General features: G+C 35.5%; 2 protein-coding genes across 3 annotated transcripts; one reads left to right on the top strand and one right to left on the bottom strand.

Moving 5' to 3' along the window:
* Positions 1-43,570: 43,570 nt before the first annotated feature.
* On the top strand, positions 43,571-115,632 carry LOC149575000 (uncharacterized). Its single transcript, XM_089814850.1, has 4 exons — positions 43,571-43,737; positions 44,736-44,856; positions 45,069-45,141; positions 115,042-115,632. Exons 1-4 carry the CDS (start codon positions 43,698-43,700, stop codon positions 115,309-115,311), a joined length of 504 nt encoding a protein of 167 aa, XP_089670976.1. The 5' UTR covers positions 43,571-43,697; the 3' UTR covers positions 115,312-115,632.
* Positions 76,990-78,596, bottom strand: LOC149575001 (uncharacterized). 2 transcript variants are annotated; one of them, XM_089812155.1, is made up of 3 exons: positions 77,963-78,596; positions 77,592-77,868; positions 76,990-77,484 (listed from the first exon to the last, which is right to left on the bottom strand). In XM_089812155.1, exons 1-3 carry the CDS (start codon positions 78,004-78,006, stop codon positions 77,098-77,100), a joined length of 708 nt encoding a protein of 235 aa, XP_089668281.1. In that variant the 5' UTR covers positions 78,007-78,596; the 3' UTR covers positions 76,990-77,097. The 2 variants fall into 2 exon arrangements, with proteins under 2 accessions (XP_089668281.1, XP_089668280.1); XM_089812154.1 differs by having other exon boundaries at positions 77,592-78,596.
* Positions 115,633-144,179: the final 28,547 nt, after the last annotated feature.

Here is a 144,179-nt window from a genome sequence, read left to right as displayed (position 1 = left end):
CCCGTATCACAAAATAGATAGCAAAAAGAGAGTGAGGTGACTACTCTAGACATAAGAAAGTTCAAAAATTCAATGCTATTCCATCCACAACACAAACACGTCATAAATAACCAAAAATAAAATTTCACAAGAACATGTTTCACATAACAAGGTGACTAGTGGTAGCCACACTCTAGAGAGTAACTACTTCACGACATCCAGAGGTTTAGTATATTGAATGTGCTAGAGAATTCTCTTAACCAAAAAAAGTAAATAGACTATTAATGATTGTTACAATTATCTTTCATGTTGTTCTAAGCAATTATGAGCTTCAGTTACTAGAAATTATTCCATGCATTTATTATAATGCTTGAGTTTGTTAATACATGAAAATCTACATGGTGCATCTAAAAAAATGTTTCTAACTCTATTTTATAAAATTCTACTAGTATTTCATGTGTCAAATGAATCTCTTATTAAAATAGTACATAATCCAATTGGGGACTTAAGTCCTTAACTATCCAATTGACCTACAAGAATATGACACACACCCAACACTATAAATGCATAACTCACAATAAGTAATGTAGTATTTGATTTTTCATAATGTATTTGACATAAATGAATACTATGAACTAACTTCTAATTATCACAATTAACTATATCTTTTCATATTCTATTACTAAATTCACACAGATAGTATGCAATACACAATAAGATCTAATCAATATACACAAGTCTAAGCATTAACTAGAAATAAATGTTGCATAACCGAGTACATAAGAAATTTTTTTTACCATTATAACTTAATCAAGAAAACTCCAACTAAGCTAGATAAGATAGAAAAAGATAAATTGTATAGTCACAAAATAAGAGTCTGAAAAGACAATTGTTATAAATGTAAATTTCATTTCAAAAGTTCTATTATTTCCCATTTTTTATTATTCAACTCGATGTCTAAGTTTTTTGATGGTAAGTCTTGTTGTTTAATCTTATTCCAAATTTCACTACTTGTTATATGATGGTGCACAATATGCCCAGAGTTCCCAGTGTAGAAAAATCAAGCACTGATACTAGATGTAACACCCTACTCAAGAACCCAAGAGAAATTAACCCAACATGTTACAATGTTTAGTGAACTATTTTTAAAAACAATATACATATACACATCATTTATACAAAAGAAATACAAACACAATTACATTCTTCAAGGGTTCCTTCATGTTGAGTCATAATTAAGAATGTTTTAATTAATTAGTTTTAATCTTAAGCACAATGTTCCATGATCATAAATAAATAACAAATACATAAATACATATGATATGATAAAGAACATCTAGATAACAAAATTCACTATACATGTCATAGGGTATGCAATAATAAATACAAGTACATCAAATGCAATACACCAATCCTATAGGATCTCAAAATATAAGATACATAAATACATAGATGCAACATCTGAATAGAAGTCTCCAAGACAATAACAAGAATGATAATGATATAATTGCATCATCCAACATCCAACATCTGCCAAACTAAGGGGGCCCAAATGGTAAGAAGTCACTACCTCCCGACCACATGGTCACCTAGTCAAGCTTCCACTCCCATAGTGTAGGGGAGATAATGTACAATCCACATATGCATATCAAATCATAAAATCAATCTTAGGCAAGGAATCTTGATGGCCAATTCTACCTCAAGGGTAACATAAGCACTCAAGAAGAAAAGATAACCAAATTGAAAGAACACTCATCCAATACCAACATCACATACCAAGTCAACATCCAGGTACCAAATACCATAAAAAATCAAAACTAAATAGATATAATCACTGAAGGAATACTAACTTTTGAATCAATGCCAAATGGAAAAAGTATAATAACCAATGGATAAAAAATTATCATAAATGAGAGTAAATCACCAATAACAGATCCAATGATAAGAACAACTCACAATAAATTTACCACCAAAAGGAACATCCACAAGTACAACACCAATGAATAAATGAAAATAGTTAATAAAAGCCAACCGTCAATAATATAAGACCTCCAACCAACATGTAATAAAAACATCCAACAAGTATACCACCAAGGACAAATATAAAAAACCATGGAGGAGACTTAGGCTATATAGTAGGGAGTGTCATCACATGGTCAAACTACTTGAGTTACCTTGGATTGGTCTCTCACTAGACCCCAAACCCTCAAGCATTGAGTTATCCTAGACTAGTCACTCTGGACCCCAGACCCTCAATGTATCCCATGCAAAACCATAATACCCTCATCAAGATGAGGAAAACTAGTCATACCTCTCACTGGGTACCATCCCAACCCCATCCTTAGCCTATGCAAGCACTCAAGGCATGGGCGGGGAAAAATATCTAACTTTTATTTTTAATGTGTTTCTAAATATTTTAATTACCATGTTATCACTTGTTACACAACTTATAATGAGTTACCCTAGCGGCCACTTTGGGCCTTGGTCCCAATTGTAAGCCACTCCCAAAGGATGCACCTAGACTACCTTACTAAAACTCACAAATCATAATTGTATCCCATACCACAAAAACCATAATGATCAAATTTGGTTCCATAACAGGTAACCCATAAATCTAAGTTGGTTCTCAAAACTCAAGTCATCCTAAGTACTCACCAAATAAATCTCATAAACATAAGTCTCAATTTTGAATCATAAAATACATCTTGACATCCAGTCAAATAAACATCACAAAGAAATCTCAAAAGCTTTTGGTGCACAACCTAATTTGGCCAACTAAACAATCCACCAAGAAAACCATCACATAAATAAATATCACAAGACTATAAATAGAATATAAGAAAACATAGTTTCAGCCATATGATTTGATTTCATCATATTTTCTATGTTTAGATTGAGTTGTAAGGACATGTTGAGCAATAATGTGAGAATATACATGTTAATGTAAATTGTTGTGCTAGTACACTTATTTATATAGATAAGTATTTAAATGTCCCATCCCTTTATGCATAAAAAATTTAATGCAATATAATCTTGTTATTGATTTAAATAATCTAAAATAATATTATTAGATTAAATATTAATATCAATTTCATTTCTAAAATATTAATTTGACCTCTATTTAAGTTCAATATTAATATTTACTTTTCTTTTAATTTATCATGCAACTAGAGATAAAAAAAACTATTTTAATTGAATTATTTATAATTTCTCTCCTAAAGTCAAATAGTTATTAACTATGTGATTATAAAGTGAATTCCACCATAACTTCTCTTAAAATATAATATATTGCAATTATTTATTTACTAACTTCCCACTTGCATTAATAAATATAAAATCGTGTATATGTAACTAAGAGTTTAATTGAGCTTTAGAAATCATTAATGCTAACGTCGGCATTTCAAATAATATTTAATTTTTAAAATTAATAAATAATTATTTTTTAACCAAAAAAATTTTTAAAAATTTCTAATATTCGAAATTAAAAAATAATCCAAAAAAGAGAGTTCTTTTTCAATAATAAAATTGAAAATTTGAATTTTTAGAATTTAAAAATAATAAATAATAAAATTTAAAATTATATTTCTTGAAAAGAATAGAAGTATGCATTTTTTTGTTTTTACATGGCTAAGATCTTCTGAAACATGCAATCATAAAATTTTATTAATTTCTATCTTGAATGCATTTGTTTTCTAGAAATTTTTTCAACTAAAAAATCTGAGACAAATATAAGTTTTTCTTGATGAATGTTTACGAGGGTTTCTGTTGAATTTTTTAGATAATTTTCTTTCAAATCCCAGCTGATAATAATCATTGTTCTTTTAAAATTCAATGTTTTATTTTTCTCTAGCTACTCATATCTATGTTTTCTAAATCAATTTTCAGCAACATGATTCTACAGTTTACATTTGGTTGCGGTTTCCAAACAATGCATGAATCAATTCTATTTCTTAATTGAAAATCAAAATTTTCCTTCATATTTTATCCCATAAATTTCAGCAATATGGCAGAGACGAGGTAGATGGATCTTCCAAAATAATTTTAACAAATGAGTTCTCACACCCTTCCCCGATTTGACAGTTGAAATTCTAGACAATCTGGTAAATACATGCAATCCAAATACCCAAGTTAAGCTCTCAACAATTCTTTAACTTCCATTTCCAAATTGCTCTCCCAAAACCTGTGTGCAACTTTAAAATGACCAAAACGCCTCTAATAAAGAGCTCTAACCCTAACTAGGGTTTCTAATTTTTAATTTAATAAAAAACCACTTACTTTTAATTAAATATTAAATAACTTAATTTATTCAATCTTTTCATGCACACTCAAAGCCTTTTTAATTTTTAAATATTAATTAATTTAATTAACCTTTTCATGCATATTTAACTTACTTTCTAAATTAGAATATTCTTTTATTTTATTTTGCTCAATTTATTATTTAATCCAAGCATGTTAAAAGTACTTATTTATTATTTTAACTAATAAAGATATTTAGAATTTATTATTTAAATGCAACTCTAATTTTAATCAATATGAATTAAACAATTATACTAAAACAGTATTTAATACTTAATATTTATATTCTTTCATTTAAATTTTCTAAATTAGAACTTTAAATTAAATATTTTAAATCATAAATCATAAATAAGCATTATGCCAAGAAAATCACAAAGTCATGCTATATGAGATGCATAAGGAAAATTAACCAAAGCGAAAATCAACAACATACACACAGAAAGACTCACAGGTTAAAAAATGGTACATAGTTAGATATGAGTCCTCCTTGTAGGACAAGTATTTAAGCTTTGGCTGGGTTTGAGCCTGAACATTATCTCCTCATTCTTACGATTGAGTCATTGCGATAGGGCACACTCATCCTAGCAATTCAGAGAAGTGGATGTCTGGTACTTGTAATTTGCATAAAAGATGAGTGCATGTACATGTACATATATATCTAAGCTAAATAAGTAATGACAGGGAGTTGTACATCATGTAGATCCCAACTAGTAGGTGACTACGAGTCCCTCCCTGACCACATCAGATAGAAATATAAAATGGACACACACACTCCATACACATGCAAGTATGGGGTAAGTACCATAAATAAATCATGAATACAAATAACATCAAATTTCACTATAACAAATCATCATCGTGAAGATACAATAATCATCATTCAAGGACATATCATATGATATCATCAATAAAACAATTACATTCACTAAGAGTAATTTGCAAAGGTAATCATAATCATCGAATAGACACATGAAAGTATCATTATTGTAAATAAGTAACCATTACTATCTGGTATAATCAATTAACCTATATATCAAAGTATCATATTTTTAAATATTAGCTAAGGGTTAGCATGTCCATTTAAGAATCTGATAAAACTTTAACAACAAAGTATGCAATGATAGTAGAGGAGGGGTAATACAAGTAGGTAGTGAACAAGAAGACCTAATAATTGTTTCTACCTAGCAAAACCTTGATGAACATGCAAGCCAAATTAACATTCAATCAATATTAATGTGTTGTGTGAAAAAAGTCTTCACCCAACACCATCTTGATAACAAGGAAAATAACCATTACTTTGCTTTATAAATTTCTTCTTATCATATGTTAATTGTTGGTGTAAATAATTATTCACTATTTAATTTTTACTTAAGTTTACTTAGGTCAATGATTTATTTTATTATTTCTTAGGTTGACACTTAGGAGTTTGCATACTCTTATGAGTAGTCATGTTGACAACACTAGAGTAAGCAACCTTAATTCAGCACATGGTGTCTACAACACTAGAGTTTGCATAATTAACTACGTTGTCATGTAGACAACATAGCTATTCACACTCCTATTTTACCACATGGTGTCTACAACCTAATTTTACGTGCTACACTTTTGTAGGCTTATCCTCTCATCATCGCACTTATTCCTATGCTTAATGGAGGATAATCCACTCCTGATGGACATGTGCCTGGTTGTAAGACTTATCAGTGTGTTGACTCCTAGACATTCTAGAAGCATTCCAAAGGCCTTTATACACAAGCACTCCTAGTGTACTTGAAAAAACATGATAGAACATTGGATGACAATAAATCAATTTTGGAAATTGTTATTCTGATCATACCTTGTTGGTCTATTCTTGTGCTTGTGCTTGAATTCCTTGATCTTGGGTGATTTTTCCCTAAGGAAAATTCTTACATGGTATCAGAGTTAAGGAAATTTCTCTTCACATAGCCATTGGAGACCAATCTTGCTTTACCTCTCTAAGGACACCTCAACCTAAATCTGGAGTACCATAGTCATTGGGAGCATCCAGAGCCAAAACAAACCTCGCCATTGCATCCAGAACATTGATTCAGTGAAATTTGACTATAAATTTGCCTGCCCTAGGCCATAGTTAAATTTGAGAAAAAAAAAATTTTGCAAACTGGCACCCGAAGGCCTAATTTGCAAGTATGGTATGATTATTTCAGATCTCTGAATTTAAATTTCAAACTATATATTTTATTATTTCAGTCTCTACAATTTCTCTACATTATTTTTCAGATTTGCATATTTTGTTCAGAAAATTTTTGGCCATCAGGCCTACAGAGGAGAGATTTTTTGGAAGACAAGATTGGAGCTTGCTGGTGCAAATTAGATATTTGCATCATATTCAGAAGGTCAAAAAACCCCCATATCAACTTTTGTTTCACCAAAATTAGACATCTGAGGTGAAACTTAGAGTCATTTGATTTTTGAAGGCACAACGACGGCGATTCAGGAAAAATAATTAGAGGTAATTTTCAAACAACGATATCTTCCTCATACGGACTCCTTTTTTCAAGCAATTATTTTTATTTTGGGGTAGAATTTCGTGATCTACACATTGGTGCAGGATGTTTGACCTCTCTATTTCTAAATTTTTCTGCAAGTCACAAATCCTAATATTTTCCACTTCAAATGCTTAGTACGGGCTCATCTAGACACATAATCAAGTTCCATTTTTTTTTTAAGTGCATAATTTTTTATCTACTTTCTATATCTGCAATCAGATTATAGGCTTTTATGGACAGAAGTACTACTTTCAGAAATAGGCCCTAAATTGCCTATTCTACACGCACTACCTATAAAGTACCCAAATCATACATTGGTGGGGGGGGGGGGGAAGGGGGAGGGTTGATTGATTTTTTGCATTTTGGGGGGTTCATTGATTAGTACATCATGTATGAGGAAGATTTAATTACCTTGACAACACAAAACTATACGCAATGGAGTCAATTGGTTCTCACTTATCTTAGTCAAATTAATGCATTGCCATATGTGAAAGGACTTTCATACAATGGTGACGTTTGTTCCATCATTTGTCATGCCCTCTTTCTACATATGGATATGGAGGTTATGGATTCACTTGATGACATGAAGTCAACTAATTTATATGATATTTGGATCTATCTTTGGGAGATGTATGGAGATCCACCCATTCCTCCATTCCCAAAAGATATTTTACCTCCAGTTGTAGTTGCATCCTCTCCATATGAGATCACACCTCTTGATACTCTTGTTGCTACTACTGATCCAATTCCAGCCATAGATGCTTCTGATTCAGTGCAGTAGGAAACACACTGTCTTCCTACTTCAGCTTCAGTGGATGACTTCTTGATAGATATTGTAGGTCTATTCATGGAGTCTCACATTGAAGATGTGGGAGACATCATCGATGATATTCATCTTCTCTTTGTTGAGGTGAATATTTCATCCATTGCCATAGTGGTAGGTTCATGCAAGTTAGCACATCAGGGTACATCTTGTCTTCCAACTCTAGCATCAATAGATGACTTCTTCATAGATATTTTAGGTTTGTTTGTGGAGTCACACATAGAAAATTTGGGAGACATCATTAATGATCTATATCTTCTCTTTTCTAAAGAAGATCCTTCTTCAGTTGTCACGAAGGCTCACTCTAACCCTCCTGTCCATTCTCCACATGATCGGTCTTCACAGGTTGATATGATTGTGGATTCTTATGTACAGCAGCTGCAAGAGGTCTTTTTATCATTTGAGGAGAGTTTATTCTCTGAGGCATGTTCTACATCCATCCTTGCTAGATCTACACTTCTTCTTTTCAGTAGTATTGGAAGAGGCAACCATTAGTATCAACACAAGGATAGTTGAGCAAATTTCTGAGACACCATTCATCATCAGGATTCTTTCTACACATAGGGGAAGCATATTGTATATACCTCTGCCATTGTTTCTTCCAAAAGGGAAGAACATTATTCAGCAGTCATGGATCAACTTCTACATTGGATCAGTTATCACTGATTGACACTCTACATTTGGGGGGGGGGGGGGGGGGGGGGGGGGGACTACCTTGTCTCCTTCTTCTTCTCTTTTATGGGGGGGACTTTTTCCTCTTATGTTGTTTTGTCCTTCTACTTATCTTTTGTATATACTTGATGTATGTCATAATGGGGGGGTCTTGATTACTCCATCCATCCATGCATCTTATTTTTTCATCTCTCTTTTTGGGGTGAGGGTTTTTCCCATGAGGTTCTCCCTCTTTCTCCACTTTATGAGAGATTGCATTGCATTATGTACATGGGTACATGGCCTAGTAGTCAGGACCCATCTTGCATTTCATCCCAGTTTTCATAAACTTAAGTGCATTCCCCTAAGTTGCACTTAAGGGGGGGTGTTGGTGTAAATAATTATTCACTATTTACACTTTACTTAAGTTTACTTATGTCAATGCATTATTTTATTATTTCTTAGGTTGAAACTTAGGAGTTTGCGTAATCTTATGAGTTGTCATGTTGACAACATTGGAGTAAGCAACTCTAATTCAGCACATGGTGTTTACAACACTTTTTGCATAATTAACTAAATTGTCATGTAGAAAGCATAGTTATTCACACTCCTATTTTACCACATGGTGTCTACAACATAATTTTACATGCTACACCTTTGTAGTCTTATCCTCTCATCATCACACTTACTCCTATGCTTAATGGAGGATAATCCACTCCTAGTGGACATGTGCCTAGTTATAAGACTTATTAGTGTGCTAACTCCTAAACATTCTAGAAGCATTCTAGAGGCCTTTATATACAGGCACTCCTAGTGTACTTGAAAAAATGACAAAACATTGATTGATGATAAATCAATTTTGGATATTGTTATTCTGATCATAACTTGTTCTATTCTTGTGCTTGTGCTTAAATTCCTTGATCTTGGGTATTTTTCCCTAAGGAAAATTCTTACATGGTATCAGAGCTATACCAAATTTTTACATTAATCATATTAACTAATAATGACATATGTTGTTTCTTGGAAATTAGACACACATTATTATCCATCTAAGGCTTAATAAAGCTACTAGTATACTAATTTGAATGTGATAAGTAAGCACTACCAATATGCCTCATATTAAGGGAATTGTAATGCCTCACTCAAAGATCCTTGGAATAAGGATAAATATAAGCCAAGATAATTTATTTTTTAAACAAGTATGGATGCACACAACAATCAACATACAAGGATCACAAAAATTGCAACAGAAGAGTAACAAACATCCAAACACCAACGGATCTCCAAACGCCACTACTAAACAAAACCTAAACAAGAAAACAACAGAGACCAACAATGGGCTTACAGATGAGGATGACACAAAAGAACCACTACACATCTACTGAACACCATGCTAAAAGACAAATGCTGACTCTGAAAATAGGCTAAGTCTGAAATCCTAAAGCCCTGAAATTTCCTAAAATCTTTATCTCAGCTCGTAGAGGTCTGGAACCTATCCCAGATAAATCATCACATATATTAGAATATATCTTAAGTATAAGGAATTAAATATACACATATATTTTAAACCCCATAGGAAATCTAAAAGCACTAGGAAGGTGTAAACGACTGACTACAGAAGACGCACAACCGAATTCAAATCAAAACATTTTGAATTCAAAATGCAATGCCAAGGGATTGAAGAGCACCTAAGAGGGTAGCCAAAACACTTCCCAAAAAGTTTGGGTCAAACCAAAAAGTTCCCATTGTCCACCTAGACAGGTTTTTGCAATTACTAGGAGATACATTAATGTAGCATTCTATGATACTTCTAAAGAAGTTGTATGATACTTTCAGGGGCTGTACAATACTTCTCCAAAGACCATATGATACTTTACCAATATCGTACGATACTTCTCAAATGGTCGTGCGATACTTTCTAGTATCATATGAGAGTTTCTCTTAAGGCATGTGATACTTTAAAAGTATCGCCTCATGCTAGAACATGGTCACCTAGAAAAGTTATAAACCAGACTACAAGGAATCTCAAAGTAGAAAGTAGGGTTAGAACCTCCACACTGGGGAGTACTAGATCCACAAGTCAAGGCATAGAAACTCAAACATATGACTACAATAAGGACACAACATCTAACCATCTACCATTACCATGAAGGAAAGTACAGAAGGAAACATCACAGTGTACAAACCAACATCGCAATACACTATACAACCAAAATAAATGTGTAGTTCCTCCCAACCATAATAGCTTCATAAGGCCATTGTGGAGCCTAGGCATCCCCTGTGCATAACATCCCAAGCTAGTGAATAGATCGTCGGTACTATCATAAGGACATCACTACTAAAATCTACTACAACTTAAGTGTAAAGAAATCTAACATGCTACAAGTAAAGCATAAGATAGTCCTGTAAAACTAGATAAAATCATCTATCATATGCTACTCATCCTAATAAGGAAATGCATCACTAACTAACATCATCTTAACATGATATACAAGCATCCCAATAAAAGCATAAATTACAAGAAACCATAATCCAGAACTTGAAGTACCTAGTAAAAACATCTAGCAATGGTCATACTAGGACAAGAATTTTTCTTTGTACACCATTCCCTAGTAGTGGTATGGGTAGCTATGCCTCTCAACCATGTGGCACCCATAGGTCCACTCCCACCATGCTGATGGAGATAATGATCCAACCACAAACACACACAAGCAAACGACCATGGCTAACACACATGCCAAATAGTATGATGACTGAAACCAAGACATAGAAAATGCATAACTAGAGGTCTTGGTCAGACACTCAATTGGCTACTAAGTAGGGGCTAACATCTTGGAGAGTCACTTGGCATCGACAAGCTCAAGCTAGCATTGGCAACTTTTATCCCTAATGGAAGGTGCACAATCCAGTTTTAATTATCTTAAATTTATTACCACCTAGTATTTTTATTTAGTTATCACTTATATAAAAATTCCTTTGCCAACTAGGAAATGGATACCAGGTTGTGAGATAGAAGCCCCTCCATATGCTACCCTACCCTACCCATGCTCATCCAACGATGAGTACCTGCAAGCATGCAAATTCCCATCTCAACCCCAATGATCATAACTTCCAGAAGTACCATGGAAGATCGGGCCTCACAAGTCACTTGAGAAATGTACACACATGTACTCGTGTGTGGTGCACCACCATCACAAAGATCATAACACAAGGACTAGATAAGAACACAAAGTAGAAAGTCACTCAACCAAAAATAGAATTAGGAGGACGGATGCGGCATGCATCCCAATGCAACATAAAAGTGCAACAAAGGTCTGACTAACATCCAAATAGATGATCCAAGTCCATGAATAACACTATACTAAGAAAACCTAAGAAAATATGGTGGCACACAAAATGAGGTAAAAACTCCAAAAAATGGAAGACTTTAAACTTAAAACCCATTTGGTCCTTGGGTACAAAACGCCCCAAAAATCTAATAATATTTGGATTTGGACACCATATGCAAAAATGACCAGCATAACAGTGTGAAACCCCAAACCCCCATCCCAAAAATAGGGAAAATGTTCATACTTGACCAACTGAGCAGAACCAACAAATAGAAATGGAGGGGAACACTAGTTCTTAGCCTCCAGACAAACAAATACCAAAAATAGAACCTGAAATAGAACTAAAACAAGAAAATGGAAAAGCTCTACCAGATAGCAAAAGGGGCAGAACCCAAAATCAACTCAATAAAATAATTAACTTGCTAATATTGCTGAAAGTGATAGCAAAGCAAGGTCTCCCCGAGCTGGATCCAATGAGACTGATCTCGTGAAAATCCCACCCTCACAACTCCCAAAAAAAACATAAATCCAATCCTTCGAGAAGAGGATTTTAGAAAAGCTCTCAAATTTGTATTTTCAAAAAGTGAGAAGTGAATAATAAAATCCCCTTTTCAATACTTATTCACTTTTCAAGTGAATAGTTGATTAGGGAAAATAGCTAGTTAAACTAGCTAGACTCTGAATCAACCCAAACAAAAATAGGCCATTCCTCATAATAGGAATTCACCTAAGGCAAAGCTACCAGAAATTAAATTTGAGAAGATTTAAAGCCTGAACATCCTAAATCATAGAAATCACTAAACAACTTTTGTGACAATGCGAACCTCTAAATGCACAAACACACTCATTGGTCTAATCACATAATGCACATGAGTTCGAATTTAATAATCATCGAAAGGTTTTAATTTAAATAATTAAATAAGGATAAGTCGACCATATAGGGACGACATTGGTAAAATATGAATAGCCAAATCACTAACTCCATGTGCCATTGCCAGGTATATAATTCTTCCACACTAAAACACATAATCAAGTGCAATTGCATATAATATCATAGCCAAAGAAATAATGCATTAAATACCTAATTAATCCATTTACATCACTCACGTTCACATAAAGCATAAAGAGAAAAGAATGAAGTAAATCACCATAACATAAAATCCATCACATACTATAATCAAAAAATATGTCCAAATACCAAATGATCAGATATCATCATAGATCTACTGTCATCTCAAAATGGGATCAACATGCAAATATGATAAACTAAATAGCATAGTAGTATAGCATCTATGATACTAAATCAAAGTATAACATCTGACCCTCAGGTCATCTCAAAGTACATATAATAGGCGTATCAAGTATCTCCCGAATCAAAATAGAAAATGTACAAACTAAAAACACAAGAGGCACCAAATCCTCCCCCACTAGCATAGGCTTACTCCTGGAAGCTGGCAAAAAGGTAGGGGTACAATCCTCTCAATCATGTAGCATCCTTCCAAGTTACAGAGGTCTCATCACTCGGGTTCCATTGGACCCTTACTTGCTTGATGTCTAGTCGATGTCCCAACCTCACAATGTCAACCTTTGGTATTGTAGGATACGAATGGGCTCCAAAGTAAGCTACCCGTCCACTACCTGTAAAGCATCCCAATCAAGAACATGGGTCACATCTGAAATATATTGCCTCAAAATAGAAATATTAAAGACATCGTGGATGCACGATAGGCTAGGTGGAAATGCTAGTTGATAAGAAACAAGATCAATCCTCTCAAGGATCTCAAAAGGTCTGACAAAACATGGTGCCAACTTAGAGTCTTTCTCATAATGGATGGAGATCTTCGTTAGCCGCACTCTCAAAAACACCCTGTCACCAATAGAAAAGTGACGATCCAACCTCTGGGCATCGACATACTTCTTCTGCCTGTCCTAAGTAGTAACCAAATGCTCCCTAATTCGAACAACTTGCTGCTCCATGTCTTGAAGCATCTCTGAACCCAAAATAACTCAGTCCTCTAAACAATCCCAACTCAAAGGGGTACGACATGGTCTACTATACAAGGCCTGAAAAGGTGATATGCTAAGAGATCTATGACACCCATTATTGTATACAAACTCAACAAGGTACAAATAGTCCTCCCACTTCACCTACCTATCCATAACATACATGCAAAGCATATCTTCTAGAACCTTATTCACTCTCTCAGTCTGACCATCAGTCTCTAGATGATAAGCCAAACTGAAATTGAGTTGTGCACCCAACTCATGTTGGAGAGACATCGATAGTGCAAAAGTAAACATTGGATCTCTATCCAAAATAATCCAATGAGGAATCCCATGCAAACGAAAAATATCCTCCAAGAAAAAATGTGCTATAGAAGAAGTTGTGTAGGATGCTCTCATGGGTGAAAAATGTGATACATTAGACAACTTGTCCATTGTCACCATGATACAATCATGTCTCCATGATGACATAGGCAATCCTGTGATAAAATCAATGGATATCGTATCCCACTTCCACTCTAGAATGGTATGCAACTGTAAAAGACCCACTAAATGTTGATGCTCTGCCTTCACTCTTTGGCACTCAAGACATCTAGCAACAAAATCAGCAACATTACATTTCGTCCCTGCCTAGAAGTATAGTTGTTTAAGATCAACATGCATCTTCTTGACCCTGGGATGTACAAAATACAGTGCATGATGCACTTCCGACAAAACTAAGGTATGAAAATCACTTGACACAAGTACATAGATATGCCCTAAGTGTCATAGTAGTCCATCAGACTTAAGCATATAACCTACAAATATCCCCTCAATGGTACATTCAAACTAGATCTTCACCCTCACCTCCTTAGACCAAGTGTCACTAGGCAAGGCCTCCAAGATACAACCTTGCAAATCCACTCCAAATGACATCATTGATACCTTATGTCACCTTCTGCTCAAAGCATCTGTGATGATATTTTCCTTCCCTTTAATATAATGAACATCAAAGTCATACTCACACAAGAACTCCATCTAGCAACACTGTATTGCATTCAAGTTTGGCTAAGTAAAGATATATTGCAAGCTCCTCTGATCATTATGCAACTCAAACCTCTGTCCCAAAAGAAAATGCCTCTAGTGGACAAGGGCATGCACTATGACCATGAGTTCAAAATTATGAATGGGGTAGTTAAGCTCATGGTCCTTGAGTTTCCTAGACTCATATGCAATCACTCGACCATCCTCCATCAACACCGCACCCACGCCTTCCAACAAAGGATCTGTGCAAACCATGAAATCACCTATAGGATTAGGCACTGCAAGGATTGGTGCACTAGTCAAACACTCTTTAAGAGCATTAAATGTGGCCTCACATTGGTCTGACCAAACATACTTCTTCCCTTTCCTCTGAAGAGAAGTAATGGGATGAGCTACTCATGAGAAATCCTTCACAAAGCGATGGTAGTAACCCGCCAATCCCATAAAACTATGAACTTCTAAGACATTAGTGGGTACCGGCCAATCCATGATAGCACAAATCTTCTCTGGATCCAATGCAATTCCATCACCTGTAATGATGTGTTCCAAACACTTTGCCTTAGACTAGAAGAACCCACATTTACTCAAGTTTCCATAAAATTGATGGTCTCTCAAGCACTGCGATACCTGACGTAAATGGACTTCATTCTCCTCCACAGTCTTTGAATAGATCAATATGTCATCTAGGAATACAATGACACACTAATCAAGGTATGTGTGAAATACACCATTCATCAAACTCATAAATACTGATGGCACATTGGTTAACCTAAAGGGTACAACCGTGAACTCATAAATGCCCATACCATGTATGAAAAGTTATTCGATGAATATCAGCCTCCAAGATACAAAGTTGATGGTATCTTGACTTTAGATCAACCTTTGAGAACACACATGCTCCCTTCATTTGATCGAACAAATCATCTATCCTTGGCAAAGGATAACGGTTCTTCACCATCACCTTATTCAACTGTCGGTAGTCAATGCGCAAATGCAATGAACCATCCTTCTTTTTTATGAAGATGACTAGTGCACTCCATTGGGATACACTAGGATGAATATGTCCCTTACCCAAAAATTCCTCCAACTATAATTTGAGCTCACTCAACTCATGAGTAGTCATGCAGTAAGGAGCTCATGAAATCGGCTCCGCTCCTAGTACACAATCTAAAAATCAATGTCACATTGTGGTGGTATACCTTGAATCTCATTAGGAAACACATCTACATACTCACAAAGGAGTGGGTGATCATCAAGTGTCACTATACAGCTCTCGGCTTCCTTAAGATCACTGACAGAAACAAGAAACAACTAACAACCTTTTTGCACACTCTGCTTCAACTAATTAGCTAAGATCATACGAAGTGAGACTAGTGTCAAGACTCCCAAAAGTTCCACCTACCCACCTATGTCATCAACACACTATATTGTCTTTAATTCATATTTTCTTGATGGGCAACTAACCAATCCATGCCCAACACAATGTCATACGATCCTAGAGGTAGAATGCATAGATCCACTATGGTGGTGAAGGTTCCCAAATTCAAACTACAATATTCAACCAAAGAATCTACAGCCACGTTGGAACCTGTGGCTAACTCAACCTACCACCTATTAACCTGACGCACTGCCACTAGCCCACATCAATGAACAAGAGATAGTGAAATGAAAGAATCTAAAGCACCAGAGTCAAACAAATCTAAGGTTGAAATTACATACAACATACTTGTAGCCTTGACTATTGTACCTTGATGCTCAGCTTGACATTTGACAACCACCGCAAAGACTCGATGATTCCTTCTGGCATCTCTTATTATAGGCTCCAATCTAGTTGCACCCTTACTAGGTCTTGTGGATGGTTTGATCGAACACTCATAAGATTTATGGCTAGGATGACCACAAGAATAATAGTTTACCTTGAAGTTGGAACCTATTCCACAACTACCCTGAGTAGCACTAGGATAAGGTGCACTACCCCTACTAGAGTTTTGTTGAATGCTCTAAGGAGGATGATCCTACTGAGATTTCTATCCTTGATTCTAATTATCTCCTTTCTTACCTGAGGTACCAAAATTTTATCCACCTTTGGGCCATCTTCCTTTACCCCTTCTATGATAACGACCACCATTGCCACCTTGAGAGGGTACTAACTAGGCCTGGCCCTTCCTGAGGACTGAGAATACTAAGCATCCTATCCTAAAGGTTGTACACTTAGGTTCTGAAACTCAGATTTACCACTATACCCCCTAGCCACATTACTCTCTATGAACCTCACCTTCTCAACGACAAGAGCAAGTGTCCTTGGCTGATGAGCTTGGACATCTTTGATGATGGAGTCTTTGAGGCCCGTGACAAAATGTTGAGTGGTGAGTGCCTCATCATGCTTGTAGCTTGAGTATTGCTTCAAACCAAGGAAATTCTTCTCATACTGATCACCCATCATAAAGCCTTGTCTAAGCTCATGGAATTCATCAATGCAAGCCTCACAGTACTGTGGTGATAGAAATTTCTCTCTAAAACTCTCGAAGATCTCTCAGGCGAGATCTACGACACTAATCTGGAGCCTATCACTCTCTTAATCCCACCAAATGGAACCATGTTCCCTCAACTGTGTGATCACACAATGGGCCTTCACGTTTCTGCCATAAGGTAGTAAGGAGAAACAACGCCCCATATAAAGCAACCAGGTCTCAACCTTGAGTCTTGTTCCCTGGCCATCAAACACTAGTGGTTTAGACCTCTGAAGTTCCTACATCATCTCAATTTGAGTGAGATCGTCATCATCCCAACCATGACCTCTCCATCAGTGCCTTCTTCTGCTGGGTGGTGTATGAGAATGTTCTTGTTCATGCTCCTCGTCTCTATGCTCTGATTGATGGAAATCTCCATGATGAGATCCCTCTTCCTAATTATGTTCCTGTTTGCACTCCTCTACACAAGGGCCCAACCGAGCAAGAATCTCCTAAAGCACTAGCATCAATGCCTCAATACCATTCTGGTTATTATTACTATGTTCTCCCTCTCCTTCCTAACATCCATCTTCCTAGTGTTCTTCCCCACGGTTAGCACTACGGGTACCACCCCGACCACCAGGTCTATGTGCAGGAGGCATCACTATGGGAACAACAAGACAATGTTAGAACACTCGGGTCATAAGCCTAAGAGTCAAAACCATGAACTAACAAAACATCAAGATAGCAACTATAAAATAATAATACACAACGGAAAACAAAACCATAGTGGAAACATAACTTAGAGATCCCAATGTTGCAACACGGGCTCTAATACCAGATGTAATTCCCCACCCGAAGATCCTTGGAACAAGGATAAATATAAGCCAAGATAAAAAACATAAATTAAAACAAATATGGATGCACACAAAAATTGACATACAAGGATCACAATGATTGCAATAGAAGACTAACAAACATCCAAACGCCAACGGATCTCCAAATGCCACTACTAACCAAAACCTAAACAAGAAAACAATAGAGACCAACAATGGGCTCACACAACGATGACACAAAAGAACCACTACACATCCATTGAACACCATGCTAAAATACAAATGTTAACTCCTAAGAATAGGTTAAATCTGAAATCCTAAATCCGTGAAATTTCCTAGAATCTTTATCTTAGCTCGTAGAGGTCTAGAACCTATCTCAAATGAATTGTCAAATATATAAAATTATATCTTAAGTATAAAGAATTAAATATATGTATATATTTTAAACCCCATAGGAAATTTGAAAGCACTAGAAAGGTGTAAATGACTGGCTACAAAAGACGCACAACCAAATTCAAATCAAAACATTCCAAACTCAAAATACAATGCTAAGGGATCGAAGAGCACCTAAGAGGGTAGCCAAAACACTTCCCAAAAAGTTTGGGTCAAACCAAAAAATGCTTGTTGTCTACTAGGACAGGTTTTTTGCAAATACCAAGCAATACATTAATACAGCACTGTGCAATACTTTTCCAGTATCGTATGATACTTCTAAAGAAGTCACATAATACTTTCAGGGACTATCTGATACTTCTCCAAAGATCGTGTGATACTTTACCTGTATTGCACAATACTTCTCAAATGGTTGTGTGATACTTTCCAGTATCGTACGATAATTTCTCTTAAGGTGTGCGATACTTTAAAAGTATCGTCTCATGCTAGAACATGGTCACCCAAAAAAGTTATAAACCAAACTATGAAGAATCTCAAGGCAGAAAGCAGGGTTAGAACCTCACACTAAGGAGTACCAGATCCACAAATCGAGGCATAGATACTCAAACATAAGACTACAATAAGGACACAGCATCTAACCATCTACCATTACCATGAAAGAAAGTACAGGAGGAAACATCGCAATGTAGAAAACCAACATCGCAATACATTGTAGAACCAAAATAAATGTGTGGTTCCTCCCAACCATAATAGCATCATAAGGCCATCATGGACCCTAGCCATCCCTATGTGTAACATCCCAAGCTACCAAATAGATCGTCAGTACTTTCATAAGAAGGACGTCACTACTAAAACATGCTACAACATAAGTGTAAGGAAATCTAACATGCTACAAGTAAAGCATAAGATAAGCCTATAAAACCATATAACATCATCTATCATATGCTACTCATCATAATAAAGAAATGTATCACTAACTAACATCATCTAAACATGATATACAAGTATCCCAATGAAAGCATAAACCACAAGAAAGCATACTCTAAAACTTGAAGTACCTAACGAAAACATCGAGCAACAATCGTACTAGGAGAAGAATTTATCTTTGTACACCAGTCCCTAGCAGTGGTATGCGTAGCTATGCCTCCCAACCATGTGGCACTTGTAGGTCCACTCCTACCATGCTGATGGAGATAATGATCCAACCACAAACACACACAAGAAAACGACCATGGCTAACACATATGCCAAACAGTATGATGACTGAAACCAAGACATAGACAATGCATAACTATAGGTCCCGGTTAGACACTCAATGGGCTACTAAGTAGGGTCTAACATCATGGAGAGTCGCTTGGCATCAACAGCCCAAGCTAGTATTGATAGCTACTTTTCGCAACAAAAGGCGCACAATCCAGTTTTAATTATCTTAAATTTATTACCACCCAATAATTTTATTCAGTTATCACTTATATGAAACTTCCTTTGCCAATCAGGAAATGGACACCAAGTTGCGAGATAGAAGCCCCTCCATATGCTACCCTACCCTACCCATTCTCATCCAACGATGAGTGCCCATAGGCATGCAAATTCCCAACCCAACCCCAATGATCATAACTTCTAGAAGTACCATGAAAGCTCAAGCCTCACAAGTCACTCAACAAATGTATGTGTACATACTCATGTGTGGCACACCACCATCACGAAGATCATAACACAAGGATTGGATGAGAACACAAAGCAGAAAGTCACTCAACCAAAAATAGAATCAGGAGGATGGATGTGGCACACATCCCAATGCAACATAAAAGTGCAACAAAGGTCTGACTAACATCTAAACAGATTATCCAAGTCCATGACCAACATCGTGCCAAGAAAACCTGAGAAAATAGGATGGCATGCAAAATGAGGTAAAAACCCAAAAAATTAGAAAACTTTGAAATTAAAACCCATTTGGTCCTTGGGTACAAAACCCCCAAAAATCCAATAATATTTGGGTTTGAACACCGTATGCAAAAATGACTAGCATAATAGTGCGAAACCCCAAACCCCCATCACAAAAATAGGGAAAATGTTCATACCCGACCAACCGGGCAAAACCAACAAATAGAAATGGAGGGAAACACTAGTTCTCAGCCTCTAGACAAATAGCTACCAAAAATAGAACTTGAAAAGGAACTGAAACAAGAAAATGGAAAAGCCAAACCAGACAATAAAAGGGATAGAAACCAAAATCAACTCAATAAAATAATTAACTTGTCGATATTGCCGAAGATGATGGCAAAGCAAGGTCTCCCCGAGCCACATCCAACGAGGTTGATCTCATGAAAATCCCATGCTCACAGCTCCCAAAATGAACAAAAATCCAATCTTTCAGGAAGAGGATTTTAGAAAAGCTCTAAAATTTGTATTTTCAAAAAGTGCGAAGTGAATAATAAAATCCCTTTTTCAACACTTATTCACTTTTTGAGTGAATACTCAATTAGGGAAAATAGCCAGCTAAACTAGCTAGACTCTGAATCAATCCAAATGAAAATAGGTTATTCCTCATAACGAGAATTCACCTAAGGAAAGGCTGCTAGAAATTAAATTCGATAAGATTTAAAGCCCAAAAACCCAAAATCACAAAAACTAAACAACTTTCACAACAATGCAAACCTCTAAATGCACAAACACGCTCACTAGTCTAATCACATCATGTAGATGAGTTTGGATTTAATAATCACTAAAATTTTTTAATTTAAATAATTAAATAAGGATACGTCGACCATACAGGGACGACATTGGTAAAATATGAATAGTTGAATCACTAACTCCATAGTGCCACTGCTAGGGATATAATTCCTGCACACTAAAACACATGATCAAGTACAATTGCATATAATATCATAGCCGAAGCAATAATGCATTAAATACCTAATTAATCCTTTTACATCACTGACATTCACATAAAGCATAAAGAGACAAGAATGAAGTAAATCACCATAACATAAAATCCATCACATAACATAATTAGAAAATATGTCCAAATATCAAATAATCAGATATCAGTATAGATCTACTGTCATCTCAAAATGGCATCAACATGAAAATATGATATATTGAACATCATAGCAATATAGCATCTATAATACTGAATCAAACTATAACATCTGACCCTCAAGTCACCTCAAAGTACATATAATAAGAGTATCAAGTATCTCTCGAATCAAAATAGACAAGGTACAAACTACAAACACAAGAGGCATTACAAGAATTCCTTAGTGTCTACCTACTTCCACTATTATATTTTTCTAGTTGTGTAGAATGGTTAATTTCATAATGTAAGATGAGGGTTATTCCCTCCAAGACCAATCATGTCCCCATTTTTGTCGCCATTAGAGTTTGAGAGATTAGCCTATTATTGTGATCCTTGTAGGGTCTCCTGTGGCAATGGCTTGGCTTGGGAGGGTCTTGTCTTCTCCACAATTAAGTAAGCTACAAGTTGGTCTTTGTTTGACTCATATTGGACTTCGTTTGGGCTTAATTTTGAGTACTTACTATTTGTCATAAGTCAGGTGTCGATTGAGATGGATTCTTTCTATTTTTGGAAAGTGCATTTGGTCAAATGGAGAAATAATAGGTATGACTCCTATTTCAAATGACATATTTAAATGATGAGTATTTGGAGAGTTATTATATTTTTAGTGGCCAAATTATTATTAAATTATTAAATGGCTTATTATAAAGTTATAATTTTTAAGTTTATAATTTCACTTAAGTTGAGTGTTGAGTTATCATTGGAAAGAGCCATTTATTAATTAGTTAAGCCAAGTCAAGTGAAAGAATCTAATGGAAGCTTCTAATTGATGTTGTGTGGTGAAGCTTCTTGAGTGAAGTTACATTTTGGCAACAAAAAGGGCATCTAGAGGTTATAAATACAAGCTCATTTGTTGAGAAAAAGATGCTTGGATATTTTCTTTTCTTTTTTTGCCTTTGTGAATTTTTTTGAGGTCCGATATTTTGTGGCCCTTGCTGAAGTATAAGGGTTGAGTCTGGGAAGTTCTTAGCAATTGTGCTCAAGTATATAATTGGCCAACATCTCCTACCTATATTTGTTGTAGCCAAGGAGAATAATCTTGATTATTATATACTTATTAAAGCATCTAGCTAAGGGTTTGGAGTTTTAGAATTGAGCATTGATCCTGCAGCTGAGGTATTGTGGATCAATTTCTTAAGGTTTACATCTTTCATTGTTGTCATTACTATTGCTTGGAAGAAAGTGTGTGAAATTATGAGATGTAATTTGATTCAATGCTGATGTAAATTGAATTCAGAGATAAATATGAAGTAGTTTAGTTTTTTATTTTTTTAATGACATAGTAAATCAAATGCAAATATTTCATTGCCATTGAATTAAGCTTGGTCATCATCAGTGTTGTTAAAAATTGTCTAATCTTGGTGAATGCAATTTAGTCAGCCTTGGAGTTCTTTTCAATAGTATTGGAATTGTATGCTAAATGTTTTGACATAATTCCAAAAGTTAGAAACATTAGTATTTGTTAGAGCTATAACCAAGTAGGGTTATCAAAGTGGTATCAGAGTAGTTTCCTATTAGCCTGTAAGAATTAGGCTCAATTTGATTAGTGCTTTATTTTGGAGACTTGGTTTTCAGCGTTATGAACAATGACAAGAGGTTCAGTATTTATCATACCTATAGAGGGCATATTTCTCCCCCTAAGGATGGGCAATTTGAGATACACAATATTGTGAAATAGTTGGATGTGCCAGTGAATAAGCTGAATCAAAAGCACAAATAGATGACTCAATTTATTTCAAATCTGAGATCTGAGAAGAGCATGAAAGCACTTTTTCAAAGAGTAAAATATGATGATACAGTTGCAACCACAAATTTATGGGACATTTCTTATGAGACACTACAGAGTGGGGCACAATTGAGGTGGAATGTGATGAGAATTCATGTCTGGTTAAGCCAAATGATGCAATTGTTGGCATGTGTTCCCAGGATCATGTATATGATGACAATGCAATGATAGTGGCCACTTTTGTGTAGGTTGAGCCATCTACCGAGGATTTTAGCGGTATGCATGTAGTTGTAGATGTGTGCTCTAATGATAGTAAACATGTTATCAATGATGAGGTGAGTGATGTAGAGACAGAGTTTTGTTATACTATTGATCAACACTGTGTTGATGCTCACTTTGTGGACAATCTTCTGTTCAACATGGATGCAACATTTTCCTATAACAATCCCCTTTTTGAAATTGATGTTGATCATTAATTTGAGTGGAGTTGGACTCTATTTTCACCATCTGTAGGCACAATTCAATTTTCTATAGCCACAGTTGGTGATGTTCTTGTAAGCAAAAATTCTAATGAGGATGTAGTTAGATGTATACTTGGCATGAGTGCATATGGTTCTCCTGTAGCTACATCTTTTTTTTGGATTATTAGTGATGATCATCATTCTAGTCTAGTATATATTATATGGGTGGTTATAGGGAAGAAGAATATGCTGATATATCCTATAGAGTTATCTTCTGGTGATGCCCTAACTTTCACATCATCAGCACAAGTGTTAAGTGCTACATTATAGGCGATGTTGATGATCTTGATGATATTGGCATACAACTAGTTTAGTGTTGATAGGGATGCCACATACTTCTTCATTTGGGATCTAGGTGGAGGTTAGAGTTCACTATGTTGCCAGATTGCTTGAGGACAAGCAATCTTGTGGAGGAAGGACTGTAATTTTCCCATGTTGTCAACATTAGAGTTTGAGAGATTAGCCTATTATTGTGATCCTCGTAGGATAATTATTGAGAATAGAGGATCTTTTGTGGTAGTGGCTTGGCTTGGGAGGGTCTTGCCTTCTTCACAATTTAGTAAGCTACAAGTTGGTCTTTGTTTGGCTCAGATTTGACTTTGTTTGGGCTTAGTTTTGTGTACTTACTATTTGTGGTAAGTCAAGTGTTGATTGAGATGGACCCTTTCTATTTTTGGAAAGTGCATTTGGTTAAATGGAGAAATAATAGGTATGAATCCTATTTTAAACAACATATTTAAATGATAAGTATTTTGGGAGTTATTATATTTTTAGTGGCCAAATTATTATTAAATTATTTAATAGATTATTACAAAGTTATAATTTAAGTTTATAATTTCACTTGAATGTTGAGTTATCATTGGAAAGAGTCATTTATTAATTAGTTAAGCCAAGTCAAGTGAAAGCATCTAATGGAAGCTTCTAATTAATGTTGTGTGGTGAAGCTTCTTGAGTGAAGTTACATTTCAGCAACAAAAAGGGTTTTTGGAGGTTATAAATACAAGCTCATTTGTTGAGAAAATCATGCTTGGATATTTTCTTTTCTTTTTTTTGCCTTTGTGGCTTTTTCTTAGGTCTGATATTTTGTGGCCCTTGCTGAAGTATAAGGGTTGAGTCTAAGAAGTTCTTGGTAATTGTGCTCAAGTATACAATTGGCCAACATCTCCTACTGTATTTGTCATAGCTAAGAGAATAATCTCGATTATTATATACTTATTGAAGCATCTAGCTAAGGGTTTGGAGTTTTAGAATTGAGCATTGATCCTGCGGCTAAGGTATTGTGGATCAATTTCTTAAGGTTTGCATCTTCCATTATTTTCATTACTGTTGCTTGAAAGAATGTGTGTGGAATTATGAGATGTAATTTGATTCAATGCTGATGTAAATTGAATTCAGAGATAAATATGAAGTAGTTTAGTTTTTTATTTTGTTAAATGGCATAGTAAATCAAATGCAAATCTATCATTGCCATTGGATTGAGCTTGGCCATCATCAATGTTGTAAAAAATTGCCTAATCTTGGGGAATGTGATTTAGTCAGCCTTGAAGTTCTTTTTAGTAGTATTGGCATTGTATGCTAAATGTTTTGATGTAATGTCAAAAGTCAGAAATATTAGTATTTGTTAGAGCTATAGTCAAGCACGGTTATTGCCCGGTCAATTTAATACCTTAGTAACAAAGTATTGTACATCCTTTTATAGTGATTCTATGATTAGAAAAATTCATGCCTTTTACCTAAAATAGTACACTAACTTTATTTAATTTGTCAACCCGAGAGTGTAAGCTTGAGATGGTGACTGCAAAGTATATGCTCTAATTCTTCTTTAAGTCATTACAACTAAAGCAAAGGTGTAATACCTACCCCTAGTTTAGTTTTATCTTTCTTGTAGGCTTCCAAGAGTAAGCCTAAGTCTAGGGGGAGTGGATGTAACGCCTACCCCTAGTTGACTTTTCTGATTGTATTGTCAGATTCTCTTAGGCTTGTTTTACGTTTATGTTTATGATTATCGACACTTGGTTACCAGATTTGATTAAAAGTTATTTCACATGTTTAGGATTAATTCTATGATGATATATGTATGTTCATATATCAATTTCAATTATTTCATGATGTTATTTAGATGAATGATTTATATGTAGTTTTATGGATACTTACCCTATACTTGCATGTGTATGGTGTACGTGTATATTTTACTTTATGATTGTCGTCTTTGATATGGTTGAGGGAGGGAGTCATAGTCACCTGGTAGTCGAGATCTACATGATGTACCACTCCTTGCCATTGCCTATTTAGTTAAGAATATATGAGTAGGTACGTGTGTAGATTTTATGCAAATTGTAGTTACCAGGTATCGACTTCCTTAAATTGCCAAGATGAGCGTAACCTATCGCAGTATCTCAATGGTATAAGTGGAGAGATAACTCTTGAGTCAGATTCCTAAACCTAAGCCAATTTCCCTAGAAAGTTGGACAAGTATCTGAGTTGTTTACCCGTCTAAATTTGTCAAGTGATGTGAATTCATGATTTTGACCCTAGAGTTTGATTCTGTTCTTTGTCTTCATTTGAGTTTTTGTATTTGGTTTTGTGGGTCTATTGTGATTTTTCTATTATAATTAAATTAAATTAAAAGATAATTAATGATTTAATTTAATGGAAATTTTATAAAGAAAATTCAATATTTAAGTATATTTAATTAATTGATAAATTACTTAAATAAAAGAATTAAATTTAAAGATTTCATTAAAGTTCTACTTTTGGCATATTATATTTATTTAATTTAATAATAATTTATTTAGGAGTTTAATTTTAATAATAAACTCTAAATAATATTATTAGTTAAATAAATAAATATTATATTAAAAGTGTCTCATGATTTAATAAAAGAGAGAAAGCATTAATTTAATAAAGTTTATTTTAATCAAACTCCAGGGTCAAAATCATGAATTCACGTCACTTGATGAATTCAAACGAGTAAAAAACTCAAATACTTGTCCTACTTTCTGGGACAATTAGCTTAGGTTTAGGATTCAAACTCAAGAGTCATCTCCCCACTTATACCATTAAGATGTTGCAATAGGGTATGCCCATCTTGGCAATTCAAGCAAGTCGATACTTGGTACCTATAATCTGCATAAAATCCATGTATGTACCTACTCATTTATTCTAAACTAAACAGGCAATGACGGGGAGTGGTACATCATGTAGTTCCCAACTAGCAAGTGACTATGACTCCCTCCCTTAACCACATCAGAGACGCTAATCATAAAGTAAAATATACACATACACCATATGCATGCAAGTTTGGGGTAAGTATCCATAAAACTACATATAAATAATTCATCTAACTAACATCATGAAATAACTGAAATTGATGTATGGACATACATATATCATCATAGAATTAATCTTGAACACATGAAATAACTTTTAATCAAATCCGGTAACCAAGTGTTGATAATCATAAACGTAAACATTGTTGGAATACTTTAGAATAATTGGGGGGGGGGAGGGGTGAATTATTTATCCAAGGTCTAGATGTATAAATAAAACTTTTCACTGCTTAATGAACCCATAAAACATTTATCATCATGCATGCATAAGATTATTCAATTACTTAAAACTTGTAGGTTATTGTCAAATCAAATTGCAAAAATGTAATCATGAAACATAATAGATTTAGCAACACACTTGACACAATGATTTATGTGGAAATCCAATTTGGAAAAAACCACCAGTAACATGCTACCCTTTTTCACTCTTCTGAAGTGATGCCCTGTAAAAGGCCAACCCTTTAAAGGTTACAATACACACTGTTAAATGTGACCCTGTTAAAGGATTTCAATCACCCTGTTAGGAGTGAACCTTGTTAGAGGACTTTAGACCATTCACTTGGAATGTCACTTTGTTAAAAGATTTACAAATGACTATTAGGTCAACCTTAATCCAAAGGATTTACCCTAGACTAATACAATTATTAGAGAGTATTAGTAAGGCTTGATCTGATAACTACTTACAACTCCATTTGCAGATTACAAATCTTTGTTTTAGTCCTCCATTCTACTTGGCCTTCACACTTTTCAACTTTGATAGCTTGTTCACCCTTCAAGCATTCATATGCTTAAGCCTTCTTACTTAACATGCCAATGCAGACTCTTTTCTTAGGTCACTTGATGAAGCAAAACCCTTGACTCCTTGTCTTCCTTAGGTTCTCGCACATGACAACCCTTTCTTCTAACCAACCATTCCTATAAATAGGAAATTAAGATCTTTTTTCGCTCATTCTCCATCGTCCAATTTAGGGTTAGGACAAATTAGGTAGTATACAATGAATCTACCCCATATTTCACATCTCTTCTAGAAACTTCTCCTTCAATTCTCTTTGAATTTGCCTCAAAATGGTTTACCTTGAATTCTATGCCACCAACTCATCAATCTTATCTTCCACCTGGTTCACACAATCTAAGGAAACAAATTTGTCAGCTTAGATCCATCAAATTCATGATATTTCAAATAATGCAGCCACTCAACATTAACTTGTTTCTAATGCTCAACACATATTGTGTTGCTCAACATCCTCTGTAAAATCACTCAACACAAACTAAAGTTTATTGGTGCTCAGCATCAACTAAACTTTACTCAGCATACACTAGAATAGACTTTTACTTGGCTCAAACTGATTTTCTACTCAGCTTGTACTGGCTTTTCTCGGCACCTACTATCCACTCAGTCAAGCTTGGAAGACAAAATTTCTTTAATTTGTTCTTCTATACTCGCTTGGTGTAACCAACCTTTGTAACCTTAAGTAGATTATCAATACATCATGTTATCACTATCTTAACTTATTCTTGTAATTCTTTACATATCATAACTCAACATTTTCTTTAGGTGCTATTGTTACATCATTTGATCAAATCCTCTTCATCAATCAAATAAGTGATAGTACTTAAATCATATTTATCAATCAAATAAGTGATAGTACTTAAATCATATAAGCAGTTGTCTTACCAGCAAATAGCATGTTTGATATTAGTGATAAAACAATGATTGAAACATATTCATCATACTTGTATCAATTTGTTCTCCACAATCTCCTTCAACGATCTTCCTTAACCTACTCTCAACAATCTCCCTCTTTGGCATTGATGGCAAACTAAATTGATCAACCAAACTGACTAGGTTAAAATAGTAAGACCAACAAAATACCAAAAAGAAAATAATTTATTGTATTAAAATCTCCCCCTCTATTAGCAACTTCCATCTTTTGAATAGGTCAGAAAACTTCTTTGTGTCATCCTTATAACTCCCTTTGAATTTCTTCTTATATCTCCCTCTTACTAGGTAGATATTAGGATTTCTCCCTCTTTGTTAAATCTCCAATCTCTTGTATGTCTCTTGATCAATAACTATCTCCCTCTTTCTTATATTTTCCTTGATCAGTAACTAACTTCCTCTTTGACAACAATGCCAAAGACTTGTCATATTAACACACAGATATAAGCTTCTTCAGTTTCTTCCTTTGTCACCTTGCTTGTGACTGATTTGTAGTTTCATCTCGTTGACTATGTTAGGCAACTCCTAAAGTAAGATCCACTGCATCAATGTATAACAAATGAAAATTGCCTTATTTGATGTAGGGCACTGCTTTCGTTACTTAGATAGCCTTTGATAGGGGTATCACCCCTAGTTTACCTCTTGAATACTCATGAACATCCTTAGGTAATGTTTTTATGAAGATATCTCAATTTTCTCTTTTGGGTTAACATATTCCATCTTCACCTCTTTATCTTGAACTAATTCTCTTAAGTAATGATACTTGATTGCAATGTAGTAAGTCTTTGTGTGCATCACAAGATTTTTTGATATGTTTATAGCAATTGTATTATCACAATAAAGTGTCACTAGTTCTATGATCTCTTCCTTCATACCTTTGAGTAACTATTTGATCTATACAATGTTTGTACAATTTACAGCAGCAACAACATATTTAGCTTCAAAAGTAGATTGTGAATTGCATTTTTGTTTCTTGTTAGTCCATGTAACCAACCTCTTGCCTAAGAAAAATGCTCCTCCACTGGTGCTCTTTCTATCATCAATGTTTCCAGCCCAATCAACATCAGTATAGGCTCTTAATTCAAATTTCTCATTTTTCTTATAGTATAGACCATACTCCTATGTTCCTTTTAGATATCTCATTATTCTCTTTTCAACCATCGAATGATTTTCCTTGGGATTAGTAAATAATCTTGCAACTATCCCTATAGATAATGCAATGTTAGGTCTACTATGTACTACATATTGTAATTTGCCAATCATAGATCTATACAATGTTTGATTCACTTTGGCTGAATCATCATTCTTTGACAACTTGTGTCCTGTCACCATAGGTGTACTTACTAGTTTGGAATCCTCCAATTTAAACAATTTCAATATTTCTTTGACATATTTTGAATGAGTGATGTATATACCATATTTCATCTAATATACTTGCAAACCCACAAAGAACTTGATCTCTCCAAACATAGACATCTCAAATTCTTGCTTCATTTCATTTGCAAAAGTCTTACATAAAGCATCTTGACCTCCAAATATGATATCATCAACAAAAAATTAGATAACAAAATACCTTTGCCTTTTTTTGTCTTCATGTATAGATTGTTGTTATCGTCAGTCCTTTCAAATCCAATATTCACAAGATAATTATGAAGTCTCTCATACCATGCTCTTAGTGCTTGTTTCAAACCATATAGAGCTTTGTGTAATCTACATACATGTTCTTATTGTTAACATCAACAAAACCTTCTAGCTATTTTATGTAAACTTCTTTCTCTAATATGTCATTCGAAAATGCAGATTTAACATCCATTTGATGAACTTTGAAACCTTTGTATGTAGAATAAGCAAGTAAAGTTCTTACTCCTTCCAATCCAGAAATAGGAGCAAATGTCTTTCCATAGTCAATTCCTTTTTCTTGTGCATATTCTTTGCAAACTGATATTGTCGTGTTCCTTGTGACTTCACCATTTTCATCTAGCTTGTTTCTGAATACCCACTTGGTGCCAATCACATTTTTGTCTTCTGGTCTAGGAACTAGAGTCCATGTTTTTTTTTTCTCAATTTGTTCAATCTTTTCTTCCATGGCTTTACTCCAATCCACATCTTCTAAGGAACCTCTCACTAATTTGGGTTCTTTCATGCTCAGTAAACATGTATCATTTCTCAATCTGTTTCTTTTCATTGATCTAGCATTTTTATCTCCAATAATTTGTGCAACAGGATGATGTCTCTTGACATATTTGAACAATCTTGGTTCAACTCTAGTTTCTTCATTTTGTCTTTCAATTTTAGACTCGATATGTACATCTTTATCAGGTAGCTCAGTATCTCTTTCATGTATACTAATCTCAAAATCAAAATGTGCTTCAACTTCATTTTGTAACTCAACATCTAAATGTACCTCGATTCCTGAATGCAACTTGGCATTCATAGTATGTAACTTGGTAGTCACTAAAACTTATTGTTGTATTGTAGCTTGATTTGTAGCATCTTCTTCAGCAGGCATGCCTTCATAAAAGTATACAAATGATTTGTATTATTGTGGTTCTTTCATAGGTTTAGCTTCATATACTTTATATATTCATCAAAATTTACATTTTCACTTTCCACAACTTTATTAGTATTAGTATTTAAACACTTATAAGCTTTAATTCTTGTGGAATATCCTAGGAATATATCTTCTTCACTTTTTGCATCTAGTTTACCATTCCTGAAGTCTTTAAGAATATAACATTTGCTTCCAAATACCTTAAAATATTTTACATTGGGTGAATATCCATACCATAGTTTAAAAGGTGTTGAATGAGTACCTTTCTTGACTTGTACACAGTTCAAGGTATAGATAGATGTACTTACAACTTCTCTCCAGTATTTCAAATCAACATTTTTCTCCATCATGAGTGTCCTAACACAATCCATTATAGATATGTTCCTCCTTTTAGCAATTCCATTTCGTGGAGGGGTTCTAGGAGCAGATGTCTGTCTTTTGATTCCTTTGTCATTATAGAACATCTCAAACTCATTTGATGTAAATTCTCCCCTCTGTCAAATCTCAAACACTTCAGAATTTCACCTGTTTCCTTCTCAACTATTGCTAAGTACCACTTAAACATTTGGAAAGCATCAAATTTCTGTTTTAAAAACATAACTGTCATCATTATAGAATAATCATCAACAAGAAGCATAATGTACTTATCTCCTTTGTAGCTTTGCACATCAATTAGTCCACGTAAATCAATATGAACAATCTCTAATATTCCTTTAGAGGTATGAGTTTTACTCTTAAGACTTGATTTTGTCATTTTGCCTAACTGACATTGTTTGCACATTATATTATCAAGCTTCTTCAACTTAGGCAAACCTCTAACTTTTCTCATGTTACTGATACTGACCAGGTTATCAAAATTGACATGACATAACCTTTTGTGCCATATCCACACATCATCAAATTTTACAACTAGACAAATAACATCCTCTATATCAAGATAGAATAGATTACTCCTAGTTTGATCACCCTTTCTAATTAGTTTGCCATCAGTATCATATATCTTAGCAATATTGTCTTCAAACTCAACCTTACATCCTAAATTATTCAACTGTGACACACTCAAGAGATTATAGTTAAGTCCTTCAACATAGTAAGCATTGTCACACAAAATCTTATTTGTGATTTTGATAGAACCTTTTCCTTTTATCAAACATGGTGCATCATTACCAAATCTTACACCATTTCCATCATAACAATTCAAGGTAATGAACTTACTTTTCTCTCCAATCATGTGATGTGAACACCCATTGTTAATGATCCATCTGTCATTCTTGTTTACACAAGTCACAAGTGCAGTTGCCTTATCTTCATCATATTCATCCTTCATTGCAACATACACCACTTCATCATCATGTTCATCAGATTCATCTTTCGTTTCCTCTTCAGAAATATAGCAAGACTTCTTGCCTTTGTCTTTGTAGTCCTTCCTAACTTCATCTCTCCTAGTTTTGTACTTGTCACCACCTTTGTAGTTTTTCTTCTCTAAACATATAGTAGCAATATGACCAACCTAGTTGAAACAAATGATAGGTAATTTATCTTTGAACTTTCCTTTACCTCTGTGGAATCTTCTTGCCAGTAGTGCTTCAAGTTTTTCTACATCCTCCTAATCTATATCACTAGTTACTAGACACATACTTTATCTTTTTCTTCTTCTCATCAAGTTTCGTCAATGACACCTTAGCTTTGAAAGAGGATTCAATATTTTTAGGTTTGTAATTATCAAATTTAGATAGCTTATAAGCAATGAGCCTACCTTCCAGACCTTCAAGTGATAGATTATTCCTTGGTATACATCTCAATTCTTGAATTGCAGAAACTCTAATAGCATATATAGGAAACAGTGTCCTTAAAATTTTTCTTAGTACAATATCGTCATCTATTTTACCAGTAGCTCCTCTTATTACGTTAACAACTTCTTTTATCCTTGCAACATGTTGAGCAATCTTTTCACCTTCTTCCATTCTCATATTATCAAACTTACCTTTGAGACTTTCAACTTTGTCTCTTAGAACATTAGTGTCTCCTCCATAAATGGTGGTTAAGGCATCCCACATTTTCTTTGCACTATCAAGACCTTTGATATCATCAAATTTGGCATAGCTTAGAGCAGAGGCAATCTCTAGCATTGTTTGGTTGTGTTCTTTCTTCTTTTTCATATCCTCGGCAGTTGGGGCTCCAGTAGGATCAACATGCTCAGTAGTAATGGTAGATTGTGCATGATCTCCAAGTCCTCTAGGGTGTAGCTTCATCAAAATTTGCCATGCAGGAAAGTTATCTCTATTAAGCTTGGGTACTTCTCTTTTTGACATCTTGATCTTTGTGCTTCTAGTACCTTCAAACTGGTCCTCTTAAGCAGATGGCTCTGATACCAATTATTGGAATACTTTAGAATAATTGGGGAGCAAGGGGGGGTGTGTGAATCAATTATCCAAGGTCCAGATGTATAAATTAAACTTTTCATAGCTTAATGAATCCATAAAACATTTATCATCATGCATGCATAAGATTTTATAATTACTTAAAACTTGTAGGTTATTGTCAAATCAGTTTGCAGAAATGTAAACATGAAACATAATAGATTTAGCAACACACTTGACACAATGATTTATATGGAAACCAAATTTGGGAAAGACCACCAGTAACATGCTAACCTTTTTCACTCTTCTGAAGTGATGCCTTGTGAAAGGCCAACCCTGTTAAAGGTTATAATACACACTATTAAATATGACTCTGTTAAATGATTTCAATCACCTTGTTAGGAGTGAGCCTTGTTAGAGGACTTTAGACCATTCCCTTGGAATATCACCCAATTAAAGGATTTACAAATGACTATTAAGTCAACCTTAATCCAAAGGATTTACCCTAGATTGGTACAATTATTAGAGAGTAATAGTAAGGCTTGATCTGATAACTACTTACAACTCCATTTGCAGACTACAGATCTTTATTTCAGTCCTCCATTTTTCTTGGCCTTCACACAATTCACCTCTGATAGCTTGTTCACCCTTCAAGCATTCATACCCTTAAGTCTTCTTGCTTAACATGCCAATGTAGATTCTTCTCTTCGGTCACTTGATGAAGCAAAACTATTGACTCCTTGTCTTCCTTAGGTTCTCGCACATGACAACCCTTGCTTTTGACCAACCATTCCTATAAATAGGAAATTAAGATCTTTTGTCGCTCATTCTCCATCATCCAATTTAGGGTTAGGACAGACTAGGTAGTATACAATAAATCTACCCCATATTCTGTATCTCTTCTAGAAACTTCTCCTTCAATTCTCTTTGAATTTGCCTCAAAATGTTTTACCTTGAATTCTATGCCACCAGCTCATCAATCTTATCTTCTACCTGGTTCACACAATCCAAGAAAACAAACTTGTTAGCTCAGATCGATTGAATTCGCAATCTTTCAAATAATGCAGTCACTTGGCATTAACTTTCTTTTGATGCTCAACACATATTGCATTACTCGACATCCTCTATAAAATCACTCAGCATGAACTAAAGTTTACTAATGCTTGGCATCAACTACACTTACTTGGCATCCACTATTTTGCTTGGCATACACTAGAATAAACTTTTACTTGGCTCAAACTAATTTTCTGCTCAGCTTGCATTGACTTTACTCAACACCTACTATCCACTCGGTCAAGCTTGGCAAACAAACTTTGTTTAAATTGTTTGTCTATACTTGCTTAGTGTAACCAACCTTTGTAACCTTAAGTAGATTATCAATACATCATGTTATCATTGTCTTAACTAATTTTTGTACTCTTTTATATAATAACTCAACCTTTCCTCTAGGTGTTATTGTTACATATTTTAATCAAATCCTCTTCATCAATCAAATAAGTGATAGTACTTAAATCATATAAGCAATTGTCTTACCAACAAATAACAGGTTTGACATTAGTGACAAAATAATGATTGAAACATATTGATCATACTTGTATCAATCTGTTCTCCACAGTCTCCTTCAATAATCTTCCTCAATCTATTCTCAATAGTAAAACAGGCCTAAGAGAATCTAACAATACAATCAGAAAAGTCAACTAGGGGTAGGCATTACATCCACCCCACTAGACTTAGGCTTACTCTTGGAAGCCTACTATAATGACTAGGGTAACTAAAAGTCAAAGAGTACTATCTACAATGTCAAACAAAAAGCTCATTTAAGAAACTAATACAAATAAGTTAACTATGTATACATTTTTAGTCACTTAGAGCAATATGATTCTAGTTTAATAATAAACTGAAAACCATATTGATCCAACATTCATCTTTTTAACAAATACTGAAATAGATCCCCTAAAACACTCCAAACAAAAGATCAACATCTCTAAATCCATTGGAAAATGTAAAAGTTATAATGCATAAACATAAATCAAAAGTAAAGAATATAAATGTTATGAGTTTCCAAGTTTCATGTTCAAAAGTTCCACTGCTTCTAATTTTTTTGGTTCAAACTGTTTAGGTTCAAGTTTTTAATAGATACATATAACAGTTCAAGTTTTGTTTCAATTCAACTAGTTAACATCTAGCATTGTTCCAATATACCTAGAGCTCCCAATGTAGAAACTCGAGCTCTGACACCAGATGTAACACCCCATTAGGTGACCCATTGTAGAGGGTACTAAACACCCCCCCACCCCCCCAACTTGGGAGGGAATTATAGTACCTGACTTTCACTAAGTTTTCCAAACATTTTTTTTAAAGATAATAACTTAACAACAAAAATAACATAGTGGAAGCATTAACATACACATAAGCACATACCATAAAACATATTACAATTCTTAAGGGTCCAAAGATGTTGAATCACATTTAAGTTTAATAATATTAAATCTAACACATAACAATTCCACATCATGGAATAAATACAAGTATGATTCCATTTAAATAATATACAATTATCTCAAATGCCACTTGGCAATAATTAGATTACACAATCATCCACTGTACAAGTCATACGGTATGAAAGGTTGAAAGAATATACATCATAAAATAGATTACATCATCTCTTAAGATCCATCAAATAGAATACAATACACTAGGTACAACCATCCATCATAATACCCAAGAATAGAATGAAAGGAAATGCAGAACAGGGAACTCTAGCCACAACATTGAACCCTCGGATCTCAATGGTAAAAGTAAAAAGCACTACCACCCAACTTCATGGTAACCTGCGAAGGGTCCACTCCCACCATGTTGAGGAGATAGTCTCAAGTCCCAAACATGATAACAATCCCAAAAGTCAAAAGTAACATCTAAGTCAAGAAAAAATTGAAAGCAATCTAACTTAAGGTACCAAGACACAAGTATCAACTAATCCCAGAGGCAACAAAGACATGTAGGAAATCTACTATGCAAGTGGGCAAGTGTCATTGCATGAGCCAACTCTAAGGTTACCCTGGCAGTCACTATGGACCCCAGACCCCCTAATGTCTCTATGCGACATCATTATCCTTTCGTACAGACAAGGCATACTAATAAGTCAACTCTAAGGTTACCTTGGCAGTCTTTTAATACTCTGGACCCCCTAGTGACTTTCTGTGGTACCAATATCTTATTAATTCATTTTAAACCCATTTAATGAAATGTTATCACTTATTAAAATAACCTACAATGGATTACTTGGCAACCTCTTTAGGGCATCAACCTCCATTGCAAGCCACTTCCCAAGATGACATACAAATAACCTACCCTAAGCTCAACAAAAGCAAAAGGTCTCAAATGACCACAAACCACACATCAGTTCTTAGACAAGCAACTAGAAAGTACTAAAATATTGCTGATCATAATCACAGATTCCACCGATAAAATCATCCTAATGGGACTAATCCAAAATCAACTACAAATTAACTAAATCCACATCATAACATGACATCCCCAAGAACAAATCAAATAATCACCTCAATCCTATACAAGCAACTAGGAAGAAATCCAAAGATAACTGATCAAAGACTCAAAGGTTATATCAAATAAGTCACACCATTCACCTCAATTTCTCACAAGAACACTGGAAAACAATAACAACCAACAGATCAAACTCATCATAGAACACACATGACACAACACCATGGTCAAGTATAAAAGATCATATACAAAACATCATCATGACATCACATAACAAACCCCCAAGCCTCTGGTAAACATCCTGATTTGTCAAAGTAAGTCAACATTGAAATCGCAACACTAGTAATCACACGTCACATATAGTATATAGCAATGCAACTTTCTTGATACATTAGATGTTGAAAACACAAAAGTTTAGTTTTTACTAAAGGTTTTCAAGTTTCCATTTTCATCTTCAAATATTATAGATTCACTAAAGTTCTCAAATCCACACGAGTCTCAACACTCAACAAAACATAACAAGTTGTTTAAACATAGTTTTCATAGTTTAATTCATTATAAAAAATACAAGATTCAATTTACAAGTAGGATTTCAATTTTCATAGTTCAATTCATTATCAAAACATTAAAGTTCAATAAACATACACATTACAATTTTTGTCTTTTCAAAATATGATAACTAAGGTTTTCAAAACACAACGATTTGATAACAACCAAGGTTTTAGTTTTCATTTCCAAGTATAATAGTTGATAATGTTTTCAATTTCAATCAGGGTCTTAGTTTTCATTTTCTAGATGCCAAACTTACTAAGGTTTTTGAGTTCACTAGAATCTCAAATGATTCAACAAACCACATAAAGTCACTAGGGGGTCCGAAGTCCTAAAAGACTGCCAAGGTAACCTTAGAGTTGACTTGTTAGTATGCCTTGTCTGTAAGAAAGGATACTAATGCCGCATAGAGACACTAGGGGGTTCAAAGTACATAGTGGCTACCAAAGTAACCTTAGAGTTGGCTCATGCGATGACACTTGCCCACTTGCATAATAGATTTCCTACGTGTCTTTGTTGCCTTTGGGATTAGATGATACTTGTGTTTTGGTACCCTTTGATATAGTTTGCTTTGAGGTGTTTCCTTGACCTAGATGTTGGTTTTGACTGGTGTTTTGATATCCTATTTGGGACTTGAGTTTATCTCCTTAGCACGGTGGGAGTAGGCCATTTAGGTTTCACGAGGTCGAGTGGTAGTGCATTTTTATTATACCATTAAGATCTGATCGTTAAATGTCGTTACTGAATGTCCTTGTGCAAATGATCCTTTCTTTCTGATCTTATATTTCTATTGGATGGTTATATCCTAGTATTTTGTACTTGATTTGTCATAGATCATATGAGATGGTGTTTTTTTATCTATGTTGTATATTATTTGAGCTTATCATACCCTGTGACTTATTCAGAGGATGATTAAGCATTTTTTATTATTATTAGGTGGCATCTTATATAATTGTATATTGTTTAAATGGATTTGTACTTGTAATAATTCCATGATGTGGATTTTGGTTATGTGTTAAATTTAATATTAATAAAACTTTTACATGTGACTCAACGTCATGAGACCCTTAGGAGATGTAATCTATTTTTTGATGGTTGTATGTATGTGAGTTATTGCTTCCACTATTTTATCTCTTGTTATTATTGCTTCCACTATATTATATCCATTTTTGTTTATTATCTTTATCTTTAAAAAAAATGTTTGACAAACTTAGTGAAATTTTAGGCTAATTTCTTTTGGGTTCCCTGGCGGGGCGTTACAAAAGGCAATGCTGAAGGAAATCTTTGCTCGCAACTGAAACAACAACTTAACTCAAAGCTTAAAGTAATGCTGCAAACAATAAACCTATCTGTGCGTCTGTGCTATAGGAACAATTCACTGATTCTATTATTAATGGCTGCAGGAGCAACATAATTCTATCAAGCAAGGAAATAAGATCTATCCTAATGGAACAGTTTACTCACCAAGTGGCCCCTCTTGGATGAGTGAACAGAAAAGACATTTAAGATAAGAGAAATAAACTTTAATTGCTCATTCTATTCATTCATAGCGAAAGAATTATAGTTGATTAAAAACTATATCACACTCTGTTGCTATGAAAATCAACTTATCCTATTCTTCTCAAAAAACTATGCTTAAAGCTACAACAATTGTTATTTAAAGGAAACTACAACTACTTCCTAACTCTACAATCTCTCCATTAATGAGGATCAATTACAGACTCATAAAGTTTGAAAGAGAATCACCATTAACCATGAATAAATCCTTTAGGAATATAGCAGGTTGTGGAAGCTACATTCATGTGTTGCACCAATAGAAAGCATATAATGACTTCGCTCCACTTGCAACAGTTTAGCAATCAGGTTGGTTTTAACTTTAGCATTGAGATTTTTGATCTTTGAATCTCCATAACAAGTACTTGAAAAACATTCAATGCACACATGACTTCCACATACATATATTTATTTCATCATCAATATTAGAGAAAAAGTGCAGAGTTCAAATTACCACTCTAGCAAATCCTATGGCTACAGGAGGAAAACTACCCAAGACATAACATGAATGGGGAAACATTTATCAACATGTAACTTTACTTAATTATACCATTTTTGTCCATAGATTCAAACAAATATAACATATTTGAACTATCCATACTTCTACTTCATGCCTTAACATATATGTAAAAACAAAAGTTCATTTGCTTAAAACCATAAAGTCACGATTGTTTTTTCAAGATAACCGCTTGAAAACAAGATAAAAAAGAACTTAAAACAATGGCCTTTTAGAGGCCCATCAGTTATCACAAAGACCAACCATTATTTGGTGGGTTCCTAAATACTCAATAGGTTATCAATCTGGGAAGGAAATATGATCATGATATATAACAACCTCCATCCTAAGTATCTAAATAATGTTGCCAAAGATTAAATTTATGATAAAAATAGTTTAAGGAGCTCTATTATTATCAATTGTACATTCCACTTCATAATCCATGGCATAATGTTCCATACATCCAAATTTACTACACATTTCATGAGAGAGAGAGAGAGAGGGAGAGAGAGAGGAGAATCCAAGAAAATAATTAAAAAAATCCTAACCACTTTCTAACACGGTGTATGCAATTTTGTTAAAGGTGTAAATTATTAGCATTTGATCTTGTATACCTATTTGAATTCCAAAGAGTAATCCCCAGGGTCCAACCTCATTACTTGTTCTTGGTTTCAATTTTTGGAGGAAACACAACCTAGACATCACATATCATACCCAATTATGCACTCAACACATGAGGGACCAAGATTTTGTTGTGTAGCTTCATCAAATTTCGACTTCACTTAAGTTATTTGTACATGATTCCTAATGATTTCAATTAGAGGGTTGATAATATAATTACTGTCACTAGATGCTTAAATGGGGAATTGAAAATTTCAAGACTTTTTGATTTTACAAATTTCTCTATGTTGGAATGTTCACAATGGGAAGAGTACTTCTGAGAGGGGGGGGGGGGGGGGTGAATCAGAAGTACCACACTTAAACCTTTTCTACTACTTTCAAACAATTAACTGAAAGTAAACTGCATGCATGTGATCATATTAAATGAACATAAAATAAACACATGCAATCATACACATAACACCATATTTGGTAACTCAGAAACCCTCTAGGAATAAGAAGGTAAAATTAGGGTGGGGATGATACCCACAAAATCACTATAGCAATAATTGTTTGACCACTTTTGACGGTCTACCTTGTGAAAGGCCTGCCCTGTTAAAGGCTTTACACTGTGTCAATAGTGACCTGGTTAGAGGATTTACAAACACTTTACATGAAGTGTCACCCTGTTAAAGGATTTAGTCACCTCTTCAAAGGATCTACAAAGTAGTTGTTAAGGTAACCTATCAACATAGGATTTTCACTATCTAATACAATGGCTAGAGAGTATTAGAAACCTTTGACCTGATTGGTTGATTTTAGGCACTTGTTCTACTCACCTTGATGTGATCCTTGCTTGATTTGATATTTGTTTGTATCCCTTGCTTTGTTCTGATCAACTGGATATGTAGTTTCTACTCTGTTCCTCTAAGTCTTTCACACTTCACACTGAATTTTGCTATAGTTTCCCCATACACTGTTCTCTTCCACATATACAATGGGTTTTTATCCTCCTTTTAAAGATTGAGAAGACTTAGGGTTAGGTATGGATCTACGATCCATATTGAATCTTGAATTCCCACTCATTCATTGCATTTTTCTCATTGGTTGTATGCCTTCTCCATTATTCTGATTGGTTGCATGCTAATTGCATAGGAAATGCAAAAGATTCGATCTTATCCTTATCATCCTTCTATGTCAGCTCCAAAAATGGTTTACATCTGAGTTTGTGAGGGCACAAACTTATATGTTGATTCTGTGTTACTCGACACACACTGGACTACTGGTGCTCGACACATATACTATCCTGCTTTGCTCGACACTTATTGCATCCTGTCTTGCTCGACACATGTATGACTCTGGCTCACTCAGCATATGAAGCATTCTGACTTGCTTGGCATCAACTATGACTTGGCACTTATATATCACTCAGCACTTATATAATGCTCGACACTTGTTGGAAATCTGACTCGGCACATACTATGGCTCGGCATACATAGTGAACTCGGTTTCAATGTAGAAAGTGATTAAGTGTGTTGACACTCAAATGTCAAAACTATTCTAAGACCAACACTCTATACTAGAAAAAGAGTGATTCTCTCAATTGATTTGACTCGATTTCACCACTACATCTATCATTGTCTCAAATTTTTACCCATAATGAATGTTCATTCCTATATTTATCCAAAAAGATCATTGTGCATCTTTCTTTCTTGATGCCATATATAACCAAAGAGGGACTAATGATCTAAAGTAGGCGAAGAAAGATTTTTTTTGAGTGATTGACCATGAGATGAAGAGAGTAAGGATGTCATCAAGCAAAACACCATAATGCTATAGCCTAACAAAAATCACTCCCAATGTTTGATTATGAAGGGACGTCCAACTAGTGGACGATTAATAGACTCCACTACACAAAAACAAAGGACAAACCTTGAAGGGCTCACATGTCTAAGTGCAAGGAGTAACTAATATTTTCTTATTACTCAATCCATGTAAAGGCTTTACCTTTGGAAGGCAGTTTTGACTGTTACATATCAATTCCTTTTAAGTGACAAACCTATTTTGCTTAGTAAATGAAAACAAATATATTGAAATCTAAATTCTTCAAAAATATTACTTTAAGGATGCGACAAAATTTTATGTCATGAAGAATTCATTTGATTATGACAAAGGTGATGTAAATCAACAATTTGAGTCTAATAAAATTCTTACATGGCTCATAGAGAAAATAGCAATGGATATAGTATTTAAGACACACACAATATATTAACACATGACCCACAAATTATACATTTTTTTGTAAATTTTTACATTGATTAGCAATAACCTTTTTTTTTACAAACTTCTATCTTAAAATTAAGAGTGAACTTTTTATGGATGGTGGCTACCTATTCAATGTATGGACATATTTTAAAGTAGTTTGTCACATGAATACTTTAAATTTTAAAGGTTAAGCTCCTATATATATATACACGATAGCCTAATTTTTATCATCAAATTTCCTAATCGCCTAATTTTTTCAAAAAAGCTGATAACTTTACTTCATTATTGAAATTAAAGATCTAGAAAAAAAGGATAGCATCATTAATATTAATATTAATATTATCCATTACAGGGAATTCTACAAGTCAAAATTCAACTTCATACAACCTTCTAAAACTTTATCATGATTAGAGCCATAGTTTTAATAAAATATCAAATAATGTAGTAAAATTAATTATTATTAATAGTTTGTGGCCATTGCTAAATTTCACAGCGCTGATTCTTTTTACCCTCCCCAATCTGTTGACTATGGCTGGTTCTCTTAAATTTCAGTGCACGCAAGTGGATATAGTCTCTGCATCAAACACAAAACAGATTGCGCTGGATTTCACGCCTGCAGTCCGTGAATGCTGGAGAGATTGTTGCCATATTGTGTGATTAAATATGAACGTATTTCCCTCGCTACTAATGTGGAGAAGCCCAAATGAGGGGTGTCCTTAACATGGATGCCAAGGGGCTCGATAATTGCACAGGAGCCCAAATCAAGGGAACATCGATAAACGTACACGGTTCTTTTAAGTCAGGAAGAAATATCATCGTGGTCATTGCGGCTTTACTAGCCAATTTTACTCTAGTTTTGGAATGGGGCGACATCTTTAGAAAAGTAATGTAAAATATCCTGCAATCCCCATCATCCAAATGGACGGCCCAAATCTACTGCCATGAATTAGAACCAATGATTTTTTAACGATCTTCTTCTAAAATTGGGCCGACTGCAGAGAGAGCTTAGAAATCGGACAATTTGAGCTTGACTTTTGTTGCATTTGGTCTCGGATTTTGGAGGGCTGTTTCAGTTTCGCCAGAGCTTGATTACTGAAGACTCAAGAGCAAGAAGCATCTGCTTCTAATTTGATTATGGGCCAAGTTTGGGGGAATCTAGGAGACAAACTCCAAAGTAGGCATTGCTTTTTTTTAAAAAGGTCATTTGGGTTTCGATTTTATTGTCTTTTATGTATGTATTTTACCGCGAAATCAATTCATGCTTTTTTCGTTCTGAAGATTTTAAATCAAATCAAGGTCTATCCATGAAAAATGTTGGGATTTGCCAGGTTTAGGTTTCTTTGGGATGTCTTTCTCAGAGCTTGCTATGAAATGGGGGTTTGTCCTTAAAGGGAAATGGACCCAATAAAAGATCTCTGTGTCTGGAATTCCACTACTCAATTGTCAAACCTTCTTGCTGGTTCCTATATCACAAATTGAAGTGACCAACTCAGTGTGCCCCGTAGCATGGCGCGCCTTTCTCTCCATGAGCTGTTGCTGGAAATATTTTTTTTATCACACACTCTTCATACACCATAAGGGAGATAAATACATAGGAAGGCCTTGAACGATACTCAATTGACCCATAACCTGCGTAATTCTGAAATTCTAGTGCCTTTGCTCAGGGAGGTTCTTGGGATTAGATGCAATTTCCTCACTCAAATTGCTTGACCTTCTACCAACAGTACGAGTCTTAAGCGGTTGGAGTTTTTTAAAATATTGGTAGCATGACCGATGCTTCAACATGATCTAACGGTTGTAAGTTTTAAGCTAGCTACCTTAGCACATTCACGTATGGTCTGGGTGCTAACAGTTTCTTCTTTCTTCTTTTTCTATTGTAGCCAGCTGTTCAGAATTGGATTGAGCTCTTCTTTCATTTATGCTAAACTAGCTGTAATGTTACGTTCCTACAGATAAAATTTGGTTATTTGAGGAGATCGACATTGTTTTATTCCTTTGTCTCTTCTAGCTAGTCTTTAAACTTGGGTATCTTAGTAAATGCTGGTTAGCATTTGAATCCCGAGCCATTCTTGCTTAAAAAGTGTTGTTAGCCCCTGTTCTGAATTAATAGAGAATAGAAACTGTATGCCTTTTTTTAATGTATTTTGTTAATCCTAAATCCATAAATTGCAGGGAAGGAATTTCGGCGGCGACAGCTCAGGAAGATCACGGACCGCGTTTTTGATCGTTTTGCTGCAGAAAATGACCAAATGACTGTAGATCAACTTTATATTGCTGTTCTTTTGGTTTTCAAGTAGGATTCATTTATCCTATGCGAAAAGCTAGTTGAATACTCTTCTCAGAGAATCAAGGGATATTTTCTATGTTGATCAAAAACTTTCTATTGGGATAGTATAACTATTTTGACTCATTTCAGTACTTCCCGAATCAATACCAGTTCCTTTTTTAAATTTATGATTTTTTCTTGATGGGCCTGTGATTGTTTTTCGGTACTGATTCAAACAGTGACATCAACAAACATTTTCCTGGCCCTCACAATGATCCACCATCGAAGGAAGAAGTAGAAGAGATGATACAGGTCAGTTCATCTTGCTGTGTTTTCTTTTAATTCCTTGAAAACACAATATACCTTTGGGAAGGTTGATTTAGAAGTAATACGAAGATAAACATAATATATGTTTTTGAAATTATTGTATCCCAACACTCCTGTTAAACCAAATTTATGAGGATAGAAGAAACCTCTCAGTTCAAGAAGATTGATGTTGTCCATGATTTCAATTGTGTTTTTAACTTTTTTTGTCTACAGCCTCCAATATTTACGTCAAAATCTCAAGCTTTGTCATCAAACTGAACAAATTAATAGTCACCCTTAAATAATTCTGCCTTGATCATTGCTTTGTAGGAAATGGTAACAAACAACTTTCACACAAAAGACAACAAATATCATAATGCAGAAAAAAAGGATACTTTAAGACCAGTTCAACAACATTAAAAATATATCCGTTTGTTGAAACTTGATACAGTTCAGTTAACGATAATTAGATCTACCTTGAATTACTTCATAGTATTAAATTGGTTACCTCTTATACTAGATTAAATGTACTCTTGCTAATAGTTTATATTATTGCCTTGATGCATAACATGCCTCTGATCTGCTGGTACGACAAATAATGAAAACTATGAAAGGACTGTGCTGTTTTATATGACATAGCGAAAATATTATCTGATTTAGTTTTTTAGAGCTGATTGTTGATGCTCCAAACTGTATCTTGCAATTCTCGAGGACAAAACTTAAGACTAACCCCAAGGAACAAGGTTGGATAGGACAATCAGGTGGGACTCATAATCAAATTGCAGCTAGTTTGGACCAATCAAGAGGAGCAAGTACAACTTCTGTATACCCAAAGCTCTGTCAGGTTTGGGAGGGTGTTTCCCTCTGATGTTAGAGGGCTATTAAAGAGAAATGATAGAAATATGTTTGAATAAACTCTAATGAAATAGAATCAACTCGATTCTTATGAAAGGTGGTGACTGTTTCAGCAACAATGTATAAAGGAGAAACCACTCAAAGCATTCAAGGTTCTCTTCAATACTTTGATCCGACCAACCATCTCATTATGGGGTGAAGGAAGAAATACATGACAAACAGGCAGCAACACTGAGTCCCCCATCAAGTACGCCAACTTCTTGGTTGGGGCCAAGAGGCCAAATGACAGGGTCTTCATTCTGTGCTCTTGGGCTTGATTGGAAAGGACAGGCTTTCAGTTCCATATATGATTATCCGAGGGATTCCATAATCTGGGTTGATTAGTAGGGAAAGCCTTCGACTGAAACCCCTCATACTCTCAAGTAAGAAGAGGATGAATAAGGAAACATGTAAAGGGGGTGTAGGCCAAGAGGATGACTGTCTGCTCTTGGGCTTAGTATGAAAATTGCTGAGGGCTGATCCTATAAACTCTATTGTGCCTAGACCTATTTAATGAATTATGATAATTAAATGTGTGATTATTAACTCCAATGGAAGTATTGAGATTTATGAAATACATATATAATTATATTCATATATACCTCAGTTACCAGTTCGGGTTCGGTTTGAAATACGGGTTCAAAGAACCGGTTTGCCAGTACGGCAAAATTTTGGAAAGGGTTTTGGGTTCATTTGGGTTTGTTTGTACAGAATACATGTAAGCATTATAAAAATTTATTTATACATTACATATTTATCAATCCTAGAAGCATAGAGTATCATAAAATCTTATGATGTAAACTAAGTTAATCATTTAAACAACAAAAACAAAGTAGGCATAAATTTTAAACACTTAGGTGTAATCATAGCATCATGAATACAGATCATACCATCATATATTTCAATTTTCAAGTTCAACATCAGAGATTCAAAACATTAAAACTTAAAAGTAAATCATTATCCATGAATCATAACAGCAAGTTCAAGTATCATTGTTTCAACTTCAAGTCAAGTAATCATAATGTATAAAATTTTAATATTCATCTTCTTCATCATCTTCTTCTTCCTCTTCTCGTAGTCCTTCCACATTAGTTGACTCAGCAATAGAGCTAAGGCCAATGGGATCAGCACTAACAACAATAATGTGGGCATCAAAATCTTCAAAGTCTTCAATTGTAAGCCGAGAAGCAGAAATATCCAGGTCCGCCAACTCTGCATCTACATCCCACCTCTTTACATTCACTTTTTAGCGCAATTGGACCCCAAAAATTATAAAGTTGGTTATAAAAAATGACTTGGAAGTCACCCATCAGCGAAATTTGTCCCAAATTCGTCATGGGTTCGAACTGGGCAGCCCAAATTCGCTCAGGTTCGAATTTTGGGCTGCGGGTTCGAACCAGTCCAGGCAAATTCAAACCCAAGTCGAACCGGACCCGAATTTCGAACCAGTTCGAACCCAGGCAGGGTTCCTGGGCCAAAACGGTGCAATAGTGTTTAATATGGTTGGAGGACTTAAATCAGGGTTTATTTGGTAAAAAGGCCATTTTGAAATGGTAAAGTTATACCTTTTAACTATCTAACATTTCTTATATGAATGGAATTGTGATTTTTGGGCAAGATTTAGGGCAATCCCAAAGAGGGGACGGTACACTCCAATCTGACAACTCTAAAACATGGATGATTTATCAAACATGTGCAAGCTGAAACAATAAGCAAATGACCAATATAGATGCTAGACCCTAGCTGATGAACAATAGTGCAATATAGCAAACTCTTGTAAATCAAACTTAAAAATTCAAACAACAAATTGAAACCCTTATGATGATGTGCTTGCACACATTTTCAAACATAGCATAAATAGATCTGAATTGTATGCATCAAATAGATTAATATGACTTCTGATTTATGATTGGGTTCTTATACTAATGATACTATCATTTGATAATGTTTTTGTAAAGCCCTTGTAGACTGAAATTAAGTAAATATGTAAGTAGAATTGGATGCTATGTTGGATAAATAATTATAGCAAAAATGAACATGGAAATACCTATTGTGGGAAGTAATTGGTAAAATACTTGCTTGATATTGACAGAGATCAATAGATCAATATATACAAAAGAATAAACAATGTTTACTTAGGAAACAATTGTCAAGAATAGAAACTTTCTATTCTAGCTAATAGATAACTAACAACTAAGAGCTAACTAAATATTAGAAAGATTCTGATATTTACAATAAATTACAATAGATAACTATCAAATATAAATAGAAACTATTTATTATTATAATACCCTCCCTTAATGGTTAATCTATCCACTACACGAAGTTGTCTTTTGAATTTGACAAACTTATCTGCACCAAGAGGCTTGGTGATAATGTCTGTAGTTTGATCTACTGTAGGAACATACTGCAAGTCTATTGTCCCGTCTTCAACTAGCTGCCATATGTCACTACACGAAGCTGTCCTCTGAATTGACAAACTTCTCTGGACCAAGAGGCTTGGTAATAATGTCTGTAGTTTGATCCGCTATAGGAACATATTGCAAGTCTATTGCCCCATCTTCAACTAGCTGTTGTATGTAGTGACAATGAACATCCACATGCTTGATTTGTTCATGGAAGATTAGATTCCATGCTAACTTGATAATGCTTTCGTTATCAACAAACAAAGTGGTCGGTCCAGTTGTTGACATCTGCATATCCCCAAGCATCCGACAAAGCCAAACAACTTCACAACCTGCCTTAATTGTCCCTCTATATTCAACATCTGTAGAGGAGAGAGAAATAGCATGTTGCTTCTTATTGGTTCATATGATGGTACTAGATCCCAAACACAACACATCCAACATTTGACTTTTTATCATCAACAAAACCTGCCCAATTTGAATCTATGAACCTATTGAGTCTAGGATTAGGTCTCTAAGAGTAAAGAAGTCCATAATCAGTAGCGCCCTTCACATAATGAAGCACACACTTTGCTGCCATCCAATGATCAGCCTTGGGAGTTGTCATAAAGCATGAGATGTCGCTGACTGCGAAGCTGATATCAGGTCTAGTAGCAAAGAGATGGATGAAGTTTGTCTACTAGTTGCCTGTATGTAGTATCATCAACAGGAAGAAAATCAGACTTGGCTGATAACTTCCAACCTTTCTCCATGGGTGTAGATGTACACTTGTAATCATGCATACGAATCTTGTCTAATAGAGCCCTACCATATTTGGACTGAGAAACGAAAATACTATAAGGCTACTGCCAAACCTCAAACCTAGGCAATAATGCATGAGCCCAAGATCAATCATATCAAAAGACAGGCATAAACTCCATTTGAGTCCCTAAATCAAAGATGCCAAATTGCTAGTGATGATCAAATCATCCATATAAATGACTAGGAGGATGATGTCATTGTTAGTAGTTTTGATATACAAATCTGAGTTTGAAGAACTCCTTTGGAAGACTTATCACTGAGGTATTTATCAGTTTTCATGTACCATGCCCTAGGGGCCTACTTCAAACCATAGAGAGCTTTCACCAGTCTAAGAACTTAGTGTTCTTTACCAACAACCTTGAAACCAAGAGGTTGCATCATGTAGACCTCTTCTTGTAGGTCACCATTTAGGAAAGCACTCTTGAGTCCATCTGGACCATAGTTACACCGCCCTAGGAGACGGGGGGACGGGGGGACAAGTTTCTGAGATGGGGGGACAGAGGGACCTTGATTTGGGGACGACGAGGGGACAGCGGGGGGATGGCGGTGGGGGACGGGGGGGTGGCGGAGGGAGCAGGGGTGTATATGCTATACATATGATACTTAAAAATGCTAGTTATGAAAAGATGTACTACAATTATACAATATAAGATACATAGATGTAAAAAATTTAAACATTGAACATTGCACTGAAGTTTTCAACTAGAACGTCATGATTCATGATCAAATAAGTTACAACAAACAAACAATGAACATTGAACATTGAACATCAGAAAATATTCAAAATAATAAATATTAATCTATAAGACTATATATCAGTCTTCCGATCAATAGTATGAGTATCTAGATACTACTATCTAATAGTAATCAATGATCATATGAGTCATGACTCATGACATAAAGATGATTACAATTAAGTATCATGTACCATGAACCATGATATCAAAATAAGTATATAATGCAAACAAAAACTACAAGTCTCCAAGAGTCCAAATCAAAATGCCAAATCAATGATCAATGATCAATGATCATCCCCTGGAGGTTGAAACTCATCGCCACTGGAACTATCAGTCTCTCCAAGATCAAGAGCTGAAAAGGGAACACCAAATAGCCCTGTGGTTGGATCTAAAGCATCCTCCTCATCAATCTGCGATGGCTCCTCAGGCTCTACATCCCATCGTGATGTTGGTCTTTCCTTGTACACACTTGTGGTGCGGTCATTGATACGCAACACACTGTGTACAGCCACTAGCTTCTCTGCTCTTTGAGAGGTAAGTCTATTCCTCTTAAGAGAGTGGATGAAGCTATATGTAGACCAATTTCTCTCAGAAGCTGAGGAACTAGAAACCTGAGATGAAAAATAATTGGCTAATGTAAGACTCGGGAATTAGAAGTTGAACAATGATCATTGAACAATAAACAATGAAAAGTTAAAAGTTGAGGAACTAAGTACCTGGGACAGCAAACGAATAGCTAGTGTGGTGGTTGTAGATTTCGGTCCATAAGCTGACCGCCACAAAATGGGATCCTCTTGTGCCATAGTCTTGATATCCGCCTTTGCCACTTGTCTGTAACCCCTCAGAGTAGCAAATTTGGTCCACTCAATGCGAACCTTAGCTGCTGTCTCAGGGTCATACATCCTGTCTATGCACTTGAAGAACCCTTTCTTCACCTGAAAAAATTTAAAAAGTACAAATTATTAGCAAATAGAAGAATCAAGATACTAGTAATGTAAATGATTTTAATTTATAAAATGATAAGAATCTAAGTCTTAAAGTGCTATACAATAATAATATAAATCACCTCATCATCGTGAAGTGGTGTAACTCTACCAGGCCTAGTCATGTACCACCTCGGATTCAATGCATATGCAGCCATGTGTAAGGGTGTGTTAAGTTTGTCCCATCTACGTTGAATAATAGGCCGAATGTGATCATTGTAGAAGGCTAATGTGGGGTCCTCTCGCACAACTGCCCTCATCTGCCCAAGCATAGAATCAATGCACTCATACACCTCTCCAAGTGTGGGCGCATCCCCATCTCCATACCTGATCACCTCGAAGACTGGCCTAATAATAGAGACAATGTATTTTGCACCGCTCCAAAATACATCACTCTTAACTATATCCTTCACCCTCATCCCCTGCTCTGACTTGGAACCATCCCACCTATTCCATTCATTTGTCATAACTATTAGTTGCAGTGGCTCCTGCAAATCAAGCATTCTCTCCAAGAGAATGAAATAGGATGCATATCGTGTCTCAATTGGCTTCAGGAACTCCTTGTTGGCGAAGCTCCTAAATAGTGCATGTGAGGTGTGGTGGTTGCAGATATACATCTGCACATCTCTAGCATCACTCACCACTCCCTTTATCCAACTAATCTTCCCCATGTCCTTTAGAGCATTGTTCATAGCATGCACACAACAAGGAGTCCACCAAATATGTCGATATGTGGCCTCAATAAGCCTCCTTGCAGCTCTGCACACATGAGCTACATCTGTCACTACTTGGACCACATTTTGTGGCCCAATCTCCTCAATGGCTTCCCGAAGAATCTGAAATTGAAAATCAGCATCTTTTCGATGCCCCAAACAATCAACCGCCCTAAGAAAGAATGGGCCCTCTGTACATGTGACTATGACATTGATGAGTGGACGGTGTCTAATGTCCGTCCACCCATCCATGACAACGCTACACCCCGATTCCTCCCAAACAGCCCTCATGGTCTCCATGGACTCACCAATCTTGGCATACTCATCATCTAAGATTTTAGTCCTCAATTTGTGCTCACCTGGTGGCACATATGATGGTAATCCCGCCTTCGCTACTTTCTGAAAAGCCTCCTTAAAATAAGGAGACCGAGCAATGTGAAGTGGAACGCCATTGGCAAATAACATTCTCCCAATGTATGCATCTAACTTCTCTCTCGTTTGGGCTGCAAACAATTATGCTATAGGGTTGTTGTCACTAGACTGTGCCCTGCGTTTCCCCTTGCTCGTCTCAGCTGCTGCTACACCTATAGAGCTATAAGTAGAGGAAGGTACAGAGGCTGCCCCTGGCAATGAAGTAGATGAAGCTCTATGCTGTGGTCTAGAAGAAGACATGCATCGGTGTTCTTGCCCTTGTATTTGTTGCTCATGCACCTCCTGTATAGTCTGAATCTGTTGCTTACCAGCGAAAGTAGTAGGCATTGGAAGGCCCAAGTCCTCTGGAACTCCCCAAAGCTTGTTGAATTCAACTCTAATCTTCAAGTTTGTGGATTCACCCAAAAACTTACATGGTTGGACACCTTTACCTGTCCAAAAGAGGAAGTGTACATTCACTCTAGTGATGCTACCATACCAATCTTCACCACAAATATTGCATCTCCACTTTCTTGTGCCACCTGTTCCTTGTCCGCTTGTTATTCTAGTGGCAAATTGTTTTAAAGGAGATTTTGGATCAAACTTACCCCTAGCCCACTGTGCCAAAGCTGGGGAGGGGCAATCAATAGATGGAGTACTAGATAGTATAAAACCAGTACCCATGGAAGTGGAACTAGTTTGGGCCCCTTGCTGATTTGGGCCAACCGGAATCGCAATGTCACTCTCATGGTCACCCCTCTCAACAGTGTCATCATCATCCTCAGCCTCAACCTCAGGCTCAAGCTCATATTCTGATTCACTGCCACTATTTGAATGAAATTCCATCTCATCATCACTATGAGTATTCATTGTGACACTGCATTTCACAAAATGAAAAAACAAAAATTAATAATGCTAAATTATTGAATTTATAAATAATAATCATAACCGACGACTTCCACTCTCTTCGCACTATATTTGGGAAAATTAAACAAAAAAAAAAAAAAAAAAAAAAAAACGAAAATTGACTTCCAATGGTTTCGTAGGATTTGGGCTTTTTTGAGCCGATTTCAGTATGTAAGAATTAACAAAAAAAGAAATCCTACGAAACCATTGGAAGTCAATTTTCGTTTTATACTCTTTATTTTTTTAATTTTTTTTAAAATTTGTTTTCCCAAATATAGTGCGAAGAGAGTGGAAGTCGTCAGTTTAAACAATCAAAAATAGACATTTCAAACAGTCCAGAGATAACAAAGGTCGTCTAAACAAACAAAAAGTAAAACATTCATAAACATGCATTTAAAAATCATACAAATACGTTAGAAACCCTACCTTTTGCTTTAAAAACTTCAACAAGATTCGGTGAACCGGAACCCAGAACCACCCTCCTCTTCTTCTTCTTGCTCCTAAGCTCTCCTTTTTCACTTGCAAACACTCTCTTCACTCTTGCACAAACCCTTATCTCAGCTCTTCACTCTTCTTCTTCTTGCTATTGCAAACAATGAGAAATGCAAATGTGAATCAAAATGAAAAATAGAAGGGTTTAAAACAAAGGAGGAGGAATGGATGGGCCCCACAATCCAATACAATAAATAAAAAACATTAAAACATTTAAAAAATGAGTTCAACTTTTTGTTTTTTTATGTGTCTTTTTTGCTTGCCGCAGGAGACGTCCAGGCGTCCCCCCACAACGGAGGAGACTCCTTGGCGTCCCCCCGCACCCGTCTCGGAGACGTCTCGCCGTCTCTGGTGGTGGTGGCGCTTTGAGTGGCGCTGCCCGAAACGCCGAGACGCTGTCCCCCCATCCCGGGGACGTCCCCATCTTCGAGACGGCCCAGATTTTTGCGGGGGGAGGGGGGACGCGTCCCCGTGTTACACTGATCTGGACCTTCTAGCCCAACTGTGTTGACATGGCTAAGACTAATCTGATTGTGCTCATCTTTGTTGTAGGAGCAAAGGTCTCCTCGTAATCAATACCCCAGTGTTGAGAAATATTAACTAAACGAGCTTTGTACTTATCCAAAGTACCATCAAACTTGTATTTTATTTTGTAGACCCATTTGCAGGCAATGAGTTTCTTCCTAGGTGGAAAATTATAAAGGACCTAGGTGTGATTCTTCAGTAGGCTCTGGTGTTTAGATGTCATGGCTTGTTCCCACTCTAGAACTCCTTTAGCCTCAAAGTATGTTTGAGGTTGAAATACACTATGAATGTTGGCCATGGGACCATAATTAACCGTTTTTGTAGGTTTCCTCTTTTTCAAAGTAGTTCTCACATTGATGAGCTAATCATCTCGAAGATCAACAAGTTTCTCAGTCCACCACTTAGGCCGAAGAGGAGAATGACCAACATTAGTATCAGGAGGTGCTTTATGATTGGGTTCCTCATCAGAAGAATTTGGATCAAAATCAAGTGAAGCATCTACAAATATGGGTGATCCTGTAGGAGAAGCCAAAGGTGCTTGTACAGGAATCACTGGTATAACTAAGCTATTGGAGCCCTCCCATTAGGTGGACCTTATAGAAGTCGAACTCCCAAATCATGAGCCGTCATAGGCTGATCTACTGGATCAGGAATAGGAGAAACAAGCGTGAATGGTCCTTGCTACTCATCAAAAGACTACATCATGATTGTACAGGAGATGAGATGTCTCAGTGTCGATCAAGCAGAAGGCTTTGTGAAGACTACTGTATCCAACAAGCATGAGTTTTGAACTCTTGGCATCCAACTTTGTGCGTGATGCATTAGGGATCCAAACATAGGCAAGAGAGTCAAAAACCTTCAGCTGACTGATTGTGGGCTTGCAACCTAACCGGACCTTTTCCAGAGTCTTACCTTTGATCTCCACAGTGGCTGATTGGCTCAAAAGGTAAACTGTAGTGTTAATTGCTTCAGCCCAAAACTCCTTCAGAACATGTCCGTGGTCGAGCATGGAGTGAGCCATCTTAGTGATTGTTCTGTTTCGACATTCAACTACACTGATCTATTGTGGTGCGTGGGTTGTGGTTAACTGGTGCTTGATGCCATGAATATCACAAAAGCTAGAGAATTCATTAAACAAAATTTGCCTTTCATTGTTTGACCTAAGAGCAATAATAGATTTCCCAGATTCCTTTTCAACTAGAGGTTTAAACTTCTGAAATACAATAAACGCTTGCGATCTCTTTTTAAGAAAATAGACCCACATTTTTTTAATGAAATCATCAACAAACAATAGAAAATTCTTGGACCCAAGAACAGAAAGAGTGGCCATAGGGCTGCAGATATTGACATGAACAATCTGAAGTACCTAAGAAGCCCACCATGAATCACTGCTTTTGAAAGGCGTGTGATGCTGCTTCCCAACCTGGCATTCATCACAAACTCCAAGCTACTGAATCTGAATCTCTGGCAATCCGAGGACAAGCTCTTCCCAAGCAAGCTGAGAGAGATAACACACATTTAAGTGCCCATACCGCTGATGCCAAAGTGAACTAACAGAAGACCACTGAGCAGCCATAGCTAAGTCCCGAGAATCACTAGAATTAGCAAATCTGAAAAGACCACAATTCTCAAGGCCAATTGCAAGAAAAGACCGAGTCTCCCTATTCACTAATATGAACTAAAGGTGACATCCAACTGCGGAGAGTGTCGTAAGAATTGACTGACTGAGAGTAGATTTAGTTCCATCCTTGGAATGTAGTGCACATCGAGGAAAATGAGATTCCTCCCAACAAATCAAATCTGAATGTTGTCTTTGCCAACAACAATGTATTCATCCCCTCCACCAAAAATAAGTGAATCTGAAAAAGGTTGGTAGTTTGTGAACTAGTCTCTATGATGGGTGAAATGTCGAGAGGCACCTGAATCAATGTACTAGGTAGATGACTTCATATGATTTGTAGGTCTTTTAGCTATGAAGGCGTAAAAGGTAGATTATGTCTTCTTAGTGTGCTTTGCACCATTCGCTTTGGGCTGCAAACCATATTGTTTATAAAAGACAGCTAAGCATTTTTGACATTCAACCTTCATGTGACCATACTTGTGGCAATAGTTGTGCACTGAATGTTCTTTTTCTTGGAGCCTTCTGATGCTGGAGCAAAGGACTTCTGTTGAGAAGACTGTTGTGAATGAGACTTGCCCTTATCCTTCTAAAAGGATTTAGCAGCAAAGGCTTGCTCTGTGGAGGTGGAGATGGAACTGCTATCGAATTGTTGTTTCCACCAATCTTGCTAAAGTAGAAGTCTGCAAAGATATGTGAACTTTAGATAACATTAGTAGAAGTGATGTTGAGAGTGTCGATGAAATGCTTATAGGACTTGGGTAAAGTTTTGAGGGTTATTACCACAATGTCCTCTTCCTCCATCTTGCGTCCAATGGCAAGCAATTGATCACGTATTTCCTAAATCCTATTTAAATGTTCTGGAGTGATTTCTGTGCATCTATGACAATGGAAAACATAGAGTTCTTGAGAAAGAAGGCCCAACTTTTGTTTAAAGTCTCGTGAAGTTTCTTGAGATGCTCCCATATCTTGGCACCTGGCTTGCTGGATGGAAGTTGAGGGAGCTGATCATCAACTACGGATAATTTGAGAAGCACCACTACCTCCCGATTATACTGATCATTTTTTTTTTTGGATTAGTACCAGTTGTAGTCGGACGCTGTGTAACACTTAGAACAATCTAATCAATATTCCAATATTCAAAGATTGTTAGCATCCACTACTTGCATGTGCCATAATTGCGACCATTGAACTTCTGATTTCCCTTGAGAAAATTATTTGTCAAAGATGCCATACCACGTTTTTTAGTGAAAAAGATGAAAATCTGTGAAGAGCACGTACTTTGAGGCAAAAAATTAGAAGACTCAAAAAATAAAGAGGCACTTAGAAGAGAGCTCAAAAAACCTAGAAGGAATATTTTGTAGGATTATGGATCTATTGGCTCCAAAACCGAAGCGTGAAAAGTTGAGGCAGCCAAAAAAAAATGGACAACCACCCAGTTGAGCTCTCCAAAAACCCATCAAGAATCGTAATTAGTTTTACAAAATGACAAATTACCTAAGAGTTTCGAAAGAAGCCCTAACCGTTTTTGGAAAGCTCAAAAAAATTGCACTTTGAATAGGAAAAATGGTAGATTTGGGCATGAATTAAATACAGAGGGTTTTAGAAACCCTAGAGGCCACAAAACAAGCAAAAAATGACCATGAAAAAGGAAAAAATATTCCCCAAAACAACCACGAATGTCTGCAAATTTTGTTGAAAACCACAGGCAAAAAAACCAAACGTGGTGTTAAGTAGAAAAAGGCTGGGAAAATTGCTGGAAATGGAGCCAAAAATCAAGTCAAAATAGATGCTGGCTAGAGACCAAGAAAGCCATAATAGAGACACCCCAATAGAGACACGATTTTCAAGAGGAAAATACACACGATTTTCAGAAAAGCCCTCGCAATTTTCAAGAAACTCATGTAATTTTCAGCCCTAGCTTGCAGGAGTAGATTAGGAAGCCCTAGCTGAAAATTTATTTCCAAAAAAATAGCACTAATAATTTAGTTAAATGAAATTATTAGGTTTTATTCGAATTTTTTTGTAAGTATTTTCCCTGATACCATATTATGGGAAGTAATTGTTAAAATACTTGCTTGACATTAACAGAGATCAATAGATCACTATACACAAAAGAATAAATGATGTGTCCTTAGGAAACGATTGTCAAGAATAGAAACATTCTATTCTACCTAACAGATAACTAACAACTAACGAAGAGCTAACTAAATATTAGAAAGATTCTAATATTTACAATAGATTACAATAGATAACCATTAAATATGAATAGAAACTATCTATTATTGTAATAATACCAACATAGAAACCCCAGATCATAATTTTTATTTATGACAGCCAATTTAAGCATGCAACAACATCAACAAACTCTTAAATATTAACCATTTCAGGTTTGAAAATGATCTGCAAATCTCTCTCTCTCTCTCTCACTCTCTCTCTCTCTCACACACACACACACTCATTTTCTTGCAATTAATAGTCAATCCAAACCTTCTTAAGCTGAAATCTAGGAATCTTCAATAAATCACTGTAGGCATAGTGTGGGAAACTGTGAGTGACTTCAATTTATAATCTCAAGTGCAATCTTTGAACAGAATTATCCAATGGAGATGGGAAACTGCGAATGACTTCAATTTATAAGCTCAAGCGCAATCTTTGAAAATTTTTATCCCAATGGAAATGACTGTTGTCTTCCCTGATTCCAACCATGGAAATCCAAGAGGGTTTTTGTCTTCCAACATATTCATCCTTGAATGCTTCAATGTCTAAAGGCAAAGGACTAGTAAAATGACAAGGTTGGATGATTTGTTTTGTGCCTTGACCTCTCTTTTGTAGTTGTCTTTTTCATGTCCTTTGTTTTAGTTTGTTGTAATTTATTTCTCCATCCAATTATTAAAAATACTTTTTATTACATTCAAAGTCCCCTTTTAACTAGATCATACAGCTTGAAATCCTTCCTCAATCAAAAGCATTTGACTGATAGACAGAAAAATAGAGTAAATTACAAGCCCATGATTTCAGAAAGGAGAATGTTAGGGAAAGAATAATGTGGTGGCTGATGCATTCTCTAGGATGCCTTATTTCTGCTCTATAACTCATATATCTGCTGGTCGCAAGGTCTCTATAATATCTGAATATGCCAAAAATGCTTTTGCTATTGACATTTGGGAAGGCAAGCTTCAAGTTGATAGGTACAAAGAGTGATGGATGAACTTATTCTCTATAATGATCAAGTGTACCTTTTGCCAAAAACAAAGGTGAAACAAAATTTTGAGGGCATTCATGACATACCACTTGCTTTGTTACCCAGGGGAGTGATTTTCATGGAAGGGGCTCAAAGGTGATGTGTTGAGGCATTTCAGAGTGAATTGCCAACAAAAAACAAAACATGCATTTCCAGCTGGTCTGTTGCAGCCTCTATTCATTCCAAATAAAAGATGGGGGAGTATCTCCATGGATTTCATTATAGGACTCCCAAAAGTGCAAAGTAGGGATTGTATCTATGTGGTTGGTGAAAGACTCACTTTCATGCCATATTTTCAAATTACATAGCTACGTAAGTAACTGATCTATTCTTTAAAGAGACTTTCAGACTTCATGGGCTGCTAAGAGACATTGTGAGTGACAAGGATAGCATTCATTAGCCTGTTTTGGCAAGAGCTCTTTTATTTTATGGGTATGGAATTGACATCAAGCATTCACTATCATCCTCAAATTGATGGCAAATAAAAATAGCAAACAAATGGATAGAAGGTTACTCGAGGAAACTATGTTTTGGGGCAGAAAAAATGACTTGGGTCAATTGGCTACACCTTGGGAAGTATTGCTCCAATTTTACACATCACATGTTTATAGGGGTAACTCCCTTCAAGGCATTTTATGATTATAATGCTTCACCATAAATGGATTTGATTCATTTCATGTTTGACCATCATCTATTTATGGTAGGGAAGTGCTCACTCGAAGGAATCAAATGTTATACAACAAACCACTTTATGCACACCTGGTTATCTAAGATGAAATCCATAGAGGCTTACTGTGGTAGCACAAAAACCGTATCCTCTCTTAGCAAATTCCTAAGCACTGGATACACATCTCATTATTCCCTGATCTTTTGCTGGAGTTGAAATCTTAAGGAGGAGGTGCGATGTGCTGGAAGGAGAACAACACAATGAAGGACATTGATGGGTTCTGAGTGCATGGTTCTAGACTGTGTTGAAGAACTATACCAACATGAGCAGGCCTCAAATGCAAGCATATCATGAGATTGACAGTCTGATGCAATGGTACTTAAGGTACCTAAGCACCTTACCTTAATGTGCCTAAGTGACTTCGAATTGAAGAATAGGGTAGGGTCAGCATACAAACCAACCTTTGAGAGATATACCACTTACACCAATATACTAGTTTGCTCAATTCTATTAGCTCTCTGAACTGATATAATTGGGAGTGGGAATTAATGTATGTTCACATTATTTTGTAATGTAATCTCCTTACTTGTGTTGTGCATACTATTACTAGGACTTTGTACTCCCAATTGTTGACATGTAAATAATCAGTTTGCAATTATAGTTGATTGTTCTTTACTTTCTAAGATCATTTCCTTGCAATCAGTCTCTTTTGAGTTTAAAATTCAATAACAGAGTATAGAATGATTGAGATCAGGAAAAATTGAAGACTGAGGTTTGTATAATGGTACCAAAGCTTGGCATCCTACCAACCTGTTTTATGCTTCATGAGTGATAGTGATCCAAGCTATTAACAAAGAGAAGAAACCCTTGGAAGAATACATCAATTATACCAAAGAGTTCTGAACCAACATGACAGATACTTCAACAAAAATGGTATAAGGGGATTGAATAAAACTCTTGAGTGCTCTTGGACCTTTACAAAACAAAGTAGAAGGAAACAACTTTGTTGGTGAGAAAACCGATACAAAGACTTTCAAGGTCAATTTTTTTATAAAAAGGAGCAACCAACAAAGAGGATGAACCACTTGAATATGAGGATCAAATGAAAAGGCTTCATGATGAATACTACACCTTGAGCCCTTCCTTACCCAAAGATATGACTTTCATAGAGTTCTATGAGATGAAAACAAGGAGTGAGAGAAGGTATGAAGAGAGAAAGGACATTCAATACCATTTGGGAAAGATCGCCATTTCAACTTTTGATGGATCTGGTAACTCCTCAACCAGGGCTTGATTGCAGAAATTAGACACATTTCTGCTTGAATCAAATGTTTGAAGAAGAGGCTATCAAGTTTGCCACCTTGCTTGTTGAAGTCATAGCACATGATTGGTGCTATCGTGGTACAATAATACAAGGGCATGATTCAATCACTAATTTGGAACACTTTAGCCAAAGATTGATAGAGAGATTTGTTAAAAGGGATCTAGCTATTTATTCAAGGAGTTTCAACAACTAAAGGAAGAGGCCGATGTAGAAGACTATAGAAGATTTTAATAGGCGTGTAGTGATGATTTCAAATGTGATAGAAAGAAGACTCACTCTTTTTTGTAAAAGGGCTAGCTAAACCTCCCAAAGTTTAGTAAGGGCATTTGATCGAAGTTATATTGGAAGAAGCCATCAAGATAGCTCGTAATTTGAGGGATTGGGTGACTAAGAATAGATTCTACTTTAATAAAGTGCCTCCCATTTCACCATAGAGACTTTTTAAAACAATAAACCACCTCGTAGAGCATCATATCCTAAGCCAAGTCCATCAAAGTTGTCTAGAATGAGCTTTGAAAGAAAAAACCAAGTTTCACATGTAGAGAGCCATAACAGCCAAGGCATAGTTGTTTGTGGAAAGGACAAATATATTACATAGAGGTGGTTTCCAATGATAATACAAAGAATGATGAGCCCAAGCTTGGAAAAGATGTAGAAGAGATGGAGCATGAGCTTTAAGGAGGAAAGCATTTAGAAGGTACACTTGCAGCATTATGAGGGGCACTAAGATAATACTTTTTGTGATAGAGGAGATTTGTGTGGGCAAAAGGTGAACTTTCTTCTTGATAGTGGGGATACTCACAATTGCATTGCTGAATGACTATTGACTAAATTGGAACCGAAGACAAAAAAATGAAGGGTTTAATGTTATAGGTGCTAGTGGGACAATTATTTCTTCTTACAAAGATTCCACAAATGGAATTGACTTTGGGAGAGTATAAGAAGAAATATGATTCTATATTATTCGCATAGAAGAGGTAGAGGTGGTTTTAGGAGTGCAATGATTGTATTCAGTTGACAAATATAAATAGAGTTATTAGAGTATAGATTTATCATTCCAATCTTACGGGAAGAGAGTAGTCCTACGTGGTCTTTCTAATGATGGATGCGTGAAAATTTCAGCTCAAGGAGCGAACTCTTTGTGGAGACAAAGTGGCATGGGTAGTTGTATGTTTAATTACCAACACATGTCCCTGAAAGGATGGGACATCTTACAATGTGGATATTTACTCCAATTTGGGCTAGTAAGGCCTTTGAAGACATTCATCTTGGACTACCACTAGGTAAAGGTTTTCAACATACAATCGAGCTTGAGGAAGTAGCAAACCCAGTCGTGACGACTCCATATCACCATCCTTGGATTTAAAAGAAAGCATTAGACTATTTTTAATATTCTAGATTCTTTCTATTTATAGCTTATTGTTTAGAATCTTGGTTTGATGGTCATTTAGGCTCTCTTTTTTGAATTGTCTTAATATTTTCAATTTTTAGACATCTTTATTTAGATGACTTCTCTTTTTTGTTAACACTTTTTTATAGCGTTTGTAAACTTTATTTATTTGGTGTATTGGTAATACAATTTGATTTACTTTTTTTAGAGTTACATTGTATTAGAGTGGGTGATGGTCTGGTATCGTGGGAGGAACTAGGATTATGGAAAAAAAAACCATTAAAGGTTTTGTTTCAAAATAGTTAGTAAAACTTTCAAAAGTTTTTAGTAGTTGCTTCTTTATTGGGCGGATTATTTTTCTGAGAACTTTTAAGGATTTTGTTAGAGGGGTGAATTTATGTCAAGATTAGAAGCTCATAGCCTGTGTTTGTTTTTTCAAGCCGCGTTGGGGGTTTCTCTCCGATCCACATGCTTAATGTGTCATTGTCCTTAGTGTACACATGTTTTTGACGACTTTAAATTGGGTTTTTGTAGCACAACTTTTTGGGGTAGCTTTTTAGCACATGACGACATGTATGGGTTTTTTATTATTTTTTTTCAAAAAAATCTGGTTTTTAAATACTTAATTTTCTAAAAAAATATTTTTAGTTTTGTATAATTATTTTCTCTATAAAAATATTACTTGTAGGGTCTACTCATTTATGACCTGGTCGAGGTTTTTGTAGTTTAGGAGGGGTCTTTGGTTTTTTTTGGGTTTTATCATTGTCCTTAAAAATGATGTTTGGTATGCTACTACGTGTCTCAAATTTTGTGTTAGCTATCTATTTGGTTTTTCAATTTTATCCTCAAAAATTGTTCTGGGATTTGTGAAGTTGTTTTGCATGGAATTTATGTTAGATGTTCCTTTTTAAGGTTTTTTTTTTTTCATTTTTATCCAAAAAATGATTCTTTGTAAATTTTAGTTACAAGGTTTTGTCAGTTTTTTCCACAAAAAATGTAGCTTCTTGTAGTCTATTTTGAGCCATCTTGCCCATTTGCAAAAAGTTCTTCACACATCATGGTATCTTGCAATTTGTTTTGGGGTATCTTGCTCATCTATTTGGAAGGTTTCCTAATTTTTCCTCAAAATTGTCGCAATTGTTCGTGGGGTCTCTCTAGCTACAAGGAGGAAAAAATTTGCTATCCAACATTAGGTTGGATGTTTTGTGATGATTTTTGGTTAGTTTTGCTGATTTTGAGAGGGCTAGTGGCAAACTCATCTTAGTGGCATAGTTAGTGACAGACTCTTGTCTCTTGTTGCAGAGTATTTTGAAGAAGGGGACACTCTTCACTATTATTTTCTAGATAGATTTTGGCTACTCTTTTTTGGATTAAGGTAAAAATAGGGTTTACAGGGACTCGAAACCCAATTAGTAGCATATTACATAATAATAACAAGGAAGTCCAAAAGTAGAACTATGCTGGAAAACAAATGAACCTTCATAATATCCAACAATGGAATGTTAGGGGCATTAATGCCCTTGACAAACGTAATAGGATCAAGCAGTGTCTTGATTTTATCCAATGTGATCTAGTCTTTCTTCAGGAGACTAAGCTATCAACAAATAACTTTCAGAAATCTGTTGGATGTTGGTCAACATGGAATTCCTCACATGTTCCTAGCTTAGGTGCTTCTGGGGGCCTCGCTGTATCATGGAATCCTAAGACTACCAAGGCTCAACATCTTCATCAAGGAACTAATTGGCAAATGTTATCCATTCAACACTATGAACTTTCATTCCATTTGATTAATGGTTATGGCCCTACCCCTACGTCAAATAAACAAAGTTTATGGCTTACTCTTACAGGTTTTATTCAGCAATTAGTAGGTGCCAAATTTATTATTGCCGATGACTTTAATGCCAATCTTCATCCTAGGGATAAGTATGGAGGTATTATTACCCCACCTAGAGCTACCCAGGACTTTAATGATTTTGTTAACAATAATGCTCTATTCGATGTTCCCCCACAAGCTGGATCTTTCAATTGGACTAATAGAAAAGTTGGGTTCTACCGGATTGTAGTTAGATTGGATAGATTTTTGTGTTCACAATGTTGGAAATTGGCGAATTATACTATCCAATCTGATATACTACCATATTCAGAATCTGACCATTTCCCTATTCAATTGTCCATTCTTCCATTAGATTCTCCTCTTACTAGTTTTTCTAGACCATCTTTTAAGTTTGAAAGTGTATGGTATTGTCATCCCCACTTTGATGGCCTCTTAAAACAATGGTGGAAGGATGCTCCACTAGAGCTAGGAACCAAAATGTTTCAGTTTCACAAGAAAATGTAGTATGTCAAAGGGTTTATCAAGATTTGGAACAAACATGTTTTTAAAAATATTTTTGAGGAGAAAAATGTGGTAGAAGAAAAATTGGCTGAGATTAATAAACATATTTTACTCCATGGTTTAAATGCTGATATGCATTCAAGACAAAAGAATTTGCAAGAGGAGTGGTTTGAATTATGTAAGCGAGAAGAAGAGTATTGGAGACAAAAGTGTAGAGAATTGTGGCTTCAACAAGGGGACCAGAATACTAATTTTCATGCATCTACCAAACAAAAGAAGGCTAATAACACAATCTTTAAAATTCATGACCATTTAGGAAATTTGATTTCTGACGCTAAGGGCATTCAAACTGAGAGTGTGAGGTTCTTCTCTAATCTTCTTTCCCCTCCACCACAGGATCCCCCCTCTTCCCACCTTGTGGATGAGATCTTGGATTCCATCCCTTCTTTGATTACGCAACAAGACAATTTGATTCTTATGGCCCCATTTACTCTTTCTGAGATTCATGGTGTAGTATTTTCTATGCTTGCTGATAAGGCACCAGGCCCTGATGGGTTCATTGCATTATTTTTTCAAAAATGTTGGGATGTCATTTGTTTTGAATTGCTTGAGGTTCTTCAAGAATCTAGGAAAAATGTTTCCATTTTGAAGAAATTAAATACCACCAATATTGCTCTCATCTGAAAGATCCCTGATGGATCTCTGCTGCTAATCTGCTGTAGCTTTATTATATTTTTTCTTTTTAATTTTCTTTTTCCTGTTTATTAAAGTTTCTTGCAGAACTAGACGGAAATGTAGAAGAGTTTGTTTGTTTTTGCGTTTTTGATGATTATTCAACATAGAAATGAGAAGGAGCAAATGATATGAAAAGAGTCTGAAAATAAATAACAATATGCAGCAAAATCAGAATTGATACAAATCGTACCAGGCAGATCTTTGAATTATAGAGCCAAATAAAGGATCCAGTACATTTTCCCTAACAATGACGCCAAACTGGCTGATGGAAAAGGACTGTGAACATGCAAACGTCTGCTGCTGATTATCCGACTCTGTATACTTCAAAGTGCTGCAAATGGCGGCTACCGCTGCAAGGCTCACTTTCCCATGTACCAATAATCGTGCCCAGCTAAACAATATTGCAAACCCAAGCTGAAATGGTGTCCTCGTTCCCTGATAACAGCTGATACCACTGAAAATTCGAAGACCAAATACTGCTGAGGGTTACGTGCCAACCAGTAAATACCTTGTGGTTTGCGTCCCAGAATAAAATCGCCCAAGCAGAGCAAATTTGTAAACAAGTTTAAAATGCATAATAAGAATGAGGAATGGCGCCTCCATCTCCTTATAACCCCTTCCAAAGCAAATGAAACCCTAAAGTGACTCCAAAAGGCGTTGGGTTACAAAAGTGATTTAAGTCTTATTTTAAAGTGGCAATGTTACTAAAAATGACCCTTTTTCTCCATAGACATAAATTCGTTCACTGAATTGCCCTGAGACCAAAGAGAAAGATTTAGAAAAGTTCAAAACCTTTCCAAGGAGCTATCACACCAAGGGGTACACATCCAAATGAGGTCAAAATTCCCCTTATTACTCCAAAATGGCTATTAACTTAGCCTTATTTAATTATTAAACGCTAACTTAGGAAATATTAAAAATATAATCCAAATAGCTACAAAATGCCCAGCTGACATCACAAACCATAAAATCATCCTGTCACCTGTCTGTGACTGAAGTCGGAAATCAAGGATCCACTGGCAGTCTCATCCCTAAAATATAGGGATGCTCCTAAATTTTAGGAAACAAGCTCTATCCCTCTGAAACTGAACCCAAAGAGCAAACTCATGGAAACCCAACCCTGTGCATGATCATACCTCCTAAAAAGTAGGAATGAACCCCATAAATATAGGAACTGTCTCCTAAAAACAAGGAACGTCTCCCAACTGATCAATAACCACCAGAACACCAAGTCCCCAACACTGAATAACCATACTGGGTCTCTATCCAACCCTGTCAGCTTACAAGACCCCATAATAAACTGACTCACATGTCTCTGCTAGATTGAGCTAGAGTGGGGACATGACATCATCCCAAAGGTTAATGATCCCTATTCTTTTGTTGATTTCTGTCCTATTTCTTTATGTAACACTATCTATAAGATTATCTCAAAGGCTATCTATTTGCAACTTAAGCCCATTATTCCAAAAATTATATCGATAGAACAAGGGGGTTTTGTTCTTGGTCGGGAAACAACTGAGGGAGCTATAATAGCCCATGAGACCCTTCATTCCATCAAAGAACATAATATTTCAGCCTTTGTTGCCAAATTAGATATGATGAAGGCTTACGATAAATTGAATTGGTCTTTTCTTCTTCTAGTCCTTCATCAGTTTGGTTTTTCTTCTAGGTGGTGTAAATGGATTAAAGCTTGCATTTCAGGTGCACATTTTTCTATTCTCATTAATGGTGCACCAGCAGGTTTCTTCGCCTCTTCCCAAGGAGTTCGTCAAGGTGACCCTCTTTCTCCATTCTTGTTTATCATTATGGCAGAGGCCTTCAACAGACTTATTAACTCTTTTAATCAAAAAGAGTCGTGGAAAGGTATCAATATTGTAGGTATATCTTTGTCCATAACTTATTCTCTTTTTGCTGACGATACTTTACTTTTTGGATCATCTACATATCAAGAAGCACAAAGTATGAAAAAAGCCATTGACCTATATACACAAGTTTCAGGTCAATGTATCAATGCAACTAAATCTAAAATTTATGTATTTAATACATCCCAATTGGTTTCTCAAAGAATAATCCGTCTTCTTGGTTTTCTCCGTGATCATTTACCTTCTACTTATCTTGGTGTTCCTTTTTTTATGGGATTAAACAAACCCTCTTATTGGAAATCTGTGATTGGTCATATCAATGGTAGAATTAGTGCTTGGAAGGTTCACTGGTTGTCCCTCTCGGGTAGAATTTTGCCTATCAAAACTGTTCGTTCTGCCATTCCTAACTATTACTTCTCCATTCTACAAGCAAATTGAAACTTTAATCCACACCTTCCGTTGGTCAAATAATATGAATGGTTTGAAGATAATACTGCTAATTTCTATTCATGCCATGTCAACCTCTTATAGAATAGGAGGTGTCAAACTTCCCAACATTGCCAATAGGAATAGGGCTTTTGGTGCTAAACTTGTTTGGCAAATGTATGAAAAATTCTTTGCCAAATGGTGTTGCCTTTTACAAGAGAAATATTTAGATAACTTGGAACCTTCCAGAGTTCTTACTGTGCTAGACCCGCCAAAGGGGTCTGTCATTTGGGATTTCATGATGGCTTCTCGAGAAGTTGTTACTTCATTCATATCATGGCAAGTGAACAACGGGGATAGTGTCAATTTTTGGTTTGATTCATGGAATGGGTTCCCCCCCTTTGCCACTATTGATTCTCTAAAGGATTTTTCAAACATAGTTATTCAAGCTTGGGGGACATCCTTTTCTACTTATGTCTCAGCTATTCATAGGTTCATAGGGCTAGTCATTTGGCAAGACCCCTCAACTCTTCCTATATCCCACAATCAGGCTGCTTCTTTCAAACAAGTACTAGCTGAAAGGAATGCCTTTATGTCTAATCATCCAAATTGCCTCTTTTGGGTTCCAGCTAAAGATGGTAAATACTCTATTAAACTAGGATACTTGGCTCTCCAACATAACCAGTATAATCAAACCACATATCGTGCTTTTGAATTTTGTTGGAATAGCTGTGTAACGCCTTGCCATGTGACCCAAAAGAAGTTAACCTAAAGTTTTACTAAGTTTGTCAAACATTTTTTTAATAAAAAAGTTAAAGATAATAACTTAACAACAACAGTTATAACATAGCAGAAGCGATTAACATTCACATAAACACGTACCATAAAATAGATTACAATTCTTAAGGCTCCCATGACGTTGAATCACATTTAATTTTAATTAATTCTAAATCCAATAAATAACACATCCACATTAAAGATTAACTATAAGTTCAAATCCAATTAAATAATATACATTTGTCCATAATGCCACTTGGCAATAATCAGAATGCACAATCATCCACTATACATGTCATAGGGTATGAAAGGCTGAAAGAATATACATCATAAAAATAGATTACATCATCTTGTAAGATTTTTGAAATCAAATACAATACACTAAGTATAACCATCCATCATAGAAATACAATAACAGATTAAAAGGAACATTTGCACAAACACATCCAGCAACGGCATCTGACGGTTGGATCTCAATGGTGTAAGAAAAACCACTACCACCCAACCTCGTGGAACCTAAATGGTCCACTCCCACTGCGCTAAGGAGATAGTCTCAAGTCCCAAACAGGATATCAATCCCAAAATCAAAAGTAATATCTAAGTCAAGGAAACCCTAAAAGAAAACTATCTCAAAGGGTACCAAGACACAAGTATCAACTAATCCCAGAGGCAACACAGACACGTAGGAAATCTACTATGCAAGTGGGCAAGTGTCATCGCACGAATCAGCTCTAGGGTTACTCGGCTAGTCTTTTAATCCTCCGGCCCCCTAGTGACTCTATGCAACACTAGAATCCTTTCGTACTGACAAGGCATACTAACGAGTCAACTCTAAGGTTACCCGCCTAGTCTTCTAATCCTCCGGGCCCTTAGTGACTTTCTGTGGTACCAATATCTTGTTAATTCATTTTAAACCCATTTAATGAAATGTTATCACTTATTAAATAACCTACAATGGGTTACCCTGATAGCCACTTTGGGCCCCGACCTCCATTGCAAGCCACTTCCCAACATGACATATAGATAACCTACCCTAAGCTTAATAAAATCAAAAGATCACAAAAGACCACATACCATACATCAGTTCTTAAACAAGGAACTGACAAATACTGAAAATCATTGATCATAATCATAGATTCCACCAAAATGATCATCTTAACAGGACTGATCCCAAAATTAAGTATACATAAACCAATCCACGTCATAACATGACATCACCAAGCACAAATCGTACAAACACCTCAATCCTATAAAAGTGACTGTAAAGCAATCCACATACAACTGATCGAAGACTCAAAGGTTATATTAGACAGGTCACACCATTCACCTCAATTTCACACAAGAACACTGAAAAGCAATAACAATCAATAGATCAAAACATCTCATAGAGCATACTAGACACATTACCATAGTTGAGTATAAAAGATTGAGATCAAAACATCATCATGGCATCACAAATCTGAATTCCCGAGCCTCTAGTAAACATTCTGATTGGCCAAAGCTAAGACAACCCAAAAAACTCCAACACCAGTAAATCACACGTCACATAAAGTGCATACAAAAATGAATTTCATAATTCATTAGGTTTTGAAAATCCTAAAGTTCAATATTTACTAAAGGTTTTCAAATTAAATCACAAACAATTCTATAATGGAAACCAATTTTCTCAAACAAAGGTTTCAACCCAAAGAAATTCTAAAAACAGAAACATAACGGACACAAAGAAGACAGGAATTCGAAGAACGAGCAACTACTGCACAAACCCACAAAATCCTACCTGGATCTCATGCTAAAACAATGAACGCACAAACATGCAAGAATCTTCCTTTTCTTTCGAAAACCCTCTTTTCGAAAATTGGCTCCTCCAAACTTGTGTATCTATAAATGAGTTCTAATTTCCTTAGTAAAGAGTTTTTCCCTCAAATCAAGGCTTTGATCATGCAATCATGCGAAAACCCCTTGTCTTTAATTACTATATATTAATTTTCATGCACACACTTTATGCAATTTAATTAAAATAAACTTTATTAAATTAAAGCTTTCCCTCCCTTATTAAATCATGTGACGTTTTTAATATAATATTTATTAATTTAACTAATAATATTATTTAGAGTTTATTAAAAACAAAACTCCTAAATAAATTATAATTAAATTAAATAAATATGTCTAAATTAGAACTTTAATCAAATCTTTTAAATTTAATTCTTTTAGTTAATTAATTCACGAGACATTTTTTAATAATATATTTATTAACTTAATTAATAACATTATTTAGAATTTATTATTAAAATAAAACTCCTAAATAATTATCATTAAGTAAATATAAATACGTCAAAATAGAACTCTAATAAAATCTTTAAATTTAATTATTTAATTGAATTAATTTCTCAATTAATTAAATATCAAATTTTTTTATAAAATTTCCATATATTATCTTTTAATCTGACTTAATTAATAGAAAAATCACCAAAGACCCATAGGAAGAAAGACGAAAACCCAATTGAAGACACAGGACAAAAATCAAATTCCAGAGTTAAAATAATGAATTCACGTCACTTGATGAATTCAGACGGGTAAACTAACTTAGATACTTGTCCTATTTTCTAGGACAATTGGCTTAGGGTTTAGGATTTGGACTCGAGTTATCTCCCACTTATACCATTGAAATACTGTGATAGGGTACGTTCATCCTGGCAAATCAGGGAAGTCAATACCCGGTATCTGCAATCTGCAAAAAATCCACGAATGTACAAACACAATATTCTAAACTAAATAGGCAATGGTAGGAAGTGGTTCATCGTGTAGATCCCGACTAGCAGGTGACTACAACTCCCTTCCTCAACCACATCGGAAACATCAAACATAAAGAAAACATACACGCACACCATACACATGCAAGTATGGGGTAAGTATCCATAGAAACCACATAAAAATCATTTGTCTAACTAACATCATTCAATAACTGAAAGTCAATAGATATATATCATCATTGAACATAATCATAGCACATGCCTTAAAGAATTTGGTCAAAACAAATCAGAAAAGTAAAGTAGGGGTAGGCATTACAAGCTCAGTTCTGCCAAAAGCAGGATGCTTTGCATGGCTTGCACTAAAGAACCGAATTTTAACTAGTGATTGTCTTTAGAGATTGAACATTTCTGATCCCTTTAGCTGCGTGCTCTGTCCGCAAGTTATAGAAACAATAGATCACCTCTTAAACTGCCTTTTTGCCCAAGATTGTTGGCATTTTGTCCTTGATAAGCTTAATTTCCAGATGCCATTACTTAATTCTCATGGGATTTATTCCAAGCATGGCCAATCTTATACGCTAAATCAATGTTTTCATGTGTTTGGAAGTGCATCCCTGCATCTGTAGTATGGGCAATTTGGTGGAAAAGAAACAAGAGAATTTTTAGACAGACGTCATCTCCAATACCTCAATTTTTGGAAGGATTAGAGAGATCAATTGTTGAGTTTGTTAATGCTTCAGTAAGTGAATATAAGGGTAAACATGTTTTTTCTCCTTGGGATGGCTATGTTATTCAGCAGTGGAAGGGTTTACTTTTTCCTCATCTTCCTACTCCATTATGCCCATCAAAGATTCCACTTATTCGAGTACAAACCAAGTGGATTCCACCAAGTGAGGGTTATTTCAAACTCAATTTTGATGGGGCCTCTAGAGGAAATCCATACAACTCTGGCTATGACATAGTCTTAGAGATTTTAAAGGTCATGTGATTGCAGCAAAATCATCTTCTCTCCCTCAGTGTACTTATAACAAAGCTGAGGCCTTGGCCTTGCTTTTTGGTTTGGAACTTGCAAAATCTCTTTCTATATCTAAGTTACTTGTTGAAGGGGATTCATCCATTATTATTAATGCGTGTATTAAACGTCATGTATATAATTGGTCCATATAGTATATATTACATCAAGTGTGGTCTCTTCTTGATTCAATCTCTGAACGTTACATCATGCATACTTATAGAGAAGGCAATCTTTTAGTTGATTGTCTCGCTAATTTGGGTACTGATGGGGTTTATATCAACTCTTTACTTTCCCCACTTAACCTCCTTGATCTCCCCAACTTGGTTAATATTATGACAAAAGAATATGTTTAGTATAAGGCTGAGTCCTCATATTTTATTTGATAGTAAATCATGACTTCTCTATGATTTCGCATGTTTTTTTCTTTTATGGATCTCACTTGTTCTTTTGAGATATTGTATGTAGGGCAGGGTCTTGGATTGCACTTGCATCAGATGGCTTTCTAATATCATGGTCTTAATTGAAGTTTTGGATGTAGATTAGTGATGGTAATCTTTGTGACAATTTTTGGCTGGGCTCTTGGTCTTGTCTCTGGCACCAATCAATGAATTGTATTCATATGAGTTTTGGGCTCTTTGTAATCACTATATTCTCAATCTGGGAATCTCTATGACAAGATTCATTAGTCTTGATAGATACTCTCTCTTGATGCAGTATTTCTTTTTTTGCATCTTTTTTTGTATCAGGCAATGACCAGAGTTTTTCTTTTCTGGTTCTTTTCTCCGGGAGCTTTTTTGAACCAGTTATTATTAATATAAATATAATGTTTCACCAAAAAAAAAAAAAAACCAGCCAACAAGACCGCTAGAAAACCAAAAGACCAATGACCAGAACTAGACACAAAAAAACCAAAAACCACCAAGATGAGATAGACACTGAACTAAACCAGCTCCATAAGAGCCTTAGCAATGATTTTGGCTACTCTTGATCATTGATAGCAAAATGTTCTGAAGAACTTATGACCACAAGACATGTGAAATCTTCTGCAAGGTAGTTGATAGAATGATCATTAATGGAGGGCATTTTAGTATCCTAATTTCTTGCTAATTTTAATTCATTATTTAGAATCTTAGTTTAATGGTCATTTAGGCTCTTTTTTTGAATCGTCTTAATTTTTTATATTTTTAGACATTGTCTTTGTTTAGACGACTTTGCTTTTTCGTCAATGCTTTTTATACTGTTTGTAAACTCTATTTATTTGGTGTATTCACAAATTCATCCAATTTCTTAGAGTTTCAGAAAGATATTGAGAAGGGAATCGAGAATCTATTGGATATGGGGCATACAAGGCCTAGTTCTAGCCCATTTACTTCATCTCTTAAGAAGAATGATGGGACTATGAAAATGTGCATCGATTATACAACCCTCAACAAAAGGACAATAAAAAATCGCTATCCCATACCTAGGACTGACAAATTGATTGTTGAGTCATTAGTTTGTGATTGCGGTACCATCAAATTATTGCAAGAGGTGAGGATGTGCATACAACAACTTTTAGGTGTCATTGTGTGTATTATTAGTTCTTGGTTATTCCATTTGGTTTAATTTAATGCATGTGCTACCATCTAATCATGCATGAATTAGGTGTTCATTCTTCATTGAGGAAATTTGTGTTTGTTTCTTTGATGAGATTTTGATACATAGTAAGTCATGGGAGGATCAATTGAAGCATTTTGATAGGTGCTTGGCATACTTGAGAAACATTGTTTTTATGCTAAGGTCTTAAAATGCGAATTAGTGTTGATTGAGTTTTTATATTTGGCATCAAGATTATTGTCCAAGGTGTTAGTTTAGATGACGAGAAGATCAACGCAATCTAGGAGTGGCCTAGACCAAGGAAATGAAACAATTGAGAGGATTTATAGGAATTTGCAGCTCTTATAGAAGATTTATAAAGGGGTTCCCACTCTTGCAGCTCCTTCGACTAATTAAATGAAGAAAGGAGAATTCTCTTGGAGTCCTATAACCCAGCCATCTTTTTAGAACTTAGGAGATATTGAGTTCATTTCCTATTTTGTTAATTCTAGATTTCACAGTTCCTTTTATTCTAGAATGTGACTCTTTAGAAGGCGGCATTGAGGCTATTGTTTACCATATAGGGTAGATGGATACTTATTGCATTAATAGATTAGGATGTAACACAAAACAAAGACTTTATTCATATAAGAAATATGCAATTCCAATTACAATGATTACAATGCTAATGATGCTCCAATAGTCCATTCGGACGATGTACATATACTTTCCCGAAGGGGTGATTCAACCGTCACGCGCCCTTTTGAATACAACTCTACCCGTTGGCTATAATACTTTTTACCGACATCATCCCCCCAAAAAGTAAAGTCGTCTCTAAATGACAAAAAAGAGACAACAAAACTCAAACTATAACCCAAACAATTAATTACATCAAGATGTAGACACTAAGAAGAGGGATGCATCCCAGGTGTAGTAGACGTCTGTGCTCTAAGCTCGTCTAGCTCTGCTCATAGCTCACACACTTGCCTTGTCCGTACCTTCAAATCTGCATCAACCTCCATTTGAATCTCCAAGTTTGTTTGCATCATTCTAGCAATCTCTCCAAGTTCCGTCTCCTTCTTTGTTGCCACTTGTTGTAGTTGACTTTGCTGGGCCAAAAATGTTGTCCTCTTGGATTCCTAGGCCGCTCTCTTTCACTCCTGAGCAGCTTTCTCTGCAACTAGTTCTGCCTTCATCGCTGCTACCCTATTTAACTCCTCTCGAGCACTCTTTGTCGTTGCCTGGTCTGCTTAGCTCCTCCGAAGGGCATAATAAGCATCCTTGTATATCCGGACTATCTCCTGAGTTAGAGCCTCTATGTGGCCCTCTCTAACTGACTCTCTCGTATTGACCCAATCCTTGCGCATCTCTGTAGTCTTGACTCTGGGCCACCCACACTCCTCGAAGCAGACTGAAAAGGCAGCTGGGCACCCTACTCTCATGAGGGATATGACGTGCTCCAGCTCCTTTACTATTAAATCCAAGGCTTTTGTTTGTGTAGAAGCCACCAGTCGTCGAGCCCAAGTTGCCATATTAGCAATAAATGCCTCCACACCCTCTCCCATCGATGCATCTGGCCCTACTGTAGGTTGCTCAGTGTCCATAGCCATCTTTACTGCCTCTACTATCTGCTTAGCAGTGCTCTCCGTGGAGAAGTGTGATATCCCATTGATTTGTGTCAGGTGACTCTCCTCCACTTGTGTGCCTACACGATCTCCTTTTGGGGCTACTTCCCGCGCAAGTGTAAGAATACCTGTTGCCCATGGTGTTGGTGTAGGGTTAAACCTTGTACTCAAGTACGTGCTCAAGCTCTGGGATTTACTTTCTTTGTTTGGTTCCTTAGGCGTTGCTAACAATGCTGCGCCATCGTTACTTTTGGAACGACTGTCAACGTCGTTACCTCTCGAACAAGCTCCATCGTTACCTCTGGAATGACTGTTGCCGTCGGTGACGAATGTGACTCTGTCCCCCCTACGGCTACGGCCTTCGGAATGGGTAGTGTCCTGTAGTTGGCTGAATTGCAATGGTAGCAACAATCATCATCACTGGCTGTCTGAATTGACCAAACCTTGGAATGTGGTGTGTACCCACTGGAACCAAGTTCGTCATCGCGGAGAGTGTAGGCTGTGAAAATCTTAATGGTTTCACTGTAATCACTTCCACCTCCTTGTCCTCTTTTTTGTCCTTTGCGTAAGTCTCACTCTCATCGGAAGAAGTCTCCTGGCGACCACCATCAGTATCTCCTCCATCCGGTCTCGATTGTTTCTGTCTAATCGTGGTCTTGTTGCCAAGTGTGTTGAGGTGCCTCCACTGCATGATCGGGGGTTCGCCTGGTGCGAGTGGTCCAAGCTTGTCCTCCAGCCTGTCGTGGGGAATCATCCGCATCATTGCCTCCAAAAATAGACCAATTGCATAGTGTGGCATTTAGAACGTCTTATGTTGCAGTGCCATAAATTCGTACATCCTTTCTGCCAACAGTGCAACCCAATCGTACACTCTTCCATGTAGGATCCCATTCATCATCGCCACTTGTAGGAATGAGATGTTTGAAGCACAGTTGGATCCTGTGAGGTGACTTTTTACTAAGTCCATAAGACAACGTTAGTGCCCTTGTTGAACGTTGGACTTCTTCAGTCCTCTACCCTTTGACGTGTCCACGAGGGCTTGTTTCTCTGTTTGTGTCAAATCCCTGCATACCAACTGTACCAGTTGTGCCTTCACCTCTCGACTCAATTTTTTCGATTTATTGTTGATTTTCCTTCCACCCTGTGAATGACCAGGTAGTCTGAATACCCGTGCGAAGTCTGTGCTCTAAATGATATTACAAGGTCGCATCTAAGATAGGCGAACGAACTGGTTCGAGAGAATCTATCGCACGTCTCTATCATTATGCGCAGGAACACTTCAGTCTTGAATGCAAAATATAGGCATCTATATTGCCCATTCAACTTGTGCCTTTCGAATATTGGTTTTCACTAGATGGTTATCAAGTGTCTCCTCCTTAGTTGCCGATTCGTGACACAAATCCGATTTGGGCACGTGAATCGGATCCATAGATTCGGGATTTTTTTTTTTTCCCAATTATGATTCGTGGAGGATTCGTGCATATATATATATATATATGCATTATATATACTAAAAAATAAGAGAAATATACATAATTCTAAAACTAAATCATTTCATAGTATGAATCTAGTATACTTGATCAATGACATTGATAATTAATCTATTTTCACGATTATAAAGAAAATCAACACATTCACATTGAATTACTGAAAGTGAAAGCTTGTAACATTCAAAATATAGATCATTAAACTTAAAGTTTATAACATGATTTACTCATAAAAGAGTCAAGAGTCAACACTAAAGTTTTTTATTTAATCATCAAATGGATTTTCAAGAAAATCCGCATCAGAGGGGTACTGGTGAGCTGCAAGTGCTGCATCTGTATTAGTAGAGGAACCCAAACCACTAGTAGTAGAGGGGATTGTTAACTCATAATCCTCCTCCTCATCATCCACATCAGTCAAAGTGGATCTAGCAAGATCTCGGATGGTCATATCTAAATCAGGAGTCTCGGGTGCTACATCCCAAAGCTTTTTGGGCCCCTTCTTGTACTTAGGATCCTTCCGTGACAACAAGCGCAAATTGTTGTGAATGAACACAAGGTCTTCTGATTTTTTTGGAGCCAACCGGTTGCATTTGATTGAGTGGATAAAGGAGTAAGTACTCCAATTCCGCTCAGCGGCAGAAGAGCTGGCAACCTAAAGAGAAATTAAAAATTATCAATACAACAATCAAGATAAATAAATTAAATAATAAATTCAAGGAATTGAGAATGTTAACCTTAAGCTTAATTTTACAAACTTACTTGGGATAGGACCTTTATGGCAAGAGGTTGGAGGTACGTGAAGGCTTGCCCATGAAGGTACCACCATTTGATGGCACCCATCCTGCTTTGGTCTGCTATGGCAATAGGGTCGAAATCCTCACCTGAGTTGAAAGCAGCAAATTCACTCCTCACAATTGCCCCAATCTCTGAATCTTGGAATATCTTAGCTAGTGCCCTCTTATACCTATCTGCAACCTCTGCATCTCTAAATGGTGGCACTCTACCTGGAAGGCGAAGTACATCTGCACTATAGTACCTGGGGATAACAAAAGACAATTGAACACTATCAAATATCAATAGCACAAACATTGGATAAAATAAGCACAAACATTTGATAAGAACTACAGTACCTCGGGGATAGAGCATATGCAAGGAGGTGCAAAGGTGTGGTCATCTTGTTCCATCGATGATGAACAATTTTTTCCACCTTCTTGTAAAGGGTGTCCTCAGGATCATTCTCCCTCCTCTGTATGACCTAAGATATGAAATATGAATAATAATTATAATTAGTGAATATGTCAATTTAAACTTTAGAATCTAGATATCTCTCAAATAAAAAATTGTTGTAAAAGAGCGTAAAACTTACCATTTTAATTTTTTCCAGCATACTATCCATGAAATCATAAATATCCCCAAGGCATGGCTCATCACTATCTGCGAAGCGAAGCATTGCCATTATTGGATCGGTGATTTCCAACACATAACTCACAAGACCCCACCAATCCTCATCTAGTATCATTCTTCTCACATTTAAAGCCCTTGCTGTATTGGAATTCTTCCAAATGCCCCATTGGGGGCTAATGACCATATGCTTCAATGCTTCTTTTACCTTCACAAGTCGTCTCAAGACGATTGTGTGAGAGGCAAAGCGGGTTTCAGCAACCTAAGAACATGTTAAACTCAAGTTAGTAAAACATTTAAAAATTAAAACATGTTAATGTAAACAACAACAAAAATTAATAATTGTAGAATCCAATAATATTCAATTATATATTAAATATAAAAATTTACCTTCAATAACTCCAAGTCCGAGAAACTCCTAAAAATTGCTTGTGACATGTGGTGATTTGTCACAAACATTTGAATCTCTTTAGCTTCCTCATATATCTTTTTCACCCAATCTATTTCGGTGCCAATTGCTTTCATCACTAAATTGAGAGAATGGATGGTGCATGGTGTCCAAAAGATATGATCATATCTAGACTCTACAATTATCCCTGCAGCCCTGCAAACTTTTGCATTGTCCGTGACCACTTGAACAACATTATCAGGACCCACTGACTCCATAGCATCAATGAGAATGCGTGAAATAAATTCTGCATCTTTCACTTGCCCTTCACAATCAACTGCCTTCAAGAACATTGCCCCCTTAGGGCATACAGCAATAACATTGATCAATGGACGGTTTCTACAATCTTTCCAACCATCCGAAATAATAGACACACCTGATTGAACCCAAAAATCTCTTATTGGTTGAAGTTGAGCCTCTACATTTTTCCTCTCATCATGTAATATGGTAGTGCGCAACTTCTCATAACCAGGCGGTTTGTAACCATGGGGTGCATCATTTATTGCTTCCACCATCTCCCTAAAATAAGGTGATCTAGCAAAATTAAATGAAACACCATTTGCAATTAAACAACGTCCAATTTTGTGATCAGCAATGTCTCTCTTTTTAATTTGGAATGCCCTATCTAGTGGGCCTCTCTTGCGGGTGAGTGGAGATGGGTCTTCATCTTCATCATTTGTAGTTGGCATAGGCAAAAAAGGATGTGTTCTTGTGTTTGTTTGATCAAATGATGGTGTTGGTATATTTGTTTTTTGGGAAGCACCACGTTTTGCTTTTGCAACTGCTCTATCAGCATCATCTTGCTCTTTTGCTAATGCTGCTATTTGTGCAGCTGGTAATCCCTTCTTATCACTACCTTGACACATGTGAATTCCTTCACCCGCAGGGTCCAAAAAATGTAGTTTCACTCGGGAATAGGAGCTTCTATGTTGTATGTTGCAAAAATTACATTTCCATATGTATGCCCCACCCCCAGGACATTGTGCAACTCTTGTTGTGTGTCTCCATAAAGGAGACCCCTTATCAATTTTGAAGCTTGGTGATGCAGCCGCACCCCCACCCACTGAGCCTTGACTACTCATTGTTCTATTCTTGCAATCTAGAAAAAGTGAAAGAAAACCATGCTTCACACTTGCACAAAAACTTGAAAATTTGGAAAACTAAAAATAAATCAATAATCTATGAAAGAATTCAAAAATATGGTTGAAATGCATACCGTAAACACTTCTTGCAAGGTATTTGAAGCTCCACAACCGATCTCCTTCGAATCCAAGCACTTCACTTCAAACTAGCAAGTATGATAGAGCAAAATGAGAGAGCAAAATAGAGAGCAAAATAGAGAGCAAATGAACTTGCATTGTGATTTAGAGGGTCGTTTTAGGGTTTAGGGCCTTTAGGGCAAAAAAAAAACATTAAAAAATGATAATGCGCCCACGTTTTTGCATACTCCTCCTGTCATTGCCGCGGATTCACGCGGATCCGCGCGTGGATCCTCGAGGATCCGGGCAGGATTCATAATCCTGCCTGTGGATTACGAATCCTGCCTGGATCCTCACGGATCCATACGTGGATCAGGATCCGAATCGGACCCGAGCCCGGATCCGGCCTTTTCCAGGCGAATCCGGTAACTAAGGTCTCCTCTCATCATTTCCTGCATTCTGCTCCATTCAAACCCTCAAACGAGACATTGTGTGCTGCGAGATTATCAGTTGCAGCCGACTATGCTGTTTGCTTGCCTTTCTTTTTACTTGCTCTTGTGCTTGTGTCTCCTGCAATACGCACTTCAAACGACAAGGTTTTCACATTTCTGTTCATGGTTGTAGTCGTTGCTGTATCTTCCTCCAACTTCTTTTTTTGAGCCCTCTTTCCAAATGAATACATAATTGTCACTTCTTTTGTTCATTTGCTTGAAGAAGACAAAAAACGATTAGGTTAGTTGCTAGAATCCTCCGTACAACTTATTTCGAGTGCTTGACTGGTACGATTGTACGGTTTCACCTTGTCTCTTTGTCGTGATCTTCCGGGCCTTCCATACAATAACTATTCTCTGTGATCTTTTGCTCGCCATTGTACGTTGGTGCCTGTTTATCTCGTCTGTACATTTGTACGAGATGCCCAATTTCAATTTTAAAGCCCACTCAAAAAGTTTGTATGGTACTTGGCTTCTTCTCTATTCCAAAAGCCATACGGTGTCTAGTTTCTTGTCAAGAAGACCGTACAACTTGCACATTCATGTTTGGCCGTACATTTAGTGAACCACTAAGTTCGTATGGTACTTCCTTTTCTCTCTTCAAGGCCGTATGGTAGTATTGTTTACGACACCTTGGCTTTATTCTTTGTGCTTCCCTGTGTGTTCGCATGGTATACGATGTCTTGGTTGTTTAATCTTCTATGTGGTGTGAATGTTAAACATTTACCTTGTATCCATTTGCCAGCCGTACTAGAGGTAGGGGCTGAGGTACTTTTATCGAATGATGAGATACACTTAGGAAGGAGTGATAGAGATAGAAACGAGTGAGGGTGTGAGGACACTTGGTGTCCACTTGGATGTGGTAGGTTTGGATGCAGTGGTTACGATGGATGCAGCGTTGTTAGCAACGCCTGAGGAGCCGAATAGAGAAAATAAATCCCAGAGGTTGAGCACGTACTTGAGTACGAGGTTTAACTGTACACCAGCACCATAGGCGACAGGTATTCTGACACCTGCATGGGAAGTAGCCCCAGAAGGAGATCCTGTAGGCACATAGGTGGAGTAGAGTCACTCCACACAGATCGATGGGATATCACACTTCTCCATGGAGAGTACTGCTGAGCAGATGGTAGAGGCAGTAAAGACGGCCATGGGCACCAAGTAGCCTACAATAGGGCCAGATGCATCGATGGGAGAGGGTGTGGAGGCATTTATTGCTAATATGGCAACTTGGGCTCAATGAGCGGTGGCCTCTACATAGACGCAGGCTTTGGATTTAGTAGTAAAGGAGTTGGAGCATGTCATATCCCTCATGAGAGTAGGGTGCCCAACTGCCTTTTCAGTCTGCTTTGAGGAGCGTGGGTGGGGTCATGCCTCTATGGAGGCATAACTAACCATCAGTTAGTTTATGTAAACAACATTATATATAAACAATACCACCGTTTATGCAATCGGTGCCAGAATACAAGGCCCTCGATAATAATCACAATTATCACAATGTTTGCCGATAGCAATGTTGAATGTTATGATAATAATCCAAATGTGTGTGTGTGTGTGTGTATAAGAATACATTTGAAGAACAGGATTCACATATCACAATTTATCATTACTTCTACTGATGCTATACATCAACACTCCCTCTTAGAAAGAGAGAAGTAATACACTTTTTAATAGATTTCAGAATAGAATATTTGAACACATTATTTGATCTTAACACTTTGAAATACTGACTAGTCAAATAATTAAAATCACCATGCTATGAACACTATCATAACATATATTATGATCTCTAATTGTTCGAAATAATATCTAGAGTAATCATAATGGATTTGTTATCAATGATCTCTAATTGTCTGAAACAATATCTAGAGTTTTCATGATAACAGGCCTATCATTTGCAAGATCGTCACCTTTCATTACATATCTGATGCAACTAAACAACAATAGAAGCATAAACTCATATGAATTGAAAATTTAAATTCAATATTCAATATTACAATTTAATCATACCAAGTTTTCCTTTGAAGTATTCCAACTTCACTTTAGCAAGAGGCTTAGTAAAGATATTTGTTGTTTGCTCATTAGTATTGATGTACTCCAGTTGAATGACTCCTTGATCCACCATATCTCTAATGTAGTGATAATGAATTTCAATATGTTTGGAACGATTGTGGAAAACTGGATTAGCTGAAAGCTTGATTCAACTTTGATTATTACAATGAGTCACAGTGGGCTTCAAAGGTCTTTTGAACAAATGAACTAGCAACTTTCGTAGCCATACAACTTCTCTAGCTCCCAAGGAAGAGGCAATGTATTGTGCTTCCATAGAACTTAATGCAACTAAAGATTGTTTTCTGTTGAACCAAGAAACCATTCCAAATCCTAGACTAAAGCAACATCTAGAAGTACTCTTACGTTCAGTAGGGCTGCTTGCCCAATTAGAATCAAAATATCCATGAAGGTTGATGTTTACTTGATCATATTTGATTCCCATGCCAATAGTACCTTTTAGATATTTCAAAATGTATTTAGCTGCATGTAGATGTATCTTCTTTGGTGCACACATAAACTGACTCAAGTTGTTAGTTGCATAACATATGTCAGGACGAGTATTCACCAAACACATTAAAGATCCAATGATCTGCCTGTAGTAAGTAGAATCATTAGATTCTGATTTGATCATATCATCTTTCAACTTGTGTAGATTGACTTCCGTAGGAGTAGAAGCCGGTAAACATTCCATCATTCCAAATTTTGTTAAAATATCAATTGTATATTTTCCTTGATTCGGAAAAATGTAGTTACCCTTTTGCCAGACTTCCAATCCAAGGAAGTAGTGTAGAAGATCTAAATCTTTCGTATCAAACTCTACCGTGAGTTTTTGTTTGCATTTCTTTATGAGATGTTCTTCACCTGTTATCAACAAATCATCAACATCTAACACAAGAATAATCATATCATCACCATCTATTTTGAAGTATAAGTTAGGATCAGCTTCATTCTTGGAATATCCTAACTTCATTAGATAGTTGCCTATCCTTTCATACCACGCTTTGCGAGCCTGTTTGAGACCATATAGTGCTTTCTTTAATTTACAAACGTGAGTTTTGCTGTCATGAGTGCAGAATCCTTTTGGTTGCTTGATATAAACTTCTTAAATTTTGCCATTTAGGAATGCTGTTTTGACATCCATTTGATGAACTTTCCATCCTTTGGATGCTACAATAGCCAAGATGGTTCTAACTGAAATGTATCTAACAATTGACACAAATGTTTCTTCATAATCGATACCTTCTTTTTGTGAGAAACCCCGTGTTACAAATTTGGCTTTGTACTTTCAATGTTGCCATTAGATGCATGCTTAATTTTAAACAATCATTTAGAAGAAACAACTGATTTGTTTTTAGGCCTGGGTACAACATCCCATACATCATTTTTTAATATGGAATTATGTTCTTCAATCATTGCTTCTTTCCAAGGTTGACTTGATAGTGCTTCTTTAACATTTGAAGGTTTTGTTTTTATAAGTTTAGTTAATAATGCAACATAACATGATTGATTTCTTGTTCTTTTACTTTCTCGAATCACTTCATTAGGTTCAACTTGATTTTCTTCTATCATTTTTCTAGCCCAAAGCGGCCTCTTTTTATTGTTAACATTTTTAGAATCTTCAGGTTTAGATGTAGTGGTAGAAGACGGTTCAATATCATTCTCCCTCTCCATTTCTGCTGGGTGATTTTCATCTACTTTAGGAATAGGTTCAGTAAGAGATTCATCATTGTTTCTAAAAATATTAAAGGCGATATCTTCTTCAAATTTCACATCTCTACTAATCTCAATTGTTCTTTGACCTGGAACAAAAACCTTGTAGCCTTTGGTTGTTTCACTGTATCCAATGAGTATCCCCTTCTTTTCGGATGGTTGAAATGTCCCTTTTCTGATTTTACATGATATTTCCAACCTTTAATCAGATCTTTAAGATCAAACAACTAATATCACAAAGATCCTCCAAATTTCTCAAGAAACCCCAAATCGGGTATGCCAGAAATTGTGCCAAAAGCTTCACAGCTTCACCAATTACTAATAAATCTGAAAATGGAAATTTTTACAGAACTTTCAGCAGCATAACAGCCTACAAATTGACATTTCCAGATCCGTATAGCCTTTACACAACAGCTCAAAAATGTAGGACCAAAACTATGCTCATCGGGCTCCCGAAATAGCACAAAATATGCCCGGAAACACCACAAGAACACTAATAATCTATCTCAGAAGTTTAATCACGTCCCAATATATATATTCAGATCTATTTTAATAGCTTAAAGTCTAAAATACAGCAGCAACCAAAACTGATATGAAATACTCAACCGGAAACACCAAACTCTTACAAAAATACACCCGGAAACTCACAAATCTGCACTGTTCAGCACAAAGGCAAACTCTGTATGAGCATGCACATGGAATGGCTTCAAACTCCCGTCCTTAGCCTTCCTGGAAACCTGCAAACTCCCGTTCTTGGGTCTCCCTGGAAACCTGCAAACTCCCGTTCTTGGGTCTCCTTCTCCACAGGTTTGGCAGCCTCTGAAGAATAACAAAGAATGAGCGAAAATCAAGTCTGGAATCCCCCCAAAATGCCTCCAAACCTCTTTAAAAAGGGCATAACTGTAACTCACGTCCAAGAGAGGTTAATGAAACATATTTTAATAATAATTATCATTTATTAGTCCAACGGTTTCCAAAGATTAACTCCCTTTTTCCGAAACTTCACTTTCTTGGGCCTGCCTGCCTTAGCAAAGATTTTCTTTTTTTTTTAAATTATTTGAAAAGGGGACATGACAAGTCCTCCCCTCCCAATCATTGCTTGTCCTCAAGCAATGGCTGAACAATAAACCAATCAATCCACCTGGATCCCAAATGTAGTCATGAACTATACTACTACCAATTAACATAGGCTCCTGCAATATCCTTTGCAATATGACCAAGAGGAATCCATAATCAAATTGACAATTATAGCTCAACCAAACTCCGAAATCACCACTACCACAAACAAAAACCCATGAGGCACAAACTCTTAGAACATCAGAACCCAAGTAAAGTGGACTACCAACATAGTAAATACCATCAATGCATTCCACTGGCCTATATGGAATGTACAATCCAACTCTGCAACAATGGTGAATGCTCTCAAATGAAACTATACCAAGTATGGAGAATCCACACACTGTACAACTCCTGCAGTCAACACAACTCTGTAGATCATTGGCCACTGTCTCATAACCATAACTCCCATGCACCCCTGATGGTGAAAAGCCATCACAAGATAAACAACAAAAAATGGAACCCAAACCAAATTTTCCTGCCATCAACTCCTCAGCATAAGGATCAATTGTTAACTGATGTACATACCCTGCAATATAATGTTGATTAAAAAAACCAACCTCAGTCAACAACTCACCATGAACAAGTGATACAACCCACTGTGACTGATCACTAGCTAAGTCAGGAGATGTCATAGCCAAAGGAGTAGAATCAATAACAACACTTGTTGAAGCATCACTCCAAAACTCCTGCTCTAAGTCATGTATTATCAAGCTATCAACTACAGAACCTGTCGCCATGTCGTGCCCATCACAACTCTCATCTTGAGGCATCAAACTATTCCATAACTGATGATAAGCACTAGGAACCAAAGTACATCTCTGTATCATAATCTCATCAACATGGTCATCAAAGGTAAATTGATGAGTGTATCTCACAGTGTAATGTCGATAGAATGCGCCAATCTCAGTCAGTGGCTCAGACTGCAATCCAGATGTAACTAACTGCAATCGATCATTAACCAAATTGGAACTGACTACTACCTCTGAAGACATTGCGAAGGGAGTAGTATTACTAGTAGGAACCATGCCAACTATCAGCTCACCAATGTCACACATGGTCTTTGATACAACATCTCTAGTCTTCGTGCCATTAGTACTAGAGGTCACCACCATGTCAGGCATACAACAATCTGCTACAACACCCAACTCAATTGAACCTAACTCTAGTGGGAATGAACCTGATATTCCAATGTTAGTATCAAGAATGGATGCATCCCCATCTCCACTGTCTCTGACAATCTCGGCCATGGACATCCTCGGATCACCAAACACCACTGCTTGTGACTGTATAGAATCAGGTGAAGACTGTAGTCGCTCTAACTCCATGGTCACCTTAGCCAAATGAAACTGTGACTCCTTGAAAGCCAACTGTGTACTCTCAAGAATCTCAGAAGTCACCACAAGCTGCTCAGTAATCTCACTCACCTCATCTTCCTTGGCCAACAATGCATCATATGCTGTACTGCCCCACTTCATAAGATAATCTCTGTCGGCTACCAACTGCATATAATCCTGTCTCAGAATCTGGATAGCCTCCCATAAAGAGTGGAACTCTGTCAAGGAAAGATAACTGCCTCCCTGCTCATCACTAGTAGGAGAACCCCATCCATAAACTGCTAACAACTGACGAGCAGCATCGAAATGCTGGCAAGTGATAGCAATGTCTTGGTCACTAACTCTCAACTGATTAGACACATGATGGCACTGGCTTGACTGTCTCCTACAAACCTCCTCTGATGCACTGTCTAAAGGAGTATCCTCAAAGTTACTAGTCTCTAGAGTATTACCATCCATATCCTGTGAATCAAATCTAAAACTCATATCAACATACAGAGTATCAAAAACATTAGCATTTCTGTCCAACTCCTCTATACCCAAGGAAACTAAGTCTTCAAAATTGCCCATTGCATCCTTCTGGATGTCATCAATGCCAATATGATCCTGGGACTCATCTATACACACTGCCAAATATGAAATATCATCAACACATTCCAACAAGTATGGCCGACTGGATATATGAACAAGGCCCAACATTGGTGTATAAAAACTAATACCAACATCAGACAAGATACTGGCACAAGAAAAGACAACACCATGTAATCTGCTAATCAAATCCATGATAGCACCCAAACAAACACTGCTACCAAAAAGTGTTAAAGATATCCAGTCAACTGAATCCCAAATGCCAATATAACAATCTCGAGTCCATATCCGTAAACTAGAATCAACTGGTAACTCAAGCAAACTCCTCACCTGAGTAATATGACCAATACCAACTAACTCCACATACCTGTCATGATGAGATAATGAAGTCACAATACTATCTTGGTTCACCTTCAGCTGGCTGGAGAAATCATGTGAAGTACTACCAGCCTCAACCTCATGTGATGAAGCATCTAACTGTGCCTGGTACTCTTTCTCAGCAAAGTCATGAATGCTCAATGTCTGCTCATCTCTACCAGGTATCTCACCATCCTGCACAACAACATCCTCATAATCATCATCTGAACCCACTACACTGTTGTCACTGCCTGTTGTAACTATACCATCCTGAATACCTGTGGCATCACCCTTTGACAACCTGTAAACAATTGTCTCAATTTGAGTATCAAGTTGACCGTTACTATCAATCTGTGTAATATCCTTTCCCACCACCTCCTGTGGTAGAGTAGAATCTGAGACCTCTACCTGGCTATCAGCTAGTTTCTCAAACTCCTCATGCAAGTTCTTGGAAATTGTGTCATCTGTCCTGTGAGAAAATCTGCCAAATAGAAATCCAGTCAACTTATCCACCTTAGCTGGGTCAGATAACATGTCATTTATACGGTGGTGCTCAACCAACTGTTTAGACATGTCATGGCTTATTTTCATAAGTTTATCTCGAATGTCTAAATAACCATCCTTTCTATTATTTTGACTCTGGCTATCAATTGTCCAAGATTGTTCCCTCTGAGACTCTGTACTATACCTGTCCATTCTGGATAAAGTAGAGTGTAACCCCAATAGGATATAACTTCTTCAAACACCAAGAACTAACATGCAAATGATTAGAAGTAGCATGCAACCATAGATTTGGACATGCAACTGATTAGAAGCAACATGCAACCACCAAATTATGACATGCAAGATCTGGGTAGTTGTCAAAACTGAAATGCAAACTTCTACAACCACCAAATTCACCAAGAACTAACATGCAAATGATTATAAGTAGCATGAAACTATAGATTTGGACATGCAACTGATCAGAAGCATGCAACCACCAAATTATGACATGCAAGATCTGGGTAGTTGTCAAAACTGACCTGCAACTTCTACAAACCCTCAGGCTGGCAAGATCATGGCTCTGATACCACTGAAATGTCCCTTTTCTGATTTTACATGATATTTCCAACCTTTAATCAGATCTTTAAGATCAAACAACTAATATCACAAAGATCCTCCAAATTTCTCAAGAAACCCCAAATCGGGTATGCCAGAAATTGTGCCAAAAGCTTCACAGCTTCACCAATTACTAATAAATCTGAAAATGGAAATTTTTACAGAACTTTCAGCAGCATAACAGCCTACAAATTGACATTTCCAGATCCGTATAGCCTTTACACAACAGCTCAAAAATGTAGGACCAAAACTATGCTCATCGGGCTCCCGAAATAGCACAAAATATGCCCGGAAACACCACAAGAACACTAATAATCTATCTCAGAAGTTTAATCACGTCCCAATATATATATTCAGATCTATTTTAATAGCTTAAAGTCTAAAATACAGCAGCAACCAAAACTGATATGAAATACTCAACCGGAAACACCAAACTCTTACAAAAATACACCCGGAAACTCACAAATCTGCACTGTTCAGCACAAAGGCAAACTCTGTATGAGCATGCACATGGAATGGCTTCAAACTCCCGTCCTTAGCCTTCCTGGAAACCTGCAAACTCCCGTTCTTGGGTCTCCCTGGAAACCTGCAAACTCCCGTTCTTGGGTCTCCTTCTCCACAGGTTTGGCAGCCTCTGAAGAATAACAAAGAATGAGCGAAAATCAAGTCTGGAATCCCCCCAAAATGCCTCCAAACCTCTTTAAAAAGGGCATAACTGTAACTCACGTCCAAGAGAGGTTAATGAAACATATTTTAATAATAATTATCATTTATTAGTCCAACGGTTTCCAAAGATTAACTCCCTTTTTCCGAAACTTCACTTTCTTGGGCCTGCCTGCCTTAGCAAAGATTTTCTTTTTTTTTAAAATTATTTGAAAAGGGGACATGACAATGGTTCTAGTTTTGTTATTTTCTCTTTAGGAATGTGGATATAAATAGGACATCCAAATATTCTTAGATGACTTAGATCTGGTTTAATACCTGTAAATACTTCTTCAGGAGTAGTGTTCTCTAATACTGAGTGTGGACGTCTGTTTTGAATGTAGACTGCAATGTTAGATGCTTCAGCTTAGAAGGAAGTATGAAGATTTTGATTGTACATCATTGCTCTAGCTGATTCAACAATTGATCTATTTTTACGTTCTGCAACTCCATTTTGTTGAGGATTATATGGTACAGAAAACTCCTTAATCCCAACAACAATGCAAAAGTTTTTGAAAATGTCAGAGATGTATTCACCTCCATTGTTTGACCTTAGTATTTCTATTTTCTGTCCTGATTGATTTTCAACTAAGGGTTTGAGTTCTTTGAATTCTGATAATACTTCAGCTGAATCTTTCTGTTTTAGAAGGTAGATCCAAGTTCCTCTAGAGTAGTCATCAATAAAAATTACATAAAAAAGACACCCGTTAAGAGAAGGTACAGACATAGGACCACAAATGTCAGTGTGAATCAGTTCAAGAATGGATTTTGATTTGTGAACACTTTTAGGAAATGATTGCTTTGTGTTTTTGCCTAGGGCACATCTTTTGCAAATGCTTAAGTGATCAGTTTTGAGATTAGGTAAATCTTTTATAATTTTTCTTATAGATGATAATGCATGATAGTGAAGGTGACCTAGCCTCCTATGCCAAATTTGGGTAGAATTTGATGTTTCATGCCTTAAAGCTAAGTTTTGATTGTACAAAGTTTATATAGACTTCCATCTCTAAATCTAAAAGAAATGACTTTCTTGATATTAGAGTTCTTTGGACAAGATAGAACTTTGTTCTCTTGAAAAGTGATTCTGAATCCTTGATCAACAAGACCATAAATAGAGACCAGATTTCTTTTTATTCTAGCTACATATAAAACATTTTTGAGTTGGAGAGTAATTCCTAAATTTAAATAAATTGAGCAGGAACCAATACCTTTGATAGGATGAGTGGAGTTATCTCCAATGGTAACTTCTTCTGAGGAGTGCTCTCAGAAGTTTTCAAATTTGTCTCTAAAACCGATTATGTGCCGAGATGCTCCACTGTCTATAATCCAAGTGTTGTTGTTTGAGTTTAATTCACTTGAAAGAGCTAAATAAAATGCATAGTTTTCTTTTTCTTCTTTCTCTACTTCCTCTCCTTTGATTTCTACTAGGGCTGCTTGAATTCTCTTCCGTTCAGGGCAGAAGTTATGAGAGTGACCAATTTTATCACATTTGGAACATCTAGCTTTGGACCAATCACGTTTCTTATATGATTTTTTAGTTTCCCTCCTATTATCTTTGAATTTTGTTTTCTTATTTGAATTTGCATGAAGAGCTTGAATGTCTCCCTCTTGATTTATACTTAGTCCTCTTGAGACTAATCTTGATTCTTCTTGTGTGCATTCATTTTTTAGTAATTCAAATTTAAGAAGCTCGAGTCAAGAGCTTAGGCCTCGAATAAATGTTTCCTAAGATAGAGGAAGTTCTTTTAATGCTATCATGCTAAGTTCTTTGTCATCAACTCGATTTTCCATTGTTGCAAGTTGATCTTTTAATTCAGAAATACTTAAAAAATAGGATGTAATAGATTCTCCATTTTTCATCTTTATATATAGTAGATCTTGTTTTAGGGTTAACAATCTAGTAGTATTGTTGATTTCAAATGTATCTCTGATAGTAGAGAATATCTCAAATGCAGTCTTGAGACTAGATATGGATGGAAGAATATGATCTTTATAAAATCTATTATAATTTTCATTGCCTTGTTATTGTGTCTTTTCCATGTCATTTTATTTGGATAATTTTTAGCCATGGATTTGTTTGTTTCTATATACTCCTCTAATTCCATTTCCCTTAATATTATCATGACTTGAATTCTCCATGATGAAAAATTTGATGCTCCCTCAAGTCTGTCCTCTAGCCTTACATGATTCAACATTTTGATTTAAGGATATAATTTAATTTTATAAATCTAAGACTTCAGATTTTTAATTCTGAGTAATAGAGTTTCTTATCAGAATGGCTCTGATACCATGTTAGTTTTAGTGATCTCTGATAGACAAAACTATTACAGCAGATATGAATAATAATGGATATCCTTACTTGAATAACCGGTGAACCAGAGATGCAAAATTTGTTCTTCAAATGGTGATTGCCGAGTCTTTAACTTTAGTCTACAATGAAGATAGAATATCCTTAAATGAAGATTGCTGAGAATTTATTCTATAGAGGAAATATGTAGATCGTCCTTCAATGAAGAATGCTGAGAGTTATCCTGCAAGGGGAATATGTAGATCGCTGGGACTTGTAATGCCATATATTGATTATTGTCCCCAACGATCTGTATGTACATTTATATACTAGTGAAGGGCCATGCCTTCATAGAGTCATGACTCTACGTGGCCTTTGGCCACGTAGGGTCATGCCTCTACGGGGGCATAACTAACCATCAGTTAGTTTGTGTAAACAACATTATATATAAACAATACCATCGTTTATGCAATCGGTGCCAGAATACAAGGCCCCCGATAATGATCACAATTATCACAATGTCTGCCGATAGCAATATTGAATGTTATCATAATAATCCAAGTGTGTGTGTGTGTAAAAGTATACATCTGAAGAACAGGATTCACATATCACAATTTATCATTACTTCTACTGATGCTATACATCAACAACAATAATTATCCATTTACCTTGTACGGTAAACAACTATCTTGATGTAAAATAGACTTCCCATTTCATGTGGGTAGGAAACTCAAGTAACTTGATTGAAAATTATCTATTTATGGCAAGGAGATGTTTTCTATGCCAAATTTTGACTATACTTGGTTCATGGTAAGTTTGTGGTCAAAACAGATCATAACAATTTCAAATTCTTCCTTAGCCAAAGGGATTTGAATGATAGGCAAAAAAGTGAGGGCGAGGAAGCTTCAAACCTATGATTTGATTAAGTGGCTGGTTTGGATTCGGGTTTAGATACAGGTTCAAGAAATCAATTCACTGGTACAAAATTTTTTTGAAATGAAGTTTGGGTTTGTTAGTACAAAATCGTGTAAGAATTAGATATATATAGGTGTGTGTGTGTGTGTGTGTGTGTGCAGCCTAGAGGCATGAATTAAGATTAGATTGTCACATGGTATCATATAAACAACAAAATCACCATAAACTTGTAATCATAGTATCACGATCATGCAATTATAGCATCATATTCTTCAACTTTAATATCAAATTAAAATATATAAACTAGTATTGTCACTATCTCTTTATATTCTACAACTAGTAAATTATTTGTCCAGACAATCATTTTTCTAAATTAGATCAATAAAAACATAATTAAACAAGAGCTCTGTTTGAGCTTGAGTCCCTGCCTTTTGTAGGGAGTTTGAACCAGAGTTGTTAAATGTAACTGCAACTAGATGTTTGTGGTTTAGCTATAGCTATTATTAATATAATTATGTTGTTATGCATATGTTATCATATGTAATTAAAAAGATGCATGAGGTTATACACCATGCTACTAATTTTATTACAGAGTGTTAATGCATAATTGGTATGCTTTAAAATATTTGTAATTTTTTCTTACATTTAAATAAAAGTATTTATATGATTCAACTTGCTTATATTTAAGGTTTATTTTTTTAAATGTAATAATTTGATATGAGAATTTTTTTTTAAATGTCAAAGACAGTGTTTCAAATATCATGGGTAGTGTGATTAAGAAATTTTGAAATAAATTGTAAAAACTTTAAATAAGTAAAATACAAATTGAAAGATAAAAAAATTCTACAAACTTACTGAGATAACTTCAAATGCCTTACAATAGCAATTTGTCCAAAAAGACACATCCCTCTAAGGTGACAACTGTTAGAAGTATGCAAGAGAGGCATTACAAGATGACATGTATTCAACAATATCTATTATATTAGTATCCTATCCTCGGTAATGATTTAGTGGAACATGGACAGAGTTGTGTGGAAGCATATATTGCGGAAATATGCACTAAAAAATATTCTACCAATTATTTTCCTCCTTTGCATGCCAAGTGTTGAGTAGCTTTTCTGTGCTTCTTGCAACTATACCTGTCAGAGAGACGAGACGATGACATGTGAAAGCAATCTTCTTTGATGCTCCTATTCAAGCTGAATCTGAACCATTCATTTTTACCCAAATTTTCCTCAAATTGTGGGCTCCAAGGAATGATTAGAATCCTCATTCACTTCTTTCATTGCATGTGCTTGGGTTTCAATTATGTGTGTTAATGGTTGCTGCATCCGCTGTAGTAGCAAGCTTTGGTTTTAATCGTGCCTCATGTGCTTCTATTCTCTTCTATAGAAGGCTTTATGGTGAGAAACCTGGTGGTTGAAGGCTTTGGCATCAAATTATTGCACCCTCCTAGTAAATGGGTTGAAATTGGTCATTTTATATGTAATTGTAATTATATTATTGAGTTTAAGTGCCTACAGAGTTGGTCAAAAGAAACCTGCCCTTCTGCTATGTATTTGTTTCATTTTAATGGCTTCAACTGTATACCTAGTTTGCATTATCAATTGCATGTTTTTATTGTGAAGCATGAGAAAACTACATAGAATCGACATCACAAATTTCAGGTAATAGGTGTCATGAAGCATAATCGCCCAAGTAACCCCTGTCAAATGGAGTGCGTAGACTGTTCCCACTATCAGTCTTGTGAGTACAACACCATCGTTGAAGCTCCGATTGAAAACCATGAGTGGCTTGTTGTGGAAAAGGTAGAACTGGCACCAGGCTCCCTTGCTTGTTGTGAATAGAGCTTGCTTCAAACAAAATCTCCAATAACACTTCCTTTGGTACATGTTACTGCATCTGGGAGATCAGGTTTTTTTTTTGTTTGAAATCTATAGAATTTTGCAAGGATTTGATTTGTGTAGGTGAAAATAAATTTAGGGCTTGCTCGAACAAAGTTGTCAAAGATCTCACATCTCTACATCACCAAACCCTAGGGTATTAAGAGTCTTCAGCCCCAAGAAAATAAGTTTATTGTTGCAAATTTGCTCTTCTCAATGATCAAGTTGAGATAGGAGAGAGTAGGAAATTGGTGTACAAGATGTTGAAGCAATAGGTAGAATTGAAGGGACCTATAGGCTAGGGCATGTATATATGTTTATTTTGGTATATGTATATATTGTGCATATACATGTTTGCATGGTGTGTGGCAGGGTCAAAGGATATACTAAATGAATATAGGAATGCCATGGAATGGGCGTGTTGTACAAATGGGCCAGGGAACCTCAGAAAAAATGTCACAGAGCTGAGTTTTTGTTGCTGGATAGACTGGGTGAAGCCATCAAACCTTACTCCTAAAGAAGCTTGAAGCTTCCAGAAGTTTGATTAGCCATTAAACCTTACTCCTGAAGAAGCTTCCAGAAGCTTGATTTATTTTTCTCCAACCTATAGCTTCTGATTATCTGCTTTTTCTGTTATTTTTTCGGAAAAAAAAAAGAAAATTATCCCGGGCAAAAATCCCCTAAACCAATAGAAAAATAGATTTAGATCACAAAAAAGATTTTAAAAATAATTCATGTTTAAACTTTAGAGGACAAACAATTTTCTCTAAGCTAAATTAATAATGTACCACTACCGAAAACATTAGTTCCCTGCCTTATACAAGGCAGGGACTAATACATATTTGCAATAGATACCTCAAAAAGGTACCTATGAACCCATTTTATATATATTGTTGCTTTAAAGATAGATAAGCTAGTATTGCTTGATAGTCATCATTGTAAATCAATAAGAGAGGCAACGATTTTTGGTCTTTATATATTTAGCTTCCTCATTTGGGCTTCTCAAATAAATAGATTACAAAAATAGCTCTGGCCATAGAAATGTTATCCGAAATAAGATGGGTTTGTCTAAGCTCTGCCAAGCATCTTTTTTACTTTGTTGAAATGATCAACATTGCATGAAAGTTTGAGAGGGCCATCGTGGTTGAATCTGAAGCCCTCCTCTGCTACCCTTGACAACCTTGTGAAAAAAAAAACTTGTTTTTTCTGTTCTTTTCAGCCCCGGTTTTTTGTCAATTCACCTAAGTACACCCAAGCTTGTCTTGGGTTGGTCCTTGATAAAATGGTCTTCTTGGGAGTGATCGGTGGCTAAACCTAAAGTTGAATTGGACCAAGACCACTTTTTGGCTCAAATCAAACTAGTACCAAGGATAACTTTAAGATCCCCTCCCCCCCAAAATAAACAAATAAATAAATAAAAGATATAAAATATTGGGGAGTCTCACTTTCTTGAAAAATAATTCAATTTCTATTGGTAAGTCACTCAATTTTTTGAAAGATTTTTTTTTCTAATTGGCAATTATTTTGGAATCACTATTTTTTTGTACAAAATATTGGAAAATCTCAAACAAAAACAAGAAATTCATTAATCAAAATGGCAAGTATTTATATTTAAAAGTAAATTAGAATACTTTTTAAATATATTCAAGGTCCATGATATCACCACTTCACAGAACTGATTAATCGATACCAGATCTAACATCTAAGCTTTCATCCATTCATTCCATGTTAACTTGTGAAACCAACCATAAAACGACTCATGAAAGCATCCACACAAGTAAAACAATGACACTGAGATTTTTATCGTGGAAACCCTTGGTCAGAGAGAAAAACCACAACATGAATTGATACCCACAAGTATTTTACACTAATATGAAATGCGCCTTCTTAAAGGCTTGGCCCTATAAGGAGCTTACAATGATGCCCGGTTAGGAGAAAACCCTAGTAGGAGTCACTCGGTAAAAATATTTGCCTCAGACCTGTTAAGATCTTTACTCTCTTAAGAGTAACCTTGTAAAATATATTTTTACCTCAAATTAATGAGCAACCCAGTTAAAGAAATTAACTTCAGATACTGCTAAAGATCCTACTCACCTTGTTAAAGGGTTTTCACTTGGCAACCTATTAGGATCAACCAAGTAGAATGATCTGAGAAATAACACTTAAATATTGCTTGAAGAGATCCTTTTTAATTCATCATCTGCATCTCCTAGCAGACATTTAGCTACTAGCTGGATCCAACAACCCTTGTCGATCACAACCACCGATTTCTTCTCTCTCCCTTGCAAAGTAATGTTTTGCCATATACATATACTTTTCATCATTAGGTAACCCTAACCCTAATCGCGATAGCCCATGAGATCCATCTATGTTTGACCACAACGTATTACCAAAATAATTTATCATTACCTAAATATTATTGGGCTAAATGTGGAAATCTTTGTTGGGTTTCAGGGATAGACTCTATAATAATTAGTTGCTTCCATTTACTTAAATATAATCTAGTAATGCTCATAGAATTTTGTGAGATAAATGTATCAATATTTTTAAATTCAAATGGGACCCAAAATTTCTTCAAGATCATTGATTTTTGTTGAGATTAAACAATCCAAACGAGATTTTGGTCCCTATAAGCATCACAAATCCAATAGCAACATTTCCATCTCATGGAATATAATGAGAATCACTAGATTATATTTTAAACTAATAATGACAACTAAATGTTGGTGATGCAACCCTACAGTAACTAATAAATATGATATATTATTGGCAAATTAATTTAGATTTATTTATAATAACTTATAAAATTTAGGCGAAATGAATCTAATCATGTATTGAATGTTGCACCTTGAAGTTCAATTTTTTGATAAAATATATTATTTGGTAATTAAAAAATTTTCTAAAATAAAATTTTGTAAAATTTGGCGATTTTGGTTGCTTAAATCTTATTGGCCAAATTTGGATTCTCAAATCTCAAAAATATGGACAAATCTGGCAATTTAGGATTTTGACATTTAATATGTAAGAGGGAGTGAAAATGTGGTGGCTGATCCACTCTTTAGGAAGCCTTATTCTATTCAATAACTAATATATCTGCTGATTGGAAGGATTTTATAATGGCTGAGTTTTAAAAAAAATTCAATTACTGATGATATTTTGGGAGGGATTTTGCAAGATGACAGGTTTAAGAGATGGTTGATGAGCCCATCCTATACAAAAATTGGGTGTATCTCATACCTAAACCTAAGACAAAGGATTTTAAGGTCATGCCATGACACACCACTTGCTAGTCCAGGCTTCTACAAGGCATATAAGAGAGTGAACTTTTTCTTGGAAAGAGATTAAAAATGATGTGTTGCAGTAAATTAGAGTGTATGTAATGCCAAAAAATATGGAGCATGTTTTTCTAACTGGTCTGTTGCAGCCCCTATCCATTCGAAACAAAAAATGGGAGAGCATAGCCACAAACTTTATTAGAGGTTGCAAAAGGTGTATGGTAAGGATTGTATATATGTGGTTAATGATAAACTCACTAAATATACTTACTTTGATGCATTTTCTTTAGAATCTAGAATCTCACAAGTGGCAGATCTATATTTTAGAGAAATTTGCAGGCATAATGGTCTACCAAAGAATATTGTAGGTGACAGGGAAAACATGTTTCTCAGCTTGTTTTGGCAAGAACTCTTTCAATTGACAGTTACAAAGTTTGCACCAAGTAGTAGCTATCATCCAAAAATTGATGGCCAAACCTGAGATTGTGAACAAATGGAATGACCTAAGGACCTACATTATAGGGCCGCAAACAATGTGGATCAAGTGGTTGCATTTGGTGGAATATTGCTAAATACAACACCACATGTCGACAGATATGACCACTTTTAAAGCACTTTGGTTATGATGCTGCTTCATTTTTCGATTTGATTCTCATGGATAGTAGAGTCTTCAGGGAAAAAGATGTGGTTTAGTGGAGTATGGATATTTTAAAAGCTCTCAAAGAAAACTTGTAGCAAGCCTGAAATCAGAAAAAGTTATATGTAGATAGGCACAAAACAGAGACTTGTTGAGGTTAGAGACATGGTGTATTAAGGTTGAGTCTTATAGACAATCTTTCATCAGATTGAGTGGAGATGGGAAGCTGAAGCCATGTGTTCATGAACCCTACAAAGTGTTCAGAAGGGTTGGTGAGATGGCCTATGAGATGGAAGTTCCAGCCAAGAGCAAAATACGTAATGGTTTCCATGTCTCATTCCTCAAGAAGAGATGATTAAGGAAAGTTGATTCTTGGACTTGCGACTATCTTGAATGTGACGAAAAGGAAGTTGAGAAACAAGATCATTCTAGAATCATTTGTCAAATGGAAGAATCTACCAATGGAGCATACAATGTGGGAAGGAGTAGAAGTCTTTGAGCATCCAAATATGAAGTTGCTTGAGGACAAGTAACATCTTGGAGTGAAAGACTGTCATGTCACCAAATAATCAAAACTATTTTGTTTCTTTTTGCCAACAAAAATAGTATTCTTAAACCTTAAATATTAATTATTTTTGTAAAGATTCTTAAATAATTCAATAATATTAAGTAAGATTGTCTCCATGGGTTTGACTTGTTTAGAATATTTATTTTCTTCTGGAGGCCAACCTACTTGGTCATCATCTATTTATGGTAGGGAAGAGCCCACTCGAAGGCATTGAATGTTGTATGACAAATTGCTTTATGCATGGTTGGTTGTCTGAGACGAAATCCTTAGAGGCTATGTGTGGTAGGACGAAAGCCTCACCCTCTTTTATTAAATCCCTAAGCACTAGATACACATCTTATTACTTCCCAATCTTCTTCTGGCATTGAGAGGTTACAGAAGAGGTGACACACTGGAAGGGGACCAACACACAGAGGAGATTGATGGGTTTCAAGTGCATAATTTTGGATTGAATTCAAGAATGATATCAAAGGCTTGCAAGCCTCAAGCACCGGCATGGCAAGAGATTGCCAATGGGATGCGGTGCGACTTCAATGCACCTACTTGCCTTAGCCTATGAAGCCTATGTGCCTTCAGATCGAATAGCAGGGTAGCCTCAACATACAGACTGGCCACTGACAAATATATCACTTGTGCCAATACATGGTATGATAAGATCTAATAGCTCTCTAAATCGATAGAATCAGAATTATTTTATGTTCACATATTTTGCAATGTAATCTCCGTACCCGTGTTGTGCATATTGTTACTGGCACTCTGTAATCTAAATTGTTGACATATAAATAATCTTTTTGCATTTATGGTTAATTGTTCTTTAATTTCTGACATCATTTCCTTTCAATCAGTCTGTCTGAGTTTTAAATTAAGTAGCGAAGTACAGAGGATATAGGACTAGGAATTATTTGAGACTCAGATTTTTACAATTCAACAAAGCTTGGATTTTTCGAAGTCACTAAAACAAAACCTGTTGTAGTCCCAAAACCAGGAAAAGTTGTATGCTGATTACCACTGAACGAAGAAGGTTTTTGAGGTGAGATTACAACCCTGCAGTCAAATCTTCTGAGGAGTTAAAGATACAATTTCATGGACCTGAATACAAGGAGGATTGGTGAGATAGCTTATGAACTACGGCTTTTAGAGAACAACAAAATTCATAATATTTTTCATGTGTCATGCCTTAAGAAGATCCTGAGATAGCAGCTTACTCCATTAGAGCTGCCACCACTTGATGATGAAGGAAAGTTGACTTCAGAGCCTAAAGCCATCATTAATCAGAGGGAAAAGAAGTTGCGGAATAAGGCTATTCTAGAATATTTCGTGAAATGGAAGAATCTCACTCTCGAGGTCGCTTCATGGAAAGGATTGGAGATATTGAGCATTTGATCCTGGGATTGCACGAGGAAAAGTAATCTTGGAGAGGGAGGATAACATGTTTAATTTTTTCTAAGGTCGATTGGCTTTACTCCAATTTCCTAAGGTTGACCAAAAGCACGTTTTTTGTAAAAGTGTTTCTGAACATTGCTTATGGTGTTGAACTTTATTTTTAAGCCAGGTGTGAAAATTCAATTTGCCTGTCTGGAAGAACACCTGTTTCTTGGTCCTTCTTGGTCTCTAGCAAGTATGCTTGGTATTTGGGATGACTTTCCAGTTTACACATGTAAGACAAAACCCTAGTATGTTTGAGGAGGATGGAATGAAAACCCTAACCATTTTTTATTTCTTATTGCAATTTACTTTAAAATCTGTTCACCCTAAATTAATTTTAGGCTTGGATGATTGTGAGAAATACATTTCTGCACTTGGCACATCAAAGGGAAGGCAATTTAGAAGTGAAACAACCCACTTTTCTGTAGCTCATCATCTTGCCCTCGAGTGTGGTGCTCAATAGGTTCAAGATTCAGCAGAGGCATGGGCAATCTGAGCATTGATTCTGGGTTCCGCACACTAGTGTGGGTGAGTCATTTTCAAGGATTTGGTCTGCTAATCTGCAGAAGTTTTGCCAACTTACAGAGTCCATAGAAAATGTGATTACAATCCAGTTCATTTCCAATTGCCTACAGATCTGGTGACCACCATTAGGGAGCAGCTAGGACATGGGAGAGGGGAACTTCCTGGGCAGCAACTTTGTCCAGATCTACAACACTTCTACAATCACTAATTTCCAGATCTGAAGTGGAAACATTTTTGCACAAGGAAATCTTGACATTTGAAGACATCTTTGCAACATCCAAGGCAATTATTAGCAAAATAATGATCATTTGAGGGTTGTCACACCTGAAACAACAAGTAAGGCATTAATAGAGTTCCATACCAAGTGACAGAAAACCTGGTGTTGCTGATCATACCATTGTCCATTATAAGTGCTTGTGAGCAATGGTAACCTGGCAAGTGGATGATCAAGCCGAGTCATAAGCGATTATTGTTGAACATTATAATCTTCCTTCATAATCAGTATTCATGAGTCTCATGCCAGGTCCAACATTTTCTTGTTTATCTCAGATTTGAATCAATAAGTCTTTGCATTTGGTAGCAGTTGTATAATTTCCTGTGTTAAGTTTTCAATTTGAATCAATTGTTAAAATTTAGATATTATTGTTGTCATCTCTTTAAGTGATTATCATTAGATTCAGTTTTAATTATCTGTTTGAGATTCTTTAGGGCAGAATAGAAGCCCAGGATTATTTCAGAATGCCAAAGTTGTGTTGGAAATGTGGTGCCTTCTCTTGTCCTTTCTATGATGGAATAGGTGTGGCTAGGCCATAAGCCCTTCTAGAAGTTCTCTCAAGTGACGTTGATATTCAATGGAATAGGTGTGGCTAGGCCATAAGCCCTTCTAGAAGTTCTCTCAAGTGACGTTGATATTCATAGAATAAAGTTTTGAGGATTACAAGGAATGATTTGAGGCCTATCACTATATCGTCTAGCAATTAAACTATCACTAAGAGGACCTAGTTGTGGCCTATTTTCTGATTTAAGGATTTTACTGATAGACTCACTAGATGAATACCCACCTTTGTAAAATAAGATTTCATATATTGAAAAACTCTTTGTAAAACAAGCTTTCATGTATTAGTTCTTCAAAATATTAAATAAGAGGTATGTGACATTTCCTTCCCCTTGTGAATCATTGCCCACGATGATTGAAATTTCACAATATTTACATCATTAAAAGTATTGTGTATCCAATGCTTAGAAATAGTTCAACTGTTGAAAGCATTAAACAAATAGAGAAATTGTTGGTGGACTTCATCAAAATCCTCCCAAGTTGCATTATCCTTAGTGTAGTGATCTCATTGGATATGACATTGCTTGACTTTCCTGTTTGGTAAGTGAAGCTTACATACCTCGAGCACTTTGTTGGGCTTGATCACGATTACACTTGGGTCTTGTATTTGCAAGGAATTCCAATCTATCGTACATACTTTTTAAGATATGAAACATGAAATACATCATGCAACTGGGCAAGAGCTAGAGGTAGAGAAATCTTGTAGGCAATTGGGTTCATAACTTCCAATTGCTCAAAATGTCCTACATATCTAGGTGCTAGTTTGGAGGACTTTCCAAATTTGATGGCACTTTTCTGAGGTTTAACTCATAGGATTACTTTCTCTCCCACTTCAAAATGTCTAGGCATTCTCTTTGCACCTGCATAGCTATTTTGCCAATCGTTAGCTTCGACTAACTTTTGTTGGATCAGTTTAACCTACCTTCCCATTTTTTGAAGCATTTTTGGACCGAGGATTATCCTATCTTCTAGCTTATTCCAGCTAATAGGATTTTTGCACCTCCTTCCATACAATACTTCGAAAATAATCAGATATGCATTATGAATGACTGATATGCATTGTTACAAGTGAACTCAACTAGAGGCAAATAATCAGAAGAGTCTTGAATTTGACTTACCCATTTTGTTTGGCCATCTATATCTAAATGATAAGTTGTACTATATGTTCAATTATGTACTTAGGGCTGCATTCAGAGTTTGCCAAAATCTGGATGTCATCCTAGCATACCTATTTGAAATAATCTTTTCAGGTACCTCATGGAGTCTAAAATTTTGTTGGATAATTTTTTGTGCTACAACAGACACTTCATCTGTTAAATTTCTAGGGATGAAGTGGGCTCCTTTAGTGAGTCTAGCGACCACTATTAAAATGGCATCATGCTTGTTCCAAGACATGGGTAATCCTTGGACATAGTCTATACTAATTATTTGCCATTTCCATTTTGGCACAACATGAGGTTGTAGCAATTCGACATGTTGGTGTTCTGCTTTTACCCTTTGGCATTCAAAACAGCTAGGTACAAATCTTGCGGCATCTTTCTTCATGCCCTTCCAGAAATGTAGGGGTTTAACATCTGTGAGGAGTTTAGTGACTCCTAAATGCCCAAAATATGGTGTAGAATGCACTTATTTCCAAACAAGGTTCCTCAATTTAGACGAGTCTGGCACATACATTTTGCCTTCGTATCTTAACAAACCACATGGTTCAAACTTGAAACCATCATATTTATGATCTTGAGGTTTACTTTGTAGGGCTTCTTTTACCCGCTAGTAGTAATTTGGTACTCTACTTGCTTATTATGCCTTCGCATCTTAACAAATCACATGGTTCAAACTTGAAATCATCATATTTATGATCTTGAGGGTTACTTTTTAGGGCTTCCTTTACCTGCTAGTAGTAATTTGGTACTCTACTTGCTTATTATCCAGTATTGCATGGATTCTCTACTAAAATTGTAGTGATTTGGTACTCTAATTGCTTATCATCCAGTATTGTATGGATTCTCTACTAAAATGCTATTTGTTGATTAGGTAGCGAAACTTTCGGTGATTGCCCACTTTGAGTTGTGCTCGAGTATTGATTGGCACATTGCTTGCCTCCACTAGTGCAACACTCAACTAGAGGGCCTTTCTTAGTTATCTTGTGTGCCTTTCTTAGTTATCTTGTGTGTTGCTTTATTGTCCCTTTTGGCATTAGAGAACCCCTCTTGGTCCCCTCCAGAATTTTGTCGATCATCTCTTAATCCCTTCCAACTCTTGTTATTTGAGTCATATTCATCTACTTTGTCCCTAATGGTATCATCTTTTTTGAGTTTTAACCCCTTCCGAACAACTTTTTCATAGGCTTCAGTTGTGGTGGCTGGAGCAAGAGTGTCCACAAGGCCACCCATCTGGTTATTAAGTCCCATGATGTACTTCCGCATTTGGAATTTCTCATTTTCTTGAAGTTGGGGAACATACATAAGTAGTCATTTGAATTTTTTGGAGTACTCATCAACAGAGAGTTCTTTCCTAAGGTCTTGGAATTCTGATAATTTCTGCTCATAGAAGAGCTGAGGCAACCATCTTAGCCTAAACAGTTCTACAACTTTATCCTAGGTGACCTTTGTAGGCTTAAGACCTAACTTTGCCCTCTTGTTTTCCCACCAACCAATAACTTCTCTTGTTAGTTGATAGGTTCCCCAAACTACTTTCGGGGTCTAAGTCTAGTCTCAAATATTAAAGTACTTTTCCATCCTAGTCAGCCATACTTCCACAACATCCCCATCATATCGGGTGGCTAAAGTTTCTTCATATCTTCTTACATAAATGCAATCCTAGAGTTCTTTGTACTAATCTAGGATTTAGTCTGAGATTGTTTCCCCCTATTTTCATATTCCCCCTATTTTCACCGGTATGCTCTTGCCCATCATCTCTACCCCTAATCTAAGACTTTGTTTACTTTTCTCTGTTTTCATCGAGGTTTCCTATTCGCTATTCAAAATACCTAAGTCGTGTTTGAGTCTCTAGCATCATTAGTAAAAGACTATCCTATTTCCCAGTTGGTGTATTTGAGGTCCAGACCTACTATTGTTGTTCCTTGTTGTCCAGGCAAGTTTTCTTCAATTGACTTGTAATAAAAGATTTTTATTAACTCTTTAATCTAAACCAAGCTTATGTTACAAATTAAAACTAGTTAATGCAATGAAATTTAACTAGAACATAAGTTACACACAACAAAATTTATATCTTTATATTTACAACCAAAATTTCTCATTACATATACATTTATATTTACATTCATGGCCAAAATTGCTATCACATTTACATGGCTATATACATTCAAGATTTTTTATCTAAGAGTTGCTTTCACTGCTTGGAATAGGCTCTCCTTGACCCTCTTAACCCCAAGTATGGAAATAACTATAACCCGGGGCAGTTATATAGTGATCTACTAGCTTATTAGATCCAACTATATCTACATACATGGTTTCAAAAGATGGTTTATTAATGCCCTAACCACTGCTCTTCTTATAGTGTCCACTTACGTCATTGCCTTCTAAACCTATTTAAGGCTTCTTCAAAAGTTTGTGTTAGAAAGCGGAGAGCTTTGAGAGTAGTCATATCGGTTCATTACCCTACCTAGTTTGACATATGCCGGGTCTCGAGCTCTCTTTCGTTTGGTTGTAAATATGGTGATGAGATAAGTTGTCTGAATTTGGTGTATGTTCCTACATAAATCTAGTCAGTCTTATTCTATAGATACACCTAACTAGTATGACCTCTAACTAGGTAATGTATCTGGAGCAATTGAACTAACACACACCGACATAACTTAGTGTACTTTGGGCAAGTTTTCTAATTGCTAGCACATTTAAGACTTGCAGTCAAGTTCGTCACCCTATCTGAGTTGGGTTACATATCTTGGATGAAATTTGGTAAAGCTAGTTGAAGTTCACACTTGAATCATGACTTATTTAGTCCTAAATAGGAACTTAACAAAAAATGAAGTTCTTAAATACTTTTACAATTATTAGTTCCTGCCTTCGGCAAGAAAGTATTGGAATCATTCAATTCAATTTTTCAATTTAATTAACCAATCAACTCATAGGATTTAAAAGATTAAAAGAAACTTGAAATGTTTATATCTTTTTCTAATTTTTCATTATTTTATAAATCACATTTTTCATTCATTCTATTGGACCATACTATTTTTGGTAGGGAGAAAATGCCCCAACAAAAATACAAATATTTTTCAACAAGTCTATCATGCATTAATGAATGCATTACTTACAACTTTATCTTTTCCACATTTGTGACAAGTGGATTAACTTTTTAAGTTTTACATTGATGTTTATATTTGTCATTTGTAAGGAAATACAAATATTTTCTAACAAGTCTATCATGCATTAATTACAACTTTACCTTTTCCACATTTGCAATGAGTGGATTAACTTTTAAAAAAAATAATCATTTTTATCTTCCACCTCGCAAATGAATGTCTAATCAATATTAATTATCACTATCTATTTTTCTAAATATAGAGTTAAATGTTTTATATTTCTTATTTTAAATATATTGATTAGTTTTACATTGATGTTTATTTTTGTCATTTGTAAAATGTTATTTCTTCAAGTTTACACTACATTTTAGTGGCTACTATTTTGCAATCTTATCAAACTAATTAGATGTTTTGGTAGTTTGAATTAAGCAATCCACAACTTTTTCTTTTTAAATCAAATATTTCAACTTATAACTGAGTTGGTAGAGATGACTAGTTCATTCATATAATATAATTTCTATTGTTATTTATATATTTATTAAATAATATAATTATTAATATTTTTAAAATTCCCTTCAACTCTCTCTATCATTCTACCTTTAATTGTCCATATAATAATATACCATTCTCTTTTTTAGCTCTCTCTTCATATCCTTCCTTTCTACCTATAAATCTCCATTTTCCTCCTCCAATTATTGGCAGGAACTTTGATGCATTGCGTCTCTTGTTTTTATCACAATTGTCAATTGTAACCAGCAATAGTTACCTATTGTTCTTGGTTGTTTAATGGTATAACCGAGAAGGTTGCTGTTTTACAGTTTCTACAATGAGATAGCATGGAGTTTAGGCTGTCCAGCTATTAAACATTTTCTTGGATGGTATAGATTCTTGGCATGTATAGGGTTAGTGACACTTCTAGCTCTGCATGCTCTCATGAATGTGTTGTTGTCTCTACACTTTTCATGCATGCACGTGCATGCCATCTCACCATATAACCCTCTACACACCAATTATGTGTACTAGCACTCATATTCATATACAAGGTTTGAGGTTCCCTTTCATTTCATGATTCTAATTCTTTGATTTTATTCAAAAATTTTCAAAATGGACTTCTTTTAAAAATTATAACAGACTTGTGAGTAATATTAAGTCTTTTCTATTAAACTGCTGGACTACAACTGTGCACATATATAACCTCGGTCATAGTCTGTAGTCTGATCAACAATGATATTTAGTAATTTTGTAGTATATGCTTAATGAGAAGCTGAATGCAAATTTCCTTTTAAGGACCATAACTATCAGGATTCAACTGTGTAGTTTTTGAGTCAAACTCATTGACCCATGTTGTTAAGAAAAATGACAAAGCGCTGATACCAGTTGTTAGGAAAAATAGAAGAGCAAATCAAACAGAGGAGAAATAAAACAAAGCATATCAATGACAGTAACAGAAAACCCACAGTTGAAACTGGTTATCTTTTATTATTCAATCACCAGCAACAATGTTACAGCTTCACCACATTCAACTCTCATCCTTACAAATGATACATAGAATGTATAAAATACAAGACTAAGTGAAACAGGGTGCCAAAAACCAATTTGAAAGACCAAATTGGGCGCCAAGATCTAGAAGCTGCACTAAGTCAAACGCTGCATTAAATATTTCAACTACTTGCGGGCAACTCTTACACGCACGGTTAACAACACGTGTCGTGATTTTGCAAGTATGTTAACATGTAGCTTAAGAAATAGTGAAAGGCATAACACGCAGGTTAGCAGACTTCATTTGCTTCACACATATAACATTCTCTCACTTGAAGCAAATGAAGTATAATTAAACAAAATAGTGACAATCTAATCACCCTAGGCCTACTAAATCTCCGCACAGCTCATGCTTACCTCTTGGCAAGGATTTTGTGAACATATCAGCAGGGTTCTTATCCGTATGGATCTTTTCCAAGTGCAACTATCCTTCCTCCAGCACTTGCCTAATCCAATGGTACCTCAAGTCAATGTGCTTGGTTTGTGAATGAAATGCTGGATTTTTCGCCAAATGAATGGCACTCTGGCTGTCGCAATACAACACATTTATCTTGTTTTACTCCTAACTCTCCAAGGAATTGTTGTATCCACAACATCTCTTTGCAAGCTTTTGTTGCAGCTACATATTTAGCTTCCATTGTTGAGAGAGTTACAATTTTCTATAGTCTAGACAACCAAGATACTGCAACACCTGAAAAAAAAGTGTATAGGTAACTAGCGGTGGAATTTTTAGTGTCCACATCTCCAACCATATCTGAGTCTGTGTAACCTTTAAGCACAACATCATAATTACCAAAACATAACAACAATGACTAGTAACCTTAAGGTACCTCAAAATCTGCTTTACTGCTTCCCAATATTGTTTGCCTGGATTTGCAAGGAATTTGCTCACAACTCCCATTGAATGTACAATATCTGGTCGAGTACTTGCCATGGCATACATCAGACTGCCAAAAGTTGAAGCATAAGAAATTTTACTCATCTCAATCTTTTCTTTTTCATCACTAGGACATGAATCTCTACTCAATTTGAAGTGGGATGCAAGGGGTGTACTAACAATGTTGTTTGCCTGGATTTGCAAGGAATTTGCTCACAACTCCCATTGAATGTGCAATATCCGGTCGAGTACTTACCATGGCATACATCAGACTGCCAACAGTTGAAGCATAAGAAATTTTACTCATTTCAATCTTTTCTTTTTCATCACTAGGACATGAATCTCTACTCAATTTGAAGTGGGATGCAAGGGGTGTACTAACTGGTTTGGCATCTTTCATATTGAACCTGTCAAGAACTTTCTCAATATATTTTTCTTGTGACAGCTATGATCTTTTTTTCTCTCTATCACAAATAATCTTTATGCCCAAAATATGTTGTGCTGGTCCCAAATCTTTAATTGCAAATTGTTTACTCAATTCCTTGAGTTGGTTAATCAAATTTTTATAATGTCCAGCAAGTAACATGTCATCCACATACAACAATAATATAATGTATTTTCCTTGATCATACCTCTTGACATAAACACAATGATCAGTTTCTAACCTTTCAAAACTATGTTCCAACATGAATGGAGTAATTTTCTTATACCATTGACAGGGTGCTTGTTTCAGCCCATAGAGGCTCTTCTTCAACCTAAAAACCAAGTTTTCTTTACCTTTTTCTTTGAAACCCTGTGGCTGCTCCATATAAATCTCTTCCTCCAATTCACTATGAAGGAAGACTATCTTTACATCTAATTGTTCACCTTCTAAATCTAGAGCAGCAGCAAGACCAAGAATAATTCTAATGGATGACATTTTAACAAGAAGTGAGAAAATTTCAATAAAGTCTATACTTTCTTTTTGAGAAAATTCTTTCATCACTAACCTTGCTTTGTATCTTTTATTGTTCCCATCACCCTCGTGCTTGCTCTTGTATACCCAATTGTTTTCTAGAGCTCTTCTTCCTTGTGGAAGTTTGACCAACTCCTAAGTTTCTTTTTGCAGCAAGGAATCCATTTCTTCCTCCATTGCTTTCTTCCATTTTTTACTGTGTTCATCTTCACAAGCTTCCTGAAAATCAGCAGGTTCACCCTCATCAGTTAACAATATATAATCCGAGAGCATATACTTTTGTGAAGGCTTATGAGGTCTAGTTGATTCGTGAACCAGTTGTTGTTCAACATGAATTTCCTGTATGGGCTCTTGCAAGATTTCTTGCTGTTGTTTCTCATTCTCTTCTTGTTGGCCATTGCAAACTTGATTTTCCTGTCCAATTTCTTGCATTGGTGGGATATCTTCTTGCCATTCTACAATCCTATCAACAACTTTCTTTATCTCCATATTTCCTATAGTCCTCTTGAACATCTTGAACTCATTAAATATAACATCCCTACTTCTAACAATCTTTTGTTTGACTAGATCCCATCAACGATAACTAAATTCTCCATCCGCATACCCCAAGAAAATGCATTTCATGGATCTTTCATCTAACTTAGTTTCTATTCTCTTTGGGAATATGCACAAATGCTTCACATCAAAGATTTTCAAGTGAATAATTTACCCTCTTACCAGTACAAACTTTTTTATGAATGCCATCGTCCAAGGCTGTAGTAGGAGACTGATTTATGAGGTAGCAAGCTGTGCTTAATGCTTCTGCCCAAAAGTGTTTTTCCAATCCAGAGTTTGACAGCATACACCTTACCTTCTCTCCAAAATTGTACGATTCATTCTTTCAGCAGCCCTGTTTTGTTGAGGAGTAAGAGGGACTGTTTTCTCATGCTTTGTGCTAACCTTTTACAATACTCGTTGAATTCATTAGACCAATATTCTCCACCATTGTGTGTTCTTAAACACTCTCTATCAACAACAATTTGAAACTTCTGAAATATCTTGAATACCTCATCTTTGCTTTTCATAGGGTAAGCCCAAACTTTTGTAGATGCATCATCTATGAATGTGACAAAGTGTGCGGCACCCCTGATGATTTAATGTTTACTGCCCAAATACATCAAATGTATCAATTCTAACAAACTTGTTTTCCTCTCATGACCATCCCTAAGAAATGAAGCCCTTCGCTGCCTACCATAAATACAATGTTCACAAAGATCAAGGTTATAAGATTTCAAACCTGGCAGCAAATTCTTGTCCATGAGGATTTTTAGGCCCTTCTCAATCATATGACCCAAGTGCTTATGCCACAAATCTGCTGTAATTTCTTCTTTTGCAGCAGCAACAACATTTGATTTCTCTACAATTGCACTTAGAGTGTACAAAGTTCCTGTCTTGGATCTTCTAGCCACAGGCAATGCCCCTTTATTAATTTTCTAGCCACTTTTCCCAAAGCTTGTAGAGTAGCCTTCATCATCCAACCCTTCCATAGAGATTAAACTCATACGCATCTTTGGGACGTGCCTAATTTGTCCCAACAAAATATTTTGCCCATCCATTGTCTTGATTTGGACATTTCCCACTCCAAAAATATTACAAAAATGATTGTCCCCCAAATACACTCCACCATAATTACCAGAATTATACACAATGAAGTTATCCTTATTTGGGGTAACATGATGAGATGCTCCAGAATCAAGAATCCAATCAATGCTACAGCTAAAGGTATACAAACATACATCTTCCGTCGAAACAGTAAATAAAACGTCATCATTAGAAACTACAACTGTGGTCTCACCTTCATTTGTGTTGGCTTATTTCTTATTTCCATTGCCCACTTTTTGATCCTTTTGCTCTCACTTCAAAATTCAATATTCCCGTTTGATGTGGCCTGGCTTTCCACAATGAAAATAAGTCAGCTTGCCTCTTCTTTGTTTTGATCTGTCTGTTGGCCTTGAATGGCCTTGCTGGCTTCTATCCATTTTTCTATCACGGTTAGTTGTATTCAATGCTTCTCCTCCTTGACTTTCTGTGATAGATTTTCTTCTCAGCTCGTCATTCATTAGGTTGCTGCAAACATCATCAAACTTCCAGGTTCATACTATTGCAGAAGTGCTGATGGCTACAATTGAACTCTCCCAGCTGTTTGGCATGGAACACATTAGTAGGATGACTCTCATCTCATCATCTAAAACAATTTTAACAGGGGCAAGTTGGTTGGTGATTATATTGAACTCATTTAAGTGCTCTGCTACTGAAGCACCCTCCATCATGAGGTTGTATAATTTCTTCATCAAGAAAACCTTATTTGAACTTGTGTTCTTCTACAAATCATGCAACTTTTCTCACAACTCTTCTGCTGTCTTCTCTCCAGCAACATTAAAATACAGATTTTTGGCCAAGTATTGACGGATGGATGCAATAGCCTTTCCATCCAACTTCTTCCAATCTTCATCTGTCATTATTGTGGGTTTCTTTGACACTCCTTTGATTGGCAAATATTGATCCTTCAAAATCAATATGTCCTCCATTTGGGATTTCCATAGAGAAAAGTTAGCCCCATTTAACTTCTCCATATCACTTAATGTTGTTGACTCCATTGCACTTAAACACAACCCTTCAGCAAACTCTTCACAAGTTTCTGGTTACCTATGCTTGAACTGCTCTCTAGCCACACTGTACTCTTGCTTGCTCTGCCTCTGCAGGCTAAATACGACTGGTTATCCCTATGTCTCTGCAAGACGCGAACACAAAAAGTTCTCCTTGGGTCTTTACAGGATGTGAACATGACTTATTCACCTAAATCTTTCATTTTTCTTTAGTCATCCCCAACCTTCTGCTCTCCTCACTTTGCCTGTAGCAAAAATCTCACAGCTGCAAAAACCAATGGCTTTCCAAGATCTCTGAACCTTCAGCTCTGATACCAGCGGTTAGGAAAAATAGCTCTGGTACTAGTTGTTAGGAAAAATAAAAAAGCAAATAAAATAGGAGGATAAGACAAAGCATACCAATCACATACAGCACTAAGGAATACAAACATCAATGACAGTCGCAACAAACCCACAGTTGAAACTGGTCATCTTTTATTATTTAATCACCAGCAAGACTGTTACAGCTTCACTGCATTCAGTTCTCATCCTTACAAATCATACATCGAATGCATAAAATACAAGACTAAGTGAAATAGGGTCCAAAAATCAATTTGAAAGACCAAAATGGGCGCCAAGATCTGGAAGCTTCACTAAGTCAAATGCTATATTAAATATTTCAACTATTTGTGGGCAACTCTTACGTGCGTGGTTAACAAGTTAATACGACATGTCGCTATTTCATGAGGGTGTTAACATGTAGCTTACGAAATAGCAAAAGACATAACACACAGGTTAGCCGACTCCATTTGCTTTACACATATAACACATGTTTCATGGGTAGTGGTTCAAAGACCCATCTTTGGTGATGCTCATTGGCAAAGTTTGACTCAAAAAACTACACAGTTGAATCCTAATAGTGATATTATAAGTAGTCTATTGCACTCTTAAACTTTTTTCCAAAAGAAGAGTAAATGGTAGCTTAAGGCCCTTTACTGTTGTGAAACAGATTTACTATTGTAATCCTTTAGCAGAAACTTGACAGGAGACGAATTCCTTATCCGTATTCAAAATCGTAATTTTAGTATTTCTAATTATTTTTGTCTATGTTTAGTCTGAAAAATGCATGAAATAACCCTTTTCATATGCAGCCGTAGAAGAACAATTCTGATTAAATCTTCCAAATTTAATAGATTTCAAGACAACTTTTTTTCTTACTGTTTATACAAAGGGAAAAGAAAGCAAGGATAAATTTATCCCCTGCCTGTATGCTGAAGCTAAGGAAACATTTACGTGCTTGCAGAGACCCCGAATATAGTATTGGTGTCTGCCAGTCTGTGGTATCCTTTCTTCCATTGAGGAAAAGTGCTTTTGAGTGACCTACCTTTCTCTTCTGTGCGGCAATGAATAATCCCTCTTCTTCGTATGAAACTGTTTTCTCAAATGTTCCCCAAATTCATTTTATTTAATTTCGTTTTTATTACCTTAAATATTTTCATTACATTAAGAGGCGATTTCTCTTCATTACGCTCAACATTGAATACTTTATGCTAGTTCGATGACAAACTCGTATGAGTTGTTTCCATCGGTTTCATGCTACCTAATCTAAGACGTAGCTTATAATTAGATCTCACCCTAGTTTGATTTCATTACTCAAATTAAATTTACACGGCCACATTATGGAATTCGGAATCCATTAAAAGAATAAAGAATATATATTTAGTTGACACCACAAGGATTATAATAAAATGTTACAATAGACAAACACGATTGTGTGCTATATTACTTTGGGCCATATTTATATACACGTGCTTATACATATTAGGTATACTACCTGCTATATATAGAGGTTAAGAATATATGCTTAAAGTCATTAAACAATATTATGGATAAATTAATACTTCAAATCCTACTAAGGATCTAAGTCAATCAATGGTTTACAAAAGAAATTCTATCTATTTAATATGTATACTACCTTATATATAGGTTAAGAATATATGCTTAAAATCATTAAATAATATTATGGATAAATTAATACTTAAAATCCTATTAAGGATCTAGTCAATCAATAGTTTACAAAATAAATTCTATCCACTTAATATGTATACTACCTCGTATAAAGAAGTTAAGAATATATGCTTAAAATCATTAAACAATATTATGAATAAATTATTACTTAAAAATTTAAAATCCTACTAAGGATCTAAGTCAATCAATGGTTTACAAAACAAATTCTATCTACTCAGTTTAGAGACTCAGCTAGCTCAAAGCTCATGACCATGTTTGTATCCTATGCTTATGATACTTTCCCCCCCTCTTTTTAGGATGATCGTGTGTTTCACGTTTACAAGTTACCACCACTCACTCAAGAAATATAGTTAGTTCATAATCATCATCTCGATTACAATAAATCTAATTACAATTCAAGACTAAGAACATAGCATAAACCAAAACATAATCATTGTTTTGATGAAATACATGGAATATAAACATCTATGATAACAAGCCAAAATATAACCGAGTATAATAAAGTTATAGTAGACACGATGGTATCTTTCTTTCCTTAAGTTAGCCAATAAAAAGGGGGTCATACACTGTCAATTATTGTCATAGTCCCCAGTTACAAAATAGTCTGATCATTTTTGCTTAAATTTTGAGGGTGGAAAGATGATAGATAGATTTAGAATTGATATTGGTGTTGACAAAATCAAAGTGGGGCTTATAGTACATTTAACTTTGAAATGAGATAGGACCCATCCAAGCTTCGAATGATATAAAGGGCATAGAGAGAAGTTTATTGAGATTTAATGTGGGATAGGATTTATATTTTTGATTGAAATATTAATTTAAAGTAAAAAATTGGTATACATACATAAACACATATACAGAGAAATGAAAGATGGAAGAATATACAAAATTAGATTATTTTGATAATATGATACTTCGTCATTGGTCAAGATATGTGATAAATACTGAATAAATTACATCATATGTTTTTATAACATCAGAAAATCGTTACAACTACAAAATCAAATTTAAGTTCATAATTCAATGTTTATCAATCAAAACATGATTTTAAGAATCTAAGTTGGTGTTAATTGCAGAACATTGATCTAAATCTGGATGGTCGAGTGGATCGAGAGGAGTTTGCTGAGTTTGTTAAGAAGTTTACATCTCATGTAGCAGCTAAGATCAGCACAAATCTGATAATTGCTGTTGTAGCAGCTCCAGCGGTGGCACTGATGACAAAAAGAGCAACAGAGCAAGTACCAAGAGTGGGGAAGGTGGTACAGAAGATTCCCAATGCAGTTTATGCATCTGCGATCGCAGCTGCTGTTGTGCTCATCCAAAAGCTGAGTGAGAGCAAAGAATGAACATATTGTGTTTGGTCCTCGGCCATAATATTTTTTGCTCAAGTTTCGGTGACATTGGATGGTGTAGTTCAAACTGATTTCCTGTACCATAATGCGTTGTAATGTTTTATTCCTTATGCCCAACCAATAGGTGATTACATTCAGACTCTTTAAGTGGTTGTGCATGTGCCTCATCTGCACCGATAATTTATTTTTCATTGCTACAGCCTACCATACAGTAATTTTCTAAAATAAATAATGTATAGCTTGAAAGTTACTATATTGTTTTTTGTCAATCGAAATGGAAGATAAATAAGAAAATGTTTGTGTAGTTGCAAGAAATTCATGTTTTGATATCAGCTAGAAGAAAATTTTCAATACAGCTTAGGCTAAATGTGCTCATCTATTTATTGTGGTATGATCTGATTTGCTGAATTGATTACTTTGAATTCATATTTTGTATATGGTGTTTCTAGCGAGATAACATTTGAGATCTGAAAATGAACATTTTGACCAGAAGGAAATATATGCATAGATGTCGAAAGTATTTTGGTGAGCCCCAGCCTTAGTATTCCTCTTGTTAACGTCTGAGATCTAGAAATGCACATAATGACACGAATGAAGCAATAATATGCAAGGATCTTAAAAACAAAATAAGTAAAAATATATCAACTATTGGTATATAAATGATCTACTACTAGTATATTCAATGATTAAAATTGAGTAGACCACTATTAGACTTTGATTCACTTCTAGAAATCTTCATCTAGATTGTAACAAACTATTGAGAAGAAATTGTGTATAATCTGATTATCAACATTTATGATCTCACTTGGTCTAATTTTAACTCCCTTTCTTGATTGACTAAGTGCGATATAAAACATTGATAGTCAAAATAAACATTGTTTTCTCCCAAAAGCTTGTCAGAATCACATTTTAATATTATTTTCTTATAATTATTCAATATTGTGAAAATAAAATTAATAAGTACTTAATGGGGTCAAGGGTTTAGGTAGCACATGGTTTATAATACCACTTGGTGGTTTTGTGGGAGCTTGTTTCTATAAATGAAACTACAAGGATAGTTGTTGAAGTTAGCCATGTTAGTGTTTGTGGAGGTCAAAACATCACATGAGATGTGTTGTTACATGCTTCTTTACTTTGAATGCTTGTTGATGGCTAAGGTTTTCAAATGCTTCCATAGGTATTGTAATGTTGTATTATTTGAATAGTATCCTAATGGTGGATGCTTTTGAAGGTTGAGATTTTCCTTCACGAAGATTTTCTCAAGGTATGTCTTTTGTCACACTTTTGTGCATATGATGTATATTCTCTGGCATGTAGATTGAACACTTATTTTATTGATTTGTTATATGAATTATGTAGGAATTGTCATAATATGGTTGCAAGTTTTTTGACAAGTGGTATCAAAACCTTAGTTTTGGCGTTTTATAAAACTTGTAATAGTTGGATAACTTAGTGAAAGAGTATCAAATTTGTAATTGGTCTAAACCAACAACAAAGTAGAACTATGCAACCAACAAAGGACCTATAGACATGTTTGAGCATTATTCATTTTTTAAAGTCCTACGCTTTGAACATGATCTTAAAATCATGTCGAATCCTCCCTCTTTCTTAGTCTTCTCATCTCTTTTCCCTTTGAATACTTACTATCCCTCTTTACACTATTTAATCTCCTACCACAAGGGCACACAATCTCTTTCATGGGCTAGATAGATCCTGTAAAAGTTACCTCCATAAAAAAATTCATCAACTAAAAAACACTAACTACTAGCATTTAAACAAATGGTGGCCTCAGCCATATATCCCTCCTTAAAGAATATGCTTGACAATCTTTGACCTCAATACAAGATTCAACTTCCCTCGTGACCCTTGAAGCCTCACATCTCGCCTCCACTCAGACCCTTTCTTCTTCCAATCCATTTACCACCACCTATTTTTCTCAAGACTCCAACACTAAAATTTGCTTGGGTTGCATAGTGGCATCACTTGGAGCAGCCTCTAAAGCTATCACCTCCTCTTTCTCTACCAATTTTTTTTTGAGAGATTCATCCTTATACCATGTTGCAAGCTTCTACACTCTTCTTTGGATGTCTTTCTGCCAATACTTGGGTTCAAAACATCTTATGCATATGAAAGGAATTCCTCATAATCCACTTGTTGTGACCATTCATCATTAGCAAGTTTCGATAAAATCTCCACAACGAGAACATTACTAGCATCCACCTCAATTAAAATATGTGGATAGGTAGATTGGAAAATATTTTGGGATCCCTTATCCAAACTCATAAATTTACCTAAAGAATTCCCAATAGCTTCCAAACAAGATTTAAACTAGAATTAAAATAGAAGGTTTGGAAGCCTTACCCATAGAGGGATATTTTTGAAAGATTTTTTAATTGGGTTAAATTATGGGTATTATGGCTTCAACAATGACGGAAACTTGTTATCCCAACTCCAAATGTAATCACATAAGATCTTCCTATCTTGTACATTACCAAAGGTAACAACAAAAACACCCTAAGCTCAAGGATAAATATGAACATTTCCTTCCAAATTAGGCCCTCACCACTAGAAAACTAACAATGGAGCTTTCCAAGGGAAGGCCAAAAACCCCTAAACCTCCCAATCGACTATGTTTCCAAGAAATATAAATCATATTTTCAAAAGTTCCTCCTCAATCTCTTTATCCAACACATTGTTATTTTTTCTTTTGAAAGAGGCTAATAAATATTTGTAATTAATACATGCTCCGTTTGTGTGGTTTCCATATTAATGCCTCACTCATAACCCTCAAAACTTATCTTCCTAAAGACCTAGCCATCATTCCTAGACCTATCTGTGGCGCCCATCTCATGAGTCAAAGAAGTTGCCCTCAATCAGGCTGGGAATCCTTGAGACCTTTGCATGCCTCCATGGGTAGATGAAGACTCCCTATGCTTGAAGCCTTTGAAAATCCTTCTATTTCAGCCAATTATTCAGACCCCCTCGCCATCTCCTCAACAACATTGTAAACCTTGACTTAAAAGAAAATTGTATTTGTGGTAATACAACCCTAAGAATTGAATCCATGGAATTCATAAAAGAATGTAAGGCGTTGCAAGATATGAGGGTTTTTATGTTGATAATTGTAGATTTGAGTGTTTTGGGTTTGTTGTTATAATGACTTGTTGCACATACAACGTTTGGACAAAAAAAAGGTCAAATGGGTTTTTTGAATATACATTTAGATAAGAAATTTATAGGGAAGATTTTAGAAATTTCCTATTAGGGAAAGACACATCTCACTAATGGATTTGGGTTGGTTGAACAATAATTTTTGATTTATAATTGGACCCCTTCGACCATAGTTAAAAAAAGAAAAGAAAAGAAAAGAAAACTTATATTTACACAACAATTTTGTTGGTTTATAGTTGGTCTCCCTTAATTCTATGGTTTATACCTCGACTCTTAGTGTGCCCAGTGGCAAATGGAAAACAAAACAACTAACAATAGAATGGGTCAATGTAGTAATCTATCAAAAACCCCTGAATTGAAAGGTACAACTCCCTTCTAAATGCAAGATTTGCAATGAATTTATTTTTAAGTTTTTGGGGTATGCTCTTAACCAGAGAGCACAAGAGGCCAACAACCAAACTATTTATCACTTCAAACAATTTAGGCAAATTTCAAAATGAAAACTAACACCTCATATGCAACCTATTCTAACCCAGATGCAGGATTGGAAAATATGCAAGACTACCTACAACAAATGACAAGAGAAAGAATGACTAATTGGGTAATTCGAGGATTATTGAATTAACTGAGATTTGACAATACCCGGATTGTCCCCTCTTCAACTACTTCATTAATCAAATCCTGGACCTCTCATACAATCAATAAAACACACATGAACTATTGTGCACAACACAAGGGAAAAGAATAATACGTATGTTGAGGAAAGTAAAGCTTACAATCTACTGAGATGAAAGAAATAAAACCATGTTTACTTGCAATCTTTCAGTTTTTAGTTATGACACATTCATCCCAACTATTATATAGTAACTAAATGAACAACAAAATTAAAATGTACACTTAGAGTCACACATAGTAGTCCCAGCTACAAGGGTTTGCCTACAAAATTATTTATCAATCTTATTAATTTCTCCCAAAGTTACATATATAGGCCTCTTCAAAATGGCCAGTTACATTTGATGATTGCATTGCAGAGAATCTCTGAACGAATGAAGCTAAAAATGAGACTTGACTTGGTCATTGTCCGTTAAAAAGTCTAAGCTTACTGAGAGAATGCCAAGAATGGCTACAAAAGAGAATTGAGAAAGAAGAGAGGGTGACAGATGTCTGAGAGAATATTAGAGCATCATGTTTTCTTTAAGGGAAATTCCATGTTCTCTACATTTCCTTAGTAATTTCTCCAAGTCATTCAAGTGACTTTCTCTTGTCTTGAAGAAGATTGTTAGATCATCTAGATATATGACAATGATCTTATCCTTGAGGTTAGCAAAAGATGAGTTCATGGCTCTTTGAAAGGTGGCTCCAACATTGACCAACCCAAAAGGCATTCTATTATAGGCAAACATCCCCCAAGGGGTGGTGAACACTATTTTAAATTGATCCTCTAGGTCCACTTCAATTTGATTGAAGCCTGAAAAGCCATCCAACATGGATATCATCTAAGAGTCGGCCACTATTTGTAGTAGATGATCCATGTTAGGTAGGGTGCAATTATCTTTTGGAGAGGCTTGGTTTATATTTCTAAAATCCACAAAAAAATTGATTTCCCTAGTCTTTTTCAAGACAGGGACAATGTTAGCTATCCAAGTTGAATGACGTATTGGATAGATAATCCTTGCTTCTAACATCTTGTGGACTTCTCTAAAAATGGCATCCGAGATCATTGGGTTATAATTGCATTGCTTTTGTCTAAAAGGAATTGCTTTAGGCTTAAGGGATATCTTGTGCTTAAACTCACCATTCTTGAAGGTTTTCAAATCCTTATATCCCCATGCAAATACATCTTGGTATTCAGAAAGTAAACCTTTCGCTCAAGTCCTTTCTTCGTTTGAGCAACTACTACCAATATTAATTGTCTTAGGTTTGTATTTAGTACCAATATTCATCCCCTCAAATTCTCAAGAAGTACCACCTTTCCTTCCCTTCCCTTTTGATATATGCATCATGCCTATCAAACAACTTTTCTAGAGAAATGAGGTGTCTAGGGATTTTGTTACCTCTGAGCTGGTCAGCACCAAGCTCCAAATCTTTCTTGTTGATTTCCCTAGGGAACAACCATTGAAGTGGGAAGAATTATTGGTATTGGCTAAGAGGTGACGATAGTAGGGGCTACCACTCTGTGTAAGGTGAAAGCATTACACTGACGGGATCTAAGTGTGGAAGATAGGAGGGAAAGAAGAATGAATGTGTCTCTAGGAGATAGGAAGGGGTGGTGGAAATAGAGCTCCATGGATACCTTAAAAAAATGGATCCCATGAGCAGGTTCCCCCTGTTCTTAGAGGATCTTCTAATATTGGGAAATTAGCTTTCTTTGATTCCTCAAACACTAGGTCAACTTGCCCTTTGCCACGAGCACTTTTGGTATACTTGGGATCTAGGGTGAATTGACTTAGTTTACAATGGGTGTGCTTGTCTCAACCTTCCTTGCTGCAACACACCTTCCTAATACTCAACATTGGCTTCCTCTCTCTCTAGTGCAAAGCTGACTCTTCGATACTCATCAGGGGATTTTTGATTTTTCCAGGCAAGTGTATTCAACTGATTTATTATATCTTCTTGTTCATCTTGGAAGTAGAGGTTGGGTTGCATTACTGAGATTTGACCTTCATGAGGCAACACCATTTTTCCTCATGAGCTAATAGGCATGACTCAATAAATTGGGATGAATTTCTAAGTTATCGTGGTAAAGCCATAGGCATACTTACTAAGAAAAACTTAGGACATGCACGAATGTCCCCAATGTTAATCTCATATTGGTTTTGACAAGTGAGTTGCTATACACTTTAGTCATTTACTTAGTTCATGCCGAACAAGTAACAAATGTCAAGCACAACATGTAAATTAGAGCATGCCGAGTAAATAGTGAGCATTGAGTCACTCAAGTGCCGAGTAGACAGTATGTGCGAAGTGATTTCAGAACTGAACAAGCAGTGCATGCCGAGACATTCAAATGCCGAGTGATACCATTGAAGTCACAGTATGTGTCAAGCACTAGGGACTTTAGATGTTGAGTAACACAGTTTTGTCATAGTTGTTTGTAGTGGCACAAACTACTATGTAAAATATTTTTTGGGCTGACTTAAGGATTGAATTATGATATTTTGGTGATAAGGACGAATCTTAAGTGGGAATCCCTATGTATTACATGCATCTAATCAAGTAAAGGGAAGATTTAAGTAGCGATATGGATAAATCACAGTCGTTGATTCATACCTAACCCTAAGTCACTTGGGTCTTCTTAAGGAGGACAAACCTTAAACTTCATATGAATGAAAAGGGAATGAATGAATGATCAAGGAGAGTTTTGCAAGCACAAAGCAAGATATTCATGGTGACCAAGGCATTATGATCTGAATTGAATTGCAGAATCAGTTAAAGGAGAATAGAGGAAGGAAATAGTGAACAATAGAGAGACATTTGATCAAGAAGGATCAAGTACACAACAATATAGAGGTGATCTGTCATCAAGCATAAGAGTGCTAATCGTAGGATCATTGCTGAGACATTCTAACAGGTGAATCAGTTAAATCTCTTAATAGAGTAGTCCTAACAAATTGTATTGGAATCCTCTAACAAGGTGCTTACTTAATTGTGAGTTGAAGTCCTTTAATCAGACATGCTTCTATCAGGGTGTTGAAATTATTTAACAAGGTGAGACTTAACGATCTTTGTAAGCCTTTAACAGGGCAGACCTTTCACAGGGTAGATCATGTTTCATGATCAAACATTGTAACCTTCATTGGATACACTTTATTAGTGTAGTAGTGAAGATTTGTGGGTGTCATCCCCACCCCAGTTTTACCTTCTCATTGGAGGGTTTCTAGGTAATCATATCTTGTGCCATATATGTGTGAATGCTTACTTGTTTACATGCTTTAGATGTATATGCTTTACATGGTATTTTAGTTTACTTATTGAATATATGAGATGGATGTGTGGTGAATGTTTTATGGGTTAAAGTTTAAGGAACCGATTCACCCCCCCTCTCAAAGTTTATCTTTCCTATTGTAATTCCAACAATTGGTATCAAAGCCTTGTTCTCTAAAAGTGAAGCTTTGGAGCTTTGAGGAAAGATCTTGGAAATAGAAGTCTACAAATTGGGAAAAATGATTGACAACCAAGAGATTGAAATACAACTCATTCTACATCAGTTGAATGAAGCAAGAGACAATTTAAAGAAATCATTGAGAAGAAGGAAAGAAAATTCTATTGAGGAGAATGACACACAATACCAAGAGATGGACACTACTAAGCTATTTGCAAATGAAAATTCCAATGAATTTGATGCAATAGCTATAGATCTAATGGAAAAGAACAGAACCCTAGCTGAAGAGATCAGAAATCTTAAAATAGAGAAAGAATCACAAGCCATATTACTATGTGAGGTGACCAAATAGAAAAAGAAAGTTATGAAAGACAAAGTCATGATTGAAGATGACAAAAGATTTTTGACCAGCAGACTGGAGGAGAAGTCATCAGAAATAAACATGATTGCTCACATGTAGTTGGAAACAATGAATCAAGTCATGATTGCTAATCATGAAATAAAGAGTAAAGACATTGAGATAACAACATTGAAGTTGCATAATGAACATTTGAGCAATGATTTGAAAGGGGAAAAAGAGTTTGCTGAAAGTTTCAATAAACCTAATGAAGCTATCAAGTACTTTGAACAATTGATGAATCTCCTAGATCTAACAATGATACATCTAGACCTGGATACACAAGTATTAAAGAAGGAGAATCATCCAAAAGTGCTAAAAAAAAAGTAACAAAGGTAAGAAATTGAAACCTACTTGTCATAATTGTGGTAAGAAAGGACATACTACTAATGTGTGCAGGAGCAAGACTGCAAATCAAAATATTAAGTAGAAGAGCATGGGTCATTGCCATAAGTGCAACAAACAAGGTCATTAGGCACATGAATGCATAACTAAGACCATGCACACTCAAATATTTGAAGGATATTGTTATAACTATCATAAGTATGGACATAGAGCTTTTGAGTGCAGATCCAAACCCAAGTGGCCATCAAACAAGCAAACAAAGGTAAAGAACAATGATTTTTTTTATAATTGGGATTATAACACAAGGTATAGTTCTCACTATTTTCAAGAGTATGGACATGTTCCTGAGAATTGTATTAGAACACACTTCAGAAGTGATTACAAAAGGTGGTTGAGTTAAACCACATGTTTTAGTTGTTTGAAGACTAGTCACATCAACCAATATTGTCTAACAAGGTCAAAGGCACCAAGCTGTGAGTTTAGCAAAGACAAAGGCAAGACAAACATTGAAAATGTCAGAGATGAGATGAAAAAGACATGGAAGAGAAAGGAGGATTGCAACACATCAAGTGCAGATGAGATCACTTTACCCAATGGGTCAGGTGATCACACCTCATCAAATTAAGCAATCCAAAGGTATGTGGGATTGATATTTAAGAGTTATACCATACATTAGTTCCAAGGATTCAGTTATGAAAAGATCACATATGCATGCCGAGCATGAAAAGTCTCTTATGGTTGCTGAATAAAATGTTAGTGGATGCTGAGCTAATAAAATTGGTTAGTTGAGGCTGAACTTGTAATGGTTTCCAAGCAAATGGAAAGATATGTGGATGCTGAGTGAGCCATAAATCAATTGATGTTGAGCTTACAGTTGTGTAAGCACCTAGCATTAATTGCAGTGTTTTAAGGGATATTTGATCAATCTTTTCTCATTTAACATCATTTAAATTCAAGAAAGAAGATGAAGAGCTAAAGACGATCTGGAGAATTTCATTTGAGCATTTGCAGGAGATTTCAATAGCTATTCGACACCATTTCATCAGGATTTCTAAGGTATTTATCGTGTGCCAAGCTATGCAATTTCAAATTTCACAAACCCTAGATACATGTAATGGCGTCTAGTTCTTCTAAAGCAAAAGGTGTAGAGGGAAAAGAGGTTTTAAATTTTTAGTTAATTAGCAATGAGATTAAACAACTTATTTTCAAGGCTATTCTAGATATAGCGTATAAGCAAGATCCCTCCAGTGCATTGTCTATAATACCATTGTGAGTCTTGATGGTTCAAGATGTCAAGAATTGTTATACTTGCAAGGTTGGAAGCATAGGTGACATGGAAATTAGAGAAGAATATGGAAAACTATGTGAAAATAGAGCCCTAAAAGAAGAATACAATATTGTCGAGAAGAAAGGGTTAACTTGTGCCCTAGTTTTCCCAAATGTCTTCAAAACTAAGTGGATTAGGATTGTCTTAATTAGAATTCATGACAGCTCAGTATGGTTAGAGAATGGGTCAGTTAAAATTACAAAGAAATTTTTTCGTAGGGTAACACAATATCCAACCATAGATCGACCAAAGACTATGAGAAGTGAGTCAAAGGAAGTCATTGAAAAGAACATAGGGACTGTATGGAACAAAAGAGGAATGACCATTGACACAATCACAGATCCCCTGATAGCTTTTGTAGTGAGGGTAATAACACACAAGTTTTATCAGTCAAGAAGATTTAATAGTGTACCTTGCATTGTAGTGGATATGGGCTATAAAATTGTGATGAAACATCATACTTATGATGTTGCTGAGTTATAGTTGCAACAATTGATTGAAAATCTAGGAGCAATAAGGAAAACAAAGAGTACTCAATGAAAATTTGGATATATTCTGGTATGTATTTTCTTCTATGTGCATAATACATTTCCTACATTTAGTAAGGTTGCATGGAAGACAAATAGATCAATTGTAGTATAGATAGGAGAATTCAGTGAACAATTAGATGACAACTTCGAGTCAGTAATGACTAGTTATTTTGAAGATTGTAAATAATCTACGAAGAAGAGATTAGGGATACTAGTCTCACTAGTGGAAAAAACATTATGATGATGTTTGCTTCCTAGTTGATACTGATCACACATATGTTCAAGCAACAACTCCTAGAATGAGATGGCTAAGGCTATTAGGTTATGAGATAAATGTTGATGAAGCCTCTGCAACAATCACAACATTACTTGTAGAAGTGGACAAAGAAGCAAAAGCATTTGGTAACTATGAATTGGCCAAATCAAAAATCACTATGGAGTTGAAGATTGCTTCTGTGATCAAGAAGAAGAACATATTGGTGAAGAAATTGAAAGAAAAATTTGGTGAAGGAGCCAAGGAAGAGGAAGAAGAGGAAGATGAAGAGGAAGAAGAAGATACACAGGATCAAGCACTACTAGCATTGACACAAGGTTAGGGAGAGGATCAACAAGAAGAGGAAAAAGAAAATGATGAAGGTGTCAAGGGAGAAGAAGCTGAGGAACCTATTGACAAAAAGAAAAGAAAGGAAAAGACACATACGATGACAAAACTAAAGAAGGTTGCAAAACCAAGCTAGCCTAAACCAACAACACCTACTACAATGGCTAGTACAAGAGTCACTGCACAAAAGGCTAAAGAGGTAGCCAAGCCTAAAGAGTAGGAAGGTGGAGGACATAAAAAACCAAGAAGAAAGTATGATGCTTAGGCTGAATCTGATGAGGATAAAACTAAATCTGATGACAAAAACCAATTCCAAGTAGTGAGTCATAGTCCCTCCTTAGATCTAGATAATTTATGTGAGAATATTAGAAACAATGTTGATTTGTCAGGTTTCTCTCACATTGAATTTAATAATCTTGGAAAGATTGAGAAGAATCAAGTAGAGGAGGCAATATATGCCATGATGGCTACTTTTAAGAAAGCTCCTCTAGAAATTGCTAATTCCATACCTAAGAGCTTATATGATAGAGTTGAGCAAAATTGACACTATTTTTTAGACATAAAGAAGAAAATTAGGGAGACAACCTTCGCTCAAGTTATGCTAGAACTTAGCAAGGCATAAATGTCTAAAGCCATAAAGAAATATGTTGTGAGATTTGGACCTAAGTATAGGGCATTTAACATATTATAGAACAACATAAAGGATGTTGCAAAGAAGTCCAAATAGATGTGGAAACTAACATATGGACTGGACACAACCAAAGATGTAGAAGATGATGAAGAGGATAACAATGAAGAAGGCACAATTGAGGGAGGCATTGATATGAATATTGATGATTAGGCAACAACCAAGGAAGAACAAGAACCAGATCAATGTGTACAAGATACACAAATGCCGAGTGCCAACACTCGACAGGTGATAGGTGCAAGTACTGAAACTATCTTAGTAAAGGATGTTTCTAATCCTATTGATCAGAATATCAATCCCCTAACAGAGAAAGATTTGAAAAGGATACTTATTCAATCTACACTACAAGCCAAATTATGTGACAACCTTGCATGGGTAAGTGTAGATGAAATTCAAAAGTCAAAGACTATGACTACAGGGAAGGAAGTGAAAACACAAGAAGCACCTACATTCACTCCTTAAGTCACAAATGTATAACCTTCACAACCCTTAGTTGTATATAAAAGGAAGGAGACAACATGTTGCATTGTCAGTACACTCATGGAAGACACTCTAGTCTTTGAAAATATACAAGAATCTGAAAAAGAAAAAGTTGAGACAATTGGAGAAGATAAGGTGGAAACACCAGTCAATGATGGGACACAAAGAAAAAAAATTCAAGTAGATGCACCTGCAACTCTAGCACAATCTCAAGGTGTAACTAAAATCAAAGAGGTAGAAAAGGACAAGTTTGAAAAGGCAAATTTGAGATCCAAGACAAAGGAGCTAGTAGCAATTCAAGCACTGGCAACATTACCGGAATCAAGAGCTCCTTCCAGTCAAACTCTTTAGAGGCCAAGCATAGATGTTAGGCCATTGGAATTCTCAGTAATGAGTCCTAGCTCATCTAAGGCAGAAGAGGTAATTACTTATGGAGATGTAAGCCTACATGAAGAAATTGTATTGCCCAAGTTTGATTATGTAGAAATAACAATTGAGCAGATGGGTATACTACAAGAGGCCCTAGCAAGGAAGAAACATCAATAACTGCTCATAAGGGAGCATAGGCAGAAGAAATCTTTGATTGAGATCAAAGACATTTTCTTAGATGCATTCAGTCTGCCTACTCTAGATGAAACAAAGCCTATCATTGAACAATTGACCAGCATAGTAGAAAGAGTAAGTAATACAGACCTAGATACTAATGTCAAATTATTTGAATGGTCTAAGTAGAAGTTTCAAAACAAAGTGAATGAGAAGATATCTAGTGATATTGCACTAACACAGGTTGTATTGGTGACTAAGATAGATAGTGTGAAGAAAGTACTAGAGAAGATTTTCTCTTTGTTCACCAAATTGTGTAATCCTACACTCTTCACATAGGAGATAAGGAATCACAACCTAAGCTTGGAATGTCAAATGCAGTCATCCGGTGCAAAATTACCCATGACTCCAGCTCAAAGTGAGAAACACTTTAGGACCCTTTTACAATCCCAAAGGCAATTAACATCATTACAAGTAGAAGAGGCCAACATAAGGGCTAAACTAATCAACATCCAATCTACATTGACTCCTCACATGGAGATTTTACACAAGGAGCTAGGCTATGTAGAAACACTTATGACAAAAGACCCCGTCTTTCTACATTAGATGGCTTAGTACACCTTGCTATTGAGCCGGGCATCCAAATTAAGTCTTTGGATGTAGCTTGTGATAATTGGGATGCAACTCTTAAAATTATACTTGAGGTCCACAAATCTTTTTTGGACAAATACACTATTAGTGTATAACCCATTGTCATCAGTGTCAAAGAGAGGGAGTAAGAGCAATGTGGGAGTAAGAGAAATATTTTGAGGTAAACAAGCACAAAAAAAAGAAAGAGTATTAGTTGAGGAAAATCTACTCAACAAAAGATTTTTTTTTGATATAGAGTACAATACAGATTAGATCAAACAACTTAGGGGGAGTTATAAGATTTTGAGGTATAAGTCATGTTGCAAAATTTTGAAAATTTGAAATTTTGTATAGATATCAAATAGCCATTTATGTTATGCTCATAAGAATAAGGATATTAATGTATGAACAAGTGTTTTTGACACTCATGTCAAAGGGGGAGATTGTTAATCTCAGATTTGTTTTGACAAGTGAGTGTTTATACACAAAAGTCATTTACTTAGTTTATGCTAAACAAGTAACATATGCCAAGCACAACGTGTAAGTTAGAGCATGATGAGTAAACAGTGAGTGCCGAGTCACTCATATGCCAAGTCACTCAAGTGCCGAGTAGATAATATGTGTTGAGTGATTCTAGAACTGAGTAAATAGTGCATGTTGAGACATTCAAATGCCGAGTGACAACATTGAATTCACAGTATATGCTGAGCACCAAGGACTTCATATGCCGAGTAACATAGTTTTTTCATAGTTGTTTGTAGTGACACAAACTACTATGTAAACCATTTTTTGGGCTGACTTAAGGATTGAATTAAGATATTTTGGTGATAAGGATAAATCTTAAGTGGGAATCCCTATGTATTACATGCATCCAATCAGGTAAAGGGAAGGTTTAAGCGATAATATGGATAAATCATAGCCTTTGATTCATACCTAACCCTATGTCACCTAGGTCTTCTTAAGGAGGACAAACCCTAAACTTCATATGAATGAATGAATGATCAAGGAGAGTTTTGCAAGCACAAACTAGGACATTCATGGTGACCAAGGCATTATGATCTAAATTGAATCGCGAAATGAGTTAAAGGAGAACAAAGGAAGGAAACAATGAACAACATAGAGACATCTGATCAAGAAGAAGGATCAAGTACACAATAGTATAGAGGTGATCTATCATCAAGCATAAGAGTGCTAATTGTAGGATCATTGCTAAGACATTCTAACAAGTGAATCAGTTAAATCTTTTAATAGAGTAGTCCTAACAGGCTGTATTGAAACCCTCTAACAAGGTGCTTACTTAATTATGAGTTGAAGTCCTTTAATCAGATACACTTCTATAGGGTGTTGAAATCCTTTAATAAGGTGAGACCTAATAGTCTTTGTAAGCCTTTAATAGGGAAGACCTATTTCATGATCAAACATTGTAACCTTCGTTGGATACACTTTAATACTATAGTAGTGAAGATTTGCTGGTGTCATCCCTACCCTAATTTTACCTTCTCATTAGAAGGGTTTTGGGTAATCAAAGCTTGTGTCATATACGTGTGAATGCTTACTTATTTACATGCTTTAGATGTATATGCTTTACATGGTATTTTAGTTTACTCATTGAATATATGAGATGGATGTGTGGTGAATGTTTCATGGATTAAATTTTAAGGCACTGATTCACCTCCCCTCTTAGAGTTTATCTTTTGTATTGTAATTCCAACACCCAACAAAGTCACCAAAAACTGCTGATTAAGAGTTAGTCTTCCTTAATTCTATGGTTTATACCTTGACTCTTAGTGTGCCCAATGGAAAATGGAAACCAAAATAGCTGACATTAGAATGGGTCAGTGTAGTAATCTATCAAAGACCCCTAAATTGGAAGGTACAACTCCCTTCTTAATGCAAGATTTGCAATGAAAAAAGTTTTTGGGGTATGCTCTTAACCAGAAAGCACAAGAGGCCAACAATCAGGTTGTTTAACACTTCAAACAATCTAGGAAAATTTCAAAATGAAGGCTGACACCTAATATGCAACCTATTCTAACCCAAATGCAGGACTAAAAAACATGCAAAACTACCTATGAGAAAATGAGAGGAGAAAGAATGATGAATTAGGCAATTCCCAGATTGCTAAATTAACTAAGATTTGACAATACTCAGATTGTTCCCTTTTCAACTACTTCATTAATCAAATCTCGGACCTCTCATACAATCAATAAAATGCACATGAACTATCGTGCAACAAGGGAAAAGAATAATTATTATGCCGAGGAAAGTAAAGCTTACAATTTGCTAAGATGAAAGAAAAAAACCAAGTTTACTTGCAATATTTTAGTTTTTAGTTATGGCACATTCATACCAAGTATTATACAGTAACTAAATGAACAAAAAAATTAAAATGTAAACTTAGAGTCACACATAGTAGTCCCAGCTACATGGGTTTGCCCACAAAATAATTTTCCAATCATATTAATTTCTCCTAAAGTTACATATATAGGCCTCTTCAAAATGGCCATTTACATTTGATGATTGCATTGCAGAGAATCTCTGAATGAAGGAAGCTAAAAACGGGACTTGATTGGGTCATCATCCGTTACAGAGTCCAAGCTTACTAAGAAAATTTCAAAAATGGCTACAAAAGAGAATTGAGAAAGAAGAGAGAGCAAAAAATGTTTGAGAGAATATCAGAGTATCATGTTTTTGTTCAGGTCATAGCCTTAGCTCTATAAGCTTTCATTGCATTTGTTACTTTATCTAGTTCATCGACACTTGGAATTATGATGTTATCAACTCGAATCATCCAGTAGTCATGCACCTCACGACCGCATCATCATGGGCCAACCCACCTTTGCACATACCCAAAGAGGAAGTAATTAATACAATTAGGATGGGGGTGCACCACCTGTAAAGACATTAATGGTTGGGTAACAATAAAAGACTTGTTCTACAACACTACTCTACATTAATATAAGATAATGACATATTTAACAACAAGTATACTAAAGACCACTAGTTCAAATGCAAAAATCTATACTTCATTACATTGTGGAATGACCTTGAATCAAAGAATCCAAATTTGACCAAATGATTGAGAGAGTCTTGCAACTGATAGGTAAGTATAGCTTCACTCTCAAATCATTTGTCTTATTTACACTGTAAAAGTAAGAACATCAGAAATAAATTTTGTGATATCCTTGTCAAAATAAGAAACACGCAATATAGTTAAATAACAATATTTATGAAAATAAATTATATAATCATATAAAGATAAAAATAAAAATAATAATACATATTATATATCACAATAGTAAAAAATCATTAATATTTATATGAATTATATATTGAAATAATAATACTATTGAATATAGATAATAGAATTATATATATCAACTATTGAATACTATAATATATTGATAAAATAAACAAACAATAATTATAACAATCTCATTAATCAATACATATTATTAAGAATAAAATATATAATTGATATATTATAATTTAATTATTAATATAATTATTATAATGTAATATATGAAAAGACATGACTCTTTGAATTATATATATATATATATATATATATATAGAGAGAGAGAGAGAGAGAGAGAGAGAGAGAGAGAGAGTTTTATAGTTGAATTACAAAATCTATAATAAATAATTTAATGTCCTAATAGGGGACATTACAATTGGTACTAGTGCATAGTTCCTGCAATCCTATAGGTACAAATAAAGTAGAGATCTGCATCTAAAAACAAAAAAATCATAGATTAGGAATGTCAGTTAGTAATAACAACATATAACTAGTTTCAGAGAATTCGATAATCACTTTGATTGAACATTTGATAATTATATATGAAGATGGTAGATGAGATAAAAGGATGCAAGACTACCTACAAGAAAATGAGAGGAGAAAGAATGATGAATTGGGCAATTCCCAGATTGCTAAATTAACTAAGATTTGACAATAATCAGATTGTTCCCTTTTCAGCTACTTCATTAATCAAATCTCGAACCTCTCATACAATCAATAAAATGCACATGAACTATTGTGCACAACACAAGGGAAAAGAATAATACTTATGCCGAGGAAAGTAAAGCTTACAATCTGCTGAGATGAAAGAAGTAAAACCAAGTTTACTCGCAATATTTTAGTTATTAGTTATGGAACATTCATACCAAGTATTATACAGTAACTAAATGAATAGCAAAATTAAAATGTAAACTTAGAGTCACACATAGTAGTCCTAGCTACAGGGATTTTCCCACAAAATAATTTGCCAATCATATTAATTTCTCCTAAAGTTACATAGATAGGCCTCTTCAAAATGGCCATTTACATTTGATGATTGCATCACAGAGAATCTCTGAATGAAGGAAGCTAAAAATGGGACTTGATTGGGTCATCATCTGTTACAGAGTCCAAGCTTACTAAGAAAATGCCAAAAATGGCTACAAAAGAGAATTGAGAAAGAAGAGAGAGCAAAAAATGTCTGAGAGAATATCAGAGTATCATGTTTTTGTTCAGGTCATAGCCTTAGCTCTATAAGCTTTCATTGCATTTGTTACTTTATCTAGTTCATCGACACCTGGGATTATGATGTTATCAACTCGAATCATCCAGTAGTCATGCACCTCACGACTGCATCATCATGGGCCAACCCACCTTTACACATACCCAAAGAGGAAGCAATTAATACAATTAGGATGGGTGTGCACCACCTATAAAGGCATTAATGGTTGGGTAACAATAAAAAACTTGTTCTACAACACTACTCTACATTAATATAAGATAATGGCATATTTAACAAGTATGCTAAAGACCACTAGTTCAAATGCAAAAATCTAGACTTCATTACATTCTGGAATGACCTTGAATCAAAGAATCCAAATTTGACCAAATGATTGAGAGAGTCTTGCAGCTGTTAGGTAAGTATAGCTTCCCTCTCAAATCATTTGTCTTATTTGCACTATAAAAGTAAGAACATTAGAAATAAATTTTGTGATATCCCTATCAAAATAAGAAACACATAATATAGTTAAATAACAATAGTTATGAAAATAAATTATATAATCATATAAAGATAAAGATAAAAATAATAATACATATTATATATCACAATAGTACAAAATCATTAATATTTATATGAATTATATATTGAAATAATAATACTATTGAATATAGATAATAGAATTATATATATCAACTATTAAATACTATAATATATTGATAAAACAAACAAACAATAATTATAACAATCTCATTAATCAATACATATTATTAAGAATAAAATATATAATTGATATATTATAATTTAATTATTATATAATTATTATAATGTAATATATGAAAAGACATGACTCTTTGAATTATATATATATATAGAGAGAGAGAGAGAGAGAGAGAGAGAGAGAGAGAGAGAGAGAGAGAGAGAGAGATGAATTGCAAAATCTATAATAAATAATTTAATGTCCTAATAGGGGACATTACAATTGGTACTAGTGCATAGTTCCTACAATCCTATAGGTAAAAACAAAGTAGAGATCTGCATCTAAAAATAAAAAATCATAGATTAGGAATGTTAGTTAGTAATAACAACAAATAACTAGTTTTAAAGAATTCAATAATCACTTTAATTAAACATTTGATAATTATATATGAAGATGGTAGATGAGATAAAATGATGCAATGTACGACCACCTATAAAATATTTAAGACATTCAAAACACCATCACAAGACTGCAATCTAGGGCAATCATATTTCAATGAAGCATCTCATGTATAAATCAATGAATTAATTGTAGGAGGAATATGAATAAAAAAATATATAGAGAGAGCAATGGGCCAGAGGAATAGACTATAACCAACTCAGCCATGGATATAATAGGAAATGATAACCCAATAAAAAATCATCTTGTCACCATATAATTAATTTCCATACTTATAGCTCTTGAGAATAACACTCACATCAACAAATATCTAGTTAATGTCATTTACACAAATCAATAAAGATAATTCAATATAGAGAAAAATTAAATACATATTAGAGAACTTGACCAATGAGCATCTGTCAATATCACCACTCAACACTTTCATACTGATTGCAATCAATTGTTGTAAAATCATAGCTACTATGAAAGTTATTGGGGTAATTGAAGAGTCTAATATTATGATCTCTTCTCCCTCTAATAGATAGATATTTCTCCAATATCAGTTTCTAAATGTTCATCATAAAAAGACCTACAATATAATTTTCAATGTACAAATTTTCCTATTTATCCATCGCATTACATATAGGTCACAAATGGAGAATTCAAACAAAGGATAATGATATTTATATGGAAAAGAAAGCTCAAGCTGCTACTTCTTTTTCCCTTCCATTGTCACTGAAGAAATTGGTGATGTCGTTTAAAATAGAAACATGCAAAATTTGCAAGATAAGAGGGTAAAATTGTTGAATACGAAAGGACAAAAGATAATAATTTGAAAAATACAAGAGGCCTAAGATTGTGGAATTCATTTTGGGGATCAAATATAATTGAGCTTTAGGGTTTTAAAAGAAAAAAATGAGGAAATGAGAGTTGCTAAGATAAAGATCATAGTGATGTATAATTAATTAAGAGTTGTCGAATAAACCTAAGAGTAAGCGAAGCTTATGTTCTGCAAATTGGCAGTGGGAAGATATTGAAAGGGGATATTTCTACTAGGCCATATGTAGTAGGTTAGAGTGTAGAAAAAACATGGTAGTGAAATATCTAAAATATCAAATAGTATCGTAAGTATATACATGGAAACAAGGCAATTACATGTAACTTTAGTTCTCAAAAAAGGGAGAATAAGAACCAAATTTTTTATATGATGAGCATCTATATAGTAAATAAGGGATTTATCAAGATTTAAAATTAAAGGCCAACTTTCCCATTTACATTTTAAGGGACGTTACAATTATTCTCTTTCCAAATCATGAAATTAGAGAGATGAAGTTGGGGCATCGTATTAAAAGGAAACATGGCATAAATTCTTACTAGATAGCCATGCATGAAATTTTCCTCACTGGTGAAGGTATGTCATGAAACATGATTAGCTTTTTAAACTCGGTGGTCATCAAAGAGTAGACAAAAAAAAGTCATAAAGTATTTGGAAAATCCAATAAGGATGTAAGGAAGAAAGGGGATAAAAGTGCATCAATGGTAATGTTTAAAATATATATACAATTTTTTGTGTCTTCCAAGCATTCTAGAGTTTGCCTAGTTTAGAAGTCAGTATCTACCGAGTTCACTCGAGTGCCAAAGGAAAGTTTGTAGAAGATGAGTGTTAATCGAGCTCACTCAGTTAATGAAGGAAATGTTGGATGGAACCAGTATTAACCGAGCTCACTCAGTTAACAAAGGAACTTTGCAAATATGCAGTGTTGATTGAGTTCACTTGGTTAACATAGGAAAATCATTTTTGAGTTAGTGTCTACCAAACAGGGTTGGCTAACGAAGAATTTTCTTGTTTTGGCATATTGAGTTCAATTGATTTATCTGTTGGTTCTAGCCGACTGAGAAGATGAATATTAATTATCCTAAATTGTATTCTAGCCAACTTGATAATATGAAAGATATAAATACAAGGTCAAGTTGAGGATTAGAAAGCATGTATGCATGGAAGATAATTGAAGATTTAATGATGTTAAGAGGAAGCAAATCAAGAAGGATAAGAAGAATATCCTTGAGAAGCTGAAAATATATATTTGATCAAGAAGGAACAAGTATACAAGCCAGAATTGAGATCTATAATCAGCAATTCAGTTACTTTAGAAATTAGGTTATCTCATTTTTACTCTCTAACCATTGTAGTAGTGATCTAAATCTCTTAACAGAGTTGGCTTAATAGCTATTTGTAAATCCTCTAACAAGGTGGCATTTATATTGAATTGTCCAAAGACCTCTAACAAGGCCACTCCTAACAGGTGATTGAATCCTCTAATAGGGTCACACCTAATAGCATGTTTTGTAACCTTTAATAGGGTTGGCTCCTAATAGGGCTCACTTCAAAAGAGTGAAAATCAATAACTAGTTGCAATTGGTGATTTTTCCCAAATTGGGTTTCCACGTTAAAATCTTGGTGTCAAATGTGTTCATGTTATTTTTCTTATGTGTTTGCAAGTAAGTAAAAGTAATAGCAATCACAAATAACATCTTAAGATTTTCATGTTACGTATTTACTGAGTTACAAAATTTTTTGTATGTTTTTTGAGCTTCAACAGAGTTCAATTTTCAGAGGTTATTTTTTACTAACATATAAGAGATTTGAGATTTATTTTAGTGGTAATTGATTCACCACTGCCCTCTGAGTTACTCCTCTTATATTTCCAACACTTATCACCTTATCATGTGATATTATTTTTATATGAGGAAATTTTAATGCTAGTTTAAATTCAAGAATTAATTAAAAGGGGAAAATAAATTTGGAAAATAAATGAGAGAAATGCATTGGATAAGCATAAAGAAGTATAGATAGATGGAAGAATATTAAGGATATAATGTGACATGTGGATAATTTTAAAGTGATATTATGGGAAGGATATTAAGTAAAATATATTTGAAACTCATATATTTAATTATCTTTCATTCATATCAATTATTCAAAGATCTTTCAATAATTAAAAATAAATAATAGAAAATGCTAATATGTATATGTGAAGATTCTTCACTGACCACATGCATAGAGAGGGCAAGACAATGTTGAGGTAAGTATTATTTGTCTACATCATTATAAAGTTGGTATTTAAGTGAATTCTAGATTAATAAATATATTTGGTAATGATAAAGAGGAAATATGTTTGAAAAAACTATAGGTTGAATATATGTATATTTATTCAAAGAATATATTTAAATTAGATATATATTTAATATTTTTGAATGATCAAACATTATTTTGTTGAATCATTATTGAATATATAATTACTATTTTTAAGCCCTATTAATAGTTGATCTATGGGAGGAAGAGTATGTTGTTATTAAGGAGGAGCTTGTATAAGTCCAAGCAATTGGATCTTTGTCCCAAGATAGGGTAGGGGTCAATGATCCACGATCTTTTGAGACATGGTCTTGGACCTATAAACTTTGAGGGAATCTATTTGCACATTTGGCATCTAGGCAACTTGGATAACATTTATACCTTCCGATCCTAAATTTAGATAATAATATCTACTCTATCCTTCACTAATTCAGAAGAATAATATGAAGTGACATATAAGAATTAATGTTGCTCCCTATATGGCCAATATTGTGTCACTAATAAACAAACTTGACTATAATGTCAACAATCTCTCCCTTTGGCATTAGTGACAAAAACACTTATCAATAAAAATTGAATTCTCAAAAAGTTCAAAACAATCTTTAGTCTCCATCCTGTGTCTTCAACTTGGTAATATACTCTATTTTTGAGATTTTTCAAAATTTCTTTTGTAAGAGATGTTTATTTGAATATCTGTACATGTATATGTATAATATTATGATCTTTCCCCATACATATATATTCAACATACTTTAAATGTTATATACATATGTCTCATGTCTTTATATTACATCTTCTCTTCTTATCTTTTTCTCTTTTATTGCATCATCACATATTCTCCGCTTTTACATATTCTCCCCCTTTTTGACATAAATGTCAAAGGTGTGTGCTACATGGTAATGCCAAAATGTGATAAGAAGTCAGAATATACCTTTAAAATTAGTGACATTGTCTTGTCCCAATTTTCTTGTAACACCTTGTTTGCATGCAATGCAATCTGAACTTCTGTTGATAACTCCATCATGTGATCAACTATAAAAAAGATGTTTTCATGGATGAGAGTTTTGGCATGTGCAATGTATTTTTTCAATGCATCCATGTTCAGAAGAATCATGCCTTGTATGTCTACAATTGTGGCCCTTATCTTGGCTTCTTCCCTTAGTAATTCTACTTGCATATTAGTCAGAAATCTAATCTTTGTGTAATGAGCAAAACTATAGCTCGGGTCAAGTGACAACTAATGTGCACTTGCCGTCAGGTCTTCATCTATCTTGGAGAGTTTATCTTTGATTTCTTGAGTAAAGATAGATGTATCACATAGTTTACTAAATACATAAGTGACATTGTTGGCAGAGGTTTCTAATGAGCTGAGAATAGTAGACAAGTCTACTTGATATATTGCAATCTCCTTTGCAACTAGCTCCAATACTTTGTTTCCAAATTTCTTCTCTACTCTTTGCAACAATTTTTCTTGCCCATTTAGATCTTCATTAAATTTCTGAACAACTTCTACTAATTGAGCCAAAATAGGTTGAGAAGTATCAACCTTGGTGCTGGGTGCATCTACAAGTATTTTCTTTGCATCTTCTAGCACTTGATTTTCTTTATTTTTCTCCTCTCTAAGCCTCTATTGCTTAGCTTTATTATGCAATAGCTCACCTACTATATGCATTTGATTAGGATTCAGAGTAGAGATATCCCAATTTAGGATAACTATATCCTCATCAAGATTAATGTCCTCTTCTTTATCTTTTCTCTTCCTAGAAACCTTAGTACTTGGTTGAGACTTGCTCTCAATTGTATTTGTACTAACTACTTGTACATTGGGAATAGTAAAAATAGTGGAAATGGAAGGACTAGAAACAAAAGTAGATATTGCACTGATTGTAGAAATACCTAGTTGTTGAGTAGCCAAATCTGATGAAGGAGGAAGCACTGACTGCTAGATAGATGAAGTGCTGATCACTTTAGTCAATGGAGTACTTAGCTGAACAGGTGGAAATATTGATTGAGTGCTTGGATTTGTAGTGTTTTCCACAACCAACTTGACAGAAGGTTTCTCTAAGTTTGATGGCTTTAAAGCTTTGCTCAGAGAGTGAGGAAATGAGGCCATAACTATTGTTGCAATCTTCTCAGGGTCAGTTTCCTCAATGTTTTGAATCTTAGGGATATTCTCCTTGGTATCTTTCTGTTCTTGCTCCTCATTATCTATATTATCATTTTTTTCTTCTTCATCATCATTGTCCTTTTCTTCCTTGTCATCTTCATCATCATCTTATCATTGAAATGAATAAAAAAATCATTCTTTTGATGAAGATTATAGATATTATTCTATGTAGTAGTGGCAATCTTCACCACATGTTCAATGTCATTAATCAGTATCAAGAAAGTGTTAAATTTCAAAGTGAGTTTTTCATCATTCTTCTTCATGGATTCTTTTACTTCTTTGTCATTAATACTTGGCATGAGTTGCCTCAGAGTCTGCTCATATATATCCTTTGTAGTTTTCTTGGCATGTTCTCATCTTGGCTTGATTATTTCCTCTCTAAGCCTCTATTGCTTAGCTTTCTTATGCAATAGCTCACCTACTTTATGCATTTGATTAGGATTCAGATTAGAGATATCCCAATTTAGGATAACTATATCCTCATCAAGATTAATGTCCTCTTCTTTATCTTTGCTTTTCCTAGAAACCTTAGTACTTGGTTGAGACTTGCTCTCAATTGTATTTGTACTAACTACTTGTACATTGGGCATAGTACAAATAGTGGAAATGGAAGGACTAGAAACAAAAGTAGATATTGCACTGATTGTAGAAATACCTAGTTGTTGAGTAGCCAAATCTGATGAAGGAGGAAGCACTGACTACTAGGTAGATGAAGTACTGATCACTTTAGTCAATGGAATACTTAGCTGAATAGGTGGAAAGATTGATTGAGTGCTTGGATTTGTAGTGTTTTCCACAACCAACTCGATAGAAGCTTTCTCTGAGTTTGATGGCTTTAAAGCTTTTCTTGGAGAGTGAGGAAATGAGGCCATAACTATTGTTGCAATCTTCTCAGGATTAGTTTCCTCAATGTTTTGAATCTTAGGGATATTCTCCTCGGTAGCTTTCTATTCTTGCTCCTAATCATCTATATTATCATTTTTTTCTTCTTCATCATCATTGTCCTTTTCTTCCTTGTCATCTTCATCATCATCTTATCATTGACATGAATAAAAAAATCATTCTTTTGATGAAGATTGTAGATATTCTTCCATGTAGTAGTGGCAATCTTCACCACATGTTCAATGTCATTAATCAGTATCAAGAAAGTGTTAAATTTCAAAGTGAGTTTTTCATCATTCTTCTTCATGGACTCTTTTACTTCTTTGTCATTAAGACTTGGCATGAGTTGCCTCAGAGTCTGCTCATATATATCCTTTGTAATTTTCTTGGCATTTTCTCATCTTGGCTTGATTATTTCCTCTCTAAGCCTCTATTGCTTAGCTTTCTTATGCAATAGCTCACCTACTTTATGCATTTGATTAGGATTCAGATTAGAGATATCCCAATTTAGGATAACTATATCCTCATCAAGATTAATGTCCTCTTCTTTATCTTTGCTTTTCCTAGAAACCTTAGTACTTGGTTGAGACTTGCTCTCAATTGTATTTGTACTAACTACTTGTACATTGGGAATAGTACAAATAGTGGAAATGGAAGGACTAGAAACAAAAGTAGATATTGCACTGATTGTAGAAATACCTAGTTGCTGAGTAGCCAAATCTGACGAAGGAGGAAGCACTGACTGCTAGGTAGACGAAGTACTGATCACTTTAGTCAATGGAATACTTAGTTGAACATGTGGAAAGATTGATTGAGTGCTTGGATTTGTAGTGTTTTCCACAACCAACTTGATAGAAGCTTTCTTTGAGTTTGATGGCTTTAAAGCTTTTATTGGAGAGTGAGGAAATGAGGCCATAACTATTGTTGCAATCTTCTTAGGATCAGTTTCCTCAATGTTTTGAATCTCAGGGATATTCTCCTCGGTAGCTTTCTGTTCTTGCTCCTCATCATCTATATTATCATTTTTTTCTTCTTCATCATCATTATCCTTTTCTTCCTTGTCATTTTCATCATCATCTTATCATTGACATGAATAAAAAAATAATTCTTTTGATGAAGATTGTAGATATTCTTCCATGTAGTAGTGGCAATCTTCACCACATGTTCAATGTCATTAATCAGTATCAAGAAAGTGTTAAATTTCAAAGTGAGTTTTTCATCATTCTTCTTCATGGACTCTTTTACTTCTTTTTCATTAAGACTTGGCATGAGTTGCCTCAGAGTCTGCTCATATATATGCTTTGTAGTTTTCTTGGCATGTTCTCATCTTGGCTTGATTATTTCCATCAATTCATTGGGAATTTTCTATGCAAGTTGATCATGTGAATATTTCCATTTACGTAGCTTAGACATAATCATGTCTTCAACTTGCTTCTTCTCCTTTGCATTTATGGTCTCATATTTTAGTGATTTAAAATTTTCCATGTCAGATCTAGAATCAATCTCTTTTAATTTCTCTTGAAATGTAGGTGGAGGCCATTTGAAAACAATATCCTCTGCTTCTTCACCCAATTTCAATTTCTTTCTAGATGTCCTTCTAGTGAATACTGCAGTAGATGACTTGATAGGTTTGGTTATGATAACCTTACCTTTCTTCCTAATTGGCTCTTCTTCTTCTTATTTAGTCTCATCTACCTCATCTTCTACATCATCTTGTACCATATCATCTCCTTTACCTTCTATCAATAGGAGAGTAGAACTAGTTTGTCTCAATTTTGCTATCCTCTTCTTTCCTTTACTGACAGCCTGAGGAAACTTTATTTCTAGTTCAATTATGACTTTGACTTCATCATATGTACTGAAATATATAGCCTTGGGATCCATAGGTTCATTCAAAAATTCCTCAATGATGTCCTTGGTGTCATCAATGTTAACATCATAGCCTAGAGGCTTAACCCACACCACTATAGGTTTGACTGCTTGTATGTATATAGTATACCATTAAAAAAACATCATCCTTGTAATCTTCTACAAGTTTCTTGGGAATTTAGAATTTTTTATTCATCTTTTTTTTGAATGAATCAAAATAATTATCCATGATACTGACATAGTTCTCACTAATTTCTGCTATACACTCATTGATCTGGTATAGTACAGGCACATCTTTTCTCCATAAAACTATACCTTTTGAAGGGGAAAACTTTTTCATAAAGAAGAATAAATAGGTTAAAAGTGAACAAAAATTACAACGGTTATTCTTTAAAATTTTGATTCTCTCCATGCTCTTGTTGAATTGGTTCAACATTAGCTTGGCAAGGTTGAAGGACATGTCATTATTTACCACCTTGAGAGCTAGATCAACTGCCTCACATGATATGTTGTTGAGATGACTAGAGCTATATATTTTATGTGCTATCACATGAATTCCAAACTTTAGCTCCATGTCAACTATGCAACTGATCTTCATACCTCTTCCATCCCATTCAAAAAGAATTTTTCTTTCTAGTTCTACTTGACTTAGGGTTTTAGTAGTCTTTGCCTTGGTCAACATTGGGAGCCTTGTGATTGGATGAATCATTTCCTTCATTATGAGAATAGGCTGCTCCAACCATAGCTGCCCATTGTGTGCATGACTAAGGATAAACCTTATCCATTTTATCAGAAAGTCTTGGGGCATATGTGGAATGTGGGTCAAAGCCTTGGTTTTCAATTGTTGATGCTCTGGTTTCAACACACCATTCACACACAACATTTCCAGAGTTTCATTCATTTTTAGGGTTTCAATGTCTTGAATCGAACAATGAAAATGTGAGCAAATATCATTAACTAGTAGTACCTTTGATGAAATCTGCCACTGAGCTTTGGTTGGACCAAGCATTTTTGCAATTTTTAGACTTAACTTGAAGTTTGATGCTTTCTAATCAACTCCTTGAACCAACATCTTGGACCCCTTCTTGGCTTTACTATTGGAGGATGCCATGCTCAATAGAGTTTATGAAAACATGGAAAACTTCAACAACAAATCACACAGATCACTTGGATGCACTGAAATCACTCTTCACATATAGCTCTTTGAAAATTCATGGTGACAAATGAATTCAATTTCATCCTTTTAAACAAATTTCACTTTCTAATCACCATAAATGCTTGGTACATTCACTTGCTTGGTGATAGATTGTCTTCCACTCAATTTGATCTAATTGCTCGGCAAAGTCATCCATGACTCGGTATGCACAAAATGACTTAGTTACTCCTGACCTTACTTGATAGGGTCTTGCAACCCAACCTAGTTTGGTAAGGTCTAGAATTTCCTTAGACACTCAGTGATCCCTTTGCATCTTGAATATTGATATAGATCTTTCCTTCTAGTTGACTAGAACTAATGTAAGATGTTTTCTTCAAAATCTTAGTTCTAGTTATCCTTGTGGGAGATCAAGTAGGAATGCTTGAGTCACCCAATTCTTGAGTGACATGTGCTTCATTGTTCAGACTTGCATTCTCAAAAGATTTCAAAATTTGTTGCTGTCTCATGTACTTTTTGATTTTTTTAGCCTTGGCTTTCTTTTCATCTTCAATTCTTGCATTGTTCATACAGTTCTTGGAAAGGTGTTCAAGTTTTGTACAAATAAAACATCTTCTAGTTTTGTCCTCATGTGATGTTTCACATAGTTTACTCCAATGTGTCCAAATTCTCCATAGTAGTGACATCTGCACTATGTGTTGTAGTCCTAACCAAATATAACTTTTACAATCTATTCTGCTGGGTTGAATATCTTGGTTTTGCATTAAGAAGGGATAATTATCTTATGATTATTTTAGAAAATTGTTTTAAAACAATGGAGGGATAATTCTATGTTGACATGGAAATTAAACGTAGAATCTTAAACACTTGAAGTATACTTGAAAACTAAAACCTCATATTTGGCTTCACCAAGTGATTGCAAAAGCAAACTAAAATATGTGTTTGTATCTTGTTCTTTATGCTATCCATGTTTGGGGTTTGGGTGGTCCTAGAGTGTTGACCGGTTAGGATGTTTACCAGAGGCTTGGGAGTTATGCGGATGTGATGACATGTTGATGTTATTTGGTCTCGATTCTTTTAAAACCCAACCATGGTAATGTGATGGCATGCTCTATGAGATGTTTGTATTTACTAATTGTTATTGTTTTCTAGTCTCCTTGTGTAAAGCTAAGATTTAAGTGTATGATACACTTGACTTAACCATTTT

The sequence above is a fragment of the Cupressus sempervirens genome, chromosome 2 (assembly GCF_028749045.1).
Source record: "Cupressus sempervirens isolate cs-2001-9-10 chromosome 2, ASM2874904v1, whole genome shotgun sequence".
Lineage (NCBI taxonomy): Eukaryota > Viridiplantae > Streptophyta > Pinopsida > Cupressales > Cupressaceae > Cupressus > Cupressus sempervirens.
This window is presented reverse-complemented; position numbering and strand designations above follow the sequence as displayed.

What these genes read in the sequence shown, in the direction of transcription:
- LOC149575000 (XM_089814850.1), top strand. Translation starts at nt 43,698, where the DNA reads ATGGGCCAAGTTTGGGGGAATCTAGGAGACAAACTCCAAA. An exon ending in GCTGTTCTTTTGGTTTTCAA is followed by an intron (nt 44,857 to 45,068) that starts GTAGGATTCATT and finishes TGATTCAAACAG; the next exon opens with TGACATCAACAAACATTTTC. An exon ending in AAGTAGAAGAGATGATACAG is followed by an intron (nt 45,142 to 115,041) that starts GTCAGTTCATCT and finishes TGTTAATTGCAG; the next exon opens with AACATTGATCTAAATCTGGA.
- LOC149575001 (XM_089812154.1), bottom strand. Translation starts at nt 77,978, where the DNA reads ATGCTCTATCCCCGAGGTACTGTAGTTCTTATCAAATGTTTGTGCTTA. An exon ending in CCATAAAGGTCCTATCCCAA is followed by an intron (nt 77,485 to 77,591) that starts GTAAGTTTGTAA and finishes ATTTCTCTTTAG; the next exon opens with GTTGCCAGCTCTTCTGCCGC.